Here is a 142029-nt window from a genome sequence, read left to right on the forward strand (position 1 = left end):
CCCTGGAGAAAGGATAGGCTACCCACTCCAATATTCTTGGGCTTCCCTGATGGCTTAGATGATAAAGAATCTGCATGAAATGCGGGAGACCTGGGTTTGATCCCTGGGTTGGGAAGACCCCTGCAGGAGGGCATGGCAACTCACTCCAGTATTCTTGCCTGGAGAATCCCCATGGACAGAGGAGCCTGGCAGGCTACAGTCCATGGGATCGCAAAGAGCTGGACATGACTGAGTGAAGTGTTTTCATCATATGTATATTGAATTTATACTTTAATTCATTGCGAGTTCTTGGTAGGTGATTCACCACAGCTCTGAATAATGGCAACCTAAGCGATGTGTGTCAAGCACAGAGCAGGAGAATTTCCACAAAACCCTTTGCTCTGGATCTATTTACCTCTTCTCCTTGCTCCGTGTCAAAGCAGAACTAACTCCTGTAGACTGCACTTCTTGAGCCAGCTAGCTTCCTGTTGGGCCTGGCCAACGGAAGACAAGAAATAAGGAGGTGGGAGAAGGGGAAAGGCCAGAGTATTTCCTACTTTTCTCATTGCCTTGATGCATCTTTAGCAGCTGCTGCGTGCTTTTGGTGCCTCTAGCTCTTACTGGACAGGCCCTCCAGAGTTCCGACTAAAACTAATTGATCCGGGCCCTGAGCTCCATAGCACCGTCTCCCTTCTTCATTATCGACTGAATGGCTGTGTCCCCCCCGCCCACTGCCAGATCCATATGTTGAAGCCCTAGACCTCACCGTAGCTGTACTTGGAGATACGTCCTTTACGAGGTGATTACGGTTATACATGGTCATCAGGGTCCTGGTCCTTCTAAGGAGACACACCAGAGAGCTCTCTCTCTCTCTTTTCCTTCCCCCTTTCTCTGCCCCCTCACGCACAGCACAGTGAGATGGTAGCTGCCTAGAGAAGCAACCTCAGAATGAGCCCTGCCTTGCTAGCACCTTGATCTTGGACTTCATAGCCTCTAGAACTCAGAGAAATAAAGTTCTGCTGTGTGAACCACTCGGTCCACGGTCTTTTATTAGAGTATCTTGAACAGATGAAGACCCTCTTCCAGCGGAGGAGCACTGGTAGCTGCCCGGCATCGCTCATTTCTGAGCTGTCTCACTGTTCTCCTTCAGGCTTCTCAGCTTTTCTATTGCCAGTTGTCTGCACTGAACTCCCTTTGTCTCAAGGACTCACCGTGGTTTCCTTTCTCCCGGCCAGACCCAGAATGACTCACTCCCATCCTGCTCAAAGACGTTGCATGGATTCAGACATATTCAGCTCCCTTCCCTGACAACACAGTGTGCTGCTTAAGAAAGATATTACTGGGCCTTCCCTGGTGGCTCAGTGGTAAAGAACCTGCCTGCCAATGCAGGAGAGGCGTCTGGGTGGGGAAGACCCCACATGTCGCAGAGCAACTGGGCTTGTGCAACTGAGTTGCTTGAGCAACTGAGCCCAGGAGCCACAACTACAAGGCGCATGTGCTTCATAAAATCCTTGAAACCCTGGAGCCCGTGCTCCACGAGAGAGGCCACCACAATGAGGAGCCACACACCACGAATAGAGAGTACCTCCCGCTCACCACAGCTGGAGAAGAGCCTGCACAAAGCAACGAAGACCCAGGACAGCCAAAAAGAAATTTAAAAAAATTTCTTTATGACATTATCAAATCGGACTGGCCTGAGTCTGAATCCTGACCCCACCCACTTCCTGGTTTAGTCACCAGAGTGTCACCTTAGTCTCACTAAGGCTCAATTTCCTCATCTGCAAAATGGTGATAAAAATACATAGCTGAAGTCTAGCTCATGAAAGATATAATGCTTGAAAGGGGGCTGAGCATAATGCCTGACACGCAGGACATGTTCAGTAAGTGTTAGCTAATATAGCAGGAGGAGGGACAGGTATGGTGAGAAGCTGACATCGCCGGACATAATTGCCAGAGTCTTCTTGTAATTTGCGATGTGTAGTCAGTCTCCTAATAGCATGGGGAGCCTCTTGTGTAGCATCCTAGGAACTTGTTTATAATCCCTTATTTATAATCAGGGTCCAGAACACATTATGGGAGAGTCTCAGAAAGTCTGGTTGGTCCTGATTTCCTAATTACTGCAGAGCACCTTACATTGGCCCTGTCTTTTTCTTGTCCTGCCTACAGCTGGCCCTGAACTTGCCCTAAGTCTCTGGGCCTTTAACCAAAGAACCACAACATCTGCAGTCCTCTTTCCCTTCACCTCTCACTCCCTCACATCTCAGATCCTCCCAGGATCTGAGACTTCCAAAGTCATTGAAAACCTAAGGAACTGCTGAGAATTCCCAACCTGGAGTCAGCAAGCTTTTTGTGTAAAGAGACAGATAGTAAATATTCCAGGGTTTGTTTGCAGACCACTTACAGTTTATGTGCTAACTACTCAGTTCCACCTTTTTAGTGTGAATGCAGCTGTAAGTGAATGGGCATGGCTGTGTACCCATCAAACTATGTTTATAGACACTGACAGTTGAATTTCATATAATTTTTACCTGTCAAAAAATATTATTTTTCTTTCGATCACTATTAAAGAAGTTATCTTTTTTTAACTACCTAAAATATAAAAAATATTCTCTGCTCTCAAGCTGTACAAAAAACAGATAGAAGGCAGAATTTGGCCTGTAGGCCATAGCTCTCTAATGGCCTGGAAGTTGGATGGAATTTTCTACTCAAATTCCTGTGCCTTTTTAGTTGTGGCCCTCTCTCTTTCCTTCTTTGCTGTGTGACACTGGGTAAGTCGCTTAGCCTCTCTGAGCCTCAGTGGTTTTTTTTTTTTTTTGCACTAAATTTATTTTTTCAGTTTTACGAGATAGAACTGGCCTTCAACACTTTTTAAGTTTAAGGTGGACAGCAGAATGATTTGACTTACATATATTGTGAAAGGATTACCACAATAATTTTAGTTCACATCCATCTGGGCTTCAGTTCTTTATCAGTAACTCCAGAGTAGCAGTAGAGGCATGTTTATTAAAACCAGTTCTTCACTGAGGATGGGGCAGGAGAGCAGCTGTTGGTTTTGCTGTTACTGTTTTCAACCTTTCTGTTTGTTTGTTTAGGCATCCAGGTAAAAAAAAAAAAAAACAAAACTCTCATTTCAACAGAAAGTTCCCCTGGAATTAATCTGGGAAATTACTAAATGATCCAGTGGTTCCGAATCTTTTTCCTACTTCCTCATTCTTTACCTGCACAAAACAAATGCAGATTTCAAAGAGTAAAGTGGGTTTGGCGTAGAAGTTCACTTTCCTCCCTGAGAACTCCCTTATTAGACGATCAGTATGTTTGTTCATCATGGACGGAGGAGCCTGACAGGCTGCAGAGCGTAGCGTCGCACAGTCGGACACGACCGAAGCGACTTAGCACGCACGCATGTTTGTTTATGACCTGTTTATATATTTGTTCTAGGCACAGACTTCCATACACTCATTAAGGAAATATGTGTGGATCGCCCCCTATGTGCAGAGCACACTGGTGTTCTGACTTCTTAGGGAGGAGCCGAGTGCTGAAATAGGAGTCGGGGAGCGGGGGAAGGGGGCTAAGTGCGGTGGGGACGGACCACGTAGGAACGCGGAGAAACAGGGAGGGGCAGTTAGTCACCCTGGCTTCTGGGTTCCCGGAACCGTCCCCACTGTCACTCCAAACTCCCTGCTATCTTGCCTCCCCGATTTCCTTCCGGTGCTTTTGCCAAACACAGGCTTCAGTCTCCCCGGCCAGCGCATCCCTTCCGCCTCTGGTCCTTTCCCAGCGCGCAGGGGGAGGGCCAAAGAGCTTGGGCATCACACACCCTTCTCCCTCGCGCGCCCCCTCCCTCGCCCTCCTTCTCGGAAATGCCCCCCGCTCCACTCGCTGGCGCAGCCCCCACCGCTGCCCTTCATCAGTTCAGGACACGTGGGAGCCTGGCGACCCTCGGACCTCCCCGCAGTGTTCCGATCTCCGCAAGGAAACTGAATCAAGGCTGACCCCAATCTGCTTCTGTGACCTCCTCTGCAGAGAAATGCTGCGGCCTGCGATTGCTAGGGAACGCAGGCAAACACAAGTTCCCTGTGGGCTTTCATAGAAAAACCTCCAGTCCGGGCGTTCACTCTTGTGGCGATGGGCGGGGCTGGGGGGTTAGAAGAGACGCCCAACCCCACCCTCTTGGTTTTCTCAGGGACAACGCTGGTTCTTCTCCAGGGCCAATCCTTTCTGACCTTCTTATTTCTTCACTCACCTCTCTTCCCCACTCTTGACTGAAGAAAAGTCCTTACAAGACCGAATTTTGACTTCTGAGGAATTTTCAGAACCCCCTGGGATGCCTGTTACCTCTCTCAGCTTTTCACCTGCTCTTGGAATCTGTTCATCTCTCTCAGGCAGAGTGGCCCCTTCCCACCCACTCCCTGACAGACTTAACCTGATTTTTAATCTCCCTTTCTCTCTTCCTGACCCAATAAGATAGACTCTTTGGGGTAGCTTTTAGCCCATGCCTGTCCCTTCTCTGAGGATTTCACACACAGAGAGAGAATTAGATTTCTGGGTGTACCCTCAGCAGCCATGTTAGAGTTTAAGCACTTAAGCGGGATCTTCACCTCCATGGTGTTAACTGGACCAGAAAGTAAGGGACTAACAACTGGGCCAAGCCTGTTCTTTCTTCTAGACTTTGGAATTGAGCTGAAGATGCTAATTGCAACCTGAGCTGATCTCTTAGATGCTGGAGACGCAGGCAGGGAGGGCTTTGCCACCTGAATGTCGAATCAGTGAAAACTGGTCTGTAAAGAAGAAAGGACATAGATTCTCAGAGAGAAGGAGAGATGAGGCTGGAAGAGTAACTCCCTAAGGACGCGACGGCTTTCTTCTTCCTGCTTCCTGACTTTGGAGAGCAGCTGCCCTTGGCTTCCTTGAGACTCCCAATAAATGTGGTATGTAAGCCTGCATGAGATAGGATGTATTGACTGCAGTTGGCTTCGATGGTGAAGAATCCACCAGTATCTTCGGTGAAGATAAGGGTGTTATTTAGCTGTGGCGGAAGGAAGCCCCCGCAAAAGCCATTTTAAAGGAAGTTATTTTGTATAAGAATATGTAGCATTGTCAAGGGAGCATAAAGAGAGTGATGGGGAAGACAGCAAAATCTTTGAAGAGTTCTATATACAAGTGGAAAGGAAATAGCTGCCTCACCGTAAACAAATTGTTTAAATATGTAAACATCATTGCCCCATAGAATATACATGCCACATAGCCTAGGGATGAATGACTCTTCTGATTTGTGTCATTTTTCTTTTAACTATTTTTTAAATTGAGGTATGATTTACATAGAGTACAATTCAATTTATGTCATTTAAAATCAACAATATGGTGGTCCAGTGGCTAAGACTCCGCACTCCCAATGCAGGAGGCCTGGGTTCAATCCCTGGTCAGGGAACTAGACCCTACATGCCAACTAAGACCGGATGTAGCCAAATACATTAATAAATATTTAAAAAATAAAATAAAATCAACAATACATAGCATTCAGAGCTGGTATGGTCATCTACGAATCCTTCGTCACAATGAATGCTCTCTTAAAGAGTAAATTCTGTCTGTAGAGTTGGTATTTCTATTTTTCTTATACAACTACAAACATTTATTAACTGCCTTGAGATGACAATTTGATAAATATGACACTCATTTTAATCAAACATAAATTTTGGAGGTTAGATTTGATGAAGAGAGAGTATCTAGAACCCATATGTCTTATAACATTGTCTAAAAGTGTTGAGAGTCTCCTAAGCGTTCCTGCCTTTTGCTTCTTGTCATTATGTTTAACATGAGCAGTATAAGGGACATCTGTTGCTTATGCATGCCTAACACCCCTTTTTCTGCTAAGAGCACCCTTCTCTTCCATTTGGAAAACTATTGGTCTCTCATTCTTAGATTCTGTGGCTCAGAATTGGAGCAGTGGGTGGGCACAAGATTCATGCCTGACCAATCAACTCACCATCCGCCTGAGAAACGTGACCTGAGCTGGGCCAGTGGGAGCTTCGCTAGGAATCTCACTGAGACCCCAAAAAAGAGACATTCTCTCTCAGTTGAGATTCTAAAGCCGGTGGAAGGCAAGCGTGCCAGCCAGCCGTGCGCCATCTTTACCATCACATGGTGGCCCCCCTATCCGGGAATGAAGCCAACTCAGAGAGACACTAAACCAGAGATGGAGACAGATTCTTGATCACAACAGATCCAGTCGGATCAACTCTACCTCTTGTCTTTTTGGTTATGTGAGCCAAACCTCCTCTATGCTTAATCGAACTTGAACTCAGTTTCAAAACTCGCAAGGCAGAGTCTTGAGATATACCACCACCATCATCATAATTGTTATCTGCAGCACCACCCCTCCTTCCTGGAGCCAGAAGCAAAAGTCCACGTCCGAAGCAGAGCCACAGATGATCAGAATAATCAGCAGACCGAGTGCCCTTGGGAAGTGCAGGGGGGCAGTGCAGGTGTGGCGGTTGAGTAGGACAGAGGAGACACTGGAAGAGAAGTGCTTCTAGAGCAGAGGAAACACAAGGCAGAGTTCTACCACTGAGAGACAGGCTGCAGCTGCCTGCTCCCCGAAATCTCATGCTTCGTTTCCGAGTTCTGACTGCAAATGCCATGTAGCATGGGTGCTCAGTTGCTCAGTTGTTTGAGTCTTTCTGACCTCACATACATTTTTTGGTTGGTTGGGTGCCACCACCCCCGTGGACCAATGTGACCCAGACTCAGCCAGTCAGATACTCTCTCCCATGACTGACTCAGGTAAGTGACTCAAGGATGGAAGAGCTCATTAGAGCTCATTTATTTCAGTGGTGGTGTGCTCACCAGCTTCGGTCACAAACCCTTGCTAAGGCCCATGCTGCCTAGCCCTCTGGCTCTCCTCTGGCTCCTGAGTTTTTTGAAGCCTGGACCCCCAGTCTTCAGCCAGGTCTCTAAGCTGCAGATAACCTTCCAATGAATTTCCACCTGTGCAAGTCAGTTCAGTTCCATTCAGTTTAGTCACGTCCAACTCTTTGAGACCCCATGGACTGCAGCAAGCCAGGCCTCCCTGTCCATCACCAACTGCCAGAGTTTATTCAAACTCATGTCCATTGAGTTGGTGATGCCATCCAACCATCTCATCTTCTGTCGTCCCCTTCTCCTCCTGCCTTCAATCTTTCCCAGCATCAGGGTCTATTCAAATGAATCAGCTCTTCACATCAGGTGGCCAAAGTATTGGAGTTTTAGCTTCAACATCAGTCCTTCCAATGAACACCCAGGACCGATTTCCCTTAGGTTGGAGTGGTTGGATCTCCTTACAGTCCAAGGGACTCTCAAGAGTCTTCTCCAACACCACAGTTCAAAAGGATAAATTCTTCAGCGCTCAGCTTTCTTCATAGTCCAACTCTTACATCCATGCATGACTACTGGAAAAACCATAACCTTGACTAGACGGATCCTTTGTTGGCAAAGTAATGTCTCTGCTTTTCAATAGGCTGTCTAGGCTGGTCATAACTTTTCTTCCAAGGAGCAAGCATCTTTTAATTTCATGGTTGCAGTCACCATCTGCAGTGATTTTGGAGCCCCCAAAAATAAAGTCAGCCACTGTTTCCACAGTGCAAGTCAGGCAGCATTAACTTGTGTTGCATGCAAATAAAACACCTCTTTGACAGTGCAGGCCAGCTGCTCCTCCAATGATATAGCCTAGTTTCTCTTAGTTTATTTCTCTTCCTAGGCTACAGTCCTGCATGGCCCTTTTTAATGTGCTTTCCTGGAAGCCTCCTCCAAACAATTGTTATTTGTCCTTTTCATTCTCATTCCTTGTAGTGGATAATGATAGGGTTGTTCTTTCCCTGCAGTGAATCCTTCTTCTCTGTAACTGATTCCTCACCTCCAACAGCTTGAACTTGGGCTTTGACCATCATTGATTGCTCAAGCATTAGATATCTTATGCTGGGCCAATCAGCGTTCTGTCTCCTAGGAGTTTATAAACATAACCTAGGGAATGTGAAAGTTGTAAGTGACTACAGTTAAGCCTCAGAAGTGAGGTTCTAGGGGAAAGGTCTATAGTTTTCTGTTGCTAAGGTTTGGGATTTTTTTCTGGGTCCCAACACTTACCTATCTTGAGGAGAGATCTAATAAATATACACTTCTTGATTGTTGTTGTCCAGTCGCTCAGTGGTGTCCGACTATTTATGATCCCATGGACTGCAGCACGCCAGGCTTCCCTGTCCTTCACCCTTTCCCAGAGCTTGCTCAAACTCATGTCCATTGAGTCGGTGATTATCAGGGAATGTTTAACAGGAGGATTCCTATGTGCTGTTTCTCACAACTCCTTTGTTACTTTTTAAGTGGAACAGCACGCTGCTCCCAGGAACTGAGGTCATTATGTGACACAGGCTTGAATCTCCTTTAGTAAACATTCTCTTTATGACAAAAACTGCTTAGTCTCGATCCCCTTTCTTGAGATATGGATTGTCTCCTGATCTTGTGACCATTATTAATCCCTTGTTCCCTTGGAAACAGTTGCTGTACATTTGGTTTTCTGATCTTCATCACTGTCGAAAGAAAGTTCTTGTACCACAGCCTTTATATACTCACAGAGAAATCATTAAAACACGTTTGCTCCGTCAGAGCTTGGCTCCCCGTGTCTCTCTCTCTCTCTCTCTTCAGCTGATTGTTTGGAGTACAGAGACCCATCTTGGTAAACCAGGGAGTATCAGCCTCTTTCACTTTCTTATCATCGCCTCTGGACCACCAGGTCCCCATCCATTAAAGGACCCAAACAAGTGGCGCCCCAGAACAGGGACTCTGGTACACGTGCATTTTGGTCGGAGGGACTCGGGACCTGTTGAGGTCAGGACCTATTGAGGTCGGTAAGTACTAAGACATGGGTCAAACAGCTGGAAATCCCCATCATTTCTCTACTTTACTTCACCATTTGTTTAAAGCTCAGAGACTTTTGGTTTTGCACCAGTGAATAGAGGCTTGCTTTCAAACAGTGGTTAAATGTAATCCTTGGTTCCCTGATAAATGCAGTTTTGATTTAGAAATTTGGCACTGGGTCCAAGAAAATGTTGAGTGAGCCGCCAAGCAAGGAAAAAATATTCCAACTGATTTCTAGCCCTCACGATATTTAACAACAGACAAAACACTTATTGCATGAATATGAATTAGATGATGAAACTTTACAAAAGGGCCCAATTAGAACAACACAAAATATTTCAAAATTTTCTTACTAGCCCTGCCCTGGCTGCTCCAAATGCTCCTCCTCAGCCAAAAGGCACAACTGCAGAAGTCTCTCCTTTGTTAAAACCTAACCAAAGTTATACTAATTTTTTAGGGAGATTAGAAACTGCCATTTCCCATACAGTAATCAGAGAAGAAACCAAGAAACAGCTAGAGAAACTACTTGCTTATGAAAATGCAAATCAGAAATGTCAGAGAGCTATGACTACAATTCGTGAAACTGGGACTATTATTGATTATTTAAAGGCTTGTCACAATTTACGATCAGAAACTCAAAAGATACAAATGCTAGCTGAAACAATGGCTACTACCTTTAAACAGGGAAATGAAAGATGCTTTACATGTGGAGATAAAAACCATTTAAAAAGGGACTGCCCTAAGAAGGCTAATAAAAAACCTCCAAGAATTCGCCCTCGCTACCCTAGATGGTGACTGCAGCCATGAAATTAAAAGACGCTTACTCCTTGGAAGAAAAGTCATGACCAACCTAGATAGCATATTCAAAAGCAGCGACATTACTTTGCCAACAAAGGTCCGTCTAGTCAAGGCTATGGTTTTTCCAGTGGTCATGTATGGATGTGAGAGTTGGACTGTGAAGAAAGCTGAGCACTGAAGAACTGATGCTTTTGAACTGTGGTGTTGGAGAAGACTCTTGAGAGTCCCTTGGACTGCAAGGAGATCCAACCAGTCCATTCTGAAGGAGATCAGCCCTGGGATTTCTTTGGAAGGAATGATGCTAAAGCTGGAACTTTATGAAATTAATGGTAAAAGATTTTCTGGTTTCCTTGACACTGGATCTGGTATTACTATTATTTCCAAACACTTATGGCCCAAATCCTGGCCTATACAAAAAATCTCTTACCAAACTGCAGAAATTTCTCAAACCAAAGTACAAGAAGTTTATCAAAATGTTCAAATCTGCCCATATAAAGGACCCCAACAGGTGATGCCATCCAACCATCTCATCCTCTGTTGTCCCCTTCTCCTGCCTTCAGTCTTTCCCAGCATCAGGGTCTTTTCTAATGAGTCAGCTCTTCACATCAGGTGGCCAAATTATTGGAGCTCAGTTTCAGCATCAGTCCTTCTAATGAATATTCAGGATTGATTTCCTTTAGGATTGACTGGTTTGATGTCCTTGCAGGCCAGGGTACTCTCAAGAACCTTCTCCAACAAAAGCATCAGTTCTTTGTCCTTCTTTATGGTCCAACTCAGCCTTCTTTATGGTCCAACTTTCACATCCATACATGACTACTGGAAAAAACAATACTTTTGACTATATGGCCCTTTGTTGGTAATGTCTCTGTTTTTTAGTAGACTGTCAAGGTTTGCTATAGCCTTTCTTCCAAGGAGCAAGCGTCTTTTAATTTCATGGCTTCAGTCACCATCTGCAGTGATTTTGGAGCCCAAGAAAATAAAGTCTGCCACTGTTTCATTTGTTTCCCCATCTATTTGCCATGAAGTGATGGGAAGAGATGCCATGATCTTAGTTCTTTGAATGTTGAGTTTTGAGCCAGGTTTTTCACTCTCCTCTTTCACCTTCATCAAGAGGCTCTTTGGTCCCTCTTTGCTTTCTGCCATAAGGATGGTGTCATCTGCATATCTGAGGTTATTGATATTTTGCCCAGCAATCTTAATTCCAGCTTGTGCTTCATCCAGCCCAGCATTTCGCATGATGTACTCTGCATATAAGGGACTTCCCTGGTGGCTCAGACGGTTAAGCGTCTGTCTACAATGCGGGAGACCTGGGTTCGATCCCTGGGTCGGGAAGATCCCCTGGAGAAGGAAATGGCAATCCACTCCAGTACTATTGCCTGGAAAATCCCATGGACAGAGGAGCCTGGTAGGCTACAGTCCATGGGGTCGCAAAGAGTTGAACATGACTGAGCGACTTTACTTACTCTGCATATAAATTAAATAAGCAGGGTGATAATATACAGCCTTGACATACTCCTTTCCCAGTTTGGAACCAGTCCATTGTTCCATGTCTGGTTCTAACTTGCCTCCTGACCTGCATACAGATTTCTCAGGAGGCAGGTAAGGTGGTCTGGTGTTCCCATCTCTTGAAGAATTTTCCACAGTTTGTTGTGTTCCACACAGTCAAAGGCTTTAGTTTGGTTGATGAAGCAGAAGTAGATGTTTTACTGGAACTCTGTTGCTTTTTATATGATCCAACGGATGCTGGCAATTTGATCTCTGGTTCCTCTGCCTTTTCTAAATCCAGCTTGAACATCTGGAAGTTCTCAGTTCACATACTGTTGAAGCCTCGCTTGAAGAATTTTGAGCATTACTTTGCTAATGTGTGAAACGAATGCAATTATGCAGTAGTATGAGCATTCTTTAGCATTGCCTTTCTTTGGGATTGGAGTGAAGACTGACAGTTTCCAGTCCTGTGGCCACAGCTGAGTTTTCCAAATTTGCTGGCATATTGAGTGCAGCATTTTCACAGCATCATCTTTTAGGATTTGAAATAGCTCAGCGGGAATTCCATCACCTCCACTAGCTTTGCTTGTAGTGATGCTTCCTAAGGCCCACTTGACTTCACACTCCAGGATGTCTGACTCTGGGTAAGTGGTCACACCATCGTGGTTATCTGAGTCATTAAGATCTCTTTTGTACAGTTCTTCTGTGTATTCTTGCCACCTCTTCTTAATATCTTCTGCTTCTCTTAGGTCCAGACCTTCTTGATTAAGTTTTCTAACATTGGCTTTGTTGTTTAGTTGCTCAGTTGTGTTGATTCTTTTGCCACCCCATGGACTGTAGCCCCACCAGGCTCCTCTGTCCATGAGATTTCCTAGGCAAAAATACTGGAGTGAGTTGCCATTTCCTTCTCCAGAGGATCTTCCTGACTGAGGTATTGGACCCAGGGATCAAACCCACATCCCCTGTCCTTGTCTTCTGCATTGCAGGTAAATTCTTTACCTCTGAGCCACCGGGGAGGGCCCCTCATCTGTAGTCAAAACAACCTTAATTCATAGTCTCCATGTGATATAAGGCTCCTTGGAGGCAGGACCAGGTTTTCACTCATTCATCTATTTATTCATTGATAAACCATTTATTGGACATTTACTGTGTTTCAGGCACTGTGGTAGGTGCTTAGCACACAAAGATAAATTAGACAAACACTTGAATTCAAGGAGCCTGCTCTCTGTCTAGTTTGGGTGTAAATATCTTCAGTCAATCATTCGTTCATTTAACAAATTGTTCATTTATTCTAATGAACAGCACTTATTTACATGACAGGCCTGAGTACTAAATCCTTTTCTTTTCTCTTTTTTATATTATACTCCAAAATATGTTGTCAAAGTAAAAATTAATAAAATATCTAAAAATTTTTGGAAGACAATTTTAATGGAAATGTGTTTAAATTTTTTGAAAAATATCCCATTACCTTGAACATCCATCTACAGGGAAATGTTTTCCTAGGCTCTGGCTACATGACCACTGGTGAACCGGATCCAAGGTGAAAAACTAATTGAACAATTCAGCTGGTCTGCTTTGCTGGGGCAGTTTAATACATCACAGTGTCAGGACTAGTACTTCTAGTTCCTCACTGCTGCATACAAGCATATAAATGAGTCATGATGCGTTGTGCCAAGGCAGTTTTCAGATTTTTCTGATTCTCAGAAATATAGGCAAATACAGATTGAAAGCAAACACAGTAGCTTCAGAGTCAATGGAAGTGGATTTCCTGTTGTATTTTTTGAGTTAGATTTAGTAATATTTATATTCAATAGTTTCAGGTGATCATCTTGACACCTTTAAACAAATTTATTTTCTTCTAGATAAAAAAAAAAAAAACAAAGTCTAATGTAATGGATTTTAGTTGGACCATAAAGCAAGAAAATTGCAAAGAAGATTTAATCATCATATCCTAGTGTAATATACATAAACCTTGACTGGTTTGCTCATGCCTGGAAGTCAGCCTCAGGATAGTATCTTAAGAAAAGGACTAGGAGTCCAGTAGCAACAGATTAATTTCAAATAAATTGTGTGGTAGTGCTAGAAACTAATGAAACTCTAACTAAATGCTTTTCTTATTTAATTCTCATAACAACTCTATGAGATATGTCCCAATTTGCAGATGAAGGAACTGAGTCACAGAGAGGTTGTGCGGCTTTGCCAAAGTCACAAAACTAGGTGCTGGAGATGGGTCTCCAGTCCTGTCTGACCACAGGGCTCTTGGTTCAGTCATTGTGTAACCTCCCTGTCAAAGAATCCCAAAGCAATGTATCATATATGTACAGAGCTGTGTGTAAAGTTCACAGGGAAGAAAGTGACTAATTTTGCTAGGAGGTTGGAGTTCAAGAGAGGTTTCACAGCAGAAGAGATCTGAGTAATCTTGGAGGATAAAAGAGTTGTAAGCCTGGTTGGCGCCTTGCACAGAACTTTGCATATGAACTCAATAAAGTGATGATAAGGCTGCTTAAGCCTCTGGAAGGGGTGGTTTTGCTGTTTGCATAGAGCCTAGGGGTGTTTCCTACTACCTTCTGAGGCACGCTTTTTGTGATTTAGCAATGGTGGGCATGATCATTCCATCCTTTATGTATTATTTCATGCTTCCCTGGTGGCTCAGTGGTGAAGAAGCTGCCTGCCAAAACAGGAGACTGAGGAGAATTCTGGGTTCGATCCCTGGGTGGGGAACATCCCCTGGAGAAAGAAATGGCAATACATTCCACTATTCTTGCTTGGGGGAGCCTACGGACAGAGAAGCCTGGTGGGCTCTAGGGGTCGCATGGGCCCATGGGGTCGCAAAGAGTGAGACAAGACTTAGTGAGTAAACAACAACAGTAATGACAAAATCATTTATGCTCAAAAAAACTTTGTGAAGTAAGCAGTATGGGTATCAGCTTGGGAGATGGGTGAGGAAACAAAGGCTGATGTTGCGTGACTTGGTGATGGTGTGGCACACATGGTGAGTAAGTGGCAGAACAAGACAAGGACCTGGTGTCTTACCCTCCGGAGGGTGGGACTGACTAGCAGGATTCCTTAATCTGGCCAGGTTCCTTAACCCTTACTCTCCTGTTCAAGGCTTTGCTGTTTCCAACCTCTATACCTGAGCTTCTGAAGGGTCCCTCTTCTAGGAACACCTACTCCTTACTCCTCATTTGCAGCTCTCCAAATTCTACTCATCTTTCAAGATCAAGCTCCCTTGACTTCTCTGGCGGTCCAGTGGTTAGTAGTTCGCCTGCCAATGTGGACGACACAGCTTTGATCCCTGGTCTGGGAAGACACTCCCACACTCTAGCCACCTAATGCAAAGAGTCTACTCACTGGAAAAGACCCTCATTCTGGGAAAGATTGAGAGCAGGAGAAGGGGGTGACAGAGGATGAGATGGTTGGACGGCATCACTGATTCAATGGATATGAATTTGAGAAAACTTCAGGAGAGAGTGAAGGACAGGGAAGCCTATCACACTGTAATCCATGGGGTTGCAAAGAGCTGGACATGACTTAGTCACTGAACAACAACAACTGGGAGGATTCCACATGCCTTGGGGCAACTGAGCCCATAGGCTACAACTGATGAGCCTGCATGCCCTAGAGCCTGTGCTCTGCAACAAGAGAAGCGAGGTGAAGTGAAAGTTGCTCAGCTGTGTCCAACTTTTTGGGACTCCATGGACTATACAGTCCATGGAATTTTCCAGGCCAGAATATTGGAGTAGGCAGCCTTTCCCTTCTCCAGGGGATCTTCCCAACCCAGGGATCGAACCCAGGTCTCCTGCATTGCAGGTGGATTCTTTACCCCCTCAGCCAAAAGGGAAGCCTAAGAATACTGGAGTGAGTAGTCTATCTCTTCTCCCGCAGATATACCCAACCCAGGAATTGAACTGGGGTCTCCTGCATTGCAGGCAGATTCTTTATCAGCTGAGCTAACAGGGAAGCCAGAAGCCCAGGCATTGTAACTAGAGAATAGCCCCCTTCACCACAACTAGAAAAAGCCCAAGGAGGCAATGAAGACCCAGAACAGCCAAAAATAAAAATTAAAAAATAGAACTACCATGTTGTTCAGTCGCTAAGTCATATCTGACTTTGCAATCCCATGGACTGTAGCATGCCAGGCTTCCTTGTCCTTAACTATCTCCTGGAATTTGCTCAAACTCCTGTCCATTGAGTTGGTGATGCCGTCCAATAACCTCATTCTCTGTCGCTCTTTCTCTTCCTGCCTTCAATCTTTCCCAGCATCAGGGTCTTTTCCAGTGAGTCAGCTCGTCGCATCAGGAGGCCAGAGTGTTGGAGCTTTAGCTTCAGCATCAGTCCTTCCAATGACTATTCAGGGTTGATTTGCTTCAGGATTGACTGGTTTGATCTCCTTGCTGTCCAAGGGAGTCTCAAGAGTCTTTCCCAGCACCACAATTTTAAAGTATCAATTCTTCAGCGCTCAGTTGTCTTTATGGTCTAACTTTGCTCACAAAAGTCCGTATAGTCAAAGCTATGGTTTTTCCAGTAGTCATGTACGGATGTGAGAGTTGGACCATAAAGAAGAACCACCATATGACCCAGCAACTCCACTCATGGTTATATATCTAAACAAACAAAAGATATGTGCACCCCAGTGTTCATTAAAAAAGAAATAAAGATCAAGCTCACTCCACATCTTCCTCCCAAGCCTTCTCCAAGTTCATTCAGGCCACTGTCTAAGCCCCAATTATATCCCTTACCCCTGCTTCCAATCAGATTCCTGCCCTGAAAACTTCCTATACAGAAAGTCTAGACTTGTCACAGCCAACCAGCCTTCCTCATCAGAACTCCTGTTGCTTAATCACTCCAGCCTTTGATCAGCCTTTCGTTTTTGTTTATTTCAGGTATGTACATCTTTTCTCTTGTAGAATGTGAGAGGAAAACCATAAACTTTTTTTAGCATCATACATGTATTGACCTCCCTGGTAGCTCAGTCGGTAAAGAACGTGCTTGCAGTGCAGGAGACCTGGGTTCGATCCCAGGGTCAGGAAGATCCCCTGGACCAGGAAATTGCAAGCCACTCCAGTATGCTTGCCTGGAAAATCCCATGGACAGAGGGGTCGGTAGGCTACAGTCCATGGGGTCTCAAGAGTCCGACACGATTTAGTGACTAAACCACTATTTCCTAATAACTATGGGGATATAGATAAAAATAGGTGAAAAATAATGTATATAAATATATATATAATGCCTCTAGTATGAGTATTGTGATAGGTGCAAAATGGCTCATTAATAGAATTCTTGCAATGAGTCTATTAAGCAGGAAGTATTCACTCCATTTGAAAGAATTTGGCTCCCAACGTGGTTAAATACTCAGGTTTAGCTTCTGGTTACTGGCAGACCTGGAACAAGACCAAGTTTCTTGACTCTGTACAAAAGAAATTGTACAGAAAACCCTGAAACTGAACAGATGTGAAGGGCAAAGAGACATGTGAATTATTACTTAAAATGTGTTATGATGAGCACTGAAGAATGGTGAGGAAATGTTAAAAAAAAAAAAGGTATCGTGATAATTAGCTAATTAAATAGAAGGCTGGGAATCAAACCGAGCACTTCCCCTGAGACAAAGGCAGGGAGGGCGCCACCAGTCCAAGAGAACCGGGAACCCACTCTAGACACTCAGCTCCCAGGTCCAAGCTGACCCCCTCCATCAAACCTTCCCGACACACCCGCGGAACGGCGTCGTTCTAGCCCGTGATTGGCCAGGAGGAAAGAGGGTCCGCCTCCTCCCCCGCTCCTGATTGGCCAGCGGCCCCCTTAGGCGCACGCCACTCCTGCGCGCTCCCCCCGGCCGGGTCTCGGGTTCCCGGGGGCCCCGCCTTGGGCGCGCCGCAGGCTTCGGCGGGAGCGGGCTCCGCCCCCGCGTGACGGGCCCTCCGGGAAGCGGCGGCGGCGTGCAGCCATTTCCGGTTTCGGGGAGGCGGGAGGGGCGCGGAGCGGGACTTCGGGGCCGCAGCTCCCTCGGCCGCCGCCTACAGAGAGCGTCTGCCTGTGGCCGCCTGGGTGCCGCCGGGACGATGCGGCCGGATCCCGGAGGCTGCTGCTGCTGCCGTCGCCCGGTGCGGGCGAACAGCTGCGTGGCGAACGGGGAGGTGCGGAACGGATACGTGAGGAGCAGCGCCGCGGCCGCCGCAGCCGCTGCCGGCCAGGTACGGAGGGACCGGGCGCCCGGGGACCGGGGGGCTCGGTGCCCGCGAGCCGGCGCCAATGAGGAGAGGCGGCGGGGAGGTCGCAGTGACCGTCCGCGGGGCTCAGGGGTGCCGGCGGCCGCGTCCTGGCGCTGACCCGGCCTTCCCGCGGCCGGGAGGCTCAAGGGCGGCCGCTGGGGCTCCCCTATCTCTCTGCGCCTGAGGTCTTCCCCCCACCTCACCCCACCCCACCCGGGAGGTCTGGCTCTGCTTCTGCTACCCGATCCCGCCAGAAGTGGGTGCTGCCGCTCTGGGGAGGCAGGGAGTGCCCCCCTGCCCCTCGGACCCTGGGAGGGTCCACTCGTGGGCTCTTGGTTTTTTTGTTTTTTGTTTTTCCCCCTCCGGAGGCTCCCTCCTCTAGCCCTTTCAGGTGGTTTTGCTTCCTCCTAGAAGCTCTGAAGCCCTCCAGGGAAAACCACATTTAGAATCCTCAGGAGGCAAAGAAAAGTTAGGAGGTGGTACCAGTTGGAAACGCACCCAAGTCTATTTCTTACCCCTTTTTGCAAAGCAAGACTTTGGACCACAAACCTGGCAGTGAACCCAGTCCAGAGGCTTAAAAGCACTATGGTCTTGGTCCTAAAAGCACGATGGTCTTGGTCCTCGGTGAGAATCCCTCCCCCCCTGGCCCCCCCCCCCCCCCACCATCCCGGGCTCCAGGTTGTATCAGGTGGTCCTTTTGACCCCTTGCAGGAGTGCTATCACGCAAGGGAATTTTTTAGCCTGGTGATGACTTGTGATGAGGGAAGTCAAGGTGGGTCAGCAGTAAAGAATCCACCTGCCAATGCAGGAGACACGGGCTCCATCCCTGGGTTGGGAAGATCCCCTGGAGAAGGAAATGGCAACCAACACCAGTATTCTTGCCAAGATAGTCTCTTGGATAGAGGAGCCGGGAGGGCTAACAGTCCATGGGGTCACAAAGACTCAGACGAGACTGAGTCCAAAGGCACAGCTTGCAATGAGTCTGTCTATTAATTCACCAAGGCTGAGTCACCAACCAAGCCCTGGCATTTCTGAAATATTTTGAAAAGTTCTGAATTCAGAGCAGTAATGACTGTCAACTTTCCAGTTCTGTGGACTGACAGGTATTCTGAAATGTGTTTTTGAAGCTGGTTAAAAAGATGAAGGGTCAGTGTTGGCGGAAGAGTGTTGTGATATTTGCAGTTGACTTTAATACTGATAAATCTCATTAAGAAATTAAGGAAATCTTTTTTTTTTCTTTTCCGGAAGTAGTCTGTTCCCCATAGCAGGAAATGTGACTGTTGTAATTTGGTATTACCATACATATGTGCCAGCCTTCTCCCCCAGTCAGAAATACAATAGATAGGTCTGATACTATCTGGCGTGAAACAGAAAATAGGTGTTGCTCCGGGTCTTGCTGAGATGTTAAGTCTGTAACAGTTAGAGGGGAAATACTTAAAAGAGTCTTGGCCTCCCCTGAAGTTTTAAGGCATGAGACAACATAATACACAGACTCAAAAATTTTTGTTTCCATTTTTGAAGAAATAATTGTGTGAGACAGGAAGTGATAAGAATCAGCTCATTATAAGCACATTGAAAAAGTTGTTTTCCTAGCAATGGCTAATAAGTTAAAATTGTTGTGTAGAGACTGTAACAGGGAAACCTAATGGTGGAAATCGGAAAATACGTTGCAGGGTGCATTATGATATTTAAGGGTGAGGAGGAAATCAAGAGAAAGGTGTTCACACGTTAGAGGTGCTTTGTGTTTAAGTGCTCTTTTCGCTTAACATACTTGTGTTCGGAGTTAGTATTCATAGTAAATATGATTTCTCCGTCCCATAATCCTGAACTGTTTAGCACTGGTGGGCATGACATTTCTTCAGAGATTGCTGACTGATACACTGAAGAAATATTAAGCTGCTGAAATGAAATTTAAAAATCTATATAATTGGAAAACTTGACTTTTTCTAATATATCTTAGTGAAAAATTTCACTCAAGACACACAGGTGGCATTTGGAAGAATGGTTTGGTGGAGTGCCCAAAGAATATTAGGGGCCGCACTGTCCCTTCTAGAAAACAATTTCTCATGAGTTTTTTTTTTTTTTTTAAGACAAAGACTTTAGGTATTAACTTTTATACTAATAGGAGGACTTGGCTGTGGGATGTTGTTTTTCCCATTTTCTTTTTTCTTAAGCAAAAGAAATTTCATGAGAGCAAGAATATCTTTAAAATATTTTTTAGAGTTGGAGAAGGCAATGGCACTCCACTCCAGTACTCTTGCCTGGAAGATCCCATGGACGGAGGAGCCTGGTAGGCTGCAGTCCATGGGGTCCCTAAGAGTCGGACACGACTGAGCGACTTCACTTTCACTCTTCACTTTCATGCATTGGAGAAGGAAATGGCAGCCCATTCCAGTGTTCTTGCCTGGAGAATCCCAGGGATGGGGGAGCCTGGTGGGCTGCCATCTATGGGGTCGCACAGAGTCGGACACGACTGAAGCGACTTAGCAGCAGCAGCAGCAGAGTTGCGTTTGTTTTAACTGAAGGGATGTGCTGTGGTGCCCCTCTGTGTATTTTCCCCAGTTTCTGGGGGAAATATGGCAAATTATGCCATAAAAATACACCTAAGGTGTTAAGTGCACAGACTTGTGTCTTGCTTTTACTAAAAAGAGAATGTAATGTGGTTTTTAAATCTGAGATGTAAGTTCATTTGCTCACATATTCCACTTTTTTGTTTTTTGGCCATGCCCTGAGTCATGTGGAATCTTAGTTCCCTGACCAGGAATCGACCTGAGCCCCCTGCATTGGAAGCATGGACTCTAAACCACTGGACCCTCAGGGACGTCCCCCCTTTGTCTTTTAATGAACAGAAGAGAAGTTAGAAACTTCTAAGATCTCTCTACGCTCTCAGGAGTCTACGTTTCTGTGTTTGAAGGGGTGAATGTGTATGCTGGCCTCTTTGTTGGATTTGGGTTTAGAGTTTGAGTAAATATCAATAGATACTGTGGTAGAAAGGGCATTATGAAACAATCAGATAGTATTGTTTGGTTTTGTGTTCTGTTTTCCAATTTTTTTTTTTTTTACTGTGGTAAAATACACATATCATAAAATTTACCATTTTAACCATTTGTAAGTGTCCACTTCAATGGATTTAAATACATTCACAGTGTCATGCAGCCATCCACACCATCCATCTCCATGACTCTTTTCATCATGTAAATCTGAAACTCTGTAGCCATTAAACAGTATCTCCACATTCCCTCCTCCTTCCAGTCCCTGGTAACCGCCATTCCACGTTCCACTTTTTTGTCTTTTGGTGACTGACTTTTTTTTATTTTAGCATAGGATCCTCATGATTCACGTATGTTGTGGCATGTATCAGAATGTCGTTCCTTTTTAAAGCCCCAGTAGTACTCGCTTGTGTGTATTTATACTGCGTTTTGCACAGCCGTACATCTGTAGTGTGCACTCAGGTTGCCTCCATGTTTCAGTTGTGAATAATGCCACTGTCAGCCAATAACTCTTAAACCGTGCTTTCAGTTCTTTCAGGTATATACGTGGACGTGAAACTGTTGGATCATATGGTGTGTTTAATTTTTTGGAGGAAACATGCTGTTGGACACGGTGGCTGTACCACTTTACCTTTCCATCAACAGCACAGTTTCTCCACATGCTCACCAACACTTGTTATTTTCTGTTGTTTGTCTTTTTTCTTTTACAACAGCTGTGAGATTTATAGGAGAAAAGTATGTATATATCCACACCCACTCCTGTGTAATTTCCTAAGTGATAAAAGTCCTGGGAGCATCTTTTGTTCTAATATTTGGTCTTTGACCTCCAGTTTCTGACTCAGTTTCACATTTCCTGGATAATAGAAACATCTTTTGTTCTAATGAGCTGACTCTCATTCAGCTCCTGAATGGGAGCCCCACTCACCAAAAAGACCAAGTCATGATTAGAAGCTTGGGATTTGGGACTTCCCTGGTGGTCCAGTGGTTAAACGTCTGCCTTGTAATGCATGGGACATGGGTTCCGTGCCTAGTCGGGGAACTAAGATGCTCCATGCAACGGAGTGTCTTGAGTCCCGGCGCTTCGACGGGGTCCGAACGCCACTGCCACGACTAAGACCCGATGCAGCCAAAAATAATAAAACAAGAAAAGAAGCTTGGAATTCTCAGCCCCACCCCCAGTTCTCCAGATAGTGGAGAGAGGCTGGAGATGGAGTTAATGATCAATCATGCCTGCGTGATGGTGCCTTCATAAAAGTCCAGAGAGGACTGGGTTCAGAGAGCTGCTGGGTTGCTGACCACATGGAGGGGCTGGGACAGCAGCGCACCTGGAAGCTTTGTGCCCCTCCCCACATTCCTTGCCAGCGTTTTTATCATCTCCTTTTATAACATACTGGTAAACAGTAAGGAAAGAGTCTTCCTGGGATCTGTGAGCTGCTCTAGTAAATTAACCAAACACCAGGAAGGGGTCCCCAGAGCCTGTGATTGGTCAGAAGCACAGGTGATAGCCTGGACTTGATCCTGGCATGTGAAGTTGGGGGTGGAGCAGGGCGGGCTTGTGGGACCAAACTCTTCCCTGTGAATCTGATGCTGTCTCCTGGCAGTGTAGAAGCGAGTTAAGTTGTAGGACTCCTACACTTGAAACTAACAGTATTGTAAATTAGCGATATTCAGTTTTTTTAAAAAAGGAAAAAAAATTGCAGGACACCCATCTGTGTCACAGTATTGCTTGGTGGTATGTAGCAGCCCCCCTCCCCACCGGTCCCCCCCACCCCCCGCACACACATGTGGTCAGAAGTCTTAGTGGTATGGCAGTGTGAGAATTAAGGAGAGATATCACAGGAAAATCAGGGTTTTTTTCTGTACAGTAGCCATCCTTAAATGTGTAGACATTACTATTTTTTAATGACGATGGTAGATAAGAGTTTTCACAAGGAAGAGAAGCGGTAATTTTTCTTCTGTGCCATTCAGAGGGAGTGAGAGAAGATTGTCAAGACTTTTTGAGGTAAAAGGTGGCAGTTAGCATTAGGGAAGCTTTGAAAGAGTTAGAATTGGAAGCTTTGGCAGAATTAAGAGCTGGAAGGAACCTTAGGGGTTTATGTAATTCAGTCCCTTTATCTATTTGTAGGACTTTATTAAAACTATATCATTAAAACTAATCTTGATAGTTGATTCTATCCAATTTTTAAAGATCTCTAGAGGTTTTGCAGGAAATTTTCTTAGCAGCAATTTGGAGTATTCAGTGATCTTAATCACCAAGAGTTTATTACTGTGGATTTAACATTTGGTTAAATAAATGCCATATTTTGGTTGCACCTGAAATATAGTACTGTTGGTTTCTACTTTTAAAGCTCCTTGTTAACATTACATTTTTTCTGTCTTCCATTTCTTTGAAGAACTTTTGAGATTTGTTTACACATTTAACTTTCCTAAATTAGTTAAGTAGAAGAAAAAAACGATGTGCCTTTGAGAGAGTTTGAACGTAAGTTTTTTCCCCATTCAGTATCAGTTCAGTCACTCAGTCATGTCTGACTCTTTGCGACCCCATGAACCGCAGCATGCCAGGCCTCCCTGTCCATCACCAGTCTATTAGGAATAGTTTTATGAGATATTAGAAGAATGACAGCCTTCTAGCTACCCCAGTAAATAAGATTTTATCTTAAGGAATTGGCACACAAGTTATGTTCTTATTTCAGTAATAAGATAAAGTAGAAGAACAAAGTATTGGTTTTGCTACTTCGAAGAAGGCAAATGAATAACTAATGAAAGATGGTTTACTAAGTAGCTACTAGCTTTTGTTTCCATTGAGGAAACACAGCACCTGGGAAAAGAAGTTGGGTTATGACACAGGAACTGGAGGAGTAGCTAGAATGGTGAATATACCTGCTTAGGTTTCACAGGGCCTGATGAGACATCAGAAGACCTCAAAGCTTTGCAGAAATAATGTTGTAACTGTTTGCAACTCATGGGATTAGATGTTTCAAGTGCTTTTTGTTCCAAGAGGAAGAACATTTCAAGTCTAACTAGTTAGATCTGAAAGATTCCAGAGTCGTTTGAGGAACTCAGGAATTCTCATTAATAAAAATTCTTGGGAAATGAGACCAGTATTTAACATATAAATCACTGTATTCTTCTCCCCTGCCCCCCACCCCACTGTATTCTTAATATAGTATCTTAGAACTTGGGTATTCAGGGCAGGCAGGCTTGCCCATTTTTTAAGGTTGGCCTAGGTGGCCTAGAAACTTCATAGTGTTCTGACAAGTAGTTAATTGGTTGAGATTCAATTAGATTCCATTTTTGAAAGAAAGAAGCAGTGTTTATTGGCAGAATAGGCAATTGAGAGGGATGGGTAGAGGCTGTGTTTGCATTCTGAGTGGGTGTGCCTTACTTGATTAAATACATGGTTTGTGGCCTCAAAAGCCAGTTGCCTTCTGAATTGCTTCTAAGAAGACTTCTATAATATAATTTATAATTTGTGACTTAATGTGAATTAAGCAAGTAAACCCTTTGCTCTTGCCTGACTCAAGCTCAGAAAATTTATAACGTTTGTTGTCTTTAAAACTGCCTTCAAGACCCATTATGAAGATTAAAGTGGTGATTTTTCCTTTTGTTTTAAAATAGTTTTTCCTTCTGACTGTAGAAATAATACATGTGTACTATAAGACCCTAAAAGGCTGGGACCCTTTGTTGGGGGCTCATTTTCGAATGTGATCTGTTGTAAATTAGTCTACTGTTTTCTGATATTTCTAAGTAGAGTAAAAAGTATGCAGTTATACTGAGACTGTGCATGTGATCCAGTGTTACTCTACACGTTGAGGTTGGGGAAAATATTCAACAATTTTTATGATTTGGAAAGCTTTAGAAACTACAGATAAAGTACTGACCAGTCCAGTGTGGTGGTTTTGAATTATTCTAAATAATAAGCCTCTTTCAGCTTAGTAAGTAAGCCCCTTCAGCAAACATCTGAATTTTACTATCTGAATTGTGCCTGGTGATAGGAACTAAGGAGATCTTAGTTGAAGGAATGAAGGGGTGGTGGCTGAAGCCATGGAAGTTGGTAAAGTAGATAAAAAGGGCATTAAGCAAGCAGAGGAGGCACCAAGGATGTAATATTGGGGAATCCTAGTGTTCTTGGGAGAAGATGCACACACACACCACTGTTGAAGAAGGTTGATTGGGAAAGAAGAGAAGTGTTGGGAAGTGGTGTGAGAAAGCCCAAGGAAATGGAGGGTGTTTCAGTAAGGAGGGGTAAGGGATAATAATAGCCATAAGGGGGCTTCCCTGGTGGCTCAGCGTTACAGAGTCCCCCGCCGATGCAGGAGGCACAGGTTTGATCCCTGGTCCAGGAAGATCCCACATGTTGAGAAGCAACTAAGCTTCTGTGCGCCACAACTGCTGCTGAGCCTGTGCTCTGGAGCCCGGAAGCCACAGCTGCTGAAGCCTGCGCCCCTAAGAGCCTGTGCTCTGCAACAAGAGAAGCCCCTGCACTGAGAAGTCCACGCACCGCGATGACCAGCAGCCCTGCTTGCCACACCTAGAGAAGGGCCCATGTAGCAGCAAAGACCCAGCACAGCCAAAAGTAAATTTAAAAAAAAGTTTTAAAGTGATAGTAATAGGTACCATTTACTGTGGTCAGAGCCTCTCCCAGCTTTTTTACCTATCTAATCTTCACAAGAGCTTGGGTAAGTGAATATTATCTCCATTTTACAAGTAAGACTGAATTCCAGACCATTTAAATAACTGGCCCAGGTAGTAAGTTAACAAGACCAGATTGTATTCAGGTTTGTCTTCATCTGTCACGTCACTGGATTTGACAATTCACAACTTAAATTAGTTTTTGAGGACTTTGGGTATTAGGAATGACAATAGATTTCATCTCTTGAGAGTTCGTTATAGAGGCTGATCTTTCTTTGGATTTTTCCTGAAATGAGCTAGCCTCTCACTACTGCGTACCACACATACTAGAAAAAATAGTTTGGAGCTTTACTCCCATCACACAAGCTGTGCCTCACTCTGAACATATATTTCCAGGAGTGTCCTCTTTCTTTTGGCAGGCACATTTAGAAAAGAAGGGAATCCACATTTTTTTCCTTGCCATCAGGATAAGTTCCTGATTTTTTGTGAAGTTACCTCATATAGAATGGACTAAGAAGTGCTTCCAAAGCCAGCCATAAAATAAATCTGCATTTTGGTGTTACCATATTCCCATTGATAATTCAGAAATGCAGGCCTCCAAGTGTGCACGGTGGCCTGGCTTCCGTCTGCCGCACCTGGTGTGCTCTGGGCAGGGATGCTCTGCACAGGAGGCATCATTGTCTCTCACCGCCCTGCAGCACTTCTCTGCAGCACTTTCCTGCCTCTTAGATAAGCACCAAGGTACGACAGGTGGATGTTGCAGGAGACCTATGTGCCAGTACAGGTCTGCCCTGAGTTCTGCATTTTCTTCTGAGCTCTCTTCCACCTCTAACATGTTCTGGGCCTGTGCCCTCCCCTCTGCCTTTGTAGTGGGCTCGAACTGGAAGGGCAGCCGGTTCACATTCGTTTCCATAAAGCCAGTAAAGCACAGCTTTTTACACACAGCATCAAACAGAATTAAATGTTTAGGAAAAATGCAACAGAAAAATTGTAGGACTTGGATACTGAAAACTACAAAAGCATTCTGAAAGAAATCAAAGATCTAAATAAGTGCAAAGACATCCAAATGTTAAGGGATTGAAAGACTTAAGATTGATCTACAAATTCAGTGCTGCTGCTGCTGCTAAGTCACTTGTGTCCAACTCTGTGCGACCCCATAGACGGCAGCCCACCAGGCTCCCCCGTCCCTGGGATTCTCCAGGCAAGAACACTGGAGCAGGTTGCCATTTCCTTCTCCAATGCATGAAAGTGAAAAGTGAAAGTGAAGTCGCTCAGTTGTGGCTGACTCTTGGTGAGCCCGTGGACTGCAGCCCACCAGGCTCCTCCATCCACAGGATTTTCCAGGCAAGAGTGCTGGAGTAGGGTGCCATTGCCTTCTCTGACAAATTCAGTGCAACTCCTATAAAAATATCAGCTGGATTGTTTGGTAATACTTAAGTCTGGTCCTGAAATTTATATGAAAACATAAAGGACCCAGAATAGACAAAGTCTTGAAAAAGAAGAACAAAGTTGGAGGACTCACCCTTTCCAATTTTAAAACTTACTGTAGGGACTTCCCTAATATTCCAGTGGCTAAGACTGCACTGCCAATGCAGGGATCTCAGATTGGGGCAGAAGTAAAACCCTTCCGTTTGTGGTCAACTGATTTTTCTACAAGAGTAGATAATTCAGGGGGAGAGAGAATGGCCTTTTTAAAAAGTGGTGTGGGGGCAACTGGCACATGCAAAAGATCAAAGAGCTAAATGTAAGAATTACAGCTACAAAATTCTTAGGAAAAAGTATGGACTTAGGAAAACTTGGACTATGAAGAAGGCTGAGTGCCAAAGAATTGATGCATTTGAACTGTGGTGTTGGAGAAGACTCTTGAGGGTCCCTTGGACTGCAAGGAGATCCAACCAGTCCATTCTGAAGGAGATCAGCCCTGGGATTTCTTTGGAAGGAATGATGCTAAAGCTGAAACTCCAATACTTTGGCCACCTCATGCTAAGAGTTGACTCATTGGAAAAGACTCTGATGCTGGGAGAGATTGGGGGCAGGAGGAGAAGGGGACGACCCAGGATGAGATGGCTGGATGGCATCATTGACTCGATGGACGTGAGTCTGAGTGAACTCCGGGAGATGGTGATGGACAGGGAGGCCTGGCATGCTGCGATTCATGGGGTCGCAAAGAGTCGGACACGACTGAGCGACTGAACTGAACTGAAACCTTTGTAGACTTTGATCAGGCCATGGTTTATTTTTTTGTCCATGACTCCAAAAGTATCAGCAACCAAAGGGAAAGAAAAAAAAATAAATTGTCCTGGATCAACATTAAGAACTGTATTTCAAAGGAGACCATGAAGAAAGTGAAATGAGAATCCATAGAATGGGAGAAAGTATTTGAAAATCAAATCATATAGCAGATAAGAGGCCTGTTATCTAGGATGTATAAAGCACTCTTCTAACTCAACAATAAAAAGACAACCCAAGGAAGTTCCCTGGCGGTCCAGTGCTTAGGACTTGGCATCTTCACTGTCATGGCCTGGGTTCAATCCCACCACGCAGCATGGCCGAAAAAACAGACAAACCAGTGTTAAAACAGACACATGATTGTGATAGAAGTACCCGTTAGAGACCTCTGCTGTACACACTAAAGGGTGATATCTTTATTGCCTCCTGTACAGGCGTGGTTTGTACGTAGGAAAAGGAAGCAGGTTATTTTCAGGATAGCTAAGTTAATTAGTGTTAGTTCTGGTTTCCTAGAAACAGACATTTTCTTAGTAGGGGAAATGAAACTCAGCCTCTGTCTCAATTCATGTATAGCTGATAATATGAATAGCAAAAATAGCTAATTATATGAATAGCAAAAAATGAGCACAAAGGTTGAGTTTAAAGTGAAAGTCTCATTTTAAGCCACTGATAATTTTTAAACAATTAGATTAAGTTATATTATCTATGAAATAATTTAAAGTAAATTTGACTCATAGACTATCTCAGGAATATGACTGAAAGTGAAAGAGTTAGTTGCTCAGTCGTGGCCAACTCTTTGGGATCCCATGGACTTTCGCTCACCAGGCTCCTCTGCCCATGGAATTCTCCAGGCAAGAATACTGGAGTGAGTGGGTGGCCATTTCCTTCTCCAGGGGAATCTTTCCCACCCAGGGTTTGGACCTGGGCCTCCTGCATTGCAGGCAGATTCTTTACCGTCTGAGCCAGCAGGGACTATGGCTAAGAAATGGCAGTAAGTGGAGAATGTAGAAACTTGCATTCTCATCTTGACTTTCAGTCCAGCTTTCCTGTGACTGGACAGATTGCTTAAATCTTCCTTGGTTTTGTCATTAGTCACGTGAAGAGGAAAAGTGAGACAACTTGAGAAATACTTGTGCTCAAAATGCTCCTCACTTTGTGTGCAGTTTTCATTCTGCATATTCATATGTAAACCCCTTTAGATGGTGTCCTTTAAAAAAGCTTCTCTATTCTCTTTTATCTCAAAAATCATGATGATCTTTGTCTTCTTTTTCTCTAAAAATTGCAGAATTCTTGAGGACTTGAAAAAGGCCTACCTTTCATTTGCATTGTCAAATACAGGGTATTGCTGTTGCTGAGTCACTTCAGTCGTGTCTGACTCTGTGCAACCCCATCCCTGGGACTTCCCAGGCAAGAACACTGGAGTGGGTTGCCATTTCCTTCTTCAATGCATGAAAGTGAAAAGTGAAAGTGAAGTCACTCAGTCATGTCCAACCCTCAGCGACCCCATGGACTGCAGCCTTCCAGGCTCCTCCGTCCATGGGATTTTCCAGGCAAGAGTACTGGAGTGGGGTGCCATTGCCTTCTCCAAATACAGGGTATAGATCTTTACATATAAATAGAAATGAAATATTTGCTGAATGAGTGAAAAAAACGAGATGATCATGATGATTTTGAGCTTGTTGGTAGAAAGGGGGCTCTGGGTTCCTAGAAGAGTCTGATGTCCAAAAATTATTTTTGCAGTTTTAGAAATGTTAAAAAAAAATTAAACAGGAGGATTCTTTACTTCTGGGGACATGAAATTAGAGGGGGAGGTTGGGGTGTGAGAGATGCCCCAAGACTGTGTTGCTGTGGCTGTTTAGTAGCTAAGTTGTGTCCTACTCTTTGGCAACCCCATGGACTCTAGCCCTCCAGACACTTCTGTCCACAGGATTTCCCAGGCGAGAGTCCTGGAGTGGGCTGCCATTTCCTTTTTCAGGAGACCTTCCCAACCCACAGCTCCCACATTAGCAGGCAGAATCTTTACCACTGGGCCACCAGGGAAACACGTATCCCAGGACCAGCAGTACTGAAACATAAAGCTACTCTATACTGTGCCTTCTCTCTTTCAGTCATACTCCTGTTCTCTCCCAGCCTCCTGGGAAAGCGGGGGTTTTTGATTGGTTGCTGGATGTTATGAATAAAAGACCGGCAGAGACTAAAGTCAGTTTTTTTTTTTTTGCCTTTTGCCGTTTGCTCTCTTAGAGATATGGAAAGGGCCTGAGCACCTCCGTCTAACCAGGTCTTGAATTTGGTGGGCTGGGCAGAGTTTTTAGGTGGATTCAGTTCACTCTAGTGAGTACAGTGTCTCAAGGATGAGATCCATTGTGTGTTTGTTGCAGGCTCCTCCCTCTAGTATGACCTTAGCTCCTAAGCGTAAGACTTCACATCACCTTTCTAGTCTATCTCCTTAGCTTCTCCAGCACTTGATAAATGTCCTGTGCAAAAAACTGGTCACATAACCAGGACTCTTCCCACCAACCTGTATAGCTCTTATAAACAAACTCTGTTGGTTTTTCTCTTCCTTGGTAGAGCTCTTCTACCCATGGCAAATCAATCTGCCCATGATCAGATTCTATGAGTACCGTGAGGAGAGAAAATGACCAGTGATTTTAGCTCACTAAGGAAAGGCTCTTCCCTCTCTGGAATCTTAGTTCACCTTGTCCTTTTTGCATGGAAAACAGTTTCTCATTATCTTTAAAACTACTTCTTGTTTTGAGTAATCTGTATAGTTTTATCTAGGTTTTCTGTGAAAGTGATGGCTTGGCTCTACCTATTAACTCCAACTTGGAAGCAAAAGTCTCAGTGTTGTTTTTAATTGTTTTGTTTTTGTTGCTATAAGTGTGACGATTAAATAAATAAGGTAGAGACAATCTCTTTGTAAAATCGGGAGATAGGTAGTCCTGAGTAGGTAGAGTGTGAGATCTAATCTTCTTTGTTGTCTTGCAGTCTTTGAGGATGCTATCTTCAGTTAACGTCTTCAACCACACCACATTCTAGGCCACAGGCAGAGAGGTGGAAAAGTGGAGGGAAAGCAGCACTTGCTGTTTTAAAGGACGTACTCCAGCCCTGGTATACCCATCATTTCTGTTCACTTCCTGTTGGCCCGAATTCCTCACACGGCTGTCTTTTGCTGCAAGAGAGATTGGGGAATGTGGTATGTAGCTGGGTAGCCTTGTACCCAGAGAAAACGGAAGAGCATCTATTGCTAAAGGGAATTTAAAGAGAATGTATACAGGGAGCCACTTAGCTGTTTCTTCCACAGTTTGGTAGGAGGAAAAGCTCTAACTGGAATGTCTTTTTTTTTTTTTTTCCTTTAAATGATCAGTTTTCTTAAAATCTTTTTTTTTTTAAATTTTATTATTATTTTCTTAATTTTATTTTTTTATTTATTTTGCGGCCCTTGGACCACCAGGGAATTCCCTACTTAATTTTATTTCTTTACAAATTGAAGATGCATTGAAAAATAAACTAATGAAGAGGTCCAGAGCAGGAGTATCCCAGGCTGGGAGCAGGCAAACCTGGTCACTGTCAAGCCCAGCCCTTGTCCTGCCCCAGTCAGTTCTGGCTGGAAGATAACAGTCAGGCACTCTATCAGTACCGAAGCCTGGGGAGAGAGAGTGTCCTGGCAGGAAAGGCTAGCCACCTCTGCTTTTCTCCCCGTCAGCCTCCAGCTTGGAGAGCGGTGTTTCCAGCGGGAGCTCAGAGTGAGATGTGGGCTGGCTCCATGAGGTATTGCAAGTTGGTGACTAGGCTCCCTGCAGAAGCGTCCAGTGTTGGGGCCTCTGCAGCTGGAAAGGAGGCTGATCCCTCTCCCGGGTCTCAGGACACTTTGCAGCTCTGTTCCCAGGCCCATTCGTGTCTGATAATGTGCCTCTTTCCACCAACGGATCACCAGTCACTGCAGGAGAAAGAATGAGCCATGGAAGCAGAGCTAGAAAGCTAATCAGCCCCCCTCAGTGAGGGAGTTGGCTGTTGACTTCTAGACCCTGAAGACTGACCACTTTTCTCTCCACTGTCTGTGGTTTATACCCTGCTCTTGTGCATGTGTTTGTGTTTATCCCGAGCATAGCAAGTTGTTGATGAAACTCGGCTGAATTAGCAGCCCTTCTCCCTGGGATCCCTACTCTCCTCACCTGCCCTTCTCTTCTTAGAGGCTGGTCCAAAGGGACATCTAATATTGCAAGCGTCTGGGTGGCTCCAAGGCCCCCAACACCAAATCACATACAGTGAGCTGAGGAACTGCATTCCTCACAGCAGGATTAGCAGGAACAGGAGGGTAATGTAAGGGGATAAGGGCCCCTCCCAACAGCAGGGCATGACAGAGTGGTCGGGTACTTGAGCCCAGAGAGAAGGTGTCCCTTACGTTCCTTTAAGGTCAGCTTATGTGACTTGCCCGCTGTGGAGCTGCCCCAGTTTCTCTGCTGTCCTGGGTACTCTGTGGAGGCTGGCCTGGACGCTATGCTGTTTACCCATGTGCTCTAGCCCAGTCGCTGTCCGAACCTCCTTGTGCCTGTTGACAGAGAAGGTCCCCATGGGATCCTCCCCCACTCAAGGCTCTTGTCTCACCGGGGGGTATTGCACTGCATGTCCAGCTTGTCCTCATTTCACCACGGTAAGCTTCATCTCTGTGCCCTCGGACCATCAGTGAGGCCTCGCACCTTCTTAGACAGCAGATTATCCAAAACTGGCAGAACATCCAACCACTGGTGGTCTGACTGAAGGAGGTGATGTGGAAGAAGCTCTGGACAACACCCTGCTGGACAGTCGCTCCCACCAGGGAAGAAGTTGAGCTCATTCTCCAGCAAATACATACCCCTGTTGCTTAGACACTCTAGATGCTCCAACTACCAGTTTAGTGGTATTCTCAACGGGAGACTTTGTCACCGGTAGGAGCTGAGGATAGGAGAAGACGTTGGTCTCAGCCACGTCCGTGGAGGTAACCAGCTGTCGGACTTAGGCATGGTCATCAGTAGTGACCTCAGCTCCAGGACATCACTCTTCAACACAGACTTCAGGTATACTGGGAGCAGCTTCATGCCCTCGGAAAGGATCAGTTGTCCTACAGAGGAGGAGGTCACACAGTTCTTTCTGTAACAGGCCGACATCTGGGCACACCGAGTGATGAGAGTGTCAGGAATAATCTTCACAGGGCTGTTTGGAATCCCGCCACCCTGCCCCAGGCTGTGGATGCAGAGCCGTGGCTGCCCTGCACAGCCCGGGTAGAGCAGAGCACACTACAAGGCTCCACTCCCCTCGTTACGCTTAACCCCCCAGTCACCATCTTGTCCCCATCCAGCCCCACATCTGTTGTGTCACTCGTGTAGAAAGCCCCAGAGAGATCTGTGGCGCAGACATTAGTGCTTGTCTGGACCCGCAGCGCAGCATCAAAGCCAGCGACCTTCTGTAGATCCTGACTCTGGTTGCTAAGGAACCGTGGCTGGTCACGCTCCACCTGAAGGCAGGTGTGTTACAGAGAGCCACCGGTGAGCTGGGGCACTGCAGAGAGCATTGCCATATCCACACACAGGCTCCAGAGGAGGGCGAGGTCTACACCATAGCCTTGGGCCACACATTCTTTGGCCAGGACCTGATAGGCACCCGCCTGAGGCTGAAACAGAGTCCTCTTGTCTACGCTGATCAGCTTCCTGTCATCTCAGTTATTCAGTCTCCCTGCAGCCTCTGCAGTGAGCAGGCAGGTGTGAAACAGAAACCTGGACACTCAGCAGCCTTCAGAGCCTCCATCCTGGCCTGGATAACTGGAGCAAATACTTTCTCTTGTCTCCCTCGTGTCTGCAGATTTTTCTGGAATCTGATCCAATAAGCTGGTGATAACTGCCCGAGACTCATTGACATTGACCAGGAAGCCATCCAGCATGTTACCCACATCAGATACAACCATCGTCTGTAGTTGCGCTAGTGAGCTCTCTGCATGGTACAGGTGGAGCACCTTAGTACAGGTGACAAAGCCCACAGGGATCACTGACTCTTCTGCCCACCCTCCCTAGGCAGAAAGTCTAACAGTACCTTGAGCTGCTCACAGAGGAGCCTAACAAGACCACTCCTGGTGCCGTTATAGGAGACGTCAGTCATGAAGATGAAGGCAAGAGTCCTGGGGAACTTGCTGTTCTTGCAGTGATCCACAGTGGCCAAGAATTTGTAAGAGCCCAGGGATAGCTCAAGACCATCATAAGCACCCACTCATTTGCTGGTATGAGCCGGATGTTGAGAACACATCAACATGGGGTGGGGAACATCACTGATACAGCTGCAAAAGCAACACTGGAAGGTTTTCCCTCCCTCAAGGAACCGCATGAAGGGACACACACGTGGTTTGCAGTGATTGCAGCGCAAAGGGCCCAGTTCCTCATGGTCAGTGATACACAGTGAAGCCTCCTCTGGGGGCAGCCTTGCCAGTGGCCTGATGACAGCTGCCGGGGCACTTGAGCCTTACCCATGTCAGATGGGCACAAGGTAGTGTAGGTTGTGCATTGGACGTATCAGGGGTTGCATTCCCTTGGTCATTCACCAGGAGGTTGGTGGTGACTAAGGGTAGCACCTGGCCCCGTACTCCAGTAACAGGTGGCACTGAACCCTGATTGTTCCTGTCATCCTCAGTAACCTCAGTAGGGCTTGGGATGGCATCAGGGTCCAGGCACTTAGGAGGCAGTGGTTGGAAAGCCCTGGCTGCCTTACGAAAGTGGCTGCTCCTGGGTAGGGACTTCCATAATTGGTCCAAGGCCCCCGGCTGGTCCACAGGAACCGTTGCAGCTGCTAGCCTAGCTTCGAGAAAGAGTGCATGGGTGGTTGTGGTCCTGGGGGCCAGTCGTTTGGATGCTGGGGGCAGAGCTTGAAGAGGAGAGGAGGACACATGACTGGGCTGGCTCTGGCTGTCCCCTCCCCCCAGCTCGGAGTGTGGAGCTGGAGGGCTGTGGTGGGGCAGATCGCTGGGGAGGCTGGGCCCCACGGTGGCCCTGAGGGTAGGAGCCATACAGACCAGGGTTAGGGAGCCTTCCTGACGCTAAGGGGCAGTGATGTTGGTGGGCCATAGTCTAGCCTCACAGTGGGAGGGCCACAGCCCTGCCCATCTGCATTCCAGCCCGGTGAGCAGTCACCTGCGCCTTTGTCGGGGGAGGGCCAGAGGGCTGAAGCCAGCTGGCTGGCGTGATAGGCACCTGTGCATTTGGACAGTGGAGCTTGGCCCATTCTGTGCATCTTCTTGGCCAAACTGGCTGTAGGCTGTCTGGCCATAGCCAGCCTGTGCTGTTGAGGCTGGAGGTGCTCCTGGGGAAGGTGGGAGAGAGGTCAGCAGGGAGCCTGGTACCGGGCCATTGTTGGCTCCATGGGGCGAAGGGGCGGCTGTGAGTCCTGGTTGCCCACCATAGCTGGATGATAACCCTGAGTAGTTGGGCTGGGGCTGCCCAAAAGGCAGCCCCGGTGGAGCTGACGGGTTATCCAACCAGTGAGCCCCACTTGATCTCACCCAGCTCCAGATCCAGGCTTGACTTCATTGCTAACGTCAAGGCTCCCAGGCTCCACTTCCAGTTTCCTTGAAATCTTGTATTAAATAACCTATTACTTGCCCTTTGTTTTGTGATTTCTTTTTGCTGTGGAAAATTAGTCTTATTTAATGGTGATGAGCATGTTCTCTGTAGCAATTCAGTTCACTCACTCAGTTGTGTCTGACTCTTTGTGACGCCATGAATCGCAGCACGCCAGGCCTTCTCTGTCCATCACCAACTCCCGGAGTTCACTCAAACTCATGTCCATCAACTCCGTGATGCCATCCAGCCATCTCATCCTCTGTCGTCCCCTTCTCCTCCTGCCCCCAATCCCTCCCAGCATCAAAGTCTTTTCCAGTGAGTCAGCTCTTTGCATGAGGTGGCCAAAGTACTGGAGTTTCAGCTTTAGCATCATTCCTTCCAAAGAACACCCAGGGCTGATTTCCTTTAGAACAGACTGGTTGGATCTCCTTGCAGTCCAAGGGACTGTCAAGAGTCTTCTCCAACACCACAGTTCAAAAGCATCAATTCTTTGGTGCTCAGCTTTCTTCACAGTCCAACTCTCACATCCATACATGACCACTGGAAAAACCATAGCCTTGACTAGACAGACGTCTGTTGGCAAAGTAATGTCTCTGCTTTTCAATATGCTATCTAGGTTGGTCATAACTTTCCTTCCAAGGAGTAAGCATCTCTTAATTTCATGGCTGCAATCACTATCTGCAGTGATTTTGGAGCCCCCCAAAATAAAGTCTGCCACTGTTTCCACTGTTTCCCCATCTATTTCCCATGAATTGATGGGACCAGATGCCATGATGTTCGTTTTCTGAATGTTGAGCTTTAAGCCAACTTTTTCACTCTCCTCTTTCACTTTCATCAAGAGGCTTTTGAGTTCCTCTTCACTTTCTGCCATAAGGGTGGTGTCATCTGCATATCTGAGGTTATTGATATTTCTCCCACCCAGCGTTTCTCATAATGTACTCTGCATATAAGTTAAATAAGCAAGGTGACAGTATACAGTCTTGACATACTCCTTTTCCTATTTGGAACCAGTCTGTTGTTCCATGTCCAGTTCTAACTGTTGCTTCCTGACCTGCATATAGGTTTCTTAAGAGGCAGGTCAGGTGGTCTGGTATTCCCATCTCTTTCAGAATTTTCCACAGTTTGTTGTGATCCACACAGTCAGAGGCTTTGGTGTAGTCAATAAAGCAGAAATAGATGTTTTTCTGGAAGGAAGTCTCTTGCTTTTTCCATGATCCAGCGGATGTTGGCAATTTGATCTCTGGTTCCTCTGCCTTTTCTAAAACCAGCTTGAACATCAGGAAGTTCACAGTTCACGTATTGCTGAAGCCTGGCTTGGAGAATTTTGAGCATTCCTTTACTAGCATATGAGATGAATGCAATTGTGCGGTAGTTTGAGCATTCTTTGGCATTGCCTTTCTTTGGGATTGGAATGAAAACTGCCTTTTTCCAGTCCTGTGGCCACTGCTGAGTTTTCCAAATTTGCTGGCATATTGAGTGCAGCACTTCCACAGCATCATCTTTCAGGGTTTGAAACAGCTCCACTGGAATTCCATCACCTCCACTAGCTTTGTTCATAGTGATGCTTTCTAAAGCGCATTTGACGTCACATTCCAGGATGTCTGGCTCTAGGTGAGTGATCACACCATCGTGATTATCTGGGTTGTGAAGATCTTTTTGTACAGTTCTTCTGTGTATTCTTGCCACCTCTTCTTAATGTCTTCTGCTTCTGTTAGGTCCATACCATTTCTGTCCTTTATCGAGCCCATCTTTGCATGAAATGTTCCCTTGGTATCTCTAATTTTCTTGAAGAGATCTCTAGTCTTTCCCATTCTGTTGTTTTCCTCTATTTCTTTGCATTGATCTTTGAGGGAGGCTTTCTTATCTCTCCTTGCTATTCTTTGGAACTTTGCATTCAGATGCTTATATCTTTCCTTTTCTCCTTTGCTTTTCACTTCTCTTCTTTTCACAGCTATTTGTAAGGCCTCCCCAGACAGCCATTTTGCTTTTTTGCATTTCTTTTCCATGGGGATGGTCTTGATCCCTGTCTCCTGTACAATGTCAGGAACCTCATTCCATAGTTCATCAGGCACTCTATCTATCAGATCTAGTCCCTTAGATCTATTTCTCACTTCCACTGTATAATCATAAGGGATTTGATTTAGGTCGTACCTGAATGGCCTTGTGATTTTCCCTACTTTCTTCAATTTAAGTCTGAATTTGGCAATAAGGAGTTCATGATCTGAGCCACAGTTAGCTCCCGGTCTTGTTTTTGCTGACTGTATAGAGCTTCTCCATCTTTGGCTGCAAAGATGGGAAGTTTAGACAAACTTGGCAGGCAAACATTATCTGAATTTTGACTTATGGCCTCTTTGATTTGTTGCCCTTTAAAAAAATGCTAGTTCTGACTTTCCCCCCTTTTTTGGGGGTCTATCATCATGCGTATTAATGAGAATGTGGGGAGAGGTTACTTACAGCAGACAGTTAGAACCTGATGTCCCTTAATATAGAGAAGTAAGTAGTTACAATGTTGAGGCAGGTATCCCTTATCCTAGATAAGATCGTAAGCAGTATTCCAAATGTACAGAATTGATAACGTGGGGAGCCAGTTTTTTGTTTTTTTTTTTTTTGAGGCGGGGGAGCCAGTTTTTAAAATTTACTAAAGCCCTAAAAGTTTTCAGGCTGTGCCAACATACAAAAAGCTAGTGAGTGCAGGAAAAAAGTTCTAAAGTATTTTTAACACAGAATCTGTGTCTGTTAAATTTATTTCAGTTGATAGCAACTGACTCTCACTGGACAAAAAGGCGACTTATTATCAGGATGATGAGTATAGAAGCAAAAGCGGAAGGAGGGAGTGGGGAGGCATTGATGAACCACTCAGAAAAGGTGAAATGACAGGAAATAACACAGTGCTTGGGAGTTACTCCCTGGAGCTGGTTGTGGACCTTTTCCCCAGGATGTTGGCAGTCCAGTGCCCTTCAGACTCCTTCACCAATGAAATTTTAAATCCCTGCGCGACAGAGTTAACTGGGTTCATTTTGGCAGAGTTGCCTACCCCTGTGCCAGCCAGTTGGGAGCCAGGAAGTCGGGTCCTACTGCACAGGGGTGACCACCAGGCGCCCATCCCTGGTGTGAGGGAGTATTCCCAGAAAAGGGAGACTGATGTGACTCTGGTGGCCTTTCCAGTTTGCGGCCACTACAAAGCCAGGGTGGCAAGCACTGCGTTACAGGCCCAGAACACGCTAGAGGCTGGAGAGACCTCAGGGAAGATGTGACATTTGCTCAGACCTGCCCTGGCACACCATCTCCTGTGACGTTCATCCTTCATACCTCGATGCTTACCTGGAGACAGGAGTGCTACAGAGATGCAGGTAGTGGGTGATGATAGTAACTCCCGTGCGGAGCACCACTTCCCAGAGCACACAGGGGGCCGCAGTCTGAAATCATGCAGAGTGTACAAACTTGGAGTTTGCAGGAGGAATATGGTCATGTGAAAATATAGCTGGCTCTGGAAGCATTTCTTAGTCCATTCCTTCTGAGATACTAATCAACAAGAAATCAGTTTATCCAGACTGCAAGAAAAAAAAATGTGGACTCCCTGCTTTTCAAAGTGAGGACACTTCTGGAAATAACACGTTCAGAGTGTCGCATAGCTTGTGTGATGGGCGTAAAGCTCCAAACTATTTTCTCTAGTATGTGTGGTAGGCAGTAGAGAGAGGCTAGTACATTGCAGGAAATTCCAAGAAAAGACCATTTCAGCAGAACTGATTTTTAAGGAACAACACAGCATATCGCTGGAAATGAATGGGGTTCATTTAAAAGAAAAGACATAACAGTCCTTTGATGGCTGAGGCATAATGGGTGGTTCATATTGAACTTTAGTTTTTAAAGTAATGTCCGTCCCAAGCTCTCCGCCAGGTGGACACGTTCTGTGGTGATAAGGCAGGTCCTGTGATCCTGCTGTCACGCTGAGTGGGAACGTGTGTGTTTGCTTTAAAAGAAATCATGCTGCTGTGATTTTGTGTTTATATCACAAACGTAAGGTTCCATTTTCCAATAATTACTTCCTCATTATTGCTTCATTGCATAGTTGCTTTGTTTGCTTTTTTGGGATTCTTGAAACCTCTGCTCAGGCTTATTCCTTCTAGTTATTTTACAATGAAACCACCCACCCACCCACCCCCTTTTTTTTTCTTTTCTGAAAGGAAAGAGAATGCAATACATTATCCAGATCTTTCTTTTGCCACAAAAGACACTCTTAGGACAATTAGCAAAATCTAAATAAAGTCCATATTAGTATTCTAACAATTTCCTGATTTTGATAATTGTCCTGTAGTTAGGTAAGAGGATGTCTTTGTTTTTAGAATATGCGCTGAACACTTTCTCATAGTATGCTCACATGGCCTTTCCTCAGTGGAGATCTCTGCCTGCTCTTCTTCTGAGATCATCAGATGGGCTTCCCTGGTGGTAAAAAATCTGCCTGCCAGCGCAGAAGATGCAGGTTCGATCCTTGGGTTGGGAAGATCCCCTGGAGAAGGAAATGGCAACCCACTCCAGTATTCTTGGGATTACTGGGAAACCCCGTGGACAGGAGCCTAGCAAGCTACAGTCCCTGGGGTTGCTAAAGAGTCAGACATGACTTAGTGACTAAACAACAACAGTCACATCAAGGGCCTCCCAGGTGGCACAGTGGTAAAGAACCCACCTGCCAGTGCAGGAGACACAGGAGTCTCGGGTTAGTTCCCTGGTCTGGAAAGATCCCCTGGAGGAGGAAATGGCAACCTGCTCCAGTATTCTTGCCTGGAAAACCCCGTGGACAGAGGAGCCTGGTGGGCTACAGTCCATGGGGTCACAAAGAGTTGGACACAACTGAACACACTCACATCAAAAGGGACCTAAACAGATTTATCCCCCAAAGGCCCCGCCTTCAGACACCTTCCCACTGAAAGGCTTAGGCCTTTAACATCTGAATGGGGGCAGAGACGCAAGCACTCAGCCCCTAGCATCCTGCCCAAGGCCCTCCTGAGTGTGCTCAGTCTGTCAGTCACATCCAGCTCTTTGTGATCCCACAGACTGTAGCCCACCAGGCACCTCTGTTCTAAAAGTCATGTTTTTTCAGTTCAGTCACTCAGTCGTGTCTGACACTGCGACCCCATGGACTGCAGCACGCCAGGCCTCCCTGTCCATCACCAACTCCCAGAGTTTACTCAGACTGATGTCGAGTTGGTGATGCCATCCAGCCATCTCATCCTCTGTCATCCCCTCTCCTTCTACCTTCAGTCTTTCAATCAATCATTAGGGTCTTTTCAAATGAGTCAGTTCTCCACATCAGATGGCCAAAGTACTGGTGTTTCAGCTTCAGCATAGTCTTTCCAAAGAATATTCAGGACTGATCTTTAGGATGGACTGGTTGGATCTCCTTGCAGTCCAAGGGACTCTCAAGAGTCTTCTCCAACACCACAGTTCAAAAGCATCAGTTTTTCGGTGGTCAGTTTTCTTTATAGTCCAACTCTCTCATCCGTACATGACTACTAGAAAAACCATAGCCTTGACTAGATGGACTTTTGTTGTCAAAGTAATGTCTCTGCTTTTTAATATGCTGTCTAGGTTGGTCATAGCTTTTCTTCCAAGGAGCAAGTGTCTTTTAATTTCACTGCAGTGATTTTGGAGCCCAAGAAAATAAAGTCTGTCACTGTTCCCATTGTTTCCCCATATGTTTACCATGAAGTGATGACCAGATGCCATGATCTTAGTTTTCTGAATGTTGCGTTTTACACCAACTTTTTCACTCTCCTCTTTCACTTTCATGAAGAAGCTTGATGTTTTCACTCTTCTCTTTCACTTTCATCAGGAGGCTTCATCATGTTTTATGGTGTGTACTTACAGTCTTGACTTAAATTTTTTTTATTTGCCTTTTTTATTTTAGGAAAAAAATATTACCATTCAAGCCAATGTATCTTGCTGTTCATTGGCATTCTTAAATTTCCCTTGATGATGAGTACTAACAGTGTCACACTCTGGTCTGCTCAATGTAAAATTTGTTAACCTGGAGGGAGTAAAATGCCAATTTTTTTATTGCCTTGTTGTCAGTATAATTATCAAGTTACAACGATTGAAAGGTCTCTTAGGAGCCCTCTTGCGTGGTGAGTCCAGAATATGAAATAACCCTGTAAGGGCTTATAACCTGTGTTTGTTTAGAGTGAACTTGATCTCCGGTTCAGTTGAGGCTAGAAAGTGTCAGATCTGAGTTCTAGGGATGTCGTAACATTAATTGGGCAATCCCTGTAAGTTAACCCCTTCTGTGACAGAGCAAAGATCGTAATGTACATTTTCATTTACAGATATTTGTTGAGCTCCTACAAGGTGCCAACTTTCTGTAATACAAATGGTAATAAAAGGCCACTTCCCGCTTGGCTTGTGGGATCTTAGTTTCCCAACCAGGAATTGAATCCATATCCATGGCAGTGAAAACACAAGAGTCCTAACCACTGGACCGCCAGGGAATCCCAGAAGGAAACATAATTGAGTACTTACTGTTTGTTCAGTTCAGTTCAGTTCATTCGCTCAGTCATGTCCGACTCTTTGTGACCCCATGGACTGCAGTACGCCAGGCCTCCCTGTCCATCACCAACTCCCAGAGTTTACTCAGACTCATGTCCATTGAGTCAGTGATGCCATCCAACCATCTCATCCTCTGTTGTCCTCTTCTCTTCCCACCTTCAATCTTTCCCAGCATCAGGGTCTTTTCAAATGAGTCGGTTCTTTGCATCAGGTGGCCAAAATATTGGAGCTTCAGCTTCAGCGTCAGTCTGTCCAATGAATATTCAGAGTTGATTTCCTTTAGGATGGACTGGTTGGATCTCCTTCTAGTCCAAGGGACTCTCAAGAGTCTTCTCCAGCACCACAGTTCTAAAGCATCAATGCTTCGGCGCTCAGCTTTCTTTATAGTCCAACTCTCACATCCACATATGACTACTGGAAAAGCCATAGCTATGACTAGACGAACCTTTGTTGGCAAAGTAATGTCTCTGCTTTTTAGTATGCTGTCTAGATTGGTCATAACTTTTCTTCCAAGGAGCAAGTGTCTTAATTTCATGGCTGCAGTCACCATCTGCAGTGATTTGGGAGCCTCAAAAAATAAAGTCAGCCACTGTTTCCACTGTTTCCCCATCTATTTCCCATGAAGTGATGGGACCAGTGCCATGATCTTAGTTTTCTGAATGTTGTTAGCACTTAATAAATCCTATCCTGAGTGCTAGTTGTACAGTGAACAGAAATCTGGTGCTTTCCCTTATGGAATATTATACACATATAGGGTGATAACACCATTATTTTTATTTGAATCACATCAGAGTTCAGATTTAGCATTCAGATGGTAAAGAATCTGCCTGCAATGTGGGAGACCTGGGTTGGGAAGCTCCCCTGGACAAGGAACTGGCGACCCACTCCAGTATTCTTGCCTTAATAATCTTGCCTGGAGAATCCCATGGACAGAGGAGCCTGGCAGGCTACAGTCCTTGGGGTCACAAAGAGTTCGGCACAACCGAGTGACTCACAGACATGTGCTTTGACTGAGGCCATGTTATAGAAGTTGCTTCACAGTTGAATCTCAGTTAAATGCATTAAAATGCATTTAATTTTATTAAATGAAGCTATGAGAGAATCACACAATATTTCAAAGCAAACTAAGGATTAAACGTCCTACTTCCTGCTCAGTTCAGTCAACTGTGTAAATTTACATGGTCTTGCTGGTTTGGGTGTGTCTGAAAATAAAGGCAAATATCTTTTTTAAAGAGATCCACCCACTGCATTCCTGGCATATGTATCTCCACACATTTGTTAGAGACATAGGAGCTCTGAAAATTGCCTTCTTATTCGTATGTTCTATTGAGAAAAAACAGTTTAAACAATTTCAGAGTTAAAAGGTGAGTTAGGTACTGGTATTCAAACACAGTGTTCTTATGGCAGAATATTTTTATAGTTTTTTTTTTTTTTTAAAGGATCAGGATGTTATTTTTCTTGTGTTTTAAGTGATCTTGATTTTGCTTTGTCCAGCTTAATAGCTTGCTTATATGTTATTACTTTTAAACAAGTTTTTAATCTTCAAATATTGACTTATTTTTAACTATTCTGTTCTAGACACATTACAGCTTTGCTCTTGCATAAAAGTTTATTATGCACTAGATGTTAACACAGACTTCCATCTCTGGGGAAGAGATTGATAAAGACTTAAGTCAGTTTTATGAATAGTTTTCAGAAGTTCTTTAGGCATCAAATTGAAATAGTACCAACAGATTCCATGTATCTTGCCTATGAAAATGTCTTTCCTCCATAAAATACAGTAAGTTCTTCCCAAACTGTTCTGTAGCATTCTAGTAGCTTTCTCAAGCTAACATTCCCAGGATACAGAAATCTAAAATATATTTAGTCCTTGGATCAGGTTGCCTGAGAGGCCAGGAAAGAGTCTTCTATTCCTTTGGAATTCTTAACTCGAGTACAGTTGAAATTGAAAATATATGAGAATTGAAAATATATGTTCCTGGTAAACTGTGATTATAAATTGTGATGGAGAGGGAAGCCTGGCGTGCTGCAGTCCCTGGGGTCGCAAAGAGTCAGACTCACTGAGCAACTGAACTGAACTGAAATTGTGATTGACCATCCTCACAGCAGTTCGTTGTTTCAGAGTTAAAAGTACATACAAACTACTTCAGTGGAAATTTACTCTAAAGCAACATTTCCATTTAAATTGAACAAAGAGTAAAAAGTTTTCACCTATGGGATCAAAAGTATAGTACCTTGTTGTTTTTGTGTTAAATTTTGGATATCCCTAAAAAAGGAAGCTAGGCATAATCTTACAGTGTTTAGAAAGAGTCACTAGGTCAGGATGAAGGAGAACAGAATGATTTCAGGACTGTTACTGATCACGCTCACAGTTTTTCCCCTTGTGTTAGATTTCATTTTCTTCTTGCTTTATAGAATGCTGGATCACTCTTATGTAAGCATTTTACTCTGCACATAATTTATTTGTGTTAGCACTAACAACAAAGGGCAGTATAAACTATGTGTTTTCATAGGGCCTCATGGTGATAATTATTTGAAATGCTATGGCTTGATGACTTTAAGAATATAAGCTAGTAAAACATTTATGAATGTTTTATTTTATTCTAAAACTGAATTTACTTTTGATAATTTGTAAGCTAATATGCTGTTTTCAGAACAGGCTTTTTCTTTGTCCATTTCTGTTTTCTTCATTAAAACAAAGAAAATTATGCATTCTCCAACTATACCATTTTAGGGTCTCTTTCGTAAAATAAAACGATAGAAATCAGTGTTAAGCGTTTTTCTTAGACAGTCCTTCTTCCTTTGTTTCTCTTTGCTGTTCATCTGAAGTATATATAACTTGAAACTTATTTCCATTGAAAAGATTTATGCCCTGCTTAGAACTTAATGGATGTTTGGATTTTTTTTTTTTTTGACAGTTACTTAGAGAATTCTGAAGGTTACACATCTGTAGGGACTTTTTAAGTAGTAGTAGAGATTTTAAGTAGTAATCTTCTTCTTACCATGACTGAAATAAACATTTTTAACTTCCCTTTTAGGTACATCATGTTACACAAAATGGAGGACTGTATAAAAGACCCTTTAATGAAGGTTTTGAAGAAACACCAATGCTGGTTGCTGTACTTACTTATGTGGGGTATGGTGTCCTTACTCTCTTTGGATATCTTCGAGATTTCTTGAGGCATTGGAGAATTGAAAAGTGTCACCATGCAACCGAAAGAGAGGAACAAAAGGTAATTGTCAGTCTTCAATTCTGAAAACGAAAGCCTCTTATCTTGCTGTTTTCACTCATTTTTTTCTCTAGGCATTTGGGTATACATTAAAGTTGTTTTTTTTTTTTTTTTTAATTTTATTTATTTGGCTTTGCCAGGTCTTAGTTTCAGCCTGTGTGATTTCTGTCTTCACTGAAGCATGTGGGTTCTTTAGCTGTGGCATGTGGGATCTAGTTCCCTGACCAGGGATTGAACTCAGGCCGCCTGCATTGGGAGCTCAGAGTCTTAGCCACTGGACCACCAGAGAAGTCCCTACATTAAAGTTTTAAAAAATGATAATAATCTAGACGCAGTTAAATGAAAACATTCCACAAGGAAAGTGAGGACAAAGGTGAAGTCACAGAGAAATCAAAGAATGAAACATCTGTACTTACTTCATGGCCAAGAGAGCTGCAGTTCACAGGTTAAGTGATGTTTCCCAAGATGAGTGATGTTAGAACTGGCTTGTGGAGGCAGGCCTGTGAAGAGCCAGAAGCCATGCCCTTTCTGTTGACAGCACCACATGGTGTCCAAGTTGTGTCTCCAGTCTTCAGGAAAGACCGTGTTCTTCAGAACGCATGTTGTGTTTTGTCATAGACATGTTGTACACGCCTGTCTTGTTCACAGGTTGCCTCTACCCCCAAAAAACGCAAACCCTGAAGCAGAGTGTGGCTGAGCCCCTGTTTCCATGGCGAGCAGTCTTGTTTTAGCCGTGGTAAACAGAGATGTGATGATTGTCTCGGGGAGGAGACCCTCTTTCCCCTCACTTCACTTTTCTCTGCATACTCCTTTGTGCCTCTGTAGTTAAATATAATATACATGTATTATCTACTCTTTAAAAAATTGTTGTAAATCAACTATACTCCAATAAAATACAAACAAAGCCTAAGTTGTCTTGTGCTGAGGAACAACAGTATGTTCTTTGCCAAACCAAAACTTTCGTTATGGGCATTTTTAAAGTTTTTTGATTTAATTATTTAAAATTATAAAAGATTTTCTTTTTCCCATAATAAATGTTTTTTTTTTCCTTTTTCCATTGAAAAAATAAGTAAATAGAATCAGAGTGAAATAATGTCCGATCTTGTAAAAAGCAAACTTGAGTGTTCTCACTTGTGAAGTATGGAGAGGGTGGCCCTCCAGGCCAGGGCATGTGCTTGATCAGAGAAGGGATTCAGAAGTTGGGCGCTTGTGGCCCACCAAACCTCTCACTTCCATGGGGCATAGGAGGAGCGAGGCAAGTGTGGCAGCAGTGAGACCAGCACTGAGAGGGGGCAGTGATACTGGGAGTGGATGGCGAGACGCGGAAAGGGGAGTAAGGCACAGGAAACACGGGGAAGGAAAGGGCGTCCTCGGCTCCTAGGAGGCGAAACCTTGGGGATCCTGAAACTGGGAGAGCTGAGGAGCCAGGCCCTCTTCTCTCAGTCAACCATGCTGTCCCCTCCCCAGCCCCAGAGCCACAAGCTGCCCTTCTTTGTTACCCTAGCTAACGCAAGCAAAACCCTGCTTTCTGAACTCTAGAACTCACTCTGAACGCCAGACTAATTTTCATCATTAAAACTAGAACAAATTAAATTTCTTTTATTCACTTCTTTCCCCACCCCTCTACCCCTGTGTATCCCAAGTAGGCTTTCTGGTGAGTTGCATCCACAGTACTGATTTTTCACACCCTTCAGGTTTGGTTTACCCACTATCGGTTATTAGCTTACTATCTACTTCCTGTCTTGTTACAGTACCACGATAACTAATGTACAAACCAATATCTTCCTTATTAGACTGAATTGGTGGTGCTGGTGGTGACTGGGAACTAAAGTTTTATTCACTGAATGTTCAGACTAGAAAATCTTTATCTACAGGGACCTCTCATAGTGTCTGTACACTATGGCAACCTAATGATTGACATGTACAGCCGGGGGTGGGGGGAGCGCGAATTGTGGTGTAGAGAGATTTGCTGCTGAGGGGGTAGAAGTGTAGGCAGAGGTGCGGGGAGTGTTTGGGAGAGCCCAGGAAGTGCACGTGTGAGAAGCTGTGTTTGAATGTTTGATAGGCAGTGAGAGGTCCGAGGCGGTTTTGAGCAGGGGAGTGACTGGAGAGTGTGCACAGCTGGTGCGCGCTCTCACTGTGTGGTGGAAGAACAGATGAACCCCTGGGATGCATCTGAACTCCTTTGTGAAGGAGGACATTGTCTTCGGAACTTGTTTCAGTCTCCAGAGGGTAAATTGACTGTTTGGAAGCATTGGGACTGCCTGTGCGTGTACTTTGCTTTGTGTAGAAGGATTGGAACACGTAGATTTTCTTCTTAAATCTGATTCTGTTGAGGAAACACAAACACTTCAAAATTGTGGGCCTTTGCAAAGCACTGTGCAGGTAAATAGTACTTGGATTGTATGCAGACGTGGAACAAAAAAGTAAGCTGAGTAGCACAGAGTGAATCAGGAAATAATTCTTGAAGGAAGTAACGGGAGGAAGTATATAGAACAGAGGGGACATTTACCTATAGAGTTTGTTCATGGGACGATTGTACTCAACCGTTCAAATCCATTTCAGTAGGATTTTCATAGTAGTTGGCATTAGCAGCTAAAACCTGAATTCTGCCATTTTCTTGTAACAGTTCAGCTTTTAGAAGGGAAGGAAGGCTTCTTTGGCTTTATGGTAGATTGTGTGTGTTTTCTTATGCTGGATTAGATGTAGTGAGAGGGATAGACCATTTTAAAACTGTTGCACCGGAAAGAGGGGAGAGAAAGTGCTTGCTTAGGATCCTAAAATGCAGATATAACGTTGTTACTTTCTTATTTCCCTGAGTGAGTGGTGCTTGTAACCAACCACATCCTTATTTTTTCTCTCATTCCATTACAAAAGAGAACCTGCTTAAACTATTTATGTTAGTTCTTCTTTCTATGTTGCTTTGGGTAGAAATGAACCACACAGTCTTGCTAGTAAAGGTGAGTTTTGCATAAGTATGTTCTGTTTTACATAACTTGCATAAAATTATTGGAATTCTTTATTGCTTGATTCTCTGTTACTGGTGGTGTTTTGGATGAAAATGTGTTTTTCTCAGTCTGATTTCTTTATTATGTGAGGTGAAGCTAGTAGTTCAGAAACATGTATGTGATAGATACAGTAAAACTTGAGTTAATAAAAATGTTCCAACATCTAAATAGGAAATACCTAGAAGTCAGGAGCAAATTATGGTGGCTAGTTACCACATGGCCTTCCCTGCTGGCTCAGCGGTAAAGAATCTGCCTGCAATGCTGGAGACACAGGTTCAGTCCCTGCATCACGAAGGTTACCTGGAGAAAGAAGTGGCAGCCCACTCCAGCATTCTTGTCTGGAGAATCCCCATGGACAGAGGAGCCTGGTGGGCTGCAAAGAATCGGCCACAGCTGAGCAACTAAGCACAGCACATCGCCAGTTAACAATATCGTGATGGTTTGAAGTGGACAGCGAAGGGACTCAGCCATACATATACTTGTATCCATTCTCCCCCAAACTCCCCTCCCATCCAGGCTGCCACATAACATTGGGCCAGAGTTGTGTGTGGTCTACAGTAGGCCCTTGTTCGTTATCCAACACTTTTTTTTTCTTCTAATGCTTATCTATTCATTTAATTTCGTCTGTGCTGGGTCTTCGTTACTGCGAGAGCTGCTCTCTAGTTGCGGCGCTCGAGCCTCTCGTGTGGCCTTGTTGGGGAGCACGGGCTTTACGGCTTTAGCAGCTGCGGCACATGGGCTCAGTAGCTGCAGCTCAGGTTCCAGAGCATGGGCTCAGTTGCCCCGCAGCATGTGGGATCTTCCCTCATCAGGGATCGAACCTGTGTCTCCTGCATTGGCAGGTGGATACTTTACCACCGAACCTCCAAGGAAGTCCCCTGCTTTTGTTTTTTAACAGCTTTATTGAGATATAATTTATATACCATGAAGAGCACCTGTGTAAAACGTACAGTTGAATGATTTTTATTACTATTTACAGAAAAGGTACAGCCAGCACCATAAGCTAATCTTAGAGCGTTTTCATTATCTGAAAAAGGAACCCATATCCAATAACAATCTCCCTTCCTCCCTCACCCCACGCTCAGTAGCCACTAATCTACTTCCCATCTCTAGACATTTCATATAAATGGGATTATACAATGTGTAATTTTTTGTGTCTGGCTTCTTTCACTTGGAATGTTTTTGGAGTTCATCCATGTATAAAAAGTGAAAAAAAGTGAAAGTGTTAGTCACTCCGTTGTGTCTGACTCTTTGCAACCCCATGGACTGTGCCCACCAGGCTTCTCTGTCCATGGGGTTCTCCAGGCAAGAGTACTGGAGTGGGGTGTCATTCTCTTCTCCAGGGGATCTTCCTGACCCAGCGATTGAACCCAGGTCTCCTGCATCACAGGTAAGATTCTTTACTGTCTGGGCCACCAGAGAAGCCCCATGGTGTAGTATTTCAATTGTTCATTTTTTTGCTAAATCATATTTCATTGTATAGAATAGTCATCTGTTTTTATTTCTTCTAGGGATTTCTCACTGGGAATCTAAATCCAGAATAAACCTTTTTAAAGAGTTTTATTGAATGTTACCACTTTCCCCTTTTGCACTGGTGATGTTGCTAGGTTTGTAAGAGTTTCCCTGCCACCTGCTAGGCTTTTTTGTTTATAGCAACAATGTAGCTTTTTTAGGAAGTTTTTTTGACTTGAATCTTGAGGTCTCTGTTTATTTAGCTGTTCTTTGCATTCAGCAGTTTGGAACTGTTTTTTACTATTAACTCAGAATGTGAAAGTTTAAAAATCAGGTGTCCTATCCCCTATCCTCAGTCATTCTTTCTGAGTTTAAATTGAGTACCATTGCTGTGTCAAACTGGCAAACCGATTTCAAAATGCTTATTACGATAAAGTTTAAAAACAATAATAAAATTCATAGGTCCCAGAGACTACCTGTAAGCCCTCTCAACAGCTCTTAGATCCCAGTGTAAGAAACCATGTTGAGGTTTCCTCAGATTTCAAGCTATATTTTGGTTTTGTTGGTTCTCATTAAAACTTTTGGAAAATGTCATGACATCTTTGGTAGTAGATGACTGAAGATGTAAAAAAACGGTCTTCTCTACCTAAGTGTGGCTGTCCAGGCTGTCCAGTAGAGCTGGTCACAGATAACACAGGCCAGTGCTCTGCTCCTGATCACTGCACAATCAGTGCTGGCCTCTGGGATTCCTGAATCAGCTTTGCCTGTTTGTCCTGTATCGCATCATTGCAAGTAGCATAGATGGTTATTTCTCCCATCTCAGAAAAAAACCTTCTCTCGATCCTTTCTCCTCATTTATGCCTCCTTTCTTCTTTTAAAGCAGAGTTCTTCGATGGAGCAATGTCTTTCTGCTCTCCACTGAACCCACTCCAGTCCAGATTTTGCCCCTACCACTCCAACTGAAACAGTTCCTGTATTGCGAAAGCTGATAGTCCTTTCCCAGTCTTCGTCCTGTTTGGCCTCTCAGCAGCGTTTGACCCAGCTGATCGCTTCCTCCTCCTGAAGCGTTCTGCTCGCTTGGTTTCCTGGACCTGATTGCATTTGACCCATCTGATCGCTCGCTCCTTCTGAAGCATTCTGCTCGCTTGGTTTCCTGGACCTGATGGCCTGTGTCTCCTCCTGTCTTTCTGGCTGTTTTCTCTCATCCTCTCCTCTTGCATCCTTGTCATTTGCCCAACTTCTCGGTGTTGGTGTAGGTTGTGGCGCAGGCTTCATGCTTGGTCCTCTTCTCTTCTCATCTGCACTCACTCCCTTGGTGATTTCATCCGCTCTTTTGGTTTTCAGTGCCCCTCTGTACGACGAGAATGTCTAAATACATGTCTCCAGCACTGTCTCCCTCACTGGGCTCTACACTCTGTAGGTAGCTGCCCACTTGCATCTCCACATAGGCCCCGCAAACTCTGCGTGTCTAAAACTGAGCGGGCATACCCTTTTCTAATCAGCCAGCAGTCTTCCCCATCTCCCTGAATAACAGTTCTCTTCTTCCAGTTGCTTAGGCTTTGGAGTTAATCCTCTGTTCTTCTTTTTGGCATATGCCTTTTGTGGTCCATTAGGAAATGCAGACTTCACCCCTTTTTATCAATCTTAATTTATCACCTAGGAATAATTTATTGCTTACTTAGCCTCTCACTCCTCTGCTCCAGGCACACTGGTCTCTTTGCATTTCCTTCAAAGCTCTAAGTAAGTATACTCTTGCTTCAGTGCCATTGCACTTGCTGTTCACCTGCCAGGAAAGCTCTGCCCTAGGTAGTCTTGTGAATGGTTTCCTTGCCTTCTCTTCCTTATTGTACCCTGGCCACCCTAGCTAAATTTGAGCATGACGCCAGCATTTTACATCCTGCTTCTCTGTTTCATTTTTGTTTTCATTAGCACCTTTCACTACTGACATACTTTATATTTTCTACATGTGTCTTGGTATCTGTTTCTTCCACTAAAGCATAAATTCCACAAAGGCAAAGAGTATTACTTTCTTTTTCTTCACCGTATAATCGATGCCTGAAAGACTGCTTGGCACATGTTAATGTATCATATTACACATTCAGTTAAGTGTTTAAGAGGTGAGTGCTAAGATGTGAGTGGTGGTAATAATTACAGTGAAAAGTTCTGGGCTTTGAATTGATGTATTCACAGTCGTGTGTGTGTTTGTGAATACATATTCAGATGCAGACACACAGATGACCCACTTTTAGATTTAGAGAAAACAAATGTCTCTAATCTTGAGATCTCGTTTTATGCCTTCACTGATGTTACAGAAACAGCAAGGAAGTGACCTCCTATAACATTAAAAGCATGGAAGAACACACAGTAAGTAATATGACTTACATGAATAATAGGGAAAGCTCTTGACCACAATTCAGAGATTTTAAAGTCACCAGCTTAATAACTTTTCTCAGGTTATTTCACCTGATTGTCTTCATTAAGTAGAGTTAGAGGTGACATTGTTAGTTTGTAATACCCCTAGCCACATAAGGCTTTTTTTTTAATTAATTTTTATTGGAGTTTAGTTCCTTTTTACGATGTTGTGTTAGTTTCTGCTGTACAGCAAAGTGAGCCAGCTATGCATATGCATATATTCCCTCTTTTTTGGATTGCTTTTCATTTTCGTTACTTCAGGTGGGAATTATACAGGATTTTCAAATTCTCTTAATTAACGTATTGAAACAATTTTGTCATGTTTCACCTATATCTGGACATACCTTATGAGGTTATTTCCTTCTCTAGAAGAGGTGTTGCGCAAATAAAAATTTAGACCATTAAAGACTTTTTATCATTAGCCTGTCTTTGATATGCAATATCCTCTTTATCATGCTTCCTAGGTGGCTCAGTGGTAAAGAACCCACTTGTTAATGCAGGACCTGCAGGGATTCAATCCCTAGGCTGGGAAGATCCCCTGGAGGAGGAAATAGCAAACTCACTCCAGTGTTCTTGTCTGGATAATCCATGGACAGGGGGCCTGGCGGAGTAGTCCATGGCATCTCAAAGAGTCAGACATGACTGAGCACACACACAGTCAGTCAGTCAGTCATCCTGTTTATCACCATGAAATGTCTCAACAGTACTGTAGTAACCTGTAAACAGCGTTCAGTTCAGTTCAGCCGCTCAGTCGTGTCCGACTCTTTGTGACCTCGTGAATCACAGCACACCAGGCCTCCCTGTGCATCACCAACTCCCAGAGTTTACCCAAACTCATATCCATCGAGTTGGTGACGCCATCCAGCCATCTCATCCTCTGTCGTCCCCTTCTCCTCCTGCCCCCAATCCCTCCCAGCATCAGGGTCTTTTCCAGTGAGTCAACTCTTCGCATGAGGTGGCCAAAGTACTGGAGTTTCAGCTTCAGCATCAGTCCTTCCAGTGAACACCCAGGACTGATCTCCTTTAGAACAGACTGGTTGGATCTCCTTGCAGTCTAAGGGACTCTAAAGAGTCTTCTCCAACACCACAGTTCAAACGCCATCAATTCTTCGGCACTCAGCTTTCTTCAGAGTCCAACTCTCACATCCATACATGACCACTGGAAAAACCACAGCCTTGACTAGACGGACCTTTGTTGACAAAGTAATGTCTCTGCTTTTGAATATGCTGTCTAGGTTGGTCATAACTTTCCTTCCAAGGAGTAAGTGTCTTTTAATTTCATGGCTGCAGTCACCATCTGCAGTGATTTGGGAGCCCCCAAAAATTAAGTCTGACACTGTTTCCACTGTTTCCCCATCTATTTCCCATGAAGTGATGGGACCAGATGCCATGATATTCGTTTTCTGAATGTTGAGCTCTAAGCCAACTTTTTTACTCTCCTCTTTCACCTTCATCAAGAGGCTTTTTAGGTCCTCTTCACTTTCTGCCATAAGGGTGGTGTCATCTGAATATCTGAGGTTATTGATATTTCTCCCGGCAAGCTTGATTCCAGCCTGTGCTTCTTCCAGCCCAGCGTTTCTCATGATGTACTCTGCATATAAGTGAAATAAGCAGGGTGACAATATACAGCCTTGATGTACTCTTTTTCCTATTTGGAACCAGTCTGTTGTTCCATGTCCAGTTCTAACTGTTGCTTCCTGACCTGCATATAGGTTTCTCAAGAGGTAGGTCAGGTGGTCTGGTATTCCCATCTCTTTCAGAATTTTCCACAGTTTGTTGTGATCCACACAATCAAAGGCTTTGGCATAGTCAATAAAGCAGAAATAGATGTTTTTCTGGAACTCTAGAGCATTTTTAAAGAAAAGGTTTCAGGTGTGTAACCTTCAGTTTCAGTGGCCAAAGGTTTGGAAGCACCCTGATGTTTCCCAAATAGCCACGTGCCTTAGTGCCAGCAGACACAGTGGGTTTTCTTGTGGTCAGATGTTATAGCAAATTGGATTACACACTTTTGAGCCAGGCAGTTCAACAGACTCTGTCATGTAAAACTTTTGTTTGAGATTTATTGGAAAATGGTCTTTTCTTTTCTTTTTCCTTTACTTTCCTGCGTCCTAGACATAGGAATCTGGTTGAAGGGCCCTCGGCCTGAGCTGAGGATTGGAGACTGATCATCTCCTCTTGGCAGAGAACTTGAATTCTGGTTCTGGTCTGGTCTGATTTCTGGTAGGGCCGAGTTCCAGTCTTCCTTTCTTTGGAGGCCCAGGGAAAAATCCCATAATGCCTGGGTATCTGTAGGTGGCAGGAGATGTCTGTAAGGCCACCCCTTTCACCCCTGCTCTCCCGCCTCCTCCCTCTTCTTTCAACCTGGCTTCCTTTCCTCCCTTGAAATCTTTGATGTTAGTACTTGGATTCTTGTATTTAAGGGCTTCCCTGGTGGTGCAGAGTTTAAAGCGTCTGCCTGCAGTGTGGGAGACTGGGTTCGATCCCTGGGTCGGGAAGATCCCCTGGAGAAGGAAATGGCAATCCACTCCAGTATTCTTGCCTGGAGAATCCCATGGATGGAGGAGCTTGGTGGGCTACAGTCCATGGGTCGCAAAGAGTCGGACACGACTGAGCCACTTCGCTTTCACTTCACTTACTTTTTAACCTGTTCATTGTTTATATATAACCAATATATACATATGTACAACACACGTCTTGAAAGGTTAATAAAAACGTGGATGTGGTTGTAATGAGTGCTTATACAAGTGAGCAGTGATGAAACTGCCACCTTAGAGGTAACACATTGCTGTCACCTCAGAAACCACACCCCCACATGTCCCTGATTTTCAGTCCTGCCTTTTCCCTCTCCCCTAGGCTAGCGATTGTCTTGACTTTTCTTTATGGTTTTATCATCTGCATGTATATCTATAAGCAATAAAACTTAGTTAAGCCCAGTTTTGAACATTCTAAAAATGGATTTGCATTGTATGTATTTTTGTGCCTTAGTTTATGTATTCAGCATAGGATTCAGCTGTTTTATGGTGCACTTCTGCTTCATTTGTTCTCTTTGCTGTATAGAATCCCAGTGTAAGAGTATAACTACTAAGGTTTATCCACTCTAGTATCAGTGGACATTGAGGCTTTTTTTTTTTTCCAGTTTTTGTCATGACTCATAAAGGTGCTGTCAACTTTCTGATATGTTTCCTAAACATGTATCTATGAATTTGTCAAGTCTTAGAATACATGGGTTATAGAATATGCATGTCTTCATCTTTACTAGATAGTGACAAACTGTTTTTCAAAGTGATTGTACTATTTTTTATACTTACCAGCTGCGTTTGAAAGTTCTCATTGTTCCACATCCTAACCAACAATTACTATTGTCAGAATTAACTTTTGTTTGCCAGTCCTGGTGTATTTATGTCTAGTACCTCATTGTAGTTTTAATTTTCATTTCTCAATTGCCCAATTAAGCTAAACACCTTTGCATTATATTTAATGATCATTTGATGTTTCTATTTTGTGAAGTGCCAATTAAAATCTTTGGCCTGTTTATCTTATGGGTTTCTCTTTTGTTTTGTTTTTTCTTAACAGTTTATAGGAAATTTTTGTCTTACCTTTTATAGCTGTCTAAGCCCATTTTGTGACTTGTCTTGCCACTCTGTATATCTTTTTTAAAAAACTTATTTGTTTTTGACGGAAGAATAACTGCTTTACATTATTGTGTTGGTGTCTACCAAACATCGGTGTGAATCAGCCAGAGGTTTTCCGTGTGTGTCTTTTAATGAAAAGAAGCTCTTTTACAGTAAGCGAGTGTGTCAGTCTTCCTGTATGAATAGCGCCTTTGAACTGTGTTTAAGGTATTTTGTCCTAAGTTTGTGAATTTGTTTTCCTGTTTTCGTTGCGTTTTAAATGATAAATATACATCAAATCACATGAAAATACCAATATCTGACCATTTTTGAACTGCTAAAATGATGATTTCAATGTGATTCAGTCTAATAAGATAAAGAAGGAAGGGCATATATCTGGACATAGTACAGATGTGTAAAGGTGTATAATATGGCTGTATATAATATGGTTGGTAAGTTCAACTTAGGTTGTGATAAAAATTGTTAATTCTTCTTAAAAAATTGCTTCCCTGCACTATAATTAGTACCTATTTTACCTGTTTTTACATGAGAGAAGTAAACTAGCTGTCAGGAAGTGGGCCCCTGGCTTTTGACCTCTGCAGTTCAAGTAAAACATTCCCTCAGGGATTCTTGTCATCTGTGTCACTTACCTCCTGTGGCTGAAAGACTGGTTTGAAAGCAGAATAAGCACAGGCTTGTTCAGCCATTTTTCTATATGGATGTATGTACCCCAACATGACCCCATTATTCGGCTTTTCAGAGAAAGCTTCTTTGCATGGGGGCCAAAGTCCTTTTACACAGTGGATGCTGGAGTTTTATTTATTTATTTTTTAGCCGCATTGTGCAGCTTATGGAACCTTAGTTCCAGGCCCAACAGCAGTGAAACTCTGAGTTTTAATTCCTGGACCACCACGGAATTCCCTGGAGTTTTGTCTTGAGACATTTGGGAAATGCTAGCTTTGCAGCTAGAGAAGGCAATGGCACCCCACTCCAGTACTCTTGCCTGGAAAATCCCATGGATGGAGGAACCTGGTAGGCTGCAGTTCATGGGGTCGCTACAAGTCGGACACAACTGAGTGACTTCACTTTCATTTTTCACTTTCATGCATTGGAGAAGGAAATGGCAACCCACTCCAGTGTTCTTGCTTGGAGAATCCCAAGGGAGGAGCCTGGTGGGTTGCCATCTATGGGGTCGCACAGAGTCGGACATGACTGAAGCGACAGCAGCAGCAGCTTTACAGCCATCCCTTATCATAGCCTGTCTCTCACACTGCCGATGAAGTACAAGCTTAGCTTTTACTCCTCTGCCCCTAATGTTGCTCTTATTTATTGGGCTGGAGAAAAGGTTTGTTTGGTTTTTCCCGGCTCTAGTAGCACTTAGTTGTCTTTAACTTCATTCAAAAATTTTGTTGTATTGTGACAGGTGTTATATCAGTGTGCATTTTAATAAAATTATCAAAATTGTTGAATTTTTGTGTAGCTATTTAAATATTGAAGATGGAGGAGAAAAGAAAAACATTTTCTCTATATTGAAAAAAGAAAGTGGAAGTGTTAGTTGTTCAGTTGTGTCTGACTTGCAACCCTTGGACTGTAGCCCACCAGGCTCCTCTCTGTCCATGGAATTTTCCAGGCAAGAATAGTGGAGTAGGTAGCTATTATCTTCTCAAAGGGATCTTCCCAACACAGGGATCAAACCCGGGTCTCTTTCATTGCAGGCAGATTCTATGTTTTATTATTTCAAGAAAGGTAACAATGCAGCAGCTGCTGCTGCTGCTATTAAGTCGCTTCAGTTGTGTCCAACTCTGTGCACCCCCAGAGACGGCAGCCCACCAGGCTCCCCCGTCCCTGGGATTCTCCAGAAGCGGCTGAAACACACAAAAAAATATTTGTATGGTGTCTGGAGAAGGTACCGTGACTTATCTGTCAAAAGTGGTTTATGAAGTTTTATGCTGAAGATTTTTCGTGGGATGATGCTTTACCATCGGGGAGACCAGTTGAAGTTGATTAACTAATGTGTCAAATTGAGACATTAATTGAGAACAACCAACATTGTATCACACAGGAGATAGCTAACATATTCAAAATATCCAGATAAAGCGTTGGAAATAGCTTACACCTGCTTGGTTATGTTAGTCACTTTGGTGTTTGGATTCCACATAAGTGAATAAAAACCTTCTTAACTGTATTTCCACGTGTGATTCTCTACTGGAATATAATGAAAAGTTCCATTTTTATAACAAGCTGTGATGGGCAATGAAAAGTGGATACTGTACAATAATGGTGGAACAAAAGAGATCCTGGGGCAAGGGAAATGAACACCAGAGGCTTCGTTGGTCTTCATCCAGTTAATTCCAGGAAGTACTGCTTCCTCTTAGAGCAACTGAAAGCACTTGACAAAAAGCATCTGGAATTAGTCAACAGAAAATGCACAATCTTCCATCAGGATCCTGCAAGACTGCATGTTTCTTTAATGACCAGGCAAAAACTGTTACAGCTTGGCTGGGAAGTTCTGATTCATCTACCGTATTCACCAGACATCGCGCCTTTGGATTTCCATTTATTTCGAACTACAAAATTCTCTTAGTAGGAAAAATTTCAACTCCCTGGAAGACTGTAAAAGGCACCTGGAACAGTTCTTTGCTCAAAATGATAAAAAGTTTAGGGAAGGTAGAATTACGAAGTTGCCTGAAAAATAGCAGAAGGTAGTGGAACAAAATGGTGAATATGTTCAGTAAAGTTCTTGGTGAAAATGAAAATGTTTTTTTATTTTTAAGAATCTGCCTGCAATGCAGGAGACCCTGGTTTGATTCCTGGGTCAGGAAGTTTGGTGGCTCAGATGGTAAAGAATCCGTCTGTAGTGTGGGAGACCTGGGTTCGATCCCTGGGTTGGGAAGATCCCCTGGAGAAGGGAAAGGCTACCCACTCCATTATTCTTGCCTGGAGAATCCCCATGGACAGAAAAGCCTGGTGGGCTACAGTCCATGGAGTCACAAAGAGTCGGACACAACTGAGTGGCTAAGCACAGCACACAAAAAACTGAGGAAACTTTCTGGTCCACCGAATATTTGAGTAGTAAGTTTCCAGTTGTGACAGAGCATCTGTGGATGTTTTCTCTTAAGGAAATGTAAATGTTAGAACCAATTGCAGGAGAGATGGTATCAGGTGTACCACAAATTCCTGAGAACTTTGTGACTCTGCTTTAGCTTTATTTAAGGAGATGTTTATCTACTGTGAGGCTTATTTAGTAGGCACTTTAGAGTCCAATGTCCTAGAATGTTGTTAATTTTAAAGTTTTATGTAGAGCCTTCTTTAGCAGTGAAAATCTTTTACAGAATAAGGCTTAAAGTTTTAATATTTTTGATTAGCTTATTTAAAAGATTAATTTGGGTTGGCACCAAGCCCAGATCTGAGGGCTAGAAGCTCAGTAGCTTGCTGACTGTTGTAAAACTCTGGTACAGTTTTCTTCTGTTTTTTTTTACTGGTTATCTTCAAGTAGACCTCATGTGGTCTGGTCACTCTGTTCTGAGTAGAACATTATGCCTTAATTAAAACTCCACTGTGACTGTATTTTTTACAGACTTAGTTTGTAGCATAACTTATAAGGGAGATCTTTAAAGTCTTAAGGTCTTGATCATGGAAATTCATTTTGAGATTTTTTTAAAGACTCCCATCCAAGGAAAGAAACCTAAGATAGGTGTCTTTCTATAACCTACCTTTTAGTTTTTCTTATTTATAATTCTTCTTTGGATTAATTTCCTTTTGATCCTTGAAAATATGCAGAGAATGGAATCTTAATTTTGGAATTATTTTTCTTGGTTGAAACTGGAATTACAGGATTTCATGGCATTTCCCTTAGTACATTATGGGGGCAGAGATGGAGCAGAGAGCAGTGTTTTTAAGGTTATTAGGAAAGAAAACCATTTATTGACAGAATTGTACAACTAAGTTTTGTTTTTATGAGGCCTGCTTTACGAAGTTAAATTCTTTGACCCTACTTTCGTGCAGTCATGTAGTTACTTGCCACCATTTTCTTAGAGCTTATCGGTCAAAGCTAAATGATTTTTATCTGGTTGAGTTGTTTTAAAACAACAGAAAGAATGGATGCCTTCCCAAATGTTTTCCCTATCAGTTAATTCTGAATAACTGACGTCTCCTTCTAAAGTGCTCTTGTAATATGAAAAGAGAAGTTGTGCAGAGAAACTCAGTTAAACGTATGGCATCTCCCCATTCGTTGGCAGGACTTTGTGTCCTTGTACCAGGATTTCGAGAACTTCTACACGAGGAATCTCTACATGCGGATCCGAGACAACTGGAACCGGCCCATCTGCAGTGTGCCCGGAGCCAGGGTGGACATCATGGAGAGACAGTCTCACGACTACAACTGGTCCTTCAAGTGAGTCTTGCTTGGGGAATTATTTCAGAGGATTTCTTCACCTCAGAAGATTTTCTATTGCAGTTAGAGTATTCTGTCAAAGCAGGAGTAGAAATATTGAGAGTACAATACAACATGATTAACTTTCTTGCTTGTTGTTCATTGTTTTGGAGATTTTTTTAAAATGCATCTCTCTATGACATCTGCCACTGTTGGATTATAACTGAAAAAAAATTTGACTTACTGAAAAAAACACACACAACGAAAAATTGTCCTTTTTGTTGGGCCGTTTAGTAGAGTCAGGTGTCTGAATTTATTTATGGATATTTTGATTTCTCAGATGATTCAAGGAGTGTTTTTACTTAAATGGATTGAACTGTTTAGAAAACTAATTTTTTTTAATTGGAGGATAATTAGTTTCTGCCATACATCAACATGAATCAGCCATAGGTATATATATGTCCTCTCCCATTTGAACCTCCCTCCATCTCCTACCCATGCCAGCCCTCTAGGCTGTCACAGAACACAGATTAGAAAATTTTATATACTCATAAAATTTTGTTTATATTGTACAAGCATTTCATGGTTGTATGGTCATTTTTTTTTTAAGATAATACAAATGAAGTGAAAGTCCCCTATGAGAACTAACCACTGTCCTTTTGCAAATCCACCTCCCCACAAATGCTCACTTCCTAGAGGTGAGCCTTGTTATCAGCTGATTGTATATTATTCCTCCAGATATTTTCTGTGGCATATGTATGTCGTATGTTACTTGGTCATAGCAGTGCTGTGGTCCACAGCGTGTGTCCCCTTAGTCGGGTTTGTGCTTTGTCTTCACGTCTCATTAAATGGTGTTTTTCCCCCATAGCAGTAAGTTGAATTGGTGTTGTCACTGTGCAGTTACAGGAGAAGGCAATGGCAACCCACTCCAGTACTCTTGCCTGGAAAATCCCATGGACAGAGGAACCTGGTAGGCTGCATGCAGTCCATGGGGTCGCGCAGAGTCGGACACGACTGAAGTGACTTAGCAGCAGCAGCACACAGTATTTTGATTTACACGAATGGGATCTTAATGTAGAAAGTATTTTACATCTTGCTTTTTTGCTTGCTAACATATCAGTAACATCTTTCTTGTGCCTATTCACAGCAAGCTCATTATTTGTAGTGGCTACTTAGTAGTCTACAATATAGATACATATAATGTAGAACACATTGGGTCACCTCATCCTATCTTAAAAACCCCAGATCTCTGAGTTAAGACAGCAGCAGTTTATTCTTTGTCTATACTTCATGACCATCTTAGACCAGTAAAGCCTCTGAACTGTGATGTCCTTATTCTGGGGTCCAGGGCTGACTGTGCTTCCACCATGTGGAATGTCACTGATCCATGTGCCCGAGAAAGGGACATGGGATGAATTGTGTAGTGACTTGAAGGACCCTTAAGTGTATATCCTTTTATATGTGTGTAGGAATTGCTCAGTCAAAAATATGTATTGAGTTGGCCAAAAGGTTCGTTTTTGAACCCAGTGTATCTTTTGATACGTAAGTACAGCCAAACTGCCCTCCAAAAGGAAAAGATATTCTTATTTACAGCTTACAAAAGTGTCCTGGCCAACACTGAGTATAGTCAGTTTTTTCTTTAATTAAAAATTTTTTTGGAGTCATGCTGCATGGCTTGTGGGATCTTAGAGTTTCCTGGCCAGGAATTGAACCCAGGCTACAACAGTGAAAGCGTCAAGTCCTAATCACTGGACTACCAGGGAATTCCCATGATGTAGTTAGTTTTTAAACATCCCTATTGATAAATGAAAACTGATATTTTGTTTTAATGTCCACCTTTCTAACTGGTAGGTGAGCTGAGCTGCTTTCCATGGATACCATGTTCTCTCTTAATTCCTGCAGATGGTTTTTCCTTTTGTATTATCAATAAGTTTATTATCATATGTAAGTGTTTGACTTGCTCCTGAGTTTCATGAACTTTTATGCTGTTGAAATACAGGTACACAGGGAATGTAATTAAAGATGTTATAAACATGGGTTCCTACAACTATCTCGGATTTGCGAGGAACACTGGGCCGTGTCAGGAGGCAGCTGCCAAAGTCCTAGAGGAGTATGGAGTTGGAGTGTGCAGCACTCGGCAGGAAATTGGTAAGCGTAGGCTGTTAGTTTGGTCAGCTCATGTTCTTAACTTTTTGTCTCAGGAGGGAAAATACTGATACAGAGCTAGAATATGAACATCCAAATACATACTTTGCTGTGGAGTTCAGATCAAGTAAAGAATGCTTTATTTTTCTGATGTGATGGATGATTTTAATGCTTCAGTGTGTTTTGAGATAGTTTTATCTTTTCCATTATGTTTTACATACAGACTATCTCTAGGAAAGTTCCATTAGGTATTTGTTTCATTTATAGCTTTAATGTTGACTTTATTGGTTAAATGATGGTGGTTGAGAGAACTTTTTACTGGTATACTGAGCCCATGGGCAAATGAGGGTTAATCTGCTTCCATACTGGTAAATTGGGGCTAATAATAATTCCTACCTTATAGGGCTGTTTCAAGAATTAAATAGGCTAATTCATGTAAAGTGCTTATACCGTGGTAAACCCTCAATAAATGTTAACTCTTTTATTATTATTAAAATCCTCAATAAATGTTAACTTTTATTATTATTACAAGTCTATAAAACATAAAAGCGAACAGGTGTCTACAGAGAGATTTAGTTTATTTAAACTCAAAGGAAGAGTCTTAATTTTTCCATCTTGCTCAAGAGAACTGATAACCATAAAAGTTATAAGACAACTTTCTGGATATTTATTCCTGTGGATCACCCCAAAACTTAGTAGGTTAAACCAGTCATTCATTATGGTTTCTCGTGGGTCTAGAGAAAGGCAAGTGCTGCTGGGTCATTCTTCCTTGGGATCCCCAGTGATGTGCTTAAGGGAGCCTTATGCAGTGATGACACAGAGTAACCACACCTTATATCTTTATGGTCCTTTATGAATTGCTTGAACATCTTGTCTCTCTTGATCTTTATAACAATGTCATGAGGTAGATAGAGCAGATGTTATTATTGGTGTTAAACAGATAAGAAACAGAGGCCCAGAGAGGATAACTCACTTGCTTAAGCTTTAAAGAACACATAGCATCCTAATTCAGCAGTCTTCTTTCTCAGCATCTTTTCTCTTCTGCATGTAGCCAGTATCATTGATGAACGTTGTTCGGTCCTTATGGATTTGAGCACCGATTTAAAATCATAATACTAAGTTAGGGAAGGTGTTTTTCAACTCACCTTTTGCTATGTAACAAACCTTTCCAAAACTTAGTGGCTCAAAACAGAAACGTATATTTATTTGCTTGTGATTCTGTCATTTGGAAAGAACTTGACATTTATCGCAGCTCCATGTGGGGTCACCGGGGTATTATGACTGAGTATAGCGTATCCATGATAGATGATAGCGTCACCTGCATGTCTGGCACCTCAGCTGATGGGTGAGCCCTGCCGCTTCCTCCCTAGTCTCTAAGAGCCCTTCCCTGTCCACATGATCTCTCTTTACAAAGGCTTTCTAGACTGTTTTACATGGCAGCTGACTTCAGATGTGTAAAAGCAGGTGCTGCCAGGCCTCCTAAGGCATAGCCTTGGAACCAGCATGTGTGAATAGGAATGGGAGACATTGCTGGCAACCCTCTTTACAGAAATGCCACCACAGGTGCTGCATCTGGCTTTATCCAGCTGTTGTATCTTTATGAGCCTTGACTCTGCATGATACTGACTCCTTCATTAGACTTCAGTCTGAAAAGGTTATAACATAGGCTATGGTTTCTTTTTCTAAAGTCATGAGTAACTCTTAAATTTGAACTTTGGTGACATTGACTTCATTAACTTCTTCACACAGGAAACCTGGACAAGCATGAGGAACTAGAGAAGCTTGTGGCAAGTTTCTTGGGAGTAGAAGCTGCTATGGCATATGGCATGGGATTTGCAACAAATTCCATGAACATTCCTGCTCTTGTTAGCAAAGTAAGATTTCGTCTGTCACTTAGGAAAGCTCCCTCATGTATATCTTCTTTTGTTTTGTAAAACATTCAGGCAAGCCAGAAAAATTTTGTATAAGTGTATCCTGTGGAAACTTAAATCAGTTGAAGCTTTTTTACTGGAACCCATGATTTTTTTCTGTATTGCCTTTAGATGACTGTTTCTTTCTTCATTTTAAAGGAATTCTTATAAATAAAATGTCATAAAAGACTAAAATAATGGAAGAAGAGATATTTAGTTTGGAAATTATTAATCAGGTTGTTTTTTCTAGTAGAAAAATATGAAAATATATAGGTCCCTAATACTTGTTACTCTAATGCACATTGTTCAGAGATATACAGGCAAGGTGTGAGTATATGTGTGTGTGCGCGTGCGCACGCATAGAGCTTGTGTGTGTGTGTGTGTGCATGCGCGCGCATAGAGCTTCCCAGGTGGCTAGTGGTAAAGAACCTGCCTGCCAGTGCAGGAGACATAAGAGACTCAGGTTTCATCCCTGGGTCGGGAAAATTCCCTGTTGGAGGGCATGGCAACCCACTCCTGTATTCTTGCCTGGGGAATCTCTGTGGACAGAGGAGTCTGGCAGGTTACGGTCTATAGGGTCACAAAGAGTCAGACATGACTGAAGTGACTTGGCACTCACATACACATACATATATATATATATGTGTGTGTGTGTGTGTGCAAGAGAGGAGATTTAAACACAACTGTATTAATATCACATTAAACATAAACGGCTTGTATTTCTAATTAGAAGACGGATTGTCAAGTTAGATTAAAATTTTTTTTTGTAAATTAAAGACACAGGCTAAAAGTAAAAGGATGGAAAAAGTTATAGCATATAAACAATAATAATAATATGATTTATGTAATATTTAGTCTATAATAAGCTAATAAATAATTTATAATCAGTATTATAAACAAAGACTTCAGAGCAAACCGATACCTTTGCCATTGTGCATACTTTCCCTAGTAAGATATAATTATTAGTGGTTTTAGTGTTTTGTAGTCCGTCTAACTAAACCTTTCCCCTCAGATTCTAATCTTCCTCTCCTGGTGGTTTTGCAGGGTTGCCTGATTCTGAGTGATGAACTGAACCACGCTTCACTGGTTCTGGGAGCCAGACTCTCAGGAGCAACCATTCGAGTCTTCAAACACAACAGTGAGTTTGTTGTGAAAGCTACTCTGGCTTTAGGGTTTAGGATTGTTTGCATTAGTGGCAATGGTAACCATTAGTTACATTAACAGTTGAAACTGTAAATGAAACTGAAGTACCAATACCTAAAATGTAAGTTCTGGTCCTGTGTTTTAAAAGTTGCTCTCTGAGTCAGACAGACGCGGAGACGCTTCTGGAAGTAACCTCGCGATGGCTGCCCAAGGAGAACCCCAAGTTCAGTTCAAACTTGTTTTGGGTGGTGATGGTGGTAACTGGAAAAACTACATTCGTGAAGTGTCATCTGACTGGTGAATTTGAGAAGTATATAGCTACCTTGGGTGTTGAGGTCCATCCTCTTGTGTTCCATACCAACAGAGGACCTATTAAGTTCAATGTATGGGATACAGCCGGTCAGGAGAAATTTGGTGGACTGAGAGATGGCTATCATACATAAGCTCAGTGTGTCATTATAATGTTTGATGTAACCTCCAGAGTTACTTAACAAGAATATGCCTAACTGGCATAGAGATCTGGTATGAGTGTGTGAGAACATCCCAGTTGTGTTGTGTGGCAACAAAGTGGATATTAAGGACAGAAAGGCTAAGGCAAAGTCAGTTGTCTTCCACCGAAAGAAGAATCTTCAGTACTATGACATTTCTGCCAAAAGTAGATACAACGTTGAAAAGCCCTTCCTCTGGCTTACCAGAAAACTGATTGGAGACCCTAACTTGGAGTTTGTCGCCATGCCTGCTCCTCCCCCACCAGAGGTGGTCATGGACCCAGCCTCGGCAGCACAGTACGAGCACGATTTAGAGGTTGCTCAGACAGCTGCCCTCCCGGATGAAGATGGTGACCTGTGAGAAAGTGAGGCTGGGGCCCAGCATCGGAAGTCTAGTTATATAGGCAGCTGTCCTGTGATGTCAGCGGTGCAGCGGGTTTGCCACTTTATTACATAGCTAAGCACGAGATGTGCTTAATCTTTGGATGCTGAAGGAGATGGATGGGCTTTGGAGTGAATGTGGAAGTTTAAAAAAAAAAAGACCTTCATTTTTTTGGCCTGCATATTTAGGTGGTTTGGAGCACAGTTGTTTCCTCCTTGAGTTTCAAATATAAGACTGCTATAGTCACATGACAGTATTGAGAGGTGGAAGCTTGGTTGTTAACTGTCGTTCCCATTCCTTTACATTTAGAATCAGAATAAAGTTGTATTTCAAATATCTAAAAAAATAAAAGTTACTATCTTTCTCACTGGAATAAAAAAAAGGCTGAAGGAAGCCTTTCGGTACAAAGTAAAACATTGTTCTTTTTCTGACTTTCGATTTTTCATCTTCCTTGTTTATAAATCACTTGTTCAGTATGCATTCATCCTAGATGCCTGTCTTGCCGTAACATTGTGGGTATTGAAGTGAAATAAAGCAGGCTTCCTGATCTCCAGGGTCTCTGACTGGTTGCTAAAGAGACTAGACAAACCAGTAGTTAGAATACAACAGACGAATACTGAAATGCAGATATGAACAAGTGCCATAAAAGCAGAGAAAAGTGGCACTAAGCCAAGACTTTCTCCCTAATGGAAATATCTTAGTGCATTATTAATTGTAATAACGCATAACTCTCCAGGTTAAAATGTTCTTGTGTAGCAAAGAGATATGACCAAACTGTTTAATATCATCTTTTACCAAAATGTGTAAAAGGTAAAAGACCTTTTTACCAAAAGGTCTAAAAGACAGAAGTCTTTTAGACAAATGTCAGACAAAAGTCTGAAAGAAGGTACACTCAAATACTAGATGTATGCCTCTGGATGGAAGGTTTACAAATGGTAATAACCTTCCTTTCATCTCTGTCTTTGTCTGAAATGCTTTACAATGAGAATGATATATACAGTATTTTGTTTTATGTAAATGCGATTTATGAAGCACTGTTGTATGACTTGTTGTTTTCTTAAAACACATTGGGAACTATGGCAGTACATGTGCGTGCCCTCCTGTAAGAGCGAGGTGGCAGGCTGTGCTCTCATTCAGTCTGTCCTTCTGTTTGAACATCCAGGCTGTTTCTGAGTTTCTCTGCTAGAAGCAGTTCCACCTACATTCATATTTTCCTCACTAGTCTGATTAGTGCCTTAGGGTAAATTCCCAGCAGTCTTTAGAATGCATGGTTAAAATGATAGAAATTTGCTATACTTTTCCAGATTGCCTCCAAGCACTGTACAGATTTTTACTCAGCAACACCTGAAATCAAAAACAGTGACTATTTCTACTTACAGGCCAACATGTATCATTTAAATTCTTTCCTAATCTAATAAGTCCAATAACATTAATTTTTATTTGATTATTAGGTGTTGAGCAACTTTTTATACAGTTATTGTCTTTGTATTTCTTTGTAAATTGATATTTTTCAAACTGTTTCTCTTTTTACTGCTTATAAGAGCCCTTTGTGTTGCAATATTTTTTATTTTTAACTTTGTTTTTAGTGTCTTGCTGTGTGGACTTACTGAAAGGTTGATGTTGTCACATTTGCTGTTTTACAGTTTTTGTTTGGATTTTGTGTGATGGCCTTTCTCATTCTCAATTATTCTCTTACCTTTTCTTCTGGTCATTTTGTGGTATATTTTCTGTCTAAATCTCTAATTTACATGGGATTTGGAGAGTTTACTATGAGAAGTATTGAATTTTGTTTCCCAAGTAGATAATATGGTCAAGAATTCCATAGATATTTTCTTTCATGTAAAATTTTGAATCAACGTTTTATTTTTCTCTTCCTTTCTCTGTATAAACAGAGGAAGCTAAAACAATGAGTCCATTTTTACTTGTCTTCTGCTAATTGCCACACATTGCCCTCTCTAGCAAGACTCGCAGCTTCAGATCAGATTTTTTACTTTGTGGGAGCATCTCCTTTTTCTGGGTTAGATAGCAGATAAGATTGCTTTGTTATGAATAACTGAAGGTGTAAACAGTCAACTTTGGGCCATTTTATTTGTGTCTACAGTGTGTGTTTTTATTACCTTTCTTCTCTTTTCTACCCGTTATTTTATAAAGAGAGCAAATCCGTGTGACTTTGTAACCCCTCCCTTCAGTAGAACAGTAAGAAACCAGATTTATGACGGGGGTGTCTCCCACCCCTGATAAATACACTCTAAACTTCATGTTGCATACATTTTTGGGCGGAGGACTCTTAAGGGCCTTGTTTCAGGACATAAATTTTAAGTGTGAAGTCTGTAATGGTAGTAACAGTGGTCTTCCAAGTGTTTATCTTTAACAGGAAAGTTATTCTTCTTAATGGCAGTACGCCCCAAGTGTTTCCTAGGCCTTGTAATTGCTGTAACAGCAGAGCCCCAAGAACTTGGTTGTAGACAGATAGCTGGTCAAATCAAACATGGAACAGTCTCTACTGATTGCCAGGCTTGTTTAACATATAGATTCATGCCTGTCCAGACGGGTGTTATTTTTAATCACTACCAAGGTAAAACTATTTAACAAGCTTTTATTGAATATATCTAGGTGAAAGGAAATGGGGTATGCACTTAGAAGTTTTTCTCCCATATTTGCTGTTTAGAAGGTGTATGTGTTTGTAGTAGTTTATTCTCATTTTCTTACTCCTTTCTTTATGCATTTACTTCTGAATGGCTCACTAGGATTAAACATACATTTGATTGTTTAAATACTGAAAAAGATAACTGAAATTTCATGAAAAAAATTGGTCATTTCATAAGCATGCTAACCAACTGAGTCAACTTTACCACACATTTAATTGAGTTTCTGGTCTTTTGGAACACTTGTTAAATTTTAAATGAGATTTTAATTCAAGTTATCAGTAGCCTACCTGTTTTGCCCCATTTTTGTTCTGTCTGGTTCTAATTATGTTAATGTCCTTTGCTATCTGAGACATGCTTCCTAAATAAGAAATGTATATTTGCATTTTAGGAATTAGAAAAGAGGAAGATACTTTGTGCTGAAATTTCTTTTTTGTGTGCTACAGATATGCAAAGCCTAGAGAAGCTGTTGAAAGATGCCATTGTTTATGGTCAGCCTCGGACACGAAGGCCCTGGAAGAAAATTCTAATCCTTGTGGAGGGAATATATAGGTAATCCTGCTATATTTATTCTGATGTCTGATTTGCCGCATGAAGTCATAGAAGTTTTAAGTTGAAGGGGACACTAATCTAGACCCCTCTGAAAACTAAGGAGACAAGAGTTTCTGACTTGTTAAAGTACCTGGGCGTCTTTATTCTCTTCATCATGCTATATATATCATCGCCAAGTCTCCTTTCTTTCTGGGTCCATTATTTTTCCACTGTTTGTATAAGGAGTTTACACCTAAGGAAAAGAATTAGAATATGTTTTCTACTGTGTCAGAACAAATTACATGCCATTTAATTTTAAGAAATATTTTATATTGTTTACCTGTTTGCAGCCCTTGTATTTATTCTCCCACCTCCTAATGTTTTTTATTCTTTTGCATAACTTTAATTATACATGCAATATATGCAAAGCCAAATGTTGCCTGTAATTACACACTTTAGAAGAATCTACTGTGACCTCTGTCCCTCTGTGGTGAATTAAGGTCACTTGTATTCTGGTGTTTGTTTTAAAAGATCCAGTCTCCTTTCCTCTGGATATGTGCCTAGCCATGGCATTGTCTGTCATTGCCAGTTTAAAACTACAAGCAGCATTGTCAGATCATGTAAAAAAGCAATGAACTTAATAATAATAAAGTGGCCCCCTCCTGGTTTTGAGAATTAAAGAGTCTCAGTGTGTGTGTGTATTTTGCTCTGTTTTGCCAGCATGGAGGGGTCTATTGTTCGCCTTCCTGAAGTGATTGCCCTGAAGAAGAAATACAAGGCGTACTTGTATCTAGATGAAGCTCACAGCATTGGGGCTTTGGGCCCTACAGGACGAGGCGTGGTGGACTACTTTGGCCTGGATCCTGAGGATGTGGACATCATGATGGGAACATTCACAAAAAGCTTTGGTGCTTCTGGAGGATACATCGGAGGCAAGAAGGTAAACGGGCCCTGACAATCGAGCAGTTAAGGTACACTAAGGCACTGGCTACTAGATTTCAGTTTTGAGGAGGTAGAGTCCCGAACTTGGATGTGGACACCCTAAATTTGTTTGTGGATCAGGCACCTGGTGCCAGCAGGCTTCACACTTTGGCCCCCTCTGAGTGCCTCTGATAAACCATGGAGGGTTCTGCTCATTGTCTCTTGTTTTCCTGTTGGAATTTCGTGCTAAACTATATCTTGGTCTGAGGACAGAATACCCTCTTGTATGAAAGAGCACACAGGGTGCTGCCCGTTGGCACAGTCTTCTGCTGGGTCTGAGTGGTGCTCACTATTTCAGACATAGCAGGGATGTCATGGGAGCCAGTGGGGACAGAAGACCAGTTTCTTCCCCTACCCTTGGACTCAAATGCATCTTGAGTGAGCATCAAGACAGGAGGAAAAGAATTACTTTGCTGGCTCTGGTGTACTGCAAGGCATTGTCTTTGCCAATCCAAAAACTACATAATGAATGCCGAGGTATTTGAAGTCAGTATAGCATGGTGGGAATGGTTGAGCCACGGAGACAGAACCCTAGGTTCGGGTTTGAGTATTTTCCTAACTTTGTGAGACCTTGGGCAAAGTACTTAATGTTTAAGTTTCCTTATCTGTAAAACAGAGATAAGTGTGCCTGGCTCACATTTATAGCAAGGGCTTAACAAATAATACATGCCCATGCTATAACATGGAAATAACCTTGAAAGCATTATGTTAAAGAAGTCAGTCAAAAAAGCTCACCAGTTACAGTATTTCTTTTATATGATATATCCAGAATAGCCAAATCACAGAGGCAGAAATAGGTTAGTGGTTGCCACGGCAAAGGAGATAGGGTAAGTGGAAAGTGACTACTAACGGATATGAGGTTTCTTTTTGAGGTAATGAAGATGTTCTGAAATTAGATAGTGATGAAAGTTGGACAGCTCTGTGAATATACTGAAAGCCATTGTATTCAGTCCAGTTCAGTTCAGTCGTGTCCAGCTCTTTGCGACCCCATGAATCGCAGCACACCAGGCCTCCCTGTCCATCACCAACTCCCAGAGTTCACTCAGACTCACGTCCATCGAGTCAGTGATGCCATCCAGCCATCTCATCCTGTCCTCCCCTTCTCTTCCTGCCCCCAATCCCTCCCAGCATCAGAGTCTTTTCCAATGAGTCAGGTCTTCGCATGAGGTGGCCAAAGTATTGGAGTTTCAGCTTTAGTATCATTCCTTCCAAAGAAATCCCAGGGCTGATCTCCTTCAGAATGGACTGGTTGGATCTCCTTGCAGTCCAAGGGACTCTCAAGAGTCTTCTCCAACAGCACAGTTCAGAAGCATCAATTCTTCGGCGCTCAGCTTTTCTTCACGGTCCAACTCTCACATCCATACATGACCACTGGAAAAACCACAGCCTTGACTAGACGGACCTTAGTCGGCAAAGTAATGTCTCTGCTTTTGAATATGCTATCTAGGTTGGTCATAACTTTTCTTCCAAGGAGTAAGCGTCTTTTAATTTCATGGCTGCAGTCACCATCTGCAGTGATTTTGGAGCCCCCAAAAATAGTCTGACACTGTTTCCACTGTATTACACACTGTGAAAAAGAGAATACTATAGTATGTGAATTGTATATCAATAAAACAGTTATTTTAAAAATTTATACACAATATTAGGAAAACAACAATGTATGTCAAGTATTTGTACATGGTACTCTAAATGTACTTAAATTCCTCTTTAAAATTCGACCCTGAGAATCTTAAAGCAGGGACTTTCTCTTTATCATTGATATTCCTTTTAGATAAACCCCATTTTCAGTGGTTTTGGTCAGGTTCGATAGATTTTTGCCCTAAATTTTTGTTATTAGGAAAAGGCTATCTCCAGGCTTACTTTGGAGAATTGATTGCTTTTTGGTAAGATTTGTTGCTACACCAAAAGATGAAAAATAATGCTCTGGGAGAGCATCAAGATACAGTATATTTACTTTTTTATATTGGGTTTTGTACAATATTTTGTATTTTCGAAGTAACACACTATACTGTTTCCTGGTTGCATTTTGTGTTTCCTGGTTTGGTTCTGAAACATAAGCTTCTTTGTATGCACATTTTATTTAAAGACTTAGTGAAGTTAAAAGGCATCAGAGAATAGGGATATATAACTGATTGATTGGAAATTTTTCTTACTGGCAGACAAGGTTTTGTTTAGTCATTTTTTCATTCAGTGAGATAGCTTTAATGTTCTTACGAAAAAACCAGTAAATTTGTTTAATTTCTGCCACATTTATATCATTTTATAAATCTCTGTATCTGGAGGATGTTTAATGTCTTTAAAGTTGATATTAGAGAACTATCTTTCTCTTACTCAAGAATGTAAGGATGGGCTTTGCAGGCATGTGGTAAGATGCAGATGATATTTTCTGTAATACTTAGAAGTAAGTCATATCTAAAAGCAATCCAAACACTTTCTTGTTTAACTGAGGATTGTAGATCTGTTCTCTAAATTTGAGGTCTTTTTTAAAACTAGTTTTTCATCCTTCCATGTTGTGGCATGTTTAAAAAACAAAACAGGAAATTCCCTAGTGGTTCAGTGGTTAGGACTCCACGCTTTCACTGCTGAGGATGTGGGTTCAGTCCCTGGTTGGGGAACTAAGATCCCACAAGCTGTGCAGCATGGCCAAAGTAACAAACAAAACAAAGCCTAAGGACGTTGCATGTTGTTGTTTAGTCGCTCATTCATGTCCAACTCTGCAACCCCATGGTCTGCAGCATGCCAGGCTTCCCTATCCTTCACTATCTCCCAGAATTTATGTTCAAACTCATGTTCATTGAGTCAGTGATGCCATCAAACCATCTCATCCTCTGTTGCCCCCTTTTCCTCCTGCCCTCAATCTTTCCCAGCATCAGGGTCTCTTCCAGTGAGTTGTCTGTACGCATCAGGTGGCCAAAATATTGAAGCTTCAACTTCAGCATCAGTCCTTCCAATGAATATGCAGGACTGATTTCCTTTAGGATGGACTCGTTTGATCTCCTCGGTATCCAAGGGACTCTCAAGAGTCTTCTCCAGCACTACAGTTTGAAAGCATCAATTCTTTGACAGTCAGCCTTCTTTGTAGTCTAACTCTCAAATCCATACATGACTATTGGAAAAACCATAGCTTTGACTATACTGACCTTTGTCGGCAAAGTGCTGTCTCTGCTTTTTAATATGCTGTCTATGTTTTTCGTAGCTTTTCTTCCAAGGAGCAAGCACCTGTTAATTTCATGGCTGCAGTCACTGTCCGCAATGATTTTGGAGCCCAAGAAAATAAAATCTGCCACTGTTTCCATTTTTTTCCCCATCTATTTGCCATGAAATAATGGGACCAGGTGCCATGATCCTTGTTTTCTGAATGTTGAGCTTTAAGCCAGCTTTTTCACTCTCGTCTTTTACTTTCATCAAGAGGCTCTTTAGTTCTTCACTTTCTCCCATAGGGGTGGTGTCATCTGCATGTCTGAGGTTATTGATATTTCTCCCAGCAATCTTGATTCCAGCTTATGCTTCATCCAGCCCTGCATTTCACATGACGTACTCTGCATACGGCCTTGACGTACTTCTTTCCCAATTTAGAACCAGTCTGTTGTTCCAAGTCCAGTTCTAGCTGTTGCTTCTTGACCTGCACACAGGTTTCTCAGGAGGCAGGTAAGATGGTAGACCCACCTCTTTCAGAATTTTCCACATTCAAACAAATGTGGATCCTTTTGTTGTGATCCACACAGTCAGAGGCTTTAGCGTAGTGAAGCAGAGGTAGATGTTCTTCTGGAACTCTTGCTTTTTTTCTAACCCAGTTGTTGCTGAGAGTGTGCTCTGCCTGTGTTGGTGGGCCTTGTGTCTCAGACTGGCGTCCCCAGTCAGGACTGCTGAGGGGAGGAGGCTTCCTTCACCCGGGCGGAAGGCAGAGAGGTTGCCAGTGCGCCCACCCACGGCCTCTAATGACTTGCCTCTGTGCCGTCCCCAGGCGCTGATCGACTACCTGCGGACGCATTCCCACAGCGCGGTGTACGCCGCATCGCTGTCCCCGCCTGTGGTGGAGCAGATCATCACTGCCATGAGGTGCATCATGGGGCAGGATGGCACCACCCTCGGTAAGGCCTGCTTCCCCTGGAAAGTTTCCTGGACTCAGTCAGTACTCCGCCGCCAGACCTGCTCTTTTTTCTTGAGTTTTTCCCCAAAATGAGGAGTCAGGGATACTTCTGGGCAGAGCTGACGGGTGTGTGAGGTCTTGGTGTCTGTGGCCACTTTTCGGTGTGTCTGCACATGCCAGGACAGCTAGCCTGGCTCACTGTAGCCTGGCTCACTGTGGCCTGGCTCACTGTAGCCTGGCGCACTGTAGCCTGGCTCACTGTGGCCTGGCTCACTGTGGCCTGGCTCACTGTAGCCTGGCTCACTGTAGCCTGGCTCAGCTGGTTCCCCAGGCTATAGTTGCCTTGTCTATAGACAGTGAGGCTTTAATCTCAGTGTCCTACGTATTCTTGGTAAGTCTTAGGTGATAAGTCTTCACAGTCTTGAATTGCATAATTTCATGTGAAGATGTAAATAATTCACTGGGTAGTGATGTTTCATTTCCATAGTATGTAAAAGCTGCTGTTGCCATGAATTAGTGTCCTTTACTTAATGCCTTTTAAATGATTTTCTACTTTAACATACAATAATTAATAAAGGTCATCCTGAATGTATTTATTCTGTCTTTGATAGGTTTTGTAGTCCAAACTAGATGCCCTGACTTAAAACATCCTCAAGTGAACAAAAGAGTGTTCACTTCCTGATACTTGAGCTTTATGTTATATCACTAGAGGGCAGCGTTGACTATAGAAATATTATAATAAAAGGGGAGCAAGCGGGGTTTTTCTTTTTTCACTTTGAGAAGAAGCTCCATTGTGAGTATGAAACATGCATTTGCTTGTTGCTTTGTTAATGCTTCTGAAATCAGTTTTACTTTTGTAAAACCTTATCAGCCTCGATAATCTCCACTCTTCAGCTGTGTGATATTTCGTAGTACGACTGATCTGGCTTGCACTGAGAAAACAGGAAGGAAGTAGTGCCTCTCATTTTCATTGATTTGAGCCAGTTACCTTAAATTAGAATTTCACCTTAATTTTTTTTTCTGATCTGTGGTACATACATTGTTGTTAGCTCTTGGAAGTGTTGATCATTTTCAGCTTCATAAACTGATTCCTTGGGGAAGAAAGTAATTCAGTAATGTTGTGAACACTGCATGTAGCTTTGTGAAAAGCTCCCTGTTAATAGAACTACAGTGTTATCTTCTTTCTTTCTTATAAGGTATTGCTGGAAATAGTGTGCTTTGACCTGAGTGTATATATATATATATACATGCTCGTATATGTAAGTGTATGTGTGTCTGTGCTCAGACATGTATATGTATATGCATAGCTATTATTTATCTAGTTATTTGACATAGGTTTAGGTGACTAAAAAACAAATGTTAACAGTTATCAAAGTTACCTTGGATTATGTCTTTGCCCGATCCTAGAACATGGATCCAAGTGATGTTTGACCTCTAGATAAATGACTCATCTGTGCTAAACGACGAAATCTAGGCTCTACTGGTAGAGAGGAAATGAAATGTGATAATTAGATATAGGCTTTGGGTTGATCACTTGTTTTCCAGTTTATCTGTTGCCTCTGTAACCACCCTCTAAGCTTAGTGGTGTGACACAGCAGCTATCTTAACTATGCTCACAGATTCTGTGGGTCAGGAGTTCAGTCAGGGACGGTTTGTCTTTGCTCCACAGTGTCTGGGTTGAACTTGGAAGACTGATGGCTGGGGGCTGGGAACACCTAGAGACTTGTTCCTTCACACATCACCTGGGCTGGCATGACTTGAAGGTTGGACTCAGCTGAGCTATCCTCTCCATGTGGTGTGAGTCCTCATGGCCTGTTGACCAGATAGGATGCTGCAGAGAGCATGTATTCCCAAAGGACGTGCTGAAACCCCATGACGTTCTCTGATTTTCTGTTAAGAGCACGTCACTAAGGCCAGTCCAGATTGCAGGGCGTGGGGGACCAGACTCCACCTCAAATGGGAGGCAGGTTGAAGAATTTGTGGCCCTTTTTAAAACTTGCCACCACCAGCTTTTAGATAATATATTTTAAAATTAGTCCCTAAAACTTCTAATTAGTATGACAGACTTCTGTTGGCTATATTGTTTCTCTCAAAATATAGGATAATAAAAATCTAACCAAAAGTAGTTTTTTGGGGGGAGGGGGACACTCCATGGACTGTAGCTCTGCAGGTCCCTCGGTCTGTGGAATTCTCCATGCAAGAATACTGGAGTGGATAGCCATTCCCTTCTCCAGGGGATCTTCCCAACCCAGGGATCGAACTCAGATCTCCTGCATCACAGGCAGATTCTTAACATCTGGGCCACCAGGGAAGCCCCAGTAAAAAATACATTTCTTATAAAGCCTACTGCTGCTAAGTTGCTTCAGTCGTGTCCGACTCTGTGCAACCCCATAGACGGCAGCCCACCAGGCTCCCCCGTCCCTGGGATTCTCCAGGCAAGAACACTGGAGTAGGTTGCCATTTCCTTCTCCAATGCATGAAAGTGAAAAGTGAAAGTGAAGTTGCTAAGTCGTGTCCGACCCTCAGTGACCCCATGGACTGCAGCCTTCCAGGCTCCTCCATCCATGGGATTTTCCAGGCAAGAGTACTGGAGTGGGGTGCCATTGTACCTCATCCTATTTAAGTTTGGCCTGATTTTTTTTTTTTTTAGATTTGAGTGGGTTAGGGTAATACTTTTATGGCATTATTGAACGCATCTTTTCATTGTCCTTGAAGAAGAAAAGGTGGAATCTGGCAGTAGCCTTTTCACTGTGCTTTAAGGTAACCTTTAAAAAAGAGGTATCTGCAATTAATTACCTGATGTGATTTTATAATAGAAGTCACCTGCCTTGGGAAACTTGATCTCATTTGTTCACAACATTGAATCCCATGAACTCTGCAAACATTGAGTATCTCACTATGTATTAATGTTAGACTCTGTAAATCAGAATCTGTAGACAGTGGACATCCAAGCAGATTGCTTGAATGAGCTGTGTACTTGGGGGTCACTGGGGATGTAGAGGATAGTGGGCTGTTGTATTAATCCCAGAGATTACCATGTCATAGAGAAATGGAAGTTTTATTAATCATTCACCAAATACTTCCGTGCCCACAGTGTGTGGTAGGTGCTCTTTCTAGGCACTCCTGATTCATCAAAGAATAAAATACCCCCGATTGCTGTCTTGTGGGGTTCTAATAAGGGAAATAAATTACACAGTTGCCAAAAAGTGGTAAGTACTCTGGAAAGAAGGAGGAAACTATGTGTTGGGTTCTGGAGACGCAATTTACAGTTTTAAATAGGGTGGTCATTGAGAAGGTAAGATTTTATCGAGCCCTTGAAGGAGGTGGAACTTTAGCCCTAAAAATCCAGGGCAAGAAGGTCCTGAGATGTAGGTGAGTCTGTGTTCAGCAGTAGCATGGAGGCCACTGTGGCAGAAGCATAGTCATATAGGTGGAGTGCATGAGGGGGGTGAGCAGAGTGGGTCACAGGTAGAGTCTTATGTTGATATGAAAACACAGGCACACTGGTTCTCTTGCCTTGTGTAGTACCAAACTCAAATTCTTGAACAGATTCTGTGGGCTGCTTAATACGGACAGAATTATGGCCTGTTTCCCAGAGGTTAGGAATTTTATAGCCCCTTCAGATTTCATGAAAAGTACAGAATATAATATATCCATGCTTACCTTTTGAAGGAATTTGTCTGGAGATCAGATTTGCTTAAGAGCTATCCTGATACTTTTCTTTGAGTGAGTTTCAGTAGTGCAGTGAACCGGAAATGGGGGAAGCAAAGCGTGACCCATATATGAACAGAAGGGACTGTTACATGATAATATTGATGTTGCAAATGAATAATGGTAAATACCTCACATGTGAATGTGAAAGTCACTTGGTCCTGTCCAACTCATTGTGACCCCATGGACTGTACAGTCCATGAAATTCTCCAGGTCAGAGTACTGGAGTGGGTAGCCTTTCCCTTCTTCAGGGGATCTTTCCAACCCAGGGATCGAACCCAGGTCTCCCACGTTGCAGGCAGATTCTTTACCATCTGAGCTGCCAGGGAAGCCCAAATACCTCCTTCTGTTTTGGAATAAGAGGGGCAAAGGTAATGTAATGTCAGTGCCTCATCCTGAATTTAATGTTGGTTTAAGGGAATTGGAGAAGGAAATGGCAACCCACTCCAGTATTCGTGCCTGGAGAATCCCAGGGACAGAGGAGCTTAGTGGGCTGCTGTCTATGGGGTTGCACAGAGTCGGACACGACTGAAGTGACTTAGCAGTAGCAGGAATAAGAAGCTGGCTTTCTTTTCATGTCCTTAATATAATTTTCTGACTTTGTTATCAAACATACAAGTATTAAGCATTATTTGAAATAGCTCATTTTTGACATACTGTTTTCTCCATTTTGTAAGACATAATAGTTTTATATACTTGCACACCTTTAATTTCTCTGTTGTGTAAACTTATTTCACTGTGAACAGTCCTTCTTGTGGGGCCACTCTGGAAGTTTTTCCTCACCAGAGAGGATGTTAAACCAACAGAATTCCATTGTAGATGGGACTGAAGACAGAGAAGAGTCACCAGAATCTTGATTTCCTTTTTTATTTATTTTTTCCTCCTGTTTCAGTTTCAGATAATTCAAAGAATTGTAGGGCTAGGGGCTCTAGGTAAGCTGCAGTTAGCACAGCATCTTTTGGTTTGTTTTTGCCCTGGGCCATTTGGACTCCCACCTGTACGGCCTAGTTTCATTACCACACCCTTAGTTTGAGACCCAGATTCACTTTTCTGAAAACATTTTGTTCGAAAGGTGTGTGTGTGTGTGTTTTAAGATCATGAATTTACATATCTCTTCTCTAAGCTACTCTCTTATTGGAATTGTTAGCATTTTATATATGATCACAAATTTGTGGCAGAATTTCATTTTTGAGACTGATTTAGCAGCTTAAAGGGTGCATACATCATCTCTACTGAAGCGTTTATTTTCTTCCTTGGCCCAGTAAGGACCCTTGTTCATTTGCAGGTCCCTTGTTTCTATACAAAGGCCATCTTTCATTATGTCTTTCATTTTTAAATGTATATATTGTTTTGTTTTTGAAACTTGCTACAACTTCTGGGGAAAAAATGGAAATTGTAGGGGAAAATAGGAACGTTCTAATTTTCCTTGGTGTTCTTGCTTTTCCCAGTTGGTATAAAACAAGCAGGAGCAGGGAAAGAGAACTAAAAATTATGAAAAAAAAGTCACAATAGTTTAAAATGTCTGTCCCTCAATTTCACGATGTAGACCTGTGGTCACATGGCAGAGTTAATGTCTGTCAGCATAATGTTCTGAAATCTTTTTCTTACAGAACAGTCACAAATTTACATAAGAATTGGAAGTACAGCACACAAAAATGCTTTTTTTTCTGAATCATTGCTGGTCTTATGCTCCATCATCCCAAGTGCTTTCGTGTGTACTTCCTGCAAAGGTGTTTTCCTACATGGCCATAATATAGCCAGTCAAAGCAAGAAGCTTGCACTGACACATGAATATTAATTAACCAATGTGAGCATGCTGTCACTTAGTGTCCATAAGTGATAGTGGCACACTGCGGCTGTCTGTTCCTCAGGCCGGCGTCCCGAGGGTGTGGAGTGGGGGCCAGGGCCGCCTGTTGCTCTGGGTTGCCTCGTCTCTCTGTCTTCTTCAGCCACAGTTCCTCCGTCTTTGACTTCCATGACGTTGACACTTTTAACAATTACAGGCCAGTTATGATACAGAATATCCCTCAATTCAGGTTCATCTGGTGTTTCTTCGTGATTAAGAAGTTATGCTGCTTTTTCTCATTGTATCCCCTCTTCGTCTTCTCAACTAAATATAGTATAGAGCTGTCTTCAAGTTCTTTAGGCCTGAAATCATAGCTGCCTTTCCCCATATCTGAGACAGAGTCTGTTGCTTCTACCTGTCACTTCTGCTTATTCCCTCTGCCACGTGACTCTTGGCAGGCCCTGACTCCCTGTTCCTTAAACAGTTGCACCGCCCGTACCTGCCTTCTCTCCAGTCTCCTGTACTGCCTGTTAATCTTCCTGACAAAAGCTCTTTTGTCGTCTGCCTGAAGATGCCAAAGCAGAGGATAACGGTGCTCAGTAACTCCTAGCTGCTTATAGAATGAAGTCAAATTCGTTATAGGATGTTTGAGATCCTTTGTAGTTTGATTTTTAACCTTATCTTTTCCTGTTTGTACTCTTATTTAAACCAGTTTCGTGCCTCTGACGATACTCATCCTCCTGTCACCCAATGCTATTCGTTTTTCACAACAAACTAAAGTGCTGTTTTTTATGATGCCTCTGTGTTGATACATGTTTTTGCTCCCAAAAACCGTGTTTCACAGGTTTATAGTTTCACACATTTATTGTCTCACAGAGCTAATGCTTAATGTTTGAACACAGTGTTTTCTTCAAAGTGTATAAATCAATAGACTTACTTGCTAGATGTCATTGTTGGTGTCCCAGTCCTAAAATACTACACATATAATGAAATCTCTAAGCTTTTGCATTGCAGTTTTTAAAGGTAAATAAGGTTTTTATTTAAATTTTTTTACATCTTTTATACAATTTTAATTTTACTTTCCATTTATGGTTATTACTAAATATTGGCTCTGTTGCCTGTGTTGTGCAACACATTCTGAGCCTACCTTTCTCAACAGTTTGTGCCTCCCACTCCCTATCCCTATATTGCACCCTCTTTCATTATAATTTTGACTGTATATCTCAAGTATTTTTTGTTACTCAATTTTTTTCTCTTTAACATACAGCTAATTATGCTTGTAATAGCATAATTCCAATGAGTATATGAAGTTTATTGTTGCCACATTCAGCATGTCTAAAGATTTTTGGTTTTGTCTTAAATGAAGTTTCCAAGTCCTCTGTACCTTAATAGTATTCACACTATTTTTTCTCTTCAGCAAACATTTTTGGTAATACAAGGATGAAATGTAGTAAGGTATTAGAATAATGCTGTTGTAGAAAGATGGAGACTTTACCGAAAATGAACTTTTAGTTAATAGGCAGTATTATTGGGCAGTAACTCCAAAGGCTTGTTGGTCAGTTGATGCAGATAGATTGATAGCTTAGTATTTCATAGTATATAATGTGTGAAAATATGAGTTATTCCAAAGCTATACATATGAAATTTGACTAACTCTTTACTGTAGTTTTTCTATGCCTATGTCATCTTCCTCTTTAGATTATTAGTTCTTTAAGGACAGGAACATATGTTTTGCACCTCCTTTGCATCTTAAATACTACTTTAAGACCTTAAATAATTGTTTGACTTGATTTTTCTCTAAATTGTTGTCTATCTTCCCCAAGTAGAATATAAATTCCATGAAAACGGAGTTTGGGGCCCCCTTGTTTGCTTTATCCCTTCTGTTTAGAACTATGTTTGGCACATGGTGGTTGTTGTTTAGTTGCTAAGTCATGTCCACTCTTTGCGACCCCGTGGACTGTAGGGTGCCAGCATACCCTGTCCTTCACCGTCTCCAGGGATTTGCTTAGATTCAGGTCCATGGAGTCAGTGATGTTATCTAACCTTCTTATCCTCTGCCGCCCTCTTCTCCTTTTGTACATAGTAGGCATGCAGTACATACTTGGTGAATGGTTAAATGATTATTACTCTGATGCCTTGAAGACAGGCAACATAAGACTTAATGACTTACAATTTTGCCCATTATTTGTATTCTTAAACTCTGAGAATTTATGAAATCTAGACACCTAAATAGAGAATAAGATAGATCATTCACTCAAACAGGATTATTCTTGAATTGAAACTTCATGTATACTGACCACTGTTCTTAGAATTATAGGACTTAGGGAAATTAATATTTTAATATAATCTTTGATGTGATACTGTCACTGTTTTTCTCTTAGTGGGATCAGTCTTCATGCTTTTATGATACAGTTAGCTTGAGCAAGAAGCAGCCATTTGTAAGCTAGTTTTCAGAGCCAGAGAAGGAAACATTTGTCCCATTGTAACTGGCCAGTGTTGTAGCTCATTAATGATACAGATACACAGAGTAGCAATCGTTGGAAGAATATTAAGAATCAAATTAGGACGGAGAAGTATCTTATAAACAGGACTTATAGTTAGGTAACTCCAAAGCAGATTAGACTAAACGTAAATACTTGCTTGCCATTAAACACTTCAGTTTTCCTTTAGCCTCTATTTCACTCCAAGCGAAGATATGACCTGTGTCAGATGGTAGGATTTATAGCACTGTATGTCCACAGTGCTTCTGTTCCTTCTTTGACTGTGTGTTGGCTTAATATGATTTCTCTCTTTTTTTTTTCCCCTCCAAACCAGAATTAGTGGATCTGAAGTAGTTGTTCCATAATGATAATACTGTGAGCTGTGAAATGTTAAACTATTCTCTCTCAAGATAAAATCAAAACTAATTGTTGGGGGTCGAAAAAGAGAAAACACTTAGCCTGACACTTGGAAAACCTTCTTTTGTTTAACAGAAGTGTAGTGAAGCATTACTGCTTTTAATTAGTTTCTCATCTTGGGGTTCAGTTATAGGTAAAGCATGGAAAGTTTAGCTATGGTTATAAATCAGAAGCATCAAGAACCTTGACAATATGGAAGTAGCCGACAGAAGGCAGGAGATACAGAAAGAGGGTAAGGAAGGTGAGGGGCATACAAGTGTATCCGTTTCTTTTTACTGTACTAGTGGAATCAGTGGATACTGTCTTAAATTTACAAATAACATGTTTTGAAATGAAGAAATAGTCTTTAGGGGATTCCCTGGTGGTTCAGCGCTTAGGACTTGGTGCTTTCACTCCTATGATCCGGGTTCCATTCCTGGTGAGGGAACTAAGATCTCACAAGCTGTGTAGCATGCCCTCCCCAAAAAGATAGTCTTTACGTTTATGAAGATAACTAGCCACTACGAGAATTTTTAAATTAGTAATATTACAAAAAAATAGTGGTGATTAGTGGACAAAACATGGAAAGGAGGAGTCCAGATAGATGCCGTACCTAGACACCATCCAAGATTGACAGAAAAAGCAGCAGAGGGGCAAGGGTGCCATTCAGCATTTCTGCACCAGCCACGAGGAGAGCCTGAAGCAGAACCTGCAGCTTCTTGCTGGGAGTGGGAATGGAGGTGACTGGGTGGAGGAATGAATTTTATTTTACCAGATTGAATATGTTACTTTTATGATTAAAACCTTTTTGTTTTAGATTCCAGAGTACATTAATTAATTAATTAATTAATTAACTTCCATGGAAATAATCCTGCTTGAGTTTGAAAGTAAGGCTTAAACATGCACTCAAGTAGTCTGTGGTTGATTATTGATAAGTGTTTTCATCTTTCTTGTGGAAAGACATGTCTTTGGTAACAGGAGTGTAGAGCCTTCAGAAAAGCTGCAGCATGCAGGGTGAGCTCTTGAGATCCTTTCCCTACCCTGCATTGTGAGCATACCTTTCTTCTTTCTCCCAGTTTTTTCCGCATTTCCTCTCCAATCTGTATGACTAGAATGATGAGTCGATCCTGAGAGCCATGTTCCTTAGGAACCACAGTAAGGTAACAGTGGTTGGGAATTGTGCATGTACTCTTGAGTGGACACATGAAGTTAGAACAGGCTGGTGAGTAGGGAAAAAAATAGAGGAAATTCTGACAAATTGCACAAGACATTTGAAATTCTAGATTTTACTTCACACATCACTAATCCACATCCAGTAATGGAAATTTAGCTGTAAGATCTATTCATGAATCAAGGCAAAATGTCTGGCCAAAGCAACTAAAACTGTGCTTTTCCATTTTCCAGAGCTGGGCTTTCATGTGTTTTGATGTCCAAAGACATAGTCCATAACAAGCATAGCACCTAGCTTAGTGTCTGAAATCTAGCAGCTTTTTGATAAACTGGCTGAACAAATGAATGCGCACATGATTCAGAAATATTAGAAAATGGATGGACAGGTTCTTAGAGTAAGTTGTATGAAAGTGTGAGAGTGAAGTCACTCAGTCGTGTCCGACTCTTTGCGACCCCATGGACTGTACGGTCCCTGGAATTCTCCAGGCTAGAACACCGGAGTGGGTAGCCTTTCCCTTCTCCAAGGAATCTTCCCAACCCAGGGATTGAACCCAGGTCTCCCACATTGCGGGCGGATTCTTTACCAGCTGAGCCACAAGGGATAGCTGAATTTTAAAGCCAGAATGGCAAAATTATGGAACAAAATAAGCTAGTTAGGTGCATCTTACTGATAGATTGTAATATGACAGAAATAACTTTCTTTGTAGAAACTGTACTTTTTCTACTTTTTAGTATTGAGGGGAACTGAGAGCCCATTGGGCAGATTGAGGTTTAATTAAAATTGGGTTCAGCTCATTTGGATTAATTTCTATAATAGACTTGTTAATGAGGTGTTAAACGATCACGTTGAGAATCCCAGGAACTGTCCAAAGCTAATTTAGAACTGAGAAGGTTTTTTTACAAAAAGCCTTCCTGGGCCCCCACACTGAGGGGGCAGGACTGTTAAAGAAAACAGTCTTTGATGGGGAGGGAGTGGTCATAAAGAGATCTTCTGACACCCACTGGTTATGTTTGGCATTCTCCTTTGGTTGAGCCTGGGTCCTTTCTGATTTCCTCTGCTTTCTGAGGCTAGGAGTGCTTGAGTTCCACTTTTTTTCTTTATTATTACATATCTGCTTTAATTTTTAGCCACAGTACAGTTTAGCAGTGTATCTAATACTGAGAGTTAGATTAGATCCTTTTACTTGTAACTTACTGCCTAGAACAATGTTAAGAAATATTTAATTCTTCATTTATCAAACGTTTCTCAAGCATTTACCCTGTACCCTGTGGTGGCTGTGCTGTTGAGGGTGCAGAGTAAACAGTGCACGATCCTTGCCTTTGGGGATGCTCACACTCTAGCAGCAGGGGTAGGATTCTGGGGACTGGTTTCAGAGCCACAAATAAATTCCTCTTGGTTCAGCTTCCCCCTTTCTTCGTTTTCCTCCTTCCTTCTCCTCCCTCACCACCCCACCAAAGAAAATCCATGAACTTCCTTAAGTCCAGCTAACTATTCGAAGCAAATTCAGATCTTACTGATTTTCTATTTCTTACTAATCTTTCTAGCCACGTGGATTTTTCCTATGGAATATATTACTTTAGAAAAATAACCAGCAATCAAAGAAAGATTTTCCTTCTGTAAAGTAGGCTATTATCTTGCAAAAACCATTTTTAATTCATGGCTTAAGCCTTCTGAAATTAGCAAGCAGCATAACCACTTTATAGGTAGAGGAATTTGAGCTCACACACAGGACAGGTTTTCTTAATATCTGAATAGAATATGGCTTTCCTGAACTCCATCCACTTTTGCTTCTGAAGTTCCTTAAGTGATATTTAACATCTTATTAAAATAGACTACTGTTTTGTAACGTATTTTTAATTTTCTTTTTTCTGGTCTGCAAATTAAAAAAAAAACAAAATCACTGTTTAGTTATAGTCACCGCTACAAATCAAAGCCTGCTACCTCTTTCCTCCCCATGGATCAGTAACCCGTTTAACCTCCCTCTGCTTTAGAAATCCATCCTGAATCCTCAGGCGCTTCTGTGGCATGGTTTGTCTATTTCTTCTTCCACTCGCATTTCTTTTTTTCCCAAATCCAAGTACTAATAAAAATTTCTTGCCACACAAGTGGTCTCCTTGTATCAGAGATTGTTTGAAGCTAGCTATTAAGATGTTCACAGGCAGCAACAGGCTAGAAGCTAATCTCTGAACAAATGGAGACTTGTTCATTTAGTAGAATATTGTTATTAATGCACAGCATAAATAAGGAGTTTGAGGATGGAGTTTCCTTCCCCTTGGACAGGAAAAGAGCCTTGAACTATTTTGGAGAAGATGTGCCAAGATGATATAAGGGAACTGAATTTTTTTTAAGTAATTTTATTTCTTGATTTATTTTTTATTTTTGGCTACACTGGATCTTCATTGCTGCATGGGCTTTATCTAGTTGCAGTGAGCAAGGGCGACTCTTCTTTGAGGTGCATGGGCTGGTTCTTGCGGAGGCTTCTCTAGTGGAGCTTGGGCTCTGGGGCGCGAGGGCTCAGCAGTTGTAGTTCCCAGGCTCTGGAGCACAAGCCCCATAGTTGTGTGACGCACGGGCTTCATTGCTCCTTGGCATGTGGGATCTTCCTGGATCAGGGATTGAACCCATGTCCTCTGCGTTGGCAGGCAGATTCTTTACCTCTGAGACACCAGGGAAGCCTGGGAACTAAATTCTTAATTAAAAAATACTGTGGGTCATATTATTATTATTTTTAAGATTGAAGTAGACTACTTTAGATTTATTTCATAATAAAATTGATTTAAAAGATTTTTCCGTGATTTGATTTGTTCAGTTACTGTTTAGCTGAGATGAATGACCATTTCTTCTCATCACTTATAGTTTGGCAACTTTATAGCCTAGTCTCTGTTTTCTTTGTTGAAGAAGAATAACTTTCTCAACCTTAATTTGGTTGGAACTGCTTTTTTCCCCCCCAGAATTGTTTTTGAGGGCTTTGTCCAGGAGACTTTATCCTAGATTTTCATCAACTTTATTGTAGTCTATTATACTTAATATGTATAAATAAGCGACAAGACAGATGGACTCTTCTCATTTAAGAACCAGATATTCTTCTTAAGGCTTTCCTTAAGATTTGAGAGCTTTTTGAAGAGGAATTGATTTTTTTTTTTTTAATTGTCACCGGTGGTTTAGGAAAAAATAAATGATCTAAATACTTGTATCTGCCTACCATCTACTTTGACAGTGGAATGAGTTTCAGAAGGACCTCATTAAAGTGTATTCTTTTCAACTGTTTCAGACTTTGTACATGGACCACCTGCATCAAAGTCACTTTTAGTATGGTGGTTTCTAACCTTGCTCACACACAGTAGTCGTAATTAGTAATAATGCCTAATACCTAATTACCACGGCCCCTTTGCAGACCTAGTGAATATCTGGGGGTGAGGCTCTTATAAGTTTTTATTTAAAAGCATCTCAAAGGATTCTAATGTGTGGCACCACTGCTGTAGAGTTTGTTGAAAATGAGGATTCGAGGACATCCCTGGTGGTATAGGGGAAGAGTCTGCCTGCTGACATAGGGGACGCCAGTCTGATCCCTGGTCTGGGAAGATTCCATGTGCCGTGGGGCACCTAAGCCCACGCACCACAGCTACTGGGCCCTTGCTCTATAGCCTGTGAGCCACAACTACTGAAACCCGAGTGTCTACGGCCCTTATTCTGCAGTAAGAAAAGCCACAGCAGTGAGAAGCCCGCACTCACTGCAACTGGAGAAAAGCCACACAGCAGCGAAGACCCAGCACAACCAAAAATTAGTTAATTAATTAAAACAGTGAGAGAACACTGAAAAAACAAGGATTCGAGTCCACTCCACCAGACCATGCGTCTTGGTGGACAAGACCATACATTTTAAAGAAAACCTAAGTTTATAATGCACACTAACTTCTAAGAGATCTGAGAGTTGTCTTTTTCTCTCTCCTTTTTTCTTGAGCTGGCTTACATCAGTGAGAACCAAAAGCAACTCTGCTGATTGGTGGTGATTGGGGAAAGGAAAGGAAATTGGAGGATAAGATATTTGATCTGTTTTCTTTTAAAAAGAAAAATAAGAGAAATATTGGCGTGTGGAACAGGAGTTTGATGTTGATGCTAAGTTGTCTGTCTTCGCTGGTTTTGGAACTGAATGCGTTGATGCTTCCTTCCAAAGAACTGATGGTCCTTGCTTAATGAATCAGCAGCAAGGGCGAAATTAGAACCAGTTAGGGGAGGGAGAAGAAACAACAACGAGATCAGGGGCCTATGGTCAGGCCTCCACAGGCTGGCTGGAATTTTTTTGTTTTAATGCTACTTATATTTTTATGGCCTATTAATTCAGAATCTCAAATTCTTTTGTACCTAACCTACAAAAACCTTGCCCACTATATACTCTTTTTTCCCCCTAAATGTTCAGTACTTGCTCATTGCCTTGCCTTCTGCCTCTGAAACTCTAGTTTAATTCCAAGCCTCGCTTTATTTGCTAACCCCCTTCACCTGCCCATGGGTGCTTGACCACAGGAGTTGTATTTCCTCGTTGCTTCATTTCTGTCTAAAAGTAGCCATGATACATTCCAGTACCAAAGAAGGACAGTGGGACAGTCTTTGGACAAATTAAGCCTTTCTGTCCTAGTTACGGGCTGGCACCCTTTAAACCTCAGTTCCTCAATTTCTGAGGCACTTGACCTCTTTTCTTCCCTTTGTTTAGGGCCCTCTGTTTCTAACCGTTCTTTTAAATTCTTGATTATATTGAATCAACAACTTAAAGCCTTGGCCCCGCTGCCTGTTGCACATCCTGCGGCAGTCCTCAGGAAATCCTAGTTTGGGGCATTGAAACTGATTAAAGGATTAAGCTGCTGCTGGGGAGAGGGTGCAGAGAAGGCAATGGCACCCCACTCCAGTACTCTTGCCTGGAAAATCCCATGGACAGAGCAGCCTGGTAGGCTGCAGTCCATGGGGTCATGAAGAGTCTGACACAACTGAGCGACTTCACTTTCACTTTTCACTTTCATGCATTGGAGAAGGAAATGGCAACCCACTCCAGTGTTCTTGCCGGGAGAATCCCAGGGATGGGGGAGCCTGGTGGGCTGCCATCTATGGGGTCGCACAGAGTCGGACACGACTGAAGCGACTTAGCAGCAGCAGCAGTAGCAGCAGCAGAAAGAGGGTGATAAACCATGCTCGTGAAGGAAATTTACCTACGGTGCTTGGTGTTCACAGAGCTCCTTTAGTTGACAAGAAAAGAAATAGAAATAGTGTCGTTACCAGGTAGCAGATTCAAATACTTAGATGCATGCGGTCGCAAAGAGTCAGACATGACTGAGCGCACTCACATATACACATGCACTCTCGTAGGGAGTTGAAGAGCTGAAGACCTGCTTTAGAACAGCATCCCCAGGCTAGGGAGAGGCAAGCCGTTTGCTTTGATGTTCATTAATTTGACAGTCACCCAGGTTGAGCACTTTGATATTTGTCAACAGTCTAGCAAAACAGGGGCATGGTAAACTCATTTTGCTTCAGTGTTCCAAAGTTACTGAATTCTTGCTTCTTGAAAGTCCTTTATAAGTAAGTATCCATTTTACAAGACTGTTGACTATATTTATTTTTCTATTCCCTTGGTCTCTTAAGAGCCCAATGGGAAGATTTCCTGGTGCCCTTTAACTGGGGCTTAAGTGTTATTAAAATCAGTCTGCCCTGCCTTTTGGCTAATATTTCTTTTACTTTTGTTTTAGGTAACATTTTTTAATAGTATATGTCATCCTTCTTTCTCTAGTCCCTTTTGGTATTTTAAGATATTTTTAGATAAAGTGATGCTAATTTTTCACCTACATCTCTGCAGGTGTTCATGTAGAAGTTAAAGAACTGATGACCTTAAAGGTCAGTTGACTTGTGTCTTCGCTGGCATTCTTTTGTCCCTCTTGCTTTCCTTTCTAGGAAGCCATGAGATGCCAGTTTTCACGAGGCATCTTGTCTGCATACTTGTGACAAGTACATCATTTATTGATCTAGAAAGTGCTGTGATAAGAGTTGAAAGTGTTGTCTGCTGCCTCCCTGCCCCTGCCTACTTTAGAGCTGATCAAAGAGTGATCACTAGTGATTAAGAAAGATGAGTCAAGAAGAGACTGCTTCTTCAACAAAGAAAGCTTGATGAGCTGGTTAAGAATGAATCCCTATTCTGCCCAATTCAGATACTATGGTATCATCTCAATGTGAATATATATATATATTATAATAAAATAGAAGTGCCTTCATGGTTTAACCTTAATAATATCAACATATTTTTGTTGACATGAAAATCAACTTAAGTATCTATGCATTTATAAGATTCATAAATTAAGCAAAAATTATAACAATTGTAGGCAGACGTTTTACTGTCTGAGCCACCAGGGAAGTCTATATCAAAATTTTAACAGGTACAAAATATTTGCTACAACTTGTAGAAAAGGTTCCTCCCCCATTTTTACCTTTACTTATTCAAGTTTTTTTTTTAAGCAAATATTTCATTTATTTTAATGAAACTGATACAGCAGAGTCTGTTTAAAACCACTATCCCAGGCCAAAAAGTAGCAAAAAGAGCAGTGTTCTGTTGTAATCATGTCTACGTGAATAACTTTAACTACTAATGAAAAAACTCTTCTGGGATCTTCTAACAAGGTTCTTCTTCCATCTTAAAACGCTTCCTCTTCCATGAAGCCATGTTTGGAGTTAATCATTGTTCTCACCACCTCTGCCACCATGACTCCAGCCTGATACTCCTCTCCTTTTGGTCCTGACCCTCAGGTTTTAAAATTAGCTTCAAGCTAAGGAAAGCTCACTTTTCATAGTCCAGTTCTCAGAAAGACTTCCATCTCCCACTGAAAATCCTAGTCTAGGAGTGAAGTGATCATACGCCTAAGAACTGGAAAGTCATCAGAACCACTGACATTAATGGATCTTATTTATCACAAGCCTGCAAATATGCAATCCTGGAAAAGTTGGCCTCTTTGTGCACCCATGTTATTTTTAAAACAAAGGGCGATACGATGAGGGCTGAGGTTGGATCACCAAAATTCAGCACAAGGAAACAGACAATAGTGAATCTTGGGCACAAGAATCCAAGTTATAAGGTTTTTTAAAGAGATGAGGTACCAGTTTTCAATTCTGTTTTGAACACCACGTTACAAAAGAGCTTTTTTTTTAAAGGATTAAGGAAAAGAAAAAAAACAAGAATGTAAACTGTTGAATGACCCTCTTTGTTCCTGAAAAACTTTAACCACATCTTCTTCCTCCATTCCCAGTTCTTTTGGAGTGTGATTATCAGCAATTTCCAGACCTTCAGAGAGAAACCTAGATGAATTCACGGGAGCTCCCTGACTTTGACAGTGTGATTCTTTGAGTTTCTTAAAATGTGTCATTATTTTCACTTGGAAGTGAATCTCACTGCTCTCCTGTCCAGTGACCTTGAGTGTAATATATTCTCCTTCCTTCTCACCCGTCAAATCCTCAGTTGAAGGTTTTGCCTCCTGGTCAGACCTGGTGACAGTAGCTTCCCCAGGGGTCTCCATACAGCAGCGGCCTTGGGTAGGCAGAACTTCACTTCGGGGTTTACAGATTGATGTCTCTGCTCCACAGCACAGCACCAAGACTGGAGGGATTTCACTACACCTTCTGCTTGTTCAATTTTTAATTATTTAGCAAGCCTTGCTCTTATGGGGATATATAGAGAGCATGGTTACAAGATTTTTTTATTATAAAATAATTTGCTGCTATATGTAATTTTGAGTAATGTCTACCATTCAGTTTTTGTCTGAGCCACACCTCTTCAGTGATAGGTGCTCTATTCCCAGAGACCTAGAGAGCTGTTTGTCTTTGCAGTTGACAAAGGTTAAAAGTGCTAAAGAATCTTCCTGCCAATGCAAGAGACACAAGAGACTCAGGTTTGATCACTGGGTTGGGAAGATCCCCTGGAGGAGGAAATGGAAACCCACTCCAGTATTCTTGCCTGGGAAATCCCATGGACAGAGGTGCCCGGCGGGCTACAGTCCATGGGGTTGCAAAGAATTGGACATGACTGAGCACACACAAAGGGTAAAAGAAGTGCTTGGTCAATTTTAATATTTGATATGAGAAGTGGTTCTTATCTCTTGCTTATAACCAAAACCTTTTAAGTGAAGTACAGTAATTATATGGGTTAATATTCTTTCCAGTTCTATGCTTGTACTTCAAATAGTACAACTGGAGGTTGCAGCTGTTTGTGGAGTGTAGTAGAAAAGAGAGTAGAAGATAAGTGGTTCTAACAGCAGTTAGAAGTTATTTTTAACTTCTAAGTAAAAGTATGGCCATTATTCAAGAAAATGTTTTATTAAGTATCATCTAAGTCCCACAGCACCTGGAATAACTTGGTCAAATGAATAGATTGTTGTCTCTTGGAGAGATTCCAAGCTTTCTAAGACATCCATGCCACTGTCATCATAAAACATCTGCTGAGCTTTTCCCGTGCAGTATTTTTATAGGGAGGTTAGAGGGAAAGAGGAAAAGAAAGAGAAAGAATTGGCTCAGTTACAGGGACTGAAAGACTCCAGGTTTACAGCAAGCAAGCTGGAGACCCAGATGATTCAGTCCAAATGCCGTCAGTCTCAAGATGCGGGAAGAGCTGGCACTTCAGTTCAGTATGAAGGCAGGAAAAATAATAACATCCCACCTTAGCAGGCTGGCAGGTCTTACTTTGTCCTGTTTAGACTTTCAGTTGATTGATTGTGGCCCACACACACAGGGCAGTCAGCCAACTTAAATGTTACTCTCACTCAAAACACCCTCATAGACACAGAACAATGTTTGATTAAACATCTGAGGCCCATGGAGCCCAGTCAGAGTGACACATAAGATTAGCCAGTACAGTATTCTCAGTTAATTAGTCCACTCTTTTTGAATACTAAAAAAATTTTCTCCCTCCCACCCATTCCCCTCCCTCTCTCCTTAATACTAAAATTTGCCTTTAATGTTTCTCAGCTTCAGTAGAAGTAAATAAGTGAATAAACTCTTGTCTAAGCTTGTCAGCTTCCCCCCACCCCCACCCCGCCCCCATATTGGGCTTGGCAGTGAAGCCCAATATGGGGGACTTTGGACTCTAAACTCTGATTTCCTTGGAATGTTGACAGTTTTACAACATAAGGTTCAGTTACCTTTGTATTTTAGTTTCTGCTCACTAATTGACTTTCAGTTGGCCCCACGCATGATGTTTCTATCCTCATCAATTTGCTAGAAAGTAGATCATCAGTAACAGCCAAGAACAAACTGATTGGGAACTTGGTTATGTGATTCTCATTAAGGAAAGCAGGAGACTAACAGGGAAAGCTCTGAATGTGGAGCTCATGTTTGTTTGCACAAATAAGAAGATGTGTTTTCCTGTTCTGATTTAAGTTCTGATTTTGAAATTCTTTCCTATATGTTTTGTTTGAGTCCTGTTGCTGCATAAGTATATGGAATTTTGGGATCAGTCTGTTAAGGATCCCAAATGTGGAATTTTTAATACCACCTTTTTTTTTTTTTTTTTTTTTTGACTGCATTGCATGGCTTACAGGATCTTATTAATAGTTCCCTAACAATGGATTGAACCCAGGCCCACAGCAGTGAAAATGCTGAGTCCTAACCACTGGACTGCCAGGGAAATCCCTTTAATACTACATTTAAATGTATCCGCCTACTTGTTCATTCTTATTTTGTTTATAGAAGCAATACCTGCTCATTTTCAAAAACTGAAACATATATCACATAAAATAAACCGGAATAACCAGTGTCAGTTATTTGGCATATAGTCTACATTGTTCTGCGTGGACATACATATAGTGCTCTTGCCTGGAAAATCCAATGGACGGAGGAGCCTGGTGGGCTGCAGTCCACGGGGTCACTGAGAGTTGAACACGACTGAGCAACTTCACTTTCCCTTTTCACTTTCATGCATTGGAGAAGGAAATGGCAACCCACTCCAGTGTTCTTGCCTGGAGAATCCCAGGGATGGGGGAGCCCGGTGGGCTGCTGTCTGTGGGGTCGCACAGAGTCGGACACGACTGAAGCAATTTAGCAGCGGCGCATATACATATAATGCTTCCCTGGTGGCTCAGATGGTAAAGAGTCTGCCTACAGTACGGGAGCCCTGGGTTCTGGGTCAGGAAGATCCCTTGAAGGAGGAAATGGCAACCCAGTCCAGTATTCTTGCCTGGGAAATTCCACAGAGAGAGGAGCCTGAAGGGCTACAGTCCTTGAGGTTAAAAGAGTCGGACATGACTGAGCAACTTAATACCACATATATACATATATACAGATAGTATACATATATACCGGAGAAGGCAGTGGCAACCCACTCCAGTACTCTTGCCTGAAAAATCCCATGGACAGAGCAGCCTGGTAGGCTGTAGTCCATGGGGTCACTACGAGTAGGACACGACTGAACAACTTCACTTTCACTTTTCACTTTCATGCATTGGAGAAGGACATGGCAACCCACTCCAGCGTTCTTGTGTGGAGAATCCCAGGGATGGGGGAGCCTGGTGGGCTGCCATCTATGGGGTCGCACAGAGTTGGCCACGACTGAAGCGACTTAGCAGCAGCATACACAAAATCAAATAATAATTTTATTAGTGTTATTTTTAGCATAGCATATACATAGCACCAAAAGATTAGAGAAGTTTGACTAGTTTGACCACCTAAAAATCAGTGAACAGAGAGAGTCATTTAAGGGAGGGAAGAACATGAAGATATTGATTGCCTTTTTAGCAGTTTGGGTGGACAGTGTCATTCTAAGGTTGTTAGAATTTACTCCATAATTTTGGCGAGAACAAAAATCAGATGAGTTCTGCTAGGATACAGATGGTGCTTATGAATGACAACACATAAGGAAGTCCATCCTCAAGGAAATCAGGTCTGAATGTTCATTGGAAGGACTGATGTTGAAGCTGAGACTCCAATACTTTGGCCACCTGATGCGAAGAACTGACTCACTAGAAAAGATCCTGATGCTGGGAAAGATTGAGGGCAAGAGGAGAAGGGGACAACAGAGGATGAAATGGTTGGATGGACATGAGTTTGAGTAAACTCTAGGAGTTGGTGATGGACAGGACGGCCTGGTGTGCTGCAGTCTATGAGGTCACAAAGAGTTGGACATGACTGAGCGACTGAACTGAACTGAGGGGCATTTTTGATTGTCATAGACTGGCCTATGGAGAGGTGCTATTGGCATTTATTGCCAAGAGACTAGTGGTTCTGAATGTTCTTCAAGGCACTGGACAGCCTTGACAACCAAGAATTGTCATGCCCCAAATGCTAATAGCAGTCTTATTGAGAAACACTGGCAATAGTTGGCCAAAATTTTGTACGATGCCCCTCTTTGGAAGGTGGTGGATGACAGAAATCTTATGATGGAAATTGGAAAGCAGGCAAGATGAGAGGAAGTCTCTAGGAGCCATGTCTGTTCCTGAGAGCAGAGCCAGACAGTTGAGGTGATGTGGTGTGGGCCCCCTGGGCTGGGGTATTGGAGGCAGTGTGAGTCAGTGACAGATCGCTAAGAGGCAAGTGAGTCTCCAGGGGGTGGGCTGGGAGAGACCAGCAGTAACTTGTAATTAAACATGGTTACTCTGTTCTCCTCTTACATTCCTGTTACCTAATATTTCTTTAAAATTAAAAAGAAAAAGATTATCTTGGAGTACAGTTGATTTACAATATTGTGTTAGTTTCAAGTACACAGCAAAGTGATTTAGTTGTACATACTGTTTCAAGTGTACAAGCTTTTAAGTTTAATTAGGTCTCATTTGTTAATTTTTGTTTTTATTTCCATTACTCTAGGAGATGGATCCAAAAATATGCCGCTGTGATTTATGTCAAAGAGAGTTCTGTTTATGTTTTCCTCTAAGAATTTTACAATATCCAGGCTTACATTTAGATCTTTAACCCATTTTGAGTTTATTTTTGTGTATAGTGTTAGAAAGTGTTCTTATTGCTTTTACATGTAGCTGTTCAGTTTTCCCAGCACCACTTATTGAAGAGATTGTCTTTTCTCCATTCTATATTCTTGCCTCCTTTTTACAGATCAATTGACCATAGGTGTGTGGCTCTATTTCTAGTCTTTCCCCTTGTTCCATTGATCGATGTTTGTCTTTGTGCCAGTACCATACTGTTTTGATTACTGTAGCTTTATAATATAGTTTGAAGTCAAGGAGCCTGATTCCAGGTCCATTTTTCTTTTTCAGGATTGCTTTAGCTGTTCAGGGGTCTTTTAGGTCTCTGTACAAATTTTAAGATATTTTGTTCTATATCTGCAAAAAATGCCCTTTGGTAGTTTGGTAGGTTGAATCTGTAGACTTCCTACATAGTATAGTCATTTTGACAATATTGATTTTTCCAATCCAAGAACGTGGTATGTCTTTCCATCTGTCATCAATTTCTTCAGCATCTTGGAGTACAGGTCTGCCGCCTCCTTACGTAGGTTTATTCCTAGGTGTTTTGTTCCTAATATTTCCTTTCAATCAGTCCTATTAATATAGAAATAGAGTCGATCAGTGAGTGGTTAAAAATACAGTCGGAAACCAGAAGAATCAGTTCAGATCCTGGTTCTTCCACTTGATTTACATAATCTCTCTGGATGTTACTTTAGTTTTTTCAGCTGCAAAATAATTTTTAAAGTTGTTTCTAAAAGGAAGAGGTGAGAAAACCTTTTTTCTCTCCGAAGTTATTGATGTGGTGTATGAAAGATGCTGTGGTTTAAGTGTTGAGCATAAAAGGAATTTGAATTCATTTTCTTGGCCTGGGCTTACTTTGTCCCTTTTGAAAGTATCATTGTGATTGCGTTTGAGATTTTTCTGCCAAGCCAGCTATTTACAGTTCTTGGAATTAATGTGACAGCAATAGTTACCACACACCTAATGCCTCCTTTGCATAGCCCCAGCGACTTTCAGCTGAGAGGGAGATGGAGCTGTTGTCCTGGTCTTGGATTTAGATCTTGCACCACTAGTGAAAGAGAGTGCTAAGTTGATTTTTTTTTTTCATAATTTTATTTATTTATGGCTGTAGGGCTTCCCTTGTGGCTCAGATGGTAAAGAATCTGCCTTCAATGTAGGAGACCTGGGTTCGATCCCTGGGTTGGGAAGATTCCCTGGAGGAGGACATGGCAACCCACTCCACTATTGCCTGGAGAATCCCACAGAGGAGTCCGTGGGGTCGCACAGAGTCGGACACGACTGAGCAGCTAAGCGCACGTTGGTGGCTGTGCTGGGTCTTGTTGCTGTGTGGACTTTTCTCTAGTTGCAGCAAGCAGGGGCTGCTCTCTGGTTGCTGTGTGTGGGCTTCTCATTACAGGGGCTTCTCTCGTTGCAGAGCACAGGCTCCAGAGCGTGCGGGCTTCAGTAGCTGCAGTTCCCACGCTCTGGATCACAGGTTCAGTAGTTGTGCCTCACCGGCTTGGTTGCTGCGCAGCATGTGGGATCTTACCGGACCAGGAATCGAACCCATATCTCTTCCATTGACAGGTGGATTCTTTACCACTGAACTACCAGGAAAGCCTCCAAGTTTATTTAAATCAATATAAATCAATATGTTCATCCATTTACTTATGGAAGACTACAAAGTAGTATCTTACCAGGAAGTAACGCTGGTTAGTAGTTGACTGTAATATTTAGACATATAATAACTAAAGCTAAATATAATTTTTCCTTGATTAGAAATTACTTAACTGGCAAAGGGAAAGGGAGGAAGCATTTATTCAGCCTGGCACTATGCTTGCTATGTTATGCAGTTTCTTTCCTTAAAGGGAGTTGGTACTAGAAGCTTCCAAGATTTGGAAATAACCTTTGAAAACAGAGTCTGCATTTGAGCTACCTGATATTGTAAAGACTTGTTTAAGAAGTCTATAGGATATAAGCTCCAGTTTTAGATATCAGTGGAGACACATGTTTAACATAGGCAGAGTAATTTGCTCAGGATGACTGAGTTTATCCTTTTATTTTATTTTAAAGAAAATGGTTTTCAAGAGAAAAACTGAAGAAGTGAAACATGTTCCTTTTCACGCTGGGTTACATAGTCCAACCAAAGTAAAATATTTTTAAAAGTAACCTTCCAAATAGCAAAAATAAGACTTTGGACAGATGGTAAACTGAAAGATAGATAGTAAAGTTCAATTCTTAGACAAAAAATATTAAAGAGATATTATGTGAAATACCCATAATGTAATGTTTTGGTAGTATAGATTAGAAGGCGGTAGGTAGTATTTCTTCATATTTTATCCTGACTTATGTCCCATAACTCCTAATGCTGAAAACTAACTGAAACCATTCTGGGGGCTATATGTTCTGTTTGCTGCTAAGTCACTTCAGTCGTGTCCGACTCTGTGCGACCCCATAGACGGCAGCCCACCAGGCTCCCCCGTCCCTGGGATTCTCCAGGCAAGAACACTGGAGTGGGTTGCCATTTCCTTTTCCAGTGCATGAAAGTGAAAAGTGAAAGTGAAGTCGCTCAGTTGTGTCCGACCCTCAGCAACCCCATGGACTGCAGCCTTCCAGGCTCCTCCGTCCATGGGATTTTCCAGGCAAGAGTACTGGAGTGGAGTGCCATTGCCTTCTCTGATATGTTCTGTTTGGGGGACCCTAAACTGGGAAAACCCTCATCTGCTTTGACATTATGACCTTTAAGAAGAAGTGGGGAAGGGGGAAGAAGTTCTTCAATTTCAAATTCTTCCAACCCATTATAATTAATTGGAAAGTATGAGTCTGAGGAATAGCAGTACTTTTATTTTTCCCAGGAAGGTAGATTGTGTCAGCATAACTAGGAAATCTAAGAAGATTAGGAGCTGTTTAATGGGGTATAATGTGACTTATGGGATCAACTCTGAACATCACTCATTGATGTCCTTTATTTTGGAAGATTTCATATACTGAAAATGTTATTTTTGAAGATGTAGACTCAAACTTCTTTGGTTGATTATAAGTTATATTAAAAAGCTCATCAGCTAAATTGAAAGTTGTATTGCTGTGTAAGCAGGTGTGAAGTGAAAAAAAGTGTGAAGTGTTAGTTACTCAGTCGTGTCCCAACTCTTTGAGACCCCATGGACTGTATGTAGCCTGCTAGGTTCCTCTGTCCATGGGATTTCTCCAGGCAGGAATACTGGAATGGGTAGCCATTCCCTCTTCTAGAGGATCTTCCAGAGATCGAACCTGGGCCTCCCACATTGTAGGCAAGTTCTTTTCCATCTGAGCCATCAGGAGGCCTTGTAAGCAGGTTTTAGATACTTGCTATATTTTTTGAAGCCTAAGTTCTGAGTAGTTAGCACTAATGGCCATTGAAGACAAAATGTCTGCTCCTTTTTGTATTCCTTACTTTGTACATTGAGGTTATCTTTTTTGTTTGTTTGCCTTTTAACCAGTCCTGAGACTTCAGAAAATTTGTAGCTTGTAGAACACTGTTCTGATTGATAAACTGTCTGGAAGGGATGTCTGGAATGCAGTTGTATAGCTGTAAAATCTGTTTAGCAATAGTTAATAAATGTAACTAAATTTGACTCTGTTTTGTAAAAGTGATTTAAGGTTATTGGTGTATAGTGGTTGTCAGTACATAGGTGGTTGTGATGCTCCTTCTGGTCCGTCTTCCTCCCTTTTTAGGCTTTCAGTTTCCTTTAAAGAATTAAGTCTAATGATGCCGTCACAACCCACTGATCCATCATATTCATTTTACTTCTCTCCTTAGCATAAAATGTATTATAAGAAGTTGAGGAGTAAAAAAATAACCAATTATCTACTATAGTTTCTGCAATATTAACTACACATACATATTTATTTTCTCTCTCTCTCTCTCTCTTTCATGCCAAGCTGTAGATTTTTACTGAAAATATCCTAAAAATGGCTTCATTCTAACCAATTGCCCAAAAGGACAGCTAACACAGTAAGGTTCATTTGTAAAGTTCAAGAAAATCAGAACACGGGTTCTCTCTAAATTGCCTTTATGCTTTTTGTCACCCTTAAAAGTAAAGATTTATGTTTAAAAAATAGAGAAGAGTGCTGATTTCTTATATTACCATCTGTGTTCTCTCTGAGGCAAAGATCAAGACCTTTTAAGAGTTAGTTTTTTGTGGTTTTTTTTTTGTTTTTTTTTTTTAGCAATGCTAACCTTTTTTGTTGTTAAATTCACATTTGACCCTATACTTGCTATAGCTTTGCTGTGAGAAAATTCTTTAGAAGTGAGCTTGGAGGTTGAACTTAAATACCATGCTTCTTGTATTTTAGATGATGTTTAATTCAAAATGGATAGCTGTGTTGTCTTTAAAATTCAATATCACCTCATAAGAGATAACCACTTTCCTAATATGTATAACTGCAAAAGTTTACTGATTTGTAAGTAACTTGGCTGGTTTTCCTATTCTTATCTTTGAAATTATTAGGTTGAATCAGAAGAAATTGCCTTTGTAAGCTCAAAAATAGTCAAACATTGGCACCTTCTTGGTTCTGCCTAGTAGTTTTTGTTGAATAAACAGACCACTTAATTTCTGGGTTTCTCTGTGACCGCCATTTCTAATTTAGTTCACTTCTTTCTCTGGCGCTGGTCTTGATTCTTCCCCTGAGTCTTTATTCTCTGCTCACCACGGATGATTGGAGTTTGCTGTTGCAGATGAGTTTATTGGAAGAACTACTCTCTGCTTGTCTCATCCTTGCCCTGCGTCTTCTTAGGCTCCCTCGCCCGTTCATCCCTGTCCCATTCATTTGCTAGTAAGTGCCATTTAAAAAGTAAGGTACGGATGCGTGTGTGCATGCATGCTCAGTCGCTTCAGTCGTGTCTGACTCTTTGCAGCCCTTTGGAGTAGCCCACCAGGCTGCTCCATCCACGGGATTCTTCAGGCAAGAATACTGGAGTGGGTTGTCAAGCCCTTCTCCAGGGGATCTTCCTGACCAAGGGATCAAACCCGCATCTCCTGCACTGCAGACAGATTCCTTACTACTGAGCCACTAGGGAAGCCCAAAATATAAATATTGTTACCCAATAAAGGGATAAACACTTTAGAGTTTGAAACAGACATAATTTCTGGCTGTGGTGTGAAAGCTAAAGCACTGAACTGGAATCAGAAAACCTTGATCTTCCTCCTACTTAATGAAAGGCCTTGGAGAAAATAGTTTAACATCTATGGGCCTATTTTGCTGTGTATAAAGTATAAATACAGTTGACCTGCGTGCAGTGCAGATATGAACTGCCCAGATCCACTTATATGTGGATATTTTTCAGTAATAAATACTACAGTACTACATGGTCCCTACTTGGTTGAATCTGTGGATTCAGAGACACCTCCAGCTACTGAGTCTTGACTATAAATTATATGCGGATTAATCCCTGTCTTATTAATGGTCAACTGTAGTACATATTTTTACCATAGCCTCCTAAAGTAAGATTGAGCTGTTAGTTGCTAATTATAGTAATTCTTTCCTTATTTGGGCATGACTAAGATGGGAATACCAGACCACCTGACCTGCCTCTTGAGAAACCTATATGCAGGTCAGGAAGCAACAGTTAGAACTGGACATGGAACAACAGACTGGTTCCAAGTAGGAAAAGGAGTACGTCAAGGCTGTATATTGTCACCCTGCTTATTTAACTTATGCAGAGCACATCATGAGAAATGTTGGGCTGGAAGAAGCACAAGCTGGAATCAAGATTGCTGGGAGAAATATCAATAACTTCAGATATGCAGATGACACCACCCTTATGGCAGAAAGTGAAGAGGAACTCAAAAGCCTCTTGATGAAAGTGAAAGAGGAGAGTGGAAAAGTTGGCTTAAAGCTCAACATTCAGAAAACGAAGATCATGGCATCCGGTCCCATCACTCCATGGGAAATAGATGGGGAAACAGTGTCAGACTTTATTTTGGGGGGCTCCAAAATCACTGCACATGGTGATTGCAGCCATGAAATTAAAAGATGCTTACTCCTTGGAAGAAAAGTTATGACCAACCCAGATAGCATATTGAAAAGCAGAAATATTACTTTGCCAACAAAGGTCTGTCTAGTCAACGCTATGGTTTTTCTAGTGGTCATTATGGATGTGAGAGTTGGACTGTGAAGAAAGCTGAGCACCGAAGAGTTGGTGCTTTTGAACTGTGGTATTGGAGAAGACTCTTGAGAGTCCCTTGGACTGCAAGGAGATCCAACCAGTCTGTTCTAAAGGAGATCAGTCCTGGGTGTTCTTTGGAAGGACTGATACTGAAGCTGAAGCTCCAGTACTTTGGCCACCTCATGCAAAGAGTTGACTCATTGGAAAAGACTCTGATGCTGGGAGGGATTGGGGGCAGGAGGAGAAGGGGACGACAGAGGATGAGATGGCTGGATGGCATCACCGACTCAATGGACATGAGTTTGAGTGACCTCCGGGAGTTGGTGATGGATAGGGAGGCCTGGCATGCTGCAATTCATGGGGTCGCAGAGTCGGACACGACTGAGCAACTGAACTTATAAATATTGGAGTGCATATCTTTTCAAATTAGACTTTTCATCTTTTCCAGATATATGCCCATATAAGTGATATCACATAATATTTGTGTCTTTCTGACTTGTTTCACTAAGCATAATATCCTCTAGGTCCATCCCTGTTGCCACGAATGGCATGACTCCGTTCTTTCTGTGACTGAGTGATACTCCGCTGTGTGGGTGCATATGTATGTATATTCCGCAGCTTCTTAATTCAGTCATCTGTGGGTGGACACTTACGTTGCTTCCGTGTCTTGGCTGTTGAAAATAGTGCTGATACGAACATTGGGTGCATATATTGTTTCAAATTAGTCTCTCCTTTTTTTCCAGATTCCCAGGAGTGGGGTAGTCAGATGATATGGTAGTTATATTTTTACTTTTTTAAGGAACCTCCATGCTTTGCCTAGTGGCTGTGTCACTTTACGTTCCCACCAGCAGTGTACTGGTTGGGTTGCCTTTTATCCATATCCTCTATTTAGGAGAGAATTCTTTTAAATCTGAACTTTATAACTCCCAAAATGAAAGTTGGTAATCTCAACTCTGATGTTCATTAACGTGTAAATAGGTAAACAAATTGTGGTGTATCTTTGGTGGGGAATACTATTCTGCAATAAGAAGGATATATAAGTTGGTAATTTTAACTGCCTATTCCAAGTATCTTCCAGTTATGCATGTGAGTGGTAGTTTAGATGTATTTTCTTCTAGGACTCTTCTTGTCAGGGAACAGATGACAGTGAATGGAGAGACTGAACTGTCCACTTCCTTTCATTACAGAAAACATGCCTAGAATGATATAGCAATAAGTGGAAGTGGTGAGGTCTAAATCTCTTGGCATTTCTTCTTTTCCTTGATAATTTTTCTAACAGAAGGTAATTTGTGGTAAGAGAAAGGTAGCAAGTTGTAAAATAATACAGGAAAAATTAAAGTATATGGAACTTAGCATGTGTCAGTTTCTTTAAAAATCTTTAATAAGATACCATTTATACACAGTAAAATTCACTAAAGTGTAATTCCATGAGTTTTAACAAATGTTTGCGGTCATGTAACCATAGCTAAAGTACAGAATATTTTCATCACCCTTGAAAAGACCCCTCATACCCCTCTTCCGTCAATCATCTCTCCATTCCCTGGCAACCACTAATCTGTTCTGTCACTATAATTATGTCTTTTTAAGAGTTTCCTGTAATTGGATTCATAAGAGTGTATCGTTTGTGTCTAGCTTATTTCATTTAACACAATACTCTGCAGCTCATCATCATTTTTGTATGTGTCGGTTATTTTTATCTCTCTTCATCATGTCTCCTCTGTTTTTCTGAATGGATGGAGCATTTTTATGATAGCATTTTTCATCCTTGTCTGCTAATACTCTGTCATCCCTGGCCTGTTTCTCTTGATAGACCTTTCTCCTAGTTGCTGGGTCATATTGTCCTGTTTCTTTGAATGCCTAAATTCTTTTACTACACATGACATTGTGAATTTCACATTGTTAGGGACTGCATTTTGTTATATTCATTTAGGTGATAATGTTGGACTTTGTTCTTGGAATCAGTTGGATCCTCTCAGGACTTGCTGATAAGGAGTGTTTGGGTGGGCCAGAGCAGCTTTTAGTCTAGGGCTAATTTAGCTCCACTGCCGGTGTGATTCTAAGGTCTTTCTGTTTCAGTTAGTGAAAATAGAAATTATTCCCAGCTCCGTAGGAGTGCTGGGAATTGCTTAATCTGCTTCTTTCTGGTGGATCTCCCCAGCCTCTCATGGTTTCTTCTCCTATATGTGCAGGTCAGCCCTTTGCCAAAGGCTCTTCTGCAGGCCCCAAAGCTCTCTTAGTGCACTTTCTTCCTCTCCTTTTGTGCTGCCCAGTAAATTCTAGCCACCTTAGCCTCCTCAGCTTCAAAATCTGTTGTCTTCAGTGGACAAGACTAGGTCCCCGCTTCCGGAGCAGCCTGGGAGCTGTCTCTAGGTGCTATGGAGGCAATTGCAAGACTCACTTCTGGTTTCCTTTCTCTCCAGGAGGATAATTGTGCACTGCCTGTGGCCCAGTGTCTGAAAACCATTCTTTAATATACCCTGTCTAGCTTTCTGTTGTTTACAAGCAGTTCAGTAAATCCAGTTACAAGCAGTACAGTAAATCCAGCTCCTGGTACTCTTATCACACCTGGAACTGGAAGTCTCTTATTCTAAATGTAGAGTAAGCGTGTGTTGGTATTTCTAGGGGGAAAACTAGAGTATGTCTCTCATCAGTTATCAACATAAATGTAACATACTTTAATGTCTGCTTTAATATTTGTAAGATGTATGTTGTAACTTAAGTGATGTTCTTCAGTGTTCACGCTAATCTAATCTACGCTTGTGTTAGCTTCTCTGGTCAACTTAAAATTATTTACATAAAGAGTATTAATTTGGGGTTATTTGTAGCAAACTTACCTAGAGTAGTCTCCACATCAGTGATGGGTATGTTAGTGTTTTGAGTCTAAGAACATTTGTTAATCATCTGTATTTCCAGTTGACTGATTTATCCTTGAGCTGTATGATTATATTTTTTAAATATGAATCTGCTGGATTTCTCATATATGTGAAGAAATTACCGCAACCTTCCTTATTTGTGAGTAGATTTTGAAAACTATTGAACAGTTCTTAGCCCTTACAAGCTGATCTTTTGAGTTTGTGTCTTGCTGTCTATAACAGAACGATTGTTCTGGGACATCTGTTCATAGATTGATGTCCCATAAAGTCAAAACCAGGTCAGATATCTAGTCAGTTAGCACTTAGAAAAATGTATGCCTTAATCCATTTGTGTTTAGGAGAGATGAACAAAGTAGGGTTAAAAATATGATTTTTACGTTACATCGGTATGCTGCTGCTGTTTGATAGGAGTCTTAGGAAAATGGTAATACAAACTCAAAACTCAAGAAGAAAATGTGGGACTCTGAATGGCTCTCTCTCTGATCTTATGTGTAAAATCATTTGCAGCAAGGTTTTTGGAATGAATATTGAAGTTGAGAGACCTTAATTCTAGTCAGCTGTGCCACTCATTATCATATGACTGTGAGCCAGTCACAACCTTGTGAGTCTCCTAATATAAATATATGTATTTATATATCATATATTGTATAAACATTTATATAAATGAAATGATGGTAAGTATCTTACCTACTGTGAAGGGTGGCAGGGTGTGAAATGAGGTGGCGTCGGTGACCATGCTGGAGGATGCTTGCGTGCCTCTGGTAGTAGTGGAAATACTACTCATAAACTTTATTTTGTACATTACTGTGAAATCTACACGCAGCACTTACCATGACAGAATTTACCAAAGCAAGATATATTTGTGTCTTTTTATATTCCATACAGTTTACTGTACAAAAATTATTTTGTTTCCCTCCCCATGATTTTCCAGGCAAAGAGTGTATTCAGCAGTTAGCCGAAAACGTCCGGTATTTCAGGAGACGTCTGAAAAGCATGGGCTTCATCATCTATGGGAATGAAGATTCTCCAGTGGTGCCTCTGATGCTCTACATGCCAGCCAAAATCGGGTACCTTTTTTTTTTTTTTTTTTAAATTTTAGCTGTGTGCGTGGGCTTTCCCTTGTGGCAGCAAGCAGGAACTACTCTCTGGTTGTGGTCCATCGGCTTTTCACCACAGTGGGTCCTCTTGTTGCGGAGCAAGGGTTCTAGAGTATGCAGGCTTCAGCAGTTGTGGCACATGGGCTCCGTGGTTTTGGCTCGCAGGCCCCAGAGCTCAGGCTCCGTAGTTGGGTTGCACGGGCTTACCTGCTCTGCTGCATGTGGGATCTCCCTGGACCAGGGATCGAACTCATGTCCCCTGTATTGGCAGGTAGATTCTTAACCATTAAGTCTCCAAAATTGGTTACTTTTTTGCAGATGACAGATGAGCCTCTTATTAGACTTAAGCTCTCCCATGATGTGAGACCAGGGCTACATGTTCTGTTAGGTAAAATGTCTTGGTCACATTATGTTAACCTTCATTTACTGGATGTGCCATAGAGTAAACAGTGGATTCCGGTTTGTAAAATGCATTAACTTGTTAGTCTTTCATTAAACAAACATTTGAGTTAAATGTACTCTTCTAGGGGCTTAAAGATAGATCAGTTAACAAACCACAGAAATAAAAATCTCTGTCCTTGTGGAGTTTATGCTCTACTGGGGCATGAGTCAGACAAACAGAATAAATAAGGAAATTTGTAATATGTATGTTGAAAGGTTTTAAGTGCCATGGGAAAAAACAGTAGGATAGGGGGTGAGAGAGATTGCCTTGTGGGTGGGCAGATTACAGAATTAAATGGGATGGTCACCCCTGGGTGAGCCTCAGTGGGAAGGGAAGATGATATATGAGCTGGAACTCATAGCTGAGCAAGTTAGCCACTTGGAGAATGAAGCTTCTGTCCAAAGGCCATAATACACACAGTTATAGTTAGCCAGTGGAAGACTGGCAGGAGGTGAGTGAGCTGAACTGCAGTGCCCAAGGGGAGCAGTGAGCCGTGAGGTCAGCCGTGCACAGGCACAGTTACCAGATGTGCACAGTGCACCAGCCCCTTTGGCTTGTGCCAGGCATGAATAATGGGAATCTTTGCCCTGAAGTAGTTTTCGGTGTATTTGAGAAGCACAGACGTATAACAAAACCAAGATATATTTGAAAAGCCGATATGAAGTGGATAAAGGAAATCATCTGCTTAGTCAGTAAAAAAAGCACGTCTTTTCAGAGTTGTGAGTTTGACTAGGTCTTAAATATAAATTTGAGTAAGGATCATTTCTCAGGTTTAAGTGAACTCATCAGAGGAGCAAGTTTTTTCTTCACCTTTGAATGTCCAGTGCCCACATAGCTCCTGGCACTCAGCAAATGTTTATTAAAGTGAATTATTATAGGAAAGTGAAAGTGAAGTTGCTCAGTTGTGTCCGACTCTTTGTGACCCCATGGACTGTAGCGGTCCATGGGATTTTCCAGGCAAGAGTGCTGGAGTGGGTTGCCATTTCCTTCTCCAGGGGATCTTCCCGACCCAGGAATCGACCCTGGGTCTCCCACATTCCAGGCAGACACTTTACCATCTGAGCCACCAGGGGAGCCCAGAACTATTATAGGAGGGGAAATTAAATCAGGAAACCTGGGAGTATGGTGGTCTGGGTGGTCATCTGAAGGTGGGATGTGCTGGCCCCACACACACCTAAGGAAACCCTGAATGCCAGTGACAGCTCAGCACCTAAATCGATCCAGAAAATGCATGGAAGGCTAATGCTTGGTCTTTCTACCAGCAGAAAAACGTCCATATTATAGCAGATCCTCCACATCCTTAATCTTAAAAATTTTTTTATACTGCCAAGCCTAACATTTCAAGGACCAGGCTTAAACTCAAGTTCATTTTGAAACCTCTGAGCCACTGTTACATGTCAGGGACACCTTAAAGCTACAACTGCAAATTACTTTGACAAGCCTTATTTAAAATTGGTCTCTGCCAACACTTATCCTTTCACCTTTCTGAAGGAAACCATTTGGGAGAAGACTACTTTAGGATTGAATAGAGTCTTTGTAAACTGTCAGTTTTAACTTTCACAGAAGTTAGAAGAAATTCCTAATAGAAATCTCTGGTGCCTTTAAGAGTTTAAATCACTCAGGACGGCAAGAGCTTTGTACTGTGTGCTTCATTATCCGTCCTGGTTTCTTGTTTTCCCTTTGCAGCGCCTTTGGGCGGGAGATGCTGAAGAGAAATATTGGTGTAGTTGTGGTAGGATTTCCTGCCACCCCAATCATTGAGTCAAGAGCCAGATTTTGCCTGTCTGCAGCTCATACCAGAGAAATGCTGGATACTGTAAGTAGACACTTTCACTTTGATAAGCTGCTGCTGCTGCTCCTGCTGCTGCTAAGTCACTTCAGTCGTGTCCGACTCTGTGCGACCCCAGAGACGGCAGCCCACCAGGCTCCCCTGTCCCTGGGACTCTCCAGGCAAGAACACTGGAGTGGGTTGCCATTTCCTTCTCCAGTGCATGAAAGTGAAAAGTGAAAGTGAAGTTGCTCAGTCGTGTCCAACTCGCAGCGACCCCATGGACTGCAGCCTTCCAGGCTCCTTCATCCATGGGATTTTCCAGGCAAGAGTACTGGAGTGGTTCGCCAGTGCCTTCTCCGTCACTTTGATATAAATATATCTTATACTAAGAAGGCCTGTGTATCAGGTGAAATCAATCATCTGTTGGTCCTCGTGGTCATTGAGCACCTGAGATAGATAGTCACTGATAGAGGAGGGAACACATGGTGCTGTTTAATACTGGCTGTTAACAAAAAATTGCAAAGCTGTTAGCATCACCCACCAGATCCTGTGTGATCAGGGCTCTTGGGAAATTTCTGGCTTCATCTTGTTCCACTCTCTCCCTCATTATAGTCTCTACAACTCTTTATTCTCTTTCTATTCTAGCTTTCTCTTGTAAGCTTTCCCACCTGTTTTTCTGTGTGTGGAAGTTTCTCTCTTGACCCTTCTCTCCCCTTTGTCTGGCTGACTGTTACTCATTCGTCACATCTCCACATAGACTTGCTCAAGGGTTTTCCCAAACCTTCTTGCTAGATGTTTCTGAAAATCCTAAGACTCTTGTCTAGAAAATTCTTTACACCTGTAGTTATTTAATGGCAGTCTTTTCCATTAGATAAGTCTTAAGCAGGAGCTAAGTCTATTATTTTCATTCTGTGTGCCAAGCATATCATAGGAACTCATAATTATTACTGACTGTAACAATTTATGGTCTCTTAATATGTTCTCGTCTCTTGGTATTTCTTTAATATGCTATTACCTCACATACAAGACTTCAGACTTTTTAAAGCATTAACGTGTTCCTATGTTGGGTGCATTTAGTTCAGTTCAGTTTAGTTCAGTCGCTCAGTCATGTCCGATTCTCTGCGATTCCATAGACTGCAGCACACCAGGCCTCCTGTCCATCACTAACTCCAGGAGTCTACTCAAAACTCATGTCCATTGAGTTGATAATGCCATCCATCGATCTCATCCTCTGCCGTCCCCTTCTCCCCACTTCAATCTTCCCCAGCATTACAGTCTTTTCCCGTGAGCTACTTCTTTGCATCAGGTGGCTCAAGTATTAGAGTTTCAGCTTCAGCATCAGTCCTTCCAATGAATATTCAGGACTGATTTCCTTTAGGATGGACTGGTTGGATCTCCTTGCAGTCCAAGGGACTCTCAAGTGTCTTCTCCAACACCACAGTTCAAAAGCATCAATTCTTCAGCATTCAGCTTTCTTTATAGTCCAACTCTCACATCCATACATGGCTACTGGAAAAACCACAGCTTTGACTAGACGGACCTTTGTTGGCAGTGTCTCTGCTTTTAAATATGCTGTCTAGATTGGTCATAACTTTTCTTCCAAGGAGGAAGTGTCTTTTAATTTTATGGTTGAAGTCACCCATCTGCAGTGATTTTGGAGCCCCCCAAAATAAAGTCTGTCACTGTTTCCATTGTTTCCCCATCTATTTCCCATGAAGTGATGGGGCCAGATGCTGTGATCTTAGTTTTCTGAATGTTGAGCTTTAAGCCAACTTTTTCACTCTCCTCTTTCACTTTCATCAAGAGACTTTTTAGTTCCTCTTCACTTTCTGCCATAAGGGTGGTGTCATCTGCATATCTGAGGTTATTGATATTTCTCCCAGCAATCTTGACTCCACTTTGTGCTTCATTCAGCCAAGCATTTCTCATGATGTACTGCATATAAGTTAAATAAGCAGGGTGACAATAAACAGCTTTGACGTACTCCTTTCCGGACTTGGAACTAACTGTTGCTTCCTGACCTGCATACAGATTTCTCAAGGGGCAGGTCAAGTGGTCTGGTATTCCCATCTCTTTAAGAATTTTCCACAATTTGTTGTGATCCACACAGTCAAAGCGTTGCATCATCTTCTTTGATTGATCCCTTGATCATTATATAGTATCCTTCTTTGTCTCTAGTAACAGTCTTTATTTTAAAGTCTGTTTTGTCTGACACGAGTACTGCTTCAGCTTTCTTTTGAATTCCATTTACATGGATACCGTTTTCTATCCCCTCACTTTCAGTCTATATGTATTCCAGATCTGCAGTGGGTCTCTTACAGGCAGCATATATATGGACCTTGTTTTTGTATCCATTCAGCCAGTCTGTCTTTTGGTTGAAGCATTTAACCCATTTATGTTTAAAGTAATTACCTATATGTATGTTCTTATTGCCGTTTTGTTAACTGTATGTTTGCCTTTACCAGTGAGCTTTCCCATTTGTAGTTTTCTTGTTTCTAATTGTGTTTCTCTTGTTTCTAATGTTTACTATTGTTGTAAAGCTGGTTTAATGGTGCTGAATTCTCTCATCCTCTGCTTGTTTGTGAGGCTTTTGATTTCTCCATCAAATCTGAATGAGAGCCTCACTGGGTAGAGTATTCTTGGTTGTAGGATTTTTGCTCTCATCGCTTTAAATATATCATGCCTTTCCCTTTTGACCTGCATAGTTTCTGCTTAAACAATCAACTGGTAACCTTATGGGGATTCCCTTTTCCCTTGCTGCTTTTAATAGTTTATCTTTGTCTTTAATTTTTGTTTGTTTGATTAACATGTGTCTTGGTGTGTTGCTCCTTGGGTTTATGCTATATGGGACTCTGCACTTCCTGGACTTGGGTGGCTGTTTCCTTTCCTATGTTAGGGAAGTTTTCCGCTGTTATCTCCCTATGTTTTCCTAGGCCTTTCTCTCTCTCTCTCTCTCCTCCTTCTGGGACTCCTGTTATGTGAATGTTGGTATGTTTGATGTCCTAAAGGTCTCTAACACCGTCTGCTTTTCTTTTAACTTTTTTCCTCATTCTGTTCCACTCCAGTGATTTCCACCATTTTGTCTTCAAGTCACTTATCTGTTCTCCTTATTGATGTATTCTGTTGATTCCTTCTAGTAGAATCACTAATAATAAAAATATTCCTTCTGTTTTTCATTTCAGTTATTGTGCTGTTGAACTCTGTTGTTTATACTTTCTAGCTCTTTGTTACACATTTCTTGTACCTTCTTGGTGTGTGCCTCCATTTTTTTCTTTTTCCCCTGAGATCTTGGGTCATCTTTATTATCATTACTGTGAATACTTTTTCAGGTAGATTCTTGTCTCCACCTCATTGATTTGTCTTCTGGGGTTTTATCTTGATCCTTTGTCTGAAAATATATTCCTCTGCTATCTCATTTTGTCTTAACTTTCTGTGTTTGCCGTCTCTATTACGCAGGCTGCAGGGTTGAAGTTCCTCATCCTTCTCGTATCTGGCCCCTGGTGGCTGAGGCTGGTCTAGAGGCTTGTGCAGGCTTCCTGGTGGGAGGGATTGGCGCCTGCCCACTGGTGGGTAGAGCTGGGTCTTGTCCCTCTAGTGGGCAGGGCCGTATGAGGGGGAGTGTTTAGAGGCAGCTGTGGGCTCCGGAAGTCTTTAGGCAGCCTGTCTGGTGATGAGTGGGCCTGCGTTCCGCGGTGTTGGCTGTTTGGGCTGCCGCATCCAAACACTAGGTGCACAGGCTGTGAGGTGGGGCAGGGTCTTGGTGTCAGAGCATCAGTCTCCAGACTCTAATGAGTATTCCCCCATACCTCCACCGCCAGTGTGAGCCACAGCCACCCCTGCCCTCCCTTGGGGACCCTTCCAAGACCAGCATGTAGGTCTGGCCCAGGCTTCTATGTCACGGCTTTTCCCCAGGGTCCTGGTGCATACAAGACATTGCGTGCATCTTCCAAAATGGAGTTTCTGTTTCCCCCAGTCCTGTGGAGGACTGTAATCAAGCCCCACTGGCCTTCAAAGCCAGATGCTGCTCCTCCCATTGCCAGACCCCCCCACCCCAAGCTGGGATGCCTGACACTGGGCTCAGAACTCTCCTTCCTATAGGAGAAACTCTGCAGTGTAATTATTTTCCAGTCAGTGGGTTGCCCACCCATTGGGTATGAGATTTGAGTGTGTTGTGAATGTGCCCTTCCTGCCATCTTGTTGTGGATCCTTCTTTGTCTTTGGATGTAGAGTCTCTTTTATGATAGGTTCCAGTCTTTTTTGTCAGTGGTTGTTCAGCAGGTGGTTGTGATTTAGAGAGAGGGTGAACTCAAGTCCCTCTACTCCACTGTCCTGTCTCCAGCCTCTCTAAGATTTCAGACTTCTAAGAAAACACAAAAGGATTTCAGACTTTAAATAAATACTACTTTCTAAGAGTTTATAGAGCTCTAGAATGTGATATTTGCATAAAATTGGTTGATAGAAAAAAAATTAGGTGATAGAAATATCAGAATATTAATTCATTGGAGAGCTACTAATCTTAATATTATGAATGCATGTTTTCAAAAGCTTAATTTTAAAAAACAGCTTAATTGACATTTTAATTTTCTTAACTGCTACAGATTTTGATTTTTTTGTCCCTGTTTCTTCATAGCAAATCTACAAATATGGTATATTCTAATCATCTGACACTTAAATTGGATTCAATTTATTGATACTGTATCTTTCTTCTTTATTTTTATTATACCTTTTGAGATTTTTCCGATAGATTTTCCCTTCACTCAAAAATTTTACTAATGAATTTCTTCTTTGATTATTTTTTAACCCAATGATAACAGCTTCTCTTCCATCCTGTTTGGGTATTTAAGAGTTTCAACACACTTTTTAAAAAATAACTATCATTAATAGCAATGACTAAAGTTATTCATTATGTCTTCTAAAAGTTTTTACTCCTGGTAACTAAACACATTCATGAAATAACTTAGCTGTAATCAGGTATCTTGGTAGATTTCTATTGCCAATAGTGTATTTACCAGTTGACAGTTCTGATCTTTTTCTCATAATATCCACTTGAAGGGTTATTTGACTTTGCCTTCCATATAGGTTTTTTAAGCATAAAGTATTTTTTTTTGAAACTGCAGGTTTGTTAAAGTCATTTTGTCTTAATGATTTTTTATGGAAGTAAACAACATTATGAGATATAAATGAAGTTTTATTTATTAATAGGCCCTGAGACATGATTCTATATATAGGAAATGCACTATAATTCACACTAAAAAACTAACCTGCTATAGCTAATAAATATATTCAGCAAAGTTGCAGAGTAAAAAACACAAAAATTAGTGTATTTCTATACACTGGCAGTGAACACATGAAAAGGAGATTAATATTTCATTTATGATAGCATTCAAAAGGATAAAATACCTGGAAATAAATTTAACCAGGGAGGTGGAAGACTTACATATTAAGCTGTCAAACAATGCTGGAAGAAATGAAGAAGACTTACATAAATGTAAAGATAGCCCATATCCATGGACTGGAAGATTTAAGTTTATTAAAATATCAGTTCAGCAAGGTCTGTAGACCCACTGCCGTCCCTGTCAAAATGATAGTGGCTATTTTTGCAGGAATAGGAAAGCTGATCCTTAAATTCGTATGGAACCGTAGGAGGCCCCAGATCAGCAAAACAATATTGAGAAGGAAAATAGAAGTTGGAGATTTCCCGATTGCAAACCTTACTGCAGTGCTACAGTGACTGGAACAGTGGAGTACTGGCATGAAGATAGGCTTTTAGGCCAATGGAGTGGAGTCGAGAGCCAGGAAATAAACCCTAGCATCTGCGGCTAATTGATTTTCAACACGGAAGCCCAAGACTGGTTAATGGAGAAGGTGCAGTCTCTTCAATTAATGGTACTGAACAGCTGGATAACCACATACCAGAGAATGAAGTTATACCCTTACAGCATGGCTGAGCCTTGAAAACAGCATGCAAAGTGAAAGAAGACGCAGAAGACCATCCATACGCAGTGTCTAAGCCAGGCACATCCCCGGCCAGAAAACAGATTGTGGTTGTCAGGGCCTAGGGAAAGGAGGAATGAGGATTTGAGTATGGAGTTTATTTTTTGAAGTGATAATGTTTTAAAATTAGATAGTGATGAAAGTTGTACAACTCTGAATATACCCAGAAGCAGTGAATTATGAACTTCTAAGAGGTGAATTTTGTGAATTACATCTCAGTAAAGCTATTATTTTTAGAAAGGAGAAGAGCAAAATTGTCAGCTCAGGGATGTGCAGCTATTCTAGAATATTCTCATTCAAAGGCCATATCCAACCCTATAATTAACATGTTTTTTCCCTAAGAACTCATCTTACCTTGTCATCCAGAAGTTCAGTGTAGACTATTTGTTAACAAACTGTGATACTTGTAATGGTTCCTTATTCCTAATCTAACCAGGTAACCTCACAACATGGCCAGCAGTTTGTAGTTACAGTTTTCTCTTTTATGTCAGTGAAACCTGTCCATCTGAGATATTTGTTATAGTATCAGTCTACATCCCTTTGGGCTGCAGTGGCTTTCTTGCTCATTTTCTTTTTTAATTGATGAACAATATCATGTTCTTCTGAATATCCTTTACTTTGTGATTTAGTAAGTCACGTATTGTTTTAAATTAGTAAGTCCTATATCAGAGGTTGGGAGAATAAATGGTTTAAGAGATTCTCACAGCTAAAATTCAATCTTAAATTATTTCCATATGGAACTTTTAATTAAACCTCTCCTCAAGGTTTACCACTGTTCTGATAGCATATTGAAGTCCAACTCTTACTTGCTTTTTATATTTTTCACATTTGGAGTGAAGAGTATTTTTCTTATGTTAGAGTAAATATGCAATACTTTTTATTAGTGTCCCCCTCCCCAAACACTGATTTCTTAAAGGCTAAACTTAAGAACAGTTGAATGTATCTATTAACTAATAATCAACTGATTTTCTTTTCTGAGCTAGATGGTATACATTTTCCTGTGTAATTATAACCCTGAGTGGACAGATGATTTGTGTGATGTGATAGAGATTTGGAGAGCCACAGTCAGGCAGCCGGGCTTCTACCTTTTCTTAGTCTAATGAGGTGGTGTCCCAGATAGAGCCATTCTCACCAAAGCCGAGCCTATTAGACACATCCCCAGATGCCTGTGGAGTGAATGCCAGTGCTGGAGAGCTGCCTGGAGCTAAAAATGCGGTCTGTGACCTGGGCCAGGTGCTTTTATTAGAAAGCCTTAGAATCTAGGATTTCAGAATTTTGGCTGTCTTCGATGGATTGCTCTGAGAAATTCTGATCACATATGTCACACATCCCTTTCTTGCATTGTGGTTCTCTATTCTGACTCTCTGTGTGCTGGCTTTTTGGAAAGTTAACTGTGTGAACTATGATTTGTATACTTTGCTGTATGTATGTATACTTCAACCAGGAGTTGGGTTTTGTTTGTTTTTAAGTATATATAGGAAACCATACACAGATTATGAGGTAAGACTAGTGTAGCAATCAGGAAGAGGTTTTTCACTTCATCACTTGTCTTAGTGTTTTAATTTTTATAAGAAACATATGATCTTTGAAAAATAAAAGAGCAGACCTTACAGACAAAGTTATACTGAGAGTTTTGATGGAAAGACAAGATAGTCTGTCCATGTTAGGATTTGGGGGTGTAAAATCAAACCTGAGTTTAAATGCTGACTCTGTTCTTTCTTTTTTCTTACCGAGTCTGCACAGCAGTGCATTTGGGGACTTTCTTCATCTCTCATCTAGGAAGCATCCCAATGCTAGCTTCTTCCCACTTTTCTGGTAGTGTGACACCAGAAAGAACACGTACTGGAGGATAAAAGGAGAGGTGACAAGTTGTAGCCATCCTGTCCAATTCAGGGCACACACTTCTTCTTATAGCAAGCATGTCATATGTTGATTAATTATACCCTTCATCCTGAATCCCTGCTTGTCACAGCCTGTTCTTCATGGTCAGCCTGATGTCCTTGCTCAAAAACCAGCTCTTTCCACTTCCAGACTCTAGTCTGCTCAGAGTAAATGCACCGGGTACGGTCCCACCACAGGATAACCGTGCCATGATTGTTTTTAGAAAGACAAAGCAGCAATGTGCCTTCCTCCTCCCGGCTGTGACTCACTCCTGCTCTGTCTTGTGTAGTAACTCCTGCTCTGTTTTGTGTACCAGGCTTTAAAGGAGATAGGTGAAGTCGGGGACCTGCTGCATCTGAAGTACTCCCGCCGTCGGTCAGTGCCCCTCCTGGACAGGCCCTTTGATGAGATGACATATGAGGAAACGGAAGACTGAGCCTTTTTGGTGCTCCGCTGCAGGAACTCTCTCGCTCACCCAGGAGCTGCGTGTGGCCTCTCTCAGCCAGCGGCAGGAACCACACTTGCGTGGCCATCTCACACGCAAGACATTTCCTCAGCTACTGACGGCGGCCGCCTCCACTCAGCGGCGTTTTGTAAATAGTGAGAAACTGCTGCACATCCTTCCTTCGCTACATTTCACCTTTAAAAAAAAAAAAAAGAGGGTGACTCACTTTGCTTTTTTTGTCTATTAAAAAAAAATGTTTTATTTTATAACTATTCTACTTGTGAAATCACGCTGACCCTAGCCCGTCTCTGGCTGACCACGCAGGCTGTTTTGCTCTTGCAGCCCCTCCCACTCCTGAGCCCGGCCAGAGCTCCTACCGTCCCTGGCCCTCCTTCCTGGGGAGCAGGTGCCTCCCACTCACCTCCAGTCAAGGTCTCAGAGGCTGCCAGCCTTGGAATCCCTACTGAGCCAGTCATGACACAATCCACCAGTGTTTTAAAGGTGACTGAAGTCTAGCCGTGTGAGAAAGGCAGTCAAGACTAACATTGCTGAAACTGCCCCCCTCCGCTTGGAATTCTCTCTGGCCAGGAGCCTCTGAGGCCTGGTCTTTGTCCGTTTTGTTCTGGCCACCAGAGGATAATTCACCATCAAATGTTTCTCCATAATGGTCACCCTCTGAAGGTTATGTCCAGTTTCTGGGTGTTTCCCAAGCTGCAATCTGGCACTCCCGCTCCCTCTTTAAGACACGGAGATTGCAGCCACGTACCACCCTGGTCAGACCTCGGTGCTGAAGCTGATGCCCAAGCTCTCTGCTCTGTGTGCAGAGTGGCCCCTCGGTGATCCTTCTTCCTGCCAGCACGAGAGGGCAGGGGCAGTGTGGAAAGAGGTGGTGGCTCCTCGTATCCACAGAATGTCTGGGTTGGTTATTACTGCTTTCTACTTTTCAAAATTATGACAGCCTCTGCCTGGGTCTGGGTCCAGATTAGGATTGAAACTGATGAAGGAAAATGTGGGTGAACCCCCCGGAAGGCTCAGAAAGCATTTGTCAGTCCCCTGAGTTTGTTAGCTCACCCTTTCTAGAGGATGGCCTATGTAAGTAGCACTCTCTGAGTGATGTTGCTCTTTCGTCCTCAGTGGCCTAGTGCAGTTCTCAGCTGCCATCTGGGCCTCAGGGGCTCCGTCTCCTTCCGTTACCTCCTTGTTTCTCCCTGAGAAATTCTGAACACACTTTCGCTAACCTGAGATCCTCTTTTGACTCTGTTTTCATACCAGGCAAGGGAACATCTTTCAGTGAGCTTTATACTGCTTGACCAAAGAACAAATCCGAAAATCACCATGTTAAAGTTCTTACTTTTTTTTCCATTGACCAAAGCTTAAGTGAAGAGAACTTTGGACTTTTTTGTACCCAGGATCAGCTGCCTTTTAGTAGCCATCAAGTATTACAGGGGAAGGAGTGGAAACAGAATGGAAGAACTTTGTGTGAAAGCAGTTTTGTACATTTTTGAAATCACTCCTTTTATCGGCAGAAAAAATTCTCAGTCCCAGTTCTCTCTAGACATCTTGTCATCAGATGTGGTATTTTGTGCTGATACGTTTAGTGGAGGGCATAAACGATGCTATTGCTGGTGAAGTTTTGTTTTCATGTCTTAAGTTACCTTAGGTCACTCTCAGCATCTGAGAACCTTAAGCCCTTTAAATAGTCTGAGGTTTTATTATACTTTTTTAAAGAATTAAAAAAAAAAAAAGAACCAGGTAGAGATGCAGACACCTCATTTAGCATGTACAAGTTGGAGTGAAAAAGACTGTGGTAAACTAAGTAATTAGTCATGTAAAATAAAATACATTACTAACAATCCCTGCACATCTAGGTCCTCACCATAGAACCCCATTAGAATACCAGAGAGCTTTTGCTGGTGTAGAGTTTGCAAAAGTCACAAACTTTAAGCAATGAACTTAATGGCCAGTCTTTTATTTTGACTTGCATGAAGTCTCTGCAACTTAAAATGTCAGTTATATGGGCATTTAAATATATATATATATATATATATATATATATATATCACTTTGCTATGCAGTTATTTCAGGATAAATGCAGTTAAGTTATAGGTTTATTTTTAAGTGAAAAAACTGTGATCTCACCAAGCACTCTACTTTCTAGAGGACAAAACATTATGCACACTGATTGTCTCTTCCTGAAACTGTAATGTAAATCTAGGGTCCAGTCATATCACACACACCATTATTTAACCACGTACTTGGGAAAATACAAGTGTATATAAATGAAGTCATTGGGAATGAGTAGAAACAAACCCAAAACAAATAAGCGTTGTTTAGTACATGGTTTAACACAGCCTGCTTCAGGAATCTGATGGGATTCAAACAGGTATCTGCTAACCATTCCTACCAAAGCTGATCCATCAGAGTTAGTTGATAGAGGTGTGCCTAAACCTTACTACTTTTCCTCATCCCTCTTTTCATGTAGCATTGTCTTCACCCATTTCAGGTTTATATGACTGTTTTGTGCAGATCGCATCAGAAACCAGGAAGTGTATAACTAGGGGACATCAAAATCAGATCCAAAGAATGGATCAAGTGGCAGTGTCAGATTCTCCTCCCATCTTTATTAAAAGCTTTGGCCTAGAATCTGGTGTGTGTTTCGGAACAAGTAAATGTTGAAAGGGAAGGTTCAGGGTTAAGGTCTTTGGAGCACCAAGCTTTTCACTTTGCCTTTTTTTGCTTTAAAAAACATTCTGGTCTCCGGAGCCCAGAGTACTGCTTGCTCGTTTGAAGAACTCGGCACCTTTAGTCTTTTCATCACTGTCTTAAACTTTGGTGATAGGGTATTTCAGTTGGTCAAACAGGCTTCTTCCTTATGTGGTCATTGAAGGTGAACAGAAGTAAGGGACACAGCTTCTGAAGGCTGTGTGTTTGCCTGGTGCCTTTTCAGAAGCCAAAGCTGTGTTTATTCCCTCTCACCTCCCTTTCCAAATTGATGAGGATCTCTAGCAACTTGTCATACTGGGTTAGGCAGCAGCACAGAACTGCTAGTCATGTGAAGAAAGAGAATTCGGGTTCTTCTTTGGTATGAATTTGTGGCAAAACTACCTTCAGAAGGTTGAATATAATTGACTGTTGCCCAGTTTTCTCTTTTTTGGGCCACTCTGCATGGCATGCAGAAGTCTAGTTCCGCAGTCAGGGATCAAACCCACGCCTCCTGCAGTGGAAGCGTGGAGTCTTAACCACTGGACTGCCAGGAAAGTCCCTCCTGGTTCTTGTGTAATAATACAAAGAGTTGCTGTGACCGCATTCCCAGGATGTCTCTCTTGATATTCTAGGTAAGCCAGAATAGGTTTTAATCTCTCCTTGCTATAACCTGTGTGGTTAGAAAAGACGAAAGAGTTCTTTTTCTCTGTCCACTGTCAGGAACGTCAAGAATTGTTGAGCACTTCACACAGGTAAAATCAGTGTAGCCCCAAGGGGTAACGAAGGGGGAGTTATGAAAATCACAGGATTCGTCTTGGCCATTGAGCAGCTGTCTGCTTCAATGCACCCTCAGCCTGTAGATTGATATGCTGCTACCTGCCTAACATGGAAGCTCAGTGCCCAGTAGGCATCTTAATCCGTGAAACCAGTTAATCAAAATATCTTCCATTCTCTCCTCAGCATTACCTCCATGAAACATGGTGTTCAGACTCCTAGCCAGTTGCCATGTGCCCAGATAGCTAAGTTAGACAGCTGGCTTCCTGCCTTATCGTACAGAAGAACTGTCAGGACTTGCCAGTGATCCCTTTGCTCTTAATGTGTAAAAATGTCATTGCCCCTTTAGTCATTTCCAGTACTTCTAAGCACCTTTTCCTATAGATTGAGCCTTTTCTAGGGAGGAGACTGAAGGGGCTAGCCCAAGCCCTCATTGGAAATGTTTTTCTAGTCTCTGCTGAGTCTGGAATTGTCACATTCCCAGTCATTCTTGGGAAGGACTTGGGGGAGCTGTGGTCAAGGTCTTGTTTACTACGGAGTACACATGATAAATGGCCTTATAAACTGAAATTCTTTGTGGTATGATGAGTTTATTCAACTGACCGTAAAGAATTCAGTGGTTATCTTAAACTGCCATTACTATGTTTTTAATGAAGCATACCCAAAGCTCTGTTCTGGAGCAGTTGTGGGAAAGTTGAATGAAAGGTAAAAGTTAGTTCAGCACCTTGGTATTGTGCCAGGCATCCTGTCTTGTTGCTGTCTGCATGGATAGTGGATCCTCCCATAGACGAGGAGCCTGGAGCCCACTCAGTGTCTGCTTTTTCCACCACAGTTCCGGAGTTCCTTGTGCACAGTTTTGTCGCTTGGACCAGGTCTTCTAAGAAGTGTGGGACATATCCCCTGGCTAGGGTGGAATGTCTTCACCCTTAGCATTAGGTCTTGTTCCCTCAGTTGTTAAGGGTTGGAACAGTAAAACGCATCCTCAGTGGTTCTTCAGAGGAGACTAGTGAGGTCACCAAGTCAGCCAGCATGCAGACGCAGTCTTAATGATCCCTCTCTGGACAAAGGCAGCTACCATTAAGAGAAGGGGGAAAGATAAATGAAGAATAGAGACGTAGCTTGTGGGGAGCTGAGCTCTTTATTTTGTTGGCCTATATATTTTTCATTCCTGAAAAACTGGAATTTGCAAGAGGTGCTGTGATAACCCTTCTCCAGCCCTGTAATGCTCATATAATCTGAGAAAGAGAAGGGAAATATATAAATTACGTTTTTTAAGATTTAGTATTGTGTTATAATGTCACCCTGTCTCCCTTCTTTGCAGAATGATTTTTTTGTTTTGTTTTTAATTTGTTGGATGATGGCTGAGCTATAAATAATGGCTTGGGGGAGGTGTATCCATTCTGAGAGTGTATGTTAAGAGCTGAAGGGGAACTACTTGAGATAACTTAAGAATCATCCCATGCAAATACATTGTTTTGCTCCAATAAAATACTCGAAAAGCTGTATCTGCCTTTATTCATTCAGCCAATAAATACTGAGTACTGTTTCCACACCAGGCACTGCGTGGTGTGTCCCTCAGTTGCGTCTGGCTCTTTGCAGCTCCATAGACTGCAGCCCACCAAGTTCCTCTGTCCGTGGGATTTCCCAGGCAAGAGTACTAGAGTGGTTGCCATTCCCTTCTCCAGGGGATCTTCCTGACCCAGGGATCTAACCCACATCGCCTGCACTGGCAGGCAGATTCTTTACCACTGAGCCACTTGGGAAGCCCGAGAAGAATTCATACAGGGAGTCAAAAAGGTGGGGGAGACTTTTGGGTTCACAGTAGCTGGAACAGTAACAGAACAAGCTAAGATTTTAACAACATAACTCACCCCCTCTTCCCACCTTGTACTTGGTCTGGGTCATCACAGCATTCAACCAATAAATACCGAGTGCTGTTTCCATGCCAGGCACTGCACTGAGCATCACAAATAAACGAAGTTAGGGTTCCTACTTTCAAGTAAACAAATAAGCACAGGAACCAAATACATTAGAAACTACTCAGTGGCCGTGAAGGAAAGGCAAACGAGGTGAGGCAGTTGGAACCAGTTCCTGGTTTAGACAAAGGTGATAGAGGAAACTTTTCTAAGGAGTGGAGAATCTGGAAGAGTGTGGTTGATGGTCACTGAGGAAAAGGCCATTGGTGAGGTGGGGCTCACGAGGTGCTGGCCTGCTGCACAGGCTGTCGTGGTGAGTTTCTCTCACTAGGAAAATGAGTGGAAACTTCTAAGCATTGGAAAGAATATCCCCTAGCATGCTTTTTTATAGACAATGACAAATTCATAAAATATGTATGGAAGTGCAAAGGACCTAGAATAGCCAAAACAATTTTGTAACGGGACTTATACATGTATATGTGCTCAGTCATGTCTGACTCTGTGACCCCCATGGACTACAGCCCACCAGGTTCCTCTGCCCATTGAATTTTCCAGGCAAGAATACTGCAGTGGGGTGCCATTTCCTACTCCAGGGGATCTTCCCAACTCAGGGATTGAACCTGATTTCAAAACTTTGTGCAAAGAAAACTGCAGTAACCAAGAGTGGTATCAACCAAGCAATTGATACTAGACTAGTCATATAAGAGCAATAAAACAGAATAGGGAGTCCAGAAGTAGACCCACACTTGTATACTTAGTTGATTTTTGACACATGCCAAGTTAATTCAGTGGGAAAAGGACCTTCAACCCTTATGTAACAACACAATTTAATCATAGATCTGAACATAAAATTTAAAAAGCTTCTAGGAAAAACTATAAAAGAAAATCTGTGACTTTGGATTAGGTGCAATGATTTCTTCAGACACAAAAAAAGTCTCAAAAAATGCTGATAAACTGGACTTACTAAAAAAAAAAGGAATGTAAGGAAAGTCCTGGTGGGTCAGTGGTAATGAATCCATCTTGCAATGCAGGGGACATGGGTTCAATCCCTGGTCCGGGAAGATTCCACATAAGCCCGCATGCTGCAACTAAGACCTGGTGCAGCCAAATACATTAAAAAAAAAAAAAAAAAAAAACACACTTGTCACTATCTTCCCCAAGTTGGGACACTTGGGTTTCGAGGGCATTAGTCCACTGTGTCCCCCTTGCCTGGTAAAGCAATAAAGCTATATTTTTCTACTTCACCCCCCAACAAAGAAAACTAAAATAGGTGTGTTTGTTGTAAGTTATACCTCAATAAAGTTGATCAACAAAAGAAAAGATAACCAACAGCATTTGGGAAGGAGGGAGTGAGAACAGGAGTGGATGCAGACTTACCAGGAAGCTATTACAGCTGTTCAGGTAAGGGGCAGAGGGACCCCCAGTGGAGTGGTAGTGACTGACTTGGAGACAGGTACACATGAATGAATGAACTCATGATTTTCAAACTCCATGTTTAATGTGGTGCAAGGTGCAAAAGTTTGATGAAACAACAAAATGTTGAACCGGATGTGAAAACCATTTTACCAAAAAACTCCTTAAAAAAAAATTCACATTTAGTAAAAGCAATAGGGCATAGCAGGTACTCAAATGCTAGGTTTCTCTGGGCTAGTATTTTGAGTGTTTACCAGGAGTTTTGACATGTATACACCAGCCATCTTATTGCTACTACTGCTAAGTCACCTTTAGTCGTTTCGGACTCTGTGCGACCCCATAGGCGGCAGCCTACCAGGCTCCCCCATCCCTGGGATTCTCCAGGCAAGAACACTGGAGTGGGTTGCCATTTCCTTCTCCAATGTGTGAAAGTGAAGTAGCTCAGTCATGTCCGACCCTTAGCGACCCCATGGACTGCAGCCTACCAGGCTCCTCCGTCCATGGGATTTTCCAGGCCAGAGTACTGGAGTGGGAGCCATTGCCTTCTCCAAGCCATCTTATTAGGCTGAACCATATGAACTTACCCATTTTGACCCCCAAATGGGAACTTTGTATGTGCTGTGCTTAGTCCCTCAGTGGTGTCTGACTCTCTGTGACCCTGTGGACCGTAGCCTACCAGGCTCCTCTGTCCATGGGATTTTCCAGGCAAGAATACTGGAGTGGGTTGCCATGCCCTTCGCCAGGGGATCTTCCCAAACCAGGGATCAAACCCAAGTCTGCACTGCAGGCACAGTCTTTACCATCTGAGCCACCAGGGACGCCGGGCAACTTCATATAGCTCAATCTAATATAAGTCCTTAGATTCTTATTTACTCTTCACACCTGTGAGGTGAGTAGCCCCTCCCCATCCCCCACACTTTTACAGATGACAAAAGCACCCACCAAGGGCTCAAAGAATTTGCCCAAAATCACCTGCTTAGTAAATGATAGCAGCAAGGTTCAAACCCACGTGACTGACTCCAGACCCCAGCTGTAAACCCTGTGATGCGCTGCTCAGAACACTGGACCATTCGGGGCGGAGCTGTCCGCGATGAGAGTGATTTCTTAGAAATGTGCCCAGTCTCCTAGGAGTTTCTAAGGCTAAACCAGATCCCAGATGGAACCCTAGGGCCAGGTTTCAGGCCATCCTTCCCAGCATCTCCCGGGATCTGCTGTCCCTGCCCAGAATCCAGGCAGCCTTTGTGCTGCTCCATATCCCCTGGATAGGCCTCTCCTAATAATGCCTTCTGATGGCTCCTCACCTACCTGTCCAAACCCCACCCCACCTGCCCTGTGGCACGGGGCTCACAGTCCCTAACAGCCCCATCCGGGCCTCTAAAATCGTCACTGCCACTCAGAGTTCCTGATCGTTATCACAAGCTGATTCGCACGCTCTACACGGGAGGATCCCTGCACGAGTATCTGGCTGGAGGGCTTCGGCGGGTCCCACTCTTACCCAGGATGTCAGGGCAGGGCAGGATCTTCCGACCACTCTCTCAAATGTGGCTGGCTGCTGTCACACCCGAGCCTCAGCTCTTTCCTGGCTCTTGAAGTGCTCAGAGAACACCGGGGGGGTGGGTGGGGGGGACTGGGTGCAGAGTAGCAGGTGTTTTACGGGTCTCAACCTCCTGCAAGGGAACTGGAGGAGCCCTGGCGGAGTGATTTCCAGGCCTTCTTCCCCAATCCAACCTCCCTTGGTTTGGGGCACATTTGCCCCAAATCTGAAGCTTCCCGCGTCTTGGGCTGCGGCGCGTCCCTTGCTCGCGAGGCCCTGGCGGTCCGTGAGCCCCGGCGTCGTCCACCGAGCGCCCGGGCAGGTGGGGGGCGGGGTGACCCCGCCGGGGTCGCAGCGCAGGACTGGAGAGCGCGGTCGGGAGGCCGCCACTTCCCCCGAACAGGAACTCGCTTGGGGCTGCGACAGCGACCGCGGCGGAGACCGAGGGCGGGGAGACGGCAGGATCACAGGGAGCTGCCCGCTGGCCTAAGACGCGTCCACGGGCGCGGGCGGCCAGTCCTCCAGGGAGGGCGGGAAACACACGCCGAGCCCCTGGCCTGCGCGCCGGCCCCGCGCTCGCGCGCCGGGAGGAGGCGAGGCCGAACATCCGCACACTTGGCGGGGCCGGAGGGAGACGCGGGGGCGACGGGCAGAGCCGCCTCGGGAGGGAAAGGGTGCGGCGCCTGCCCTGCCGCGCGGGGCCCCTCCTCGGCGCGGTGCTGCTGGCCGCGGTGCGAAGGCCCCTCCTGCGGAAGCCGCGGGGCCGCGGCCGCAGCCGCGCGAAGCTGGCGGAGGTGAGCGGCGGGCTGCGCGCGGTGCCTCCTCCCCCGGCCCGCGAGGGCGGGCAGCCGGGGCCCAGCCCCGACGTCCCTGAGCACCCGGCGCTGGCCCGCTGCGCCCGACCTGCGGGGGCCCCCACCCCCGGGGAGAAACTTAACTTGGGGGCGGAGTGGGAGTCACCCCGGAGCCGCCCGGCTTCCTGTCCCGTCCGCCTGCCGCGTCCCCGCGGCTGCGTGGCCCTGAGCGAACCTGGCCGGCAGCGGTGCCGGCCCGGGGTGCCCTCCGAGAGGAGGGTGGGCGAGGACCCCCGCCCTTTGCGGGCCGGCGGGCGGGGGTTGCTGAGGTTCCGACAGTCCAGTCGCCCACCTCCGGTGCAGTCTCTTCAGTCAGATCTGCAAAGGATTTGAGTCCTTCGGGGTGTGAATTGAGGGAAGGTGATTGCAGCCATGAAATTAAAAGACGCTTACTCCTTGGAAGGAAAGTTATGACCAACCTAGATAACATATTCAAAAGCAGAGACATTACTTTGCCAACAAAGGTCCGTCTAGTCAAGGCTATCTATGGTTTTTCCAGGGGTCATGTATGGATGTGAGAGTTGGACTGTGAAGAAAGCTGAGCGCCGAAGAATTGATGCTTTTGAACTGTGGTGTTGGAGAAGACTCCTGAGAGTCCCTTGACTGGAAGGAGATCCAACCAGTCCATTCTAGAGATCAGTCCTGGGTGTCCTTTGGAAGGAATGATGCTAAAGCTGAAACTCCAATACTTTGGCCACCTCATGCAAAGAGGTGACTCATTTGAAAAGACACTGATGTTGGGAAAGATTGAAGGCAGGAGAAGGGGACTACGGAGGATGAGATGGTTGGATGGCATCACCGACGCAATGGATGTGAGTTTGAGTAAGCTCCAGGAGTTGGTAATGGACAGGGAGGCCTGGCGTGCTGCAGTCCATGGGGTAGCAAAGAGTCAGACACGACTGAACGACTGAACTGACTGAGGTAGTAAGTGGAGTCTTCCAACTGCTGGGTGAGACCTTTGTATTACTAGATGCTTGGACAAGCAGAAGAAGCCAGTAAGAGGTAGAGGAACACTTTCTGGGGCCGAGGGGGCCTGTGAGTGGGCTTTTGGATAAGCTCGAAGACAAAGGAGTGAGACCAAGAGTAGTTTGTGTGCTGTGCTTAGTTTCTCAGTCGTGTCCAGCTCTTTGGAACCTCAGGGAGTGTAGCCCGCCAGGCTCCTCTGTCCATGGGATTCTCCAGGCAAGAATACTGGAGTGGGTTGCCATGCCCTCCTCCAGGGGATCTTCCCAACCCAGGGATGGAAGCCAGGTCTCCCACATTGCAGGTGGATTCTTTACCACCTGAGCTGCATGGAGAGAAACCCCTGTCTGTCAAAACCCAAGTCTCCCATCACTAGTTGTCCTCAGCCCCGCCCTTCCCTCCTGGACTGCAGCGGACACTCATCCCGTGGGAACAGGCCCTGCCAAACTCATTCTGGGGTTTGCAGGAGCAGGCCTGTATGGATGGGTCCTGCCCCTCCCCTGTGCCCGGCAATCCCAGGAGGAGACCAGAGTGGTCCTCCTTTTCCAGACTGAGGGCCGAAGTGGGTGCAGGAGAGCGCTGTGAAGTAAGAGAGCCCCAGCTTGGGACCTTCTTGGGGTTCAGGTTGCTGAGGTCACTCCAGAGGCAATGGGAAGAAGGAACCTCCCTTCACTGTGTTTGGGGCTTCCCTGGTGGCTCAGTGGTAAAGAATCCACCTGCAATGCCAGAGCCACGGGAGGCACGAGTTCTATCCCTGGGTCAGGAAGATCCCCTGGAGGAGGGCATGGCAACCCACTCCAGTATTCTTGCCTGGAAAATCCCATGGACAGAGGAGCCTGGAGGGCTACAGTCCATGGGGTCCCAAAGAGTCAGACAAGACTGAGCGACTGAGCGTGCACACACTGCATTCTAATGGGGTCTCTGTGGACCGCTCTCTATCCATATTTTTTTCACAACTGCCCTTCCTCCTAAGGAGATTTTTAGACTCTATTTTGCTCTAGTACCTCCCCCCATGAAATGTTAATACCACATATATAGTGTCTGTTCATGCACTATGGCCTTTTGGAGTGTTACAAACCATTGTAATACTTTGATTTTTTTTTTTTGCCTCTTCCCCGATATCTAACTTTTGCCCCTGTTGAGAGTACATCCTATAGACCAAGGGTTTTCAGCCTTCACACTGCAGTCATTTTGGGGTTGTACAATTCTGTGCTGTAACATTGTAGAATGTCTAGCAGTATCCCTGGCCTCTACCTACTAGGTGCCTGTAGCACCCACCACCACCCCGCAAACAGAACCAGACATTTTCCCCTGAGAGATACCCGCCTTCCCACGCGCTGTTGGGAGCCCCTGCTGAGGACAATCCAGAGGAACCGAACAGCCTCTGGCCAGTCCTGCCTCATGGGTGGAGATGACAGTGGAAATAAAATTAATTAATTGAACTGGCATTTTTCTAGCCATTTGGCATAAATACTTTAGTATTGTACTTACCACTTTATATTGTAATTATCTTTAGTATGTTTGCCGGATCTGCCCCCAAGGCCAGCCTAGAGGATGAGTTATTTCAGAGCCAAAGTCACGTTCCCAGCCCTAGTATAGAGCCTGGCATGCGGGCTCAGTCGTGTCCAGCTCTTTGCGAGTCCATGGACTATACCTATCAGGCTCCTCTGTCTATGCGATTTCCCAGGCAAGAACACTGGAGTAGGTTCCCATTTCCTCCTCCAAGGTATCCTCCCAACCCAGGGATAGAACCTGGGTCTCCTGCATTGCGGGCAGATTCTTTACTGTCTGAGCCACCAGGGAAGCCCTGTTCTAGTTAGGAGCAAACAGCCAAACATCAAACAGCCTTGAGCAAACAGCCACGGGGCCTAGCATTTTGTATTCCTAGTCTTTTTGTCCTCATTTAAAGAGCAAGGAAACTGACAGTGGGTCCAGTAACTCATCAGCCAGGATCCAAACCCAGCTTTGCTTAATTCTCTGGGCTCTGGGCACCTAACCCTGGCACCCACCACCTCTTTGGCTGGCAAGGGAAGACCCTGGGGTAGGGCAGAGGAGAGTTGGGGGCTTGCAGCTGCAAGAGGGTGATAGAGGTTAGAACTAGCCAAGAGAGAAGAACCGAGAGAGGGCAGCAAGGCCCGTCCTGCTGCCACAAGGCCCGTCCTTCAAGAAGGGTCCACCCCCGGGGCAGAGCTGGGGACACTCATGCTGCGGCAGCAGGGGCTCCCCCACGGCGGGAGGAGGCGCTTTGCGAGGGCACAGGCTGAGATGAAGGACCAGACACAGAGGAAGGAGCCTCCTCTCCAGGGATGCTGTCCAGGGCAGCGTCATGCATGCGTGTGTGGGTGTATTTGTTGGGGGGGGTGGGGGTACTTGGCAATTCAGTCCTTGTCCCTCGTCCAGCCAGTTACCCGGCAGCAGGGCCTGGACTGCAGGAGGAGCCTGGGGGGTTGAAAGGTCTCACCTGCCAGGTGGGTGGCACCTAGAAGCAGGTATTTTTTTCTGAAGATTGGCCTTCTTTGGTTGAGGCCTTTCTAGCCTAATGGGTGAGTAAGTGACTGAAGGGGGACTGGCACCCAGGTCTGTGTGGGGCCAATCCCGTGGCCTTGCCCTCTGCCACCTCCAGCACCTGGGCTCCTCCCCCCACCTTGACTATGACCTTTGTTCTCCCCCCAGACCATCCTTCTCTCTCTGAGAGACTGGAACCACTGGCAAGCCAGGTGAGGGAGAGAGGGAAGGTCAGGAACGGGGGCCTGGAGGCACGGCTGCTCAGTGGTCCAGGCAGGTTGCAGCCTCCTCGCTGGATCTCGCTGTCCTCACCTCACCCCTGCCGCTCTCACCTCACTCGATGGTTCCGGGGACCAAAGCAAAGGATGGATGAAAAAAGCAGAGCATCCTGGTCCAGTGTTTTGATCGTTTGACACATTCTGCACCCTGGAGTGGCAGGCAGCGGGCCAGAGGGTGCACCCTGCCTGGAGCTGGCAACGCACAAGGGTTCAGAGCATGGGCTCTCCAGCTTTATCACCTGCCTCCAAACCTGCTCTGCCAAGCCCCTGTGTCAGTTCAGTCGCTCAGTCGCGTCGGACTCTTTGCAGTCCTTGGGCTGTAGCCCACCAGGCTCCTCTGTCCATGGGATCCTCTAGACAAGAATACTGGAGTGCGTTGCCATGCCCTCCTCCAAGGGATCTTCCCCACCCAGGGACTGGACCCACATCTACAGCTCTTGCACTGCAGGCAGATTCTTTACTACTGAGCCACCAGGGAAGCCCTCTTATCACTCTTACCTCCCTCAGTTCAGTTCAGTCACTCAGTCGTGTCCGACTCTTTGCAACCCCATGAATCGCAGCACATCAGGCCTCCCTGTCCATCACCAACTCCCGGAGGTCACTCAAACTCATGTCCATCGAGTCGGTGATGCCATCCAGCCATCTCATCCTCTGTCGTCCCCTTCTCCTGCCCCTAATTCCTCCCAGCATCAAGGTCTTTTCCAGTGAGTCAACTCTTCACATGAGGTGGCCAAAGTATTGGAGTTTCAGCTACAGCATCAGTCCTTCCAATGAACACCCAAGACTGATCTCCTTTAGGATGGACTGGTTGGATCTCCTTGCAGTCCAAGGGACTCTCAAGAGTCTTCTCAACACCACAGTTCAAAAGCTCCCTGTGTAACCCTGAGCAAGTTACTTCATCTCTCTGATCCTTGGCTGCCTCCTCTGGGAAGCAAGGATGATGCTAGGACCTGGTGTGTGTCAGTACCTACAGGGTGCCAGGGAGCAGTGGCCCCATGCAGAATGACAGTGTGGGTTCTCTAAGCATTTCGAGATGGCAACAGCAGAGCGATAAGCCTGGTGCAGGTACGAAGGTCACACAGCCTGAAGCCAGCCCTGAGGGCATGCTCCGAGGTCTCCATGGTGGGGCCAGGGTGGGCTGGGTTAGAACAGCACATGCCAGGGAGAAGGGTGACGTCCAGCCCCATCCCTCTGCCCATGGTCCTCTGGCCGTTGACTGCTAGGACCCCAGCACCTCCGGGAAGCAGGAGTGACTGTGTGCAGCCTGGCTCTGGAGGGGCACACCTGCGCCTCAGAAGCAGGGGGTTAGAGGAGGCAGGGTGCTGGGCTGCACCTGGCAACTGGGTTTCATTATCTGGAATAAGTTCCCAACCCTGGAGAGGAGGCATGAGAGGAGAGGGGCAGGGGGCCTGTGAGGGAGGCTCAAGCAAGGCAGTAAGGGTTTGTGGGGGAAGGCTCTTGTGTTAACTGCCCTGCCAAGCCTGGGAGGGTATGCGTGGGCCCGTGTGTGTGTGATAGAGAGAGGGGCAATGGATGGTGGGGCTATAACTTGGTATATATCTGTGTATCTCATGTTTATCAGAGTAATGGCACCATCCCCCGAAAGAATGGAGTTGTGTATTTGTACACACGGAAGCTCCACATTTGAGCATAACAGATGTGGGAGGTGGCCCCGTGGGACAGAGCAGGTGTTCTTACACAGGCTGGAGCCTCAGCATTTGCTTGAGAACATCCTGGAGGTCTGTGCACTGCCTGGTAATCCTGCCTCAGTGGTAGGGTGGCAGATGTGCTCTTCAGACCACATAAGATGTAAAGAGGTAACTGTGATGGCTAAAGGGGTACTGCCCTCTCTTTCTCTCTCTCCGAGAACTATCTATCACCTCCCCTCGGTGACATTCACCACACGCTTGCCATGCTAACCCAGCCATCCTACAGATAGGGACAGCCAGCCATTTCCCTAATTTACAGGGGGAGCAATTCAGGAAGATTAAGTAACCTGCCCAAGGTCACACAGTAAGTGTCCAAGTTGGGGTTTCAAGTCAGGCAATGTGGCCTCCAGCCTGCACTTGTTACCCCCACGTTCAGGGACCAGACAAGAAGATGAAAGCGGAGGTGCTCTGCATGCTGAGGTGGTTGCCCTTGAGGGGTTATTGGCCTCAGCGTCTGCACAGGCACCTCTGCACTGATGCCTGGGCGTTGAGATCCAACAGAACTGCACATGAATGCAAGCTCCTTTAGTGTAAGCTGCGAGATCTTATGTAAATCCCTCGCCCTCTTTGAGCCTCCATAGCCCCATCGTTAACACAGGGATAGTCACACTCACTCTTCAGTGTTGCTGGCGGTCATTCAATCTCGCAGCAGTGATTCACTGAGCGCCTGCAGGGTGCCAGGCACTGTACTGAGCACAAGATACATATGAGCAAAGCAGACGGACATTTCTTTCTGCACGGGGCTGACACTAGCTGGAGTAAGTGTCAGGAGGTATGCTCAGACGATGCTCGGGTGCTCTGCCCACCTCCCCACAGGCCTCATTTCCCGTTGTCTGAGGGCTTTCGCCAGCACCGGGACCTGCTCTGAGCTGTTCATGGCAAGCCGGATGTGGCTGGAGTGCAGATCTCTCCCCCACCCAGCCTCCCTCAACCAGTGACTGACAGGTACCTGGGGCGCCCAGAGGGTCGCACGCTAGTGGTCCACTGTGGTCCCTGGCTTCATGGAGCATTCTTTATTAGCCGCCTCCCTTCCCCGACTCACTCTCGGACTCCCCGCTTGGTCTCCAGGGATTACCGTCCAAAGGAACCACTTGCCCTTGAAGCTTTGTCTCAGGGTGGGCTTCTCAGGGAACCCAGACTAAGGCCAGATAGCCCACTCCACCCTGGGGAGTTCCCCAGGGACTGATACAGGGCAGGAGGCTCCCAGAGAGAAAGGGAGTGTGCGTGGCTGTGAAGCTGAGCCAGGGCTTCCTATGGGCTCTGTTCATTGTCTGGTCCAAGGGGGCACCAGGGCGGGGAGGGCTGGAAATGGACCCTTTGAACGCTCGCTGGATACCATCTCTGTCCCGTTGCTATTTCCATTTACAGATGAGGATGCTCACTGAGGTTACACACCTGCCAGGATCCCACGAGTCAGAAACCAGGCCACCACTGGAATTCAGACCTGGCAGCCTCTAGAGCAGGGTTTCTTAACTAATAGCACTGTTGATATTCTAGGCTGGAAAAATCCTTGATTTCCTTGCTGTGAAAGGGCTTCTCCGGTGGCTCAGTGGTAAAGAATCCGCCTGCAATGCAGGAGAGGCAGCTTTGGTCTTTGGGTCAGGAAAATCCCCTGGAGAAGGAAATGGCAACCCACATGCACTGTAAAATCTCTAGCACTCCCTCCTGTGATAACTATTAATACCAATATCACTGCCAAATGGCGAAACACGGTGCTTATGCCCACTATGCTGGGCCATCTAAATCAGCTGGAAAGGCTGCAGACCCTGAACTCCTGTTCCCCCAAGTCTCCCTTCTCTGTGCTCAGAGGCTGCAGACAGGAACAACTACCCAAAGTCACAGGGACAGGTAGGAATTATGGGTGAGAACTGCTAGGAAGCCATCATCTGGGGAAGCTCCAGGCCTCCAGGACTGGCCAGTGAAGGTATTGTCCATCCTCTACTCATCCACCCTGGCTATCTGGACCAGAACACTTTCACTCTGGATTTCGAGCGCCGGTTGAGACTGCCCAGGGACTAGGTGTTTAGGGCAGGAGCCTTGGAGCCAGGCATCTGGGGGCCACAGAGGGAGGTGGTCAAAGGGGAGAGATGCGAGAAATCAGACTGATTCAGCCCCTGATTTGTGCAGTAGACTCTCAGCGCTCTCACTTGTAGGGCTGGAGCATGATGGTTAAAAGTGTGGGCTCTAGGCCCAAGCTACCTGCTTCAAATCCTGGTTCTCCCACTAAATGTCTGTGTCACCCCAGGCAGGTTACTTGCCCTTTCGGTGCCTTACTTTTCACTATCAAAATGGAGATGACAGCTAGCACTGACATCTGAGAGTTGTTGGGAGGATGAAGCAAACAATTAAGTGTTTGGAATAGTGCTAGGCACATAGTGGATGCTGTGGAAGTGTTTGATAAATAAAATTCTGACAGTCCTTCCAGGCAGGAATTATTGTCCTCATTTTTTTTTTGATGGGAAATCACCAGATTGAATGAGCTGGTAAGAAGGAGAACTGGGATTTGAACCCAAGCTCATCTGACTCTCCAGATCCATGTTTTCCAGCGCTACCACACTGCCCAGCTAGGAAGTGGGAGGGGGGGTCAAGGCTGTGGCCTGGGTGAAGCAGGGTCCAGAGGCTCCCGGCCCCTGAGGCTCACGGGGCAGAGCTGGACAGGCTCGTTCTGCCCTGGTGTAGGGACCTGGGCAATGGAGCTGCACCCTGGAGGTAGGTGCTGAGCTCCCGAGGTCCCAGTCCAAGCAGAGAAGGCCCGAGAAAGAGCCAGAGACATCCAGGATCTGCTTTCACTCACTACTTGCGCTGCAGCAAGGACAGCCCCAGTGTGGACCTCATGACACTGGCCGGAGGAGGGGATTGACTGGCAGACAGATGGGCACACACACGGCCTGGAAATCCGGGCACCAGGTGGGCAGGCAAAGGAAGGTATAGCTGTGGTCAAGGGTGCCAGGGAATACAGACCCTACATGGATGGCTTGGGAAGGCCAGGTGGCAGGGGGCCGTCGGAGGGGAAGGGTCCAGGCCCGCTGCCCACCCCGGTGTCAAGGCTTTCCGAGCCCCTTGCCCTGATCTGGGAGGGCCAGAGTGTCTGTTCTCTGATGAGGGCCCTGGGGGATTCTGAGGCTGCGAACTGGACTTTGGAATTGTTGCCTTAAACAGCTCCCTTCCCCTCCAGGCCTCGCTTCTTCCATCTGTGAATGAGGAGGTGAGATTGTGTCTCTTCCGTGTGTAGACACCTGACTTGACCCCTCCTCCTCATGCCTCACTGTGGCATCGTTTCACCCGGGCACTTTGGGGGCATCGTCCACCCTCTAAGGTGTCCGAGCAGACGTGTCTGGCTTTGTCTAATTATTTATTATGTGGCTGTGCTGCGTCTTCGCTGTGCTGCTCGGGCTGTTCCTTGCAGTGCATGGGTTTAGTTGACCCACGGCCTGTGGGATCTCAGCTCCATGATTAGGGATCACACCCACATCCCTTGCACTGGAAGGCAGATTCTTTATCACTGGACCACCAGGGAAGTCCCCAAACAGACATGTTTGGGTGCGTGGTCACAAGTGAGTGTGTGACCTGGTCTGCCCCCAAACCTCCTGCCTCCCCCCTGCTCCCCACCCCGCTCCCAGCCTTTCCCAGGTCCACATGGGCCTTGACCTCAGGCACCTCCCTGCTCCTCCCTCCCTCAGGTCTCAGCCTCCCGAGATCCCAGCTCTCCCAGAGAAGAGGAGGAGATCCCTCTGCTCTCCAGGCACCACCTCCGTCAGGGCCATGTCGACACAGATGTCAGGCGCTCCCTGAATCAGCACCCCTGGTCCTAGACAAGACGCCCTCACTCGGGACCCTGAAGGATGCTCCCTTGCTGCTGGAGCTGCAGAAATTGCCGGGATTGGCCAATACAGATTTGAGTGCCCTGAACCCCAGCATCCAGGTGAAGGCTACAAGGGAAACCATGAACCCAGCGGATTCCTGGAGAAAAGTTGGGCTCAACAGCTCAGCTCCGAGGTTAGGCATCTCATCCTGTATTCCCTGGAGGACTGGGGTCCTGTGTGGGTCAGACAAGGTGACTCCCATGCCCCACCCATGGAGTAGGAGGAGTCGGGCTTTCCCACTTCTTAGCTGCAGACCATCAAGTGGCTCTCCCAGCCTCTATCGCCTAGACCATGTTGTTGTTCAGTCGCTCAGCTGTGTCTGACTCTTTGTGACCCCATGAGCTGCAGTATGCCAGGCTTCCCTGTCCTCCACTATCTCCTAGAGTTTGCTCAAATTCATGTCCATTGAGTTGGTGATGTTATCTACTCATGTCTGGTTAGACCATAGCAAGGGGCAAACAGCACCAATCTGGCAGGGCTGTCATGAGGACTGAATGAGCAGAGAATGTTTCTTGAGCTGCAGAGGGTTCCTGGAATATGGGCAGAGGCCAACTAGAAAGCCTTGAAGGTCTGATCTTCCCTGGCCAGGCTCACTCTTTGCTACAGGCCCCTGAAGAAGAATAGGGTAGATCGCCCACAAGAGGGGCTTTATGGGAGAGAAAACTAGAGAGGTTGGTGGAATTCCAGCTTACAGTCTTCACTGTCAGCCCTGAATCCCTAAAGATAATAATTCCTGCATTTTGTGTACCATCTACAGCTTACAAAACACTTTCACTGAAAGAGAAAAAAGACCACAAAAATATGAAACACATAACATTCTAAAGTTGTTTAAAAGTATGTGTGTGTATCTGTATATCTAAACTTGGAGTGTTAATTACCAAAATGTTACCTGTCAAAATGGAATATTGGTGATTTCCCTTTTCTTTATATTTTGTTGGTTCCCCCCCCAAAAAATTTTGTCCTTTGACCTCATATTACTTCGTAATAGACCCAAAATGATGTTTTTAAAGTTCTCTTTAAGATAAATGATTTCATATTACTTATTTTCTGTCTACAAAGTGGTGAATAAGAGTCCTTCCCCAGGCTGCTGGGGGTTTGCTGTCATTTGCTCTCATTTTCTGGCCCTACAATGAGGAAATGGAGGTTCAGGGCTGTTGGTGGCCCCAGAAGCTGGGCAGTCTGTGGGCTGCTGGAGCCAGAATTCAAACCCAGCTTCTCGTAAATGAGTGGATCTCCAACTTGGCACGTTAGAACCATCACATCTGGTCCCATCTCACACTAGTTAAATCTGTCTGGGGTGAGATTAGGGGGTCAGGAATCTCCTGCAAATTCTGATGCAAGGCCAGGGCTTACTTAGGCTGTGACCCCAGTTGCCCCAGGGAGGCCAAGAAGGTTGACCAGAAGAACGGGCTGGTTTAGAGAAAAGGTTGGACCTCTCCTCCTGTCCCTAGGCCTTTCATCTCCCTTCTCTTTGGAGTCTGGCTCGGAGCCCTCCCTCCGTGGCCGGGTGTGTCTGTCCCTCTGCAGGTGACCATCGAGGTGGTGGTGGATCCCCAGGATGAGCTGGAGATGGACCTGATGGCTGAGCCCAACAATCGCTGGTCTGAGGGCGCCCCCCGCTGGCTGCCTGCTGAGGGACTCTTCTGGCCTCTATCCTGGGGTTACTCAGAGGGTGAGGAAGAGAGGCCCCATCTCAAGGGCAGAGCCTCAGGGGAAGAGCAGGAGGAGGAAGAGGAGGACAACCCCCCAGAGTACAGTGAGGGTGAGGACCAGGAGGAGGACAGTGAGGAACACGGTAGAGATGACCAGGTGCCGGGCTTCAGTGGGGCTGCAGGAGGCTGGGAGCAGGGCCACTGTCCCCCAGAGACTGGACCTTTGAGGAGCCTATGGTGAGTACCCCCATCTTGACCTCCCTGGCTGCTGCCCCTGGAGGTCCTGAGCGGAAATAAGGGTGACAGCTTCCTGGGCAGGGGCAGCTGTGGAGGTCTGGAGCTTAGGCCCTGTACCAACACCATCATCAGTTCAATAGTAACACCCAGGGCTTGCAAAGGCTTTTTTTTTTTTTTTAAACATTTGACTCTACAATAGCCCTGAGATCCCTTAAGCAAAACAGGCATTTGTTGATAATATATTTATTCACATCTATCAGTTTTCCAACAAATTAAGAAATATTATAAATCCCACCACTCGCAACTGATCTCATTTTCAGACTGTGTGAGTCTGAATCCTGGGTTCTGCTGCTTACCAGTTGAGTGACCTTGGGCAAGTTACTTAACCCCCTGGCCCTTGCTTCCTTCCTCTACAAAATGGAGATGGGCACCACCCTTACTACTTGGAACTAAGTGTAGAGAGTGGTGAGTTAATGCTTTTAAAGTCTAAGTACATAGTAAACAAAGTATTGGCAATTATTATTTTAGAAAGCAACATGACAACACAGACTGTTCAGAAAATATCACCTGCCCCCCGCCCCCCGCCACCATGACAGGCATTTTTATTTTTGCGTATTGCACTTCTGGTTTTCCCCTGGGTAAGAATGTTTCACACAGTGTTACAGCTCTACTTCCCAGAGCCCTAGTGTCTCATCATTGGTTCAGACTAAGTCATAGCAGGCTTTCCCTGTTTTACCAGAGTCACATAAGCTAACAGGCAGAATTTTCATGATTTTCGACATTTCTTCTATCGGTTTTTCTTAATCACTTGGTGCCAGCCTGTTCAGACCCGCCTGGGAAGTGAGGAGAGGGCCGGACATGTGTGTTCGGTACTTCAGGGTTCCAGTGAGAGCCCTGGTGCATTTCGGGTCCCTCAGAGCAGGACTGGGTCACTAACGTGGGGAGGGGGGACATTCTTTAATACTCCAAGTGCCAGGGAAATATCATCAACTATGGTTTTGATTGACATAAAACTGTAGCTTGAAGAAAGGCCCCCCCAGCAGTGATCAGGTAGCCTCCAGGTAGCTTTGCTCTGTATTGCTGTGTGGGCACAGAGTGGGTGACTGGGGTTTGTGACATCTCCTGCATTTGCCCAGGTGTTCACTGCACAGGGGTGCCCAGCTGAGCAGGTGAGTGGGGCTGAAATTCGACCCCTGCTTCATCCGCTAGGGAAGTCCTGGCCCCAGGGCTCTGTCCTCCAGAGGAAGGGGGTGCCTTTTGCTAATTCACACCAGGGTGCCTCGTGGGCTCTGCCCACTCACACCTGGCTCCCTGCCTTGACCCAGACTATGAGCTTCAGGAGGAGTGGAGCCCCTGGTCTCCCTGCAGTGGGAGCTGTGGGGGCGGTCAGCGGAGGAGTCAGCCCTGCGGAGGAGTCAGCCCTGCGGCTACGCCTGCACTGCCTCCAAGTCCCGCGCCTGCAACCTGCCCCTTGTCCTGGTGAGACGAGCCCCAGTGCCTAGAGAGGGAGTGGCTTGCACTGTCTGAGCCTTGTACAGGGTGGACTCGGGAGAGGGGAGCCAGGAAGCTCACAAACGTGGTGGTCCTGCCCCGTCCCAGGTGGCTGTGGGCACCACAAGCCTAGTGAGGGCTGGTGCCCACCGGGAACACAGACATGCCCTGTGGCACCACCATCCTGGCCTCCTCTCTTCCCCAAGGTGCCAAGGACAAGGACCCCTTGGGCTTCACCAGTGAGAGGTGGCAGCCCCTGGCCCACGATGCTATGGACATGCTCAGCCCAGGTCAGTGTGGGGGGCTAGCCCTGCCCTCTAGGGGTCTGGAGGAGAACCTCTCTCGGAAGGGCGGAACCTCACTGCACTGGCAGGAATAGGGCCTCCTGGATGCAGAGGACATCTTCCAGCTGGAAGGTTAGCCTCCTCAGCAAGGGGACCATAGCACTTCTGAGCCCTCCCCCCCTTACCAGGCCCACTGGCCTTTCCCAGCCTGATATTCCTGCTGGGAAGAAGATCTTGAGGGGAGCCACAGAGCTTGGGAGATTATCCAGTGGAACAGAACAGCACAGGGACCTTGGGGCTTGCCCTCCCTGGTCACTCTTGGATGCTCCTGGCAAGCTCTGTCTGGGGAGCAGGTGCTGTCAAAACTGGTCAGGTTCCAGAGCTCCAAGACCGCTCCTTTCCAGCAGTGAGGAGCAGCCCATGCTTTCACCAGCACACTTCCAATCTGTGTCTCTGGCACTCACCTGCACCCTCAAGGAGGCAGGCAGCTGCCAGCTGCCTCCTTGCAATTGACTCCTGTGCTCCATGCTGCAGAAGCTCGCTGAGCCGGGAAGGTGCACCCAGCCCTGTGGCGGGCAGAAGATTCCCAGAAGACTTAAGTCCAGTTCCAGCCCTCAAGGGGCTCGGGTCTTAGAGGGAAAGACGCACAGGACCAACTTAGGCCCAGCACTGCCAAGTGGGCCCTAACGGTCTGGAGCAAAGGAGGAGGAGCAGTTTGTTCTGTGCGGTCAGAGAAGCCACATTTCCCAAAGGAGGGAGAGGGGAGGAGAGCAGCATAGACAGAGGGACCGCTGGGGCCCCAGAAGGATAGAGTGAGCCATGCGCCAGTGAGAGTGGTTAAAACAGGGAAACGTTCTTATCAGGAGGCTGAAACAGTTGTCCCTGCCCCCTACCACCCCAGCTCCTTCGAGATCCCAGGATCTTTCCTACCACCCTGCATCTAAAAGGACAAAGAGTAGCTCTTCAGGGCTTGCTGGCCCCCTCCTCCAGCCCCTTGGCGTCCATGTGGTCATGGCCTGTTGCTTCAGCTTGCCTGCCTGCTGTTGTGTGGTCTCTGCGGACCATGTTGGCCAGGTAGTTCTGCCCCCAGCTCGGGTGTGAGTACCTCCCCGCCTACCCGTTAAGATACCTCCAAGCCACACCTTTGTACTGGCCCTTGAGTAACCCCCACCCCACCCAGGGGCTGACCAGTCCCTTGTTCCCCCGCCACCTCCCCTGCCCTCTGCAGATGTGGACAGCTGTGAGAAGTGACTGAACCGCAAAAGTGACTTCCTGGCCAAGTACCTGAAGCCAGGTGCTTCGGGCCCCGCCCAGCTGCCCATGCGCGTACGCGTTGGAGGCCGTGTCCAGCGCCGTGAGCCTGCAGGATGAGCATCAGGGACGCAGCTTCCGCTGGAGGGATGCCAGCAGCCTGCGTGAGCGCCTGGAGGTGTACCGGTCCACAGCCCGCTTCTGCCTGTGCTCTCTGCAGCACGCCGGCCGCCCAGCACTGCTGCTGCGACGTAAGCAGCCGGCTGCTGACCCTGGGGAAGGGTGCCGGTGCGCCCGACCTGGTCAGCCCCGACGTCTCGCCCGAGCTTCACTTCAAGGTGGACACGCTGCCCCGGATCTCATGTAAGGTGGACTGCAGCCGCTACCACGCGGTGCGGCCCGCCAACAATGGCCGGGCCTGCGCGGACAACCCTCTCGAGGAGGAGTACCTAGCCCAGTGGCAGGAAGCCAAGGAGTACTAATGAGAGGCTGCCGCGCTGGACAACGTTTCCTCTCAGGGCCCTCGCCTTCGCCCCACCTCTGCCCAGACCTGGTGAGGCCGGCCTGGAGCCTCGAGCCCTCTGCTTGGGAACCTGGGGAGGGCAGGTCAGCACGGTGTGGGGTCGGGCCGGAGCCCCGCCCCCCAGGGGCCCAGGGGGAGGCCGGAGCTCCGCCTCCCGGCCGCGGGGGCTGCCGGGAAATGCGTTGTCTTTGGAGAAACTCATCTCACGCCTGATGGGAGGCGGTGTCCCAGCTTGACCACCCATTTTCCTCCCTCGGCCTGGGAGCAGGGGTGAGCCGGGCTCTCCACACGCATTGGTGATTCCTGGCACCTACGTTAAGTCCCCCAAAAGTCCCAGCCCCGAGGGCCAGCCCTGCCACCCCCGCGGCCCCCCGCCGCCGCCCCCGGGCCAGCTATCTTCCTCGGTTCTGAGCGGTGGCACGTGGCCCTCTTGCCCACCCCTGCTGGGAGGGTGGTCATCAGCCCTCCCACGAAGCTGCTTCCCATGGAGGTTCCAGTAGAGACCACCTCAGTCTAGGGCCAAAGGTCCGCGGGGCAGACATAAGTGGATAGGCTGAGGCAACCAAGACAAGGCAGGATATCCGGGAGGAGCAGGGATCGACCAGTTCTGGGGGCTTTCTTTGTCCAGCTCACCTCTGTTCTATCCAACTCGTAGGAATGTTGTGGGGCTGGGAGATCACACCACCCTGACTGAGCACAGGGTCAGGCTAGGGGAGGGCTCGGAACCAATGCAGGTCAGGTGCAGGGTGAGCTGGTAGATAGTTATCCGGGTGTGTAGGTGGGTGTGTAGGTGTGTGTTAGGGGACAGCCCTGGTGTGTGTGTGTGTCTCTGTCTGTGTGTGTCTGTGTGTTAGGGGACAGCCCTGGTTTACAGTGTGGGCAGTTTCTGTGGTGTAAACATACCCACTGTGGCCCACTTCAAGCTCCCAAGGTGATGTCGCTGAATGCACTGAGTTCAGACCTGGGAAGAGACGTGTATGATCAGCTCTGCTAGCACCTCCTGCCTCTTCCCTGCCTCCCCTCACCCTCACCTCCCTCTCCCCTCTGCAGCCATACTTCCTTGCCTTCTGTGGGTTGAAATGCTGATGTCCCAGTTGTCTCTGTTCACAAAAGCCTCTAAAAGGCTGGTCACTTCAGTTCTAGCCCTTAGACAGCTGCCCTGAAGCTCTCTGGGAACTTCAGCAACAAAGCACTTTATTTTCTAATTCTGTCTGATAAAGAATTTGAGTTCCTAGCGGAGCAGAGAAATGTAGGGAGCCCTTGCTGACCCCTTAAGCCCAGCTTCCCTGGGCTGTGTTTGTAATTACCTGACCCGGCTGGGCTTCCCAACCCGCCTCCCAATGCAGGTAAACATAGGAGATGAGGGTTCAATCCCTGGGTCAGGAAGACCCTCTGGAGGAGGGTGTGGCAACTCATTCCAGTATTCTTGCCTGGAGAACCCCATGGACAGAGGAGCCCGGTGGGCTACAGTCTGGGGGGTCGCAGAGTCGGACTGATGCGACAACACACATACAACCCAGCTGGGCAGATAGAGATCCAGGGTGCAGAGCTTACATCAGTTAGGTCATCTTTACTCAGACTCATAAAGGGTTACCTGAGAGGCAAGGAGGAGCTAGCAGGACCTCAGGGGCACATTCAGAGTCAGAGAGAGGAATTATATTGACACCAGAGGAAGTGGCCCTACTTCCCCAGGGAACTTGCCACAAGGGGGTCTGATGCAGAGTTGTCCCAAGGACTACACCTAAAAGATGACCAAGGTGGACCCGTACCTTGCCTTGGTTGGTGCCCTTACCATACACTCCACTGTCACTCCAAGCCTTTGGGGAAGTCACATCAGGAAGCCGAACAAGACAAGGCGTGTTTAGAGCCACTACCTGGAGAGGAGCTCAGAGAGGCAGATGTTTCCAGTTACCATCACACCTAAAGGTAAGTGTTAGTCTGGTCTGGGATCACAATCTAACAACACTGGTGCAACTAGAATATTACAGGATCAAAGAGGGCAGCATCTCAGGTTCCTAGATGGGAGCCAAGTTCCCTTCCCTGTCTCTTAAATGGGGAATTCAATAGGGTTAGCACCAGGGAAGCCCACGATTAGCACAGGAATGTTTTAATTATGTTTTAGCAGAAACTTAAAAAAAAAGAAGATAGAGATACACCAGAGTCTGTTTTCACAGGAAACTAATTTCCCTCCTTTCTAATATAATTTACCTTGACACTTAAATATACTATCTAAATTTAATCTATAACTAATGCAGA

General features: G+C 44.1%; 3 protein-coding genes and 2 pseudogenes across 3 annotated transcripts; 3 read left to right on the forward strand and 2 right to left on the reverse strand.

Annotated features, from left to right (window-relative positions):
- The first annotated feature begins 17067 nt into the window (after positions 1–17067).
- Positions 17068–120803, forward strand: SPTLC2 (serine palmitoyltransferase long chain base subunit 2). The gene is made up of 12 exons (XM_040226000.1): positions 17068–17333; positions 44361–44555; positions 59274–59428; positions 61407–61555; positions 63302–63426; positions 64507–64600; positions 68567–68672; positions 69372–69591; positions 73597–73723; positions 105125–105260; positions 107419–107548; positions 115695–120803. Exons 1-12 carry the CDS (start codon positions 17202–17204, stop codon positions 115812–115814), a joined length of 1689 nt encoding a protein of 562 aa, XP_040081934.1. The 5' UTR covers positions 17068–17201; the 3' UTR covers positions 115815–120803.
- Positions 31297–37198, reverse strand: LOC120852619 (annotated as a pseudogene).
- On the forward strand, positions 64608–65673 carry LOC120852664 (annotated as a pseudogene).
- Positions 90417–90810, reverse strand: LOC120853580 (small ubiquitin-related modifier 1-like). Its single transcript, XM_040227542.1, has one exon. It carries the CDS (start codon positions 90808–90810, stop codon positions 90451–90453), a length of 360 nt encoding a protein of 119 aa, XP_040083476.1. The 3' UTR covers positions 90417–90450.
- A 13201-nt stretch (positions 120804–134004) lies between the features above and the next one.
- Positions 134005–139732, forward strand: ISM2 (isthmin 2). Its single transcript, XM_040227574.1, is given in 11 exon segments — positions 134005–134394; positions 135863–136184; positions 136187–136224; positions 137115–137121; positions 137550–137617; positions 137620–137692; positions 137695–137703; positions 137922–138005; positions 139228–139286; positions 139288–139466; positions 139468–139732. Coding segments are annotated over 11 exon segments (1494 nt in total).
- The last annotated feature ends 2297 nt before the right edge of the window (positions 139733–142029 follow it).

Source organism: Oryx dammah, unplaced genomic scaffold, assembly GCF_014754425.2.
Source record: "Oryx dammah isolate SB20612 unplaced genomic scaffold, SCBI_Odam_1.1 HiC_scaffold_26, whole genome shotgun sequence".
Lineage (NCBI taxonomy): Eukaryota > Metazoa > Chordata > Mammalia > Artiodactyla > Bovidae > Oryx > Oryx dammah.

What these genes read in the sequence shown, in the direction of transcription:
- SPTLC2 (XM_040226000.1), top strand. Translation starts at nt 17,202, where the DNA reads ATGCGGCCGGATCCCGGAGGCTGCTGCTGCTGCCGTCGCCCGGTGCGG. An exon ending in TTCCTGCTCTTGTTAGCAAA is followed by an intron (nt 63,427 to 64,506) that starts GTAAGATTTCGT and finishes GTGGTTTTGCAG; the next exon opens with GGTTGCCTGATTCTGAGTGA. An exon ending in CTTGTGGAGGGAATATATAG is followed by an intron (nt 68,673 to 69,371) that starts GTAATCCTGCTA and finishes CTGTTTTGCCAG; the next exon opens with CATGGAGGGGTCTATTGTTC.
- LOC120853580 (XM_040227542.1), bottom strand. Translation starts at nt 90,810, where the DNA reads ATGGAGACCCCTGGGGAAGCTACTGTCACCAGGTCTGACCAGGAGGCA.